Here is a 142391-nt window from a genome sequence, read left to right as displayed (position 1 = left end):
CTGCAGCGGGAGACTTTTGGAGGAATCATAACACCGAGGAGGCACGGTTTAGCATTTCTTTCTATCACTGCGATTAGATTTGCAATTTCTCCTATTTCACAGTCAGGATTTGGTTCACGCTGCACTTTTCAAACACTGTTGGAGCATTAACATCAGAGCAAAGGCTGAAACATGAACTGATAAACTAATAAAAGACCCGTATGCCTTTCAGAACTTGCTAGCAGAGGTCTAAACAACAAGGTAAGCAAATACGGCTGCACGATATATCAGCAAATTATTGTTACTGCAATATTAGGAGACACAGCAACAAAATATTGCCAATTAATTCATGCTCATTTGAGACATGTTTGTGGTTTTGGGCATTTACACAACAATGTGCCTGAGTATCTTGCCGTTTATGTGGAAGAAATCCCTTTTATTAGTTTATCAGTTCATGTTTCAGTCTGTGCTCAGATGTTAATGCTCCAACAGTGTTTGAAAAGTGCAGTGTAGACTTTTCTACACTAATTATCCTTGGGTACATGACAGGCTTTAGTTTACATTAATATAAACAACTCACACGAAGTGACCTGATTATTACAAATATGTGAGATCAGTTGTTTCTTAAAGCAGTACTAAGTAACTCTTGCCCCTAGAGGCCATAAGCGTAACTGCAGGTGTCGTAGCAAGTTGCGATATTATTACTTATTAATTGTCCTGGAGAGTAAATACTACACTGACAGAAAAGGCGAAGGGACAGAGGGATATTGTTCATCCAATTATACAATGGAGATCATTTATTTCACTCAAACTTGGCTGTAAATACTGTTTAAGTGGTGCTGGCCCGCAGTTAGCTTTGCCCGTTAGCCTGATAGCTTCTTCTTTGCGATTCCATTAGTGTGTATTGGTGACTCTGGTCTGGTGGCAGTAAAGTTGCAATTGTGGTTTTCTGGCCAAAGACACCGGGGGAGATGAAAGACCCTCCTATCGTCCCATTAACACTTGTATTACCCCCAGAGGGACTACGGAAAGGATTAATTGAGGTAAACAAGTTACTTAGTTCTGCTTTAAACTAAAATACAAACACTTGGCGTCAGAAGTGGTTGTTTGATTTTATAATTAGGCTTCTTTTGGTATTTCTTTCATAGTTTCTGACCCTGCCTTGATTAGTTTTCGTTAGCATTAGCATGCACCCGCTAGCTTTAGCATCCTACTGCTAGCGCGGCATTTGCAGAGGTTAAAACTAGATTTAGGTGGTAAAAGATGTGTTTTTAAGACGTTGAGAGCCAAAACTGCCAAATGGACCAAAAGTCATGTCCCGATATATTTAGGTTGAATATCGATATGCGATATAAATCCCGATATTTCTTCCACAAAGTGAGAGCTGTGGAATGAAATGCTAAGTCAAAGTCAAAGCCAAATACGAGTATTGAAAACTCACTATAAAATGTAAACAAAAACACTGTGTAACAAAGCTCCGTAAGGTGCACATTTCAATAAAAAAATATCTGAAATAGAAATAGCGATTTAATTTAAGTATCACAGCGCAAATTGTAACTATATCGATATATGCGATATGGTCTAATTCCACATCTCATTCAAAAATATATCGATATATCGACTTAAATATCGATATATTGCCCAGCCCTATAGTAGCCGATATTCGATATTGTATTTTTTCCAGTGTCGGCTCCGATATCCGATACCAGTGTCGGATCGGTGCCATCGGACCATTGCATAAATTGCAAATCTAATCGCAGTGATAGAAAGTTTCTTGAAAAAAGCGTCAAAATAGCAACAAAACATGACGAAAAAGCCAAAAAGGAAAAGAAAAGTGAGTAGTTTTTTTACTTTTACTTGAGTATTTATTTGGGTCACTACTTTTTACTTGTACTTGTAACAAATTACTTACATTTTTCCTTCCAATTGAAGAAAAAGTCATGTTTCCCAAGCATCTCTGAGTATTAGTGAGTAAGACGAAGAATAAATGAAGTATTTTGGACTAAAGCGTAAATGTATTAGCACTGCCAATAATAGAGAGCACAGAGTTTGAGCACCTCTGACCTGAAGGGAAAACATTAATAACCGCTGCTGTGATTCACCGCTTCGAGAGTCTGCGGACATTTATTATTCCAGATTGAAAATGGACCTGAATTATTCATCATTCAAAATAAGCTCCAGGGCGAACTCCGCAGAAATAATTACCAAACAAACAGCTAATTGCATTTTAATGAGGCTCACAGCCAGAGGCACTTTATTAATTGTAAAGTAATTTCTTTGCTGTGGATCGTGATATACGTCTTTAAATATTTTATATAAAACATTCAAAGTTTGCAGAGCTTGAGATTTGATTTTTAGTAATCATGGAATGGAGATTTTTAAAGATTTCCCAAAAGAAATGTTTGTGCGAGAGGAGCAAACAAAAATCAGAGCTAAGAAAACATCAGAGTGGAAATGTGATGCATAATCGTCGCTCATAAACAAACTCTTGGGGATCGAGAGAGAGAGACGAGACATTCGGTTCACGAGAAAAATACAAGACAACATTTCTGGTTAACTAATAAGGCAAAACAATAAAAAAAATACCGTATTGCGATATTAGGTGATGATCCGTATCACAAGAAGCAACAATACATCACAAAGTCTTCCATGTAACTGAGATCGACACGTTTTATTCAAATTCAGCTGAGAAAAAAAAAGCATGGAATTTATAAAATGTGTCAAAGCTCAGTTTTGCTTCTAATTTTTCCTGATTTTGTTCCATTTCAACCTCGATGGTGCTGATTCAGTGTTAGTTGAAGTCTTGTCTTGACACAGTTTGGCTGAAAAGGTTGAGAAAATTATTGTCATAATATGGCACACCCGATGTCGCATATCACAAGTTTTCTTCAGTATCGTGCAGTCCTAGTTATTTTACTAAATATTCATAGGGAAAGGGACTATACAGAGTTTATGTGTAGAATTAGCTCAGACCTGTTCACCACAACTGCCTCTAAAATCCTGCACTGTCACTGTCATGCACGAGCTTAATATAGAAGCTGCAGTTCCGCTTAAGACCTGAGGTGGCAGTAGTGAGTATAAAATGGCGAACTTGCATTTAGTCCCTTTAAAGGAATAGGCCACCGTTTTTACATACTAAAATATGTTCTTACCTCACTTTAGTCGAGTTAATATATCCCCGTCTGGTCTTTGTCCGTGCGCTCTGTCACGCAAACGGAGCACATACGCAGCCTCTCCCACATGTCACATAGCTCCAAAAAAGCTCACGATAGAAGCTACCAAGCTCTTCCACGTGTTCCCTATTTAAATAAAGTTACGTGAAGTGTTTTCATGCGAAGTATATTTACACAGAAATGTAACATGTCGATTTTATAAGCAAATAAAAAGGGGTACTATATTGTGAGGCGTAATGATACGAGGAGTAAAACGTCCGCGCAGTAACTCCTAAAGGTTATTGACGGAAGTGAGCGGGGGAAGTCTTTAGGAGTTACTACGCGGACGCTGTGCTCCTCGTATCATTACGCCTCACAATATAGTCCCCCTTTTTATTTGCTTATAAAATCGACATGCTACATTTCTGTGTAAATATACTTCGCATGAAAACACTTCATGTAACTTTATTTAAATAGGGAACACGTGGAAGAGCTTGGTAGCTTCTATCGTGAGCTTTTTTGGAGCTATGTGACATGTGGGAGAGGCTGCGTATGTGCTCCGTTTGCCTGACAGAGCGCACGGACAAAGACCAGACGGGGATATATTAACACGTCTAAAGTGAGGTAAGAACATATCTTAGTATGTAAAAACGGTGGCCTATTCCTTTAAAGCAGGGGTGCCCAAACCTTTGGTCTCCGAGGCCCAAAATGAAAATGTGCCTGTGGGTCGCGGGCCAAACACGGCAATGTCAAGAGTGAAACACATATAACTGCAAATAACTTTATTTTACTTTTTGGTATACATTTGCATTTGATTCTATCTATGCAAATATCATGCTACATTAAAACAAATGTTTACTATGGCAAAAGCCTAGTTTTAGTAGAACAAAATCAACTATTGTAGCAATATAGTGCAAAATGTAAACAACACCACCTGTATCTGCAGCACCTACAGTGACTCTACCTCATTCATTTAACTCAAAGAAAAGGCCACATTAGATCATATTGAAAGTGTCAGTTCAGCATAAAGTCAATTTTTAACATGTACCTTTGTTGATGTCAAAAACCTTTGCAATAAAAGTTGGAAAACTGTGAAAGTTGATGCTACAACGCTCTGTAATTGATAAATACCAAGACACCACAACAGTGTTTCCTTAACTTTGCGAAAGGAGTGAAACAGCGCCCCCAATTTGACGCTGGTGGCCAAAAAGTGAACTGCATCCATATTTACCATTGAGAATGAATGGAAGAGAGTTATATTAACCACACACAGCGCAAAAGTAGGTCACTCTCACCCCTGCTTTAAAGCCTCTTAACATAGGGGCGACAGTGGCGCAGAGAGTAGAGCGGGTCGTCTTGTGATCAGAGGATCGACGGTTTTAATCCTGCAGGTGCACACTGTCGTTGTGCCCTTGGGCAAGACACTTCACCCTCCTTACCTCCAGTGTCTGTGTACATTGGTGTATGAATGAGAGAGTGAATGGATGACTGGTTCCTTGATGTAAAGTGCTTTGAGTGACTAAAGCGCTAAATATGACAATTTACCATTTACTAGGGATCCACTGATCCTGGTATCGGATGATGGACACACGATACTGGAAAAAATACAGTATCGGGTATCGGGTACAAATCTCCGACACTGAACCAATACTAGTTTTGGCTCTCAACGCTTTAAAGGAACAGGCCACTGTTTTTCCATACTGAGATATGTTCTTGCCTGAGCTTAGACGAGTTGATGTGTACCTGTCGCGTGCGCTCAGTCACAGGCGAGAGGCCAGTGTATAGGAATACACTGGGAGACTGGGTTAGAAACTATGATAGAAATATCTAAAGTGGCCTAATAAAATAAAATCTGCAACTGTTGGAGCGGCCAAATGTTGTATTTTAGTTTATGAAATAACTGATTAAGATATTTGTAATTTGTAATGATCAGATCACTTTAGTTGTTTATATTAATATAAAGCAGCCTGTCCCAAGGATAGTGTAGAAAATACAGTATACCTTATTAAATGTTTTCCATTAGCTTACCAATAAATAGAACTGATAATTGATCTGTAACATCATGACAAGACTTAATTGATCTCACAATGGAGATAAAAGGACCATTCATTTTTTCAATCACAGCAGCCACTTTTAAGAAAGTCTCTTGCTATCGGTTAATATCGGATATCGGCGGTTAATATCGGTGTCGGAAGCACAAAAGCTGGATCGGTGCATCTCTAATTATTACTCGACTTCTCTATGATGATAATTTTGTTCTTGTGGCACGAAGGCCTGTCACGATAACAGAATTTGATGTTCGATGTATTGAGCCATTAAAATATCGCAATAAACGATATTACTGAAGACCTTTTAATGCCATAGTAACTCGAAAGCTTAGAAATGAACGGAAGAGTCACAGGAGTAAGGATTCAAAGAAAATGCATAGAGCAGTTCCTCCTTCTGTTCATAACGCAATAAAATGGAAGTCTTTGGAAGTCTTTATCAGCGCACTTCCTGCTTTCCAAAGGAGAGACCGCCTCAGTAGACAAGATTACTCCAGCTTTATTGGCGAGGGAAACACTTGGTCAAACGCTTCAGAAAAGTTCATTCTGCACGACAAGCCCCCTGCTTTCACACCCGACCTGCACGTCTTGAACGCTCTCCTTCCTCGTGTCTTGTTGCGTGAGTCAGGGGTGAAGTGTGTGCCCTCTGAAGCGAACAGGAAGAGCAGCTGATGAGCCAAACGTGAGTCACCGTGAGACAATATGCGCCGGGACGAGGCGGTTTAGAACAGAGGAGGGACCACTGTACACGGGTTTCCCCCCATAGACCGTAAGAACAGACTCCACTGCACAAACTCACTGCAGCTGCTCAACGGTTTCCTTTCTGTAGACACTATAGTAGTCTGCAGCAGGAGAGGCAGTGTAGGAGAAGCTGACGGGGGCAGGAGGGGGGTCCAAGCAAACTTAAAAACCCACATTTGCATTAAAGGGATATTTCAGGATTTTTCACATAGGGCCTCATTTCCAAGTTATCCAGAGTGTTGTTCATTTCTGCAGATTTATTTTCTATTTTTATTCATGTAGTCCTTATATTTGAAGAGTTTAGTGGTGCTAGGCTAGTGCTAGGCTAGTGCTAGGCTAGTGCTAGGCTAGTGCTAGGCTAGTGCTAGGCTAGTGCATGTCTATGGTAACTAGTAGCCTGCATTAAAAACCTCTTCAAAATGGGTCAGACTGTTTTTAATGCAGGCTACTAGTTACCATAGACATGCACTAGCCTAGCACTAGCCTAGCACTAGCCTAGCACTAGCCTAGCACTAGCCTAGCACAAGCCTAGCACCGCTAAACTCTTCAAATATAAGGATTGCATGGATTAAAATATATATATCTCCAGAAATCAACAACACTCTGAGGCCCTATGTCAAAAATCCTGAAATATCCCTTTATTGTTTCACCAAGAGCTTGTCTTGATGATGGGAGAGTGTGACCACCGCGCAAACCCTTCTCCAGCACATCCCAAAGATTCTCAATGGGGTTCAGATCTCGAATCTGTGGCGGCCGATCCCTCTCACGCTCCCTGGTCCACTCTTTCACAACATGAGCCCCAAGAATCCTGGCACTGTCATCTTAGAATACATTGCATCACCTAATATCGTGATACAGAGTTTTTTTTTGCGATATACTGTGCAGCCCTAAAGCTCATACTGTTGCTGAACCTATACCTGACCAACTGCATCAGCCTGTTACATCCAGGTGGACATTTTTCTTTTGGCCAGCCTCTGTATGATAGATTTGACAAGGTACAACATATGAATTATCTGTATTGCAAGAAGCCACAACACATCACAGAATCCCTACACTTCATCTGACAGAAAGTACTTCAGTCTTACTACCACTCTCCTGGCATTATTGTACTGCGTATCCAGGTTGTCTAGTTTGCTATTGCCATGGGAACCTCTAGCGATTATCAATAACATAATCTGGAGACGACTGGCTCTGAGCAGATTTTTGACACCGCGCCTTCTGCCAAATCTCGAGGACGCACAGAGATCCCTGCTGCTGCCGCTAAAAACCAACCCTCAATCCTTTCTCCATCTGCAGGCAACAAAATGTGCTCTGAACACGGAGGAGACCGCTCTGCCTCCCACTACTACAGCTACTGCTACCTACTGCGCCCAAGTTACATAAAGCTGGTAACACGGAGCTGCACTGATCAGGACACAAATTCTGAGTAACTCGTTTTTTAGCAAATTGTGGCAAAACAAGACTTCAAAAACACGACATCAGCATCACAACATGACTAAATTATATGTGTCGATCTCAGATAAAGACTTTAGGGATGTTACGGATAAGGCATCACCTAATAGATCTATACATTGTGCAGCCCTAATTGATTTGTCTCTCAATAAAGTAAAGTCTTCAATAAACTACAGAAGTGCAGAAAAAAAACAGTAGGAGGTCCCTTTCCTCAAGTATTTCTTTATTTTACGTAAGCAGTTTTTGTTACTTTTTTGTTGGTTTCCTGACATTGGAGATATAGTTAGCTTATCTTCCAAAAGCCAATTTCGATATTATGTTGGGGTTGGAGATCCCAAACCAAACCACCAACTCAGGATCTCCGACTGTAAATTCTAAATATTTATAATCAATTCAGGCACACGACATTTAAAACAGAACTAAGTAACTCACGTGTGTCAAGGCCCGTGGGCCACAGCGGCTCGCGAGATGATTTAAAGGGATATTTCAGGATTTCTGACATAGGGCCTCATTTCCTAGTTATCCAGAGTGTTGCTGATTTCTGGAGATATTTTTTGGAATATAACTGACCTGCATCACATGAATGATCGCATTTTGAGGGACTATTTTCTTACAACCACGAAGCTGATGCTGCTCAAATATAAGGTCTTTTAAATGCAAAATGGTTAAAATTATTCTATGGACACAGACATTTATATGGTTAGTCTGGCGTTAAAAGTGATTTGCCTCAGGTGCTCTGTGGAGCGGGTCAGACTGTTTTTAATGCAGGCTAGCTGATACCATAGAAATGCGCTAGTCTTGCATTAGCCTAGCGCCACGAAACTCTTCAAACATAAGAACTGCTTGAATTACAAAAAAAATATCTCCAGAAATCAGCAACACTCTGGATAACTAGGAAATGAGGCCCTATGTCAAAAATCCTGAAATGTCCCTTTAATGTGGCCCTTTCAAGAGCATGAATTCCCGAGTGTGTCAAAAAAAGTAAGTCTCTTGTCCATTCCTGTGCGGAGTTATGGATTTTTTACAAAATAACCAGTTTGCTCACTCCAGCCACTAGGGGGCTGTGTAGATTTAAAAAAAGAAAGAATTCCACATGTGTCCAGCAGAGGACGCTGACATAACATGAGATCAGGATATAAACAGCGTATTATAGCCATGTGGTAAATGGTCAGTCTGCCTCAGGGCGGCTGTGGCTACAATAGTAGTAGTAGTAGTAGTAGTGAATGAATGACTTTATGTAGCACTTTGAGAAACATGTGACACAGGCCGATAAAGCACAATAAGTGTAAATTGTTATATATTATATACATTATATAATATATGGGGCCCGCGACCCGCCGTGGGGGCTGAATTTCGTCCCTCGACACCCCTGAAGTAACTCATGCCCCTAGAGGCCATAAGCACCACTGCAGGTGTTTTTTTACTCATTAATTGTCTGTGATGGTTAATACTACGCTGACAGAAAAGACAAAGGGACAGAGGGATATTGTCGACAACTTAACACAACAGACTTGGCTGTAAATACTGTTTAAGTGGCGCTAGCCCACAGTTAGCTTTGCCCGTTAGCCTGTTAGCTTCTTCTTCGTGATTCTATAAGTGTGTATTGCGCCACCGACCCAGAGGCAGGGAAACTGCAAGTGTGGTTTTCTGGCCAGAGACACCAGGGGAGATGAAAAAAAACCCAATCCCATTAACACTTGTATTACCCCCCAGAGGGACAACGGAAAGGATTTATCAAGGTAAACAAGTTACTTAGTACTGCTTTAAAATCAAGTTTATTAATGTTTGCTTCCTTAGTATGTTTTTACTTTTGCCTTGTGAGTCGCTGAACCAATTTAAGTGAGTCACGAGCATTTCCAAGAAAAGATTCTCAAAATGTAGATCCTGAAAACATGAAAGAACACGACCGGAGTCTGTTAAAGTGAGTTGTTTTGATCATATTTTCTGCTTTAAAGGCTCATCTGTAGTCATGCAATAATGATTTGTGGGGAAAACACTGTATTTTTCCTCGTACAAAACAAATCACATTTTTTATTTAGGTCATCGCTTTCCAATGCGATAGTGGGTTTCGAAGCCAAAGCAGTTGGGATACTAAGGCTGTGCAATTAATCGAAATTCGATTACGATTTCAATTACAACAGTAAACGATTACAAAATTAGCAAAATCGCAAAAAATCTATTCCAATTTTTTTTTTTCTATTTTTTTTTTTTTTTCCAATTTTTTTCAATTCTTATTTTTTGCAAAGCTGACTTGCGTTATTTCAGGTCGCTGGGATTATTTTCCCTTCGCTTTTCCCGTGCCGTGACTCATGCTTTTGTCTGACATAAAAACAAACAGCGCTGTGTGATGATGTCATCAGGCCGCGCTGCTCAGTTTGCTTGCGCAGGTGTGAGGGCTGGCCAGCAGGGGGCAGGTGTGAAGCAGAGACATCTCTTTAATCAAGGCGTACTTGAAATCATTTGTACTTTTATGACTGTCCAGAAAACATAAAATATCATCATAGTGTTTTGATTAATAAATAAATAAAATAAAGATAGACTTTTTTTTGAAAGGCAACAAATAATCGTTTGAATAATCGTGATTTCAATTATGACAAAAATAATCGTGATTATTATTTTTTCAATAATCGAGCAGCCCTATGGGATACATGCCCACCTCTATAAACTGCAATTTATTTTTGTTAAGCTTAAAGCAGAGAAGGTGAAAGAGGCCGAGTCTGGCTTTAAATGAGCGGCTGGATTGTGCATTACAAATATATTTATGCACATGTGCTTGCATTGCATATATCTCTCACTACGCAACCATTAAAGAATTGCTGGTCTCACTGGAAAGCACGATCCCAGAGCAGGTGCCGGTCGCTCTCCCGATGACCCAGTCCCAGTTACGAACATGAAAAGGGACAGAAGCAGCACATAGAACAGCAAAAGGTTCCATTGGACAAGTGCTGACCAAGTAAACCCTACAAGAGCTGCACTAAACAAGGTCTAAACCAGGACAAAAAGTACCTCAGATAAACCCTGATGCCTGTAATCTTCTACACATTACATTTCTCAAACTCAAGGAAGTCCTTCAAACACAGGCTCCTCTTCTCACCTGCTCCAAACAAATCCCTGGCAGAATGAAGAGGGAAAATCTGCAATTCCCTCACGATTCGTCATGCACTTCCCAGCTGATTGTTGAATGAATGACTGAATCAGTGCCTGAAGCCTCGCACCATGACCTGGCATCGGCAAAGGGGGAACTTCTGATACCGTAATGTAAAGAGGACTGACTGACAATTGTCACCCTCTGCCTGCAGAACTCTGGAGCGGGGCTTAAAATAGACGGCTGCAGCTGTTCAGATCCTGCACTGGCCGAAAGGAGAAAGCTCAGCGGGGAAGGAGTGGATGAATCTGACGGAATCACTTTAGGAGACAAGGAAGCGGCAAAAGTTTAGAAAGGTGGGATTGAATGGACCATGATGGAGGATGGGATGGTTTTAGGACTTGTACAGACGCAGGAAAGTGAATATTTAGGTGGAAAGATGCCGAGGCTAGAGCTGCAAGTAGAAAAATGAAGAGATTTATAGATGTAGTGAAAGAAGGACATGAAGTTTAGTTGGCATGAGAGGAGAGGGAAGCAGAGGAAGCTTCATTGACTTCAAACTTTCTTCATGCTTTTAGTCAAAGTAAAACCAGACTAAAACTAAATGAAAAGTTCTGCTGACTAAAACTGAGACTAAAATGTCCAGATGTTTTCAACTGACTTATAAAAACGAATTGAAACTGAAAGGAAGAGTCTAAGAACATGAGAATTTGAGTGACACAGTTTGAAAGATCATATCATTAAATCCACTGCCAAAGGAACAGGTTTGAATTAAGGCCGCATGACTAACCTTCATCGAATCGAAATTAAGGTTTTAGCTCCTGCGATGACCTTTATCGTTTTCTTTTCCTGCCTTGCACCCCCCGCCGGTGGAGTGATGGACATGTTCTCCACTCAGAATTATCGAGCCTCGCCGCCTTTGGACACTGTCAATTAAAAGTGTCTGCAGGAGATGTTTGTCTGTGCTGCAGTTGCTGAAAACAAACCCCACGTGGATCTTGCAGAAAGTGCAAACTATTCTCAGGCTACGAAGAAACAATGAGTGTTTCGTGAGCAGCTGGAGTCATCATCACTGCCAGATTAAATGGTAAAAATGGTAAATGGACTCAACTTATATAGCGCTTTTCTATCTTTATCAGGCCCAAATCGCTTTACAGTAAGGAACAAGGCACCCATTCACTCACTCACTCATTCATACACCAGGGTACACAGACACTAGAGGCAAGGAGGGTGATTATGTGTTATATAGACTTTGAAAAAACTGTTGCACTGTATAATTCTGCACTTTATAACAGTATAAATGTATTTCCTAAACAGGTGCATGCACATAGCTGTGTGTGTATGTGCCTGGGTATGGAAAACCTTATTCTCTTGTTACGCAGCTGTTGACGGTGAATGCGCCTTGTTATGATTAGTCTGACGTTACTCAGTCAAACTGTTGTTAAGATGATTCCTTCCTATGGGGAATGTAAGAGTACATGCATTCCAGTCATGTAATCTTATTTTCCTCTGATGTAAATGCCTTAGGAATAGATCTTGTTTTTTGTGTGCAAACTTCTTCTCGTGGATACAGTCCTCAGGTCTTACAGTGAAATGTAAATGTTTATTATGTTGAATGTAGGGTAGGCGCTCATAAGCTTCTTGCTTCAGCTTACTCCTTTGTTTGTATGTTGAAATTAGGAAAATGTAAACTAAACTTGCCAATATTGCACTTTGTAACTTGCACTGTATTTGTATATTGCGCTTGTAGTTGTAAATTACCTTTTATTATGTAATTTAAAATTTGTTATGTAATTTAAATTATGGAAATTAGCATAGTGCTAAACCTGGTGCAGCCATCTGTTTAATGTACCTGCACACTGTCCTTTCAATAAACTAAACTAAACTAAATGTGTTTGTGGAGCAGGTTGAGGTGGTCAAAAAAGCCACAGCATTGCATTAAACTGTGTCTAAATTTAAAGGAACAGGCCACTGTTTTTCCATACTGCGATATGTTCTTACCTGAGCTTAGACGAGTTGATGCGTACCTGTCTGGTCTTTGTGCGTGCGCTCAGTCACGCAAAACGACCAAAGATGTTGTTAGCATTTGGCCTCTCCCAGTGTATTCCTATGACTCCAAACGGGGGTGAAGTTAGAAGCGACCAAGCTCTTCCATTCCACAAGACCAGACAGGTACGGATCAACTCGTCTAAGCTCAGGCAAGAACATATCTCAGTATGGAAAAACAGTGGCCTGTTCCTTTAACATCTTTACAGAAGGTTTTTAATGTAACTATGAGGTGGATTTTCATAAAACAAGCAGCTCGTGATTCAGAGAATGCTTTTATGTAGCAGAACAGGGAGAAAGAGTGTGAGAGCACCACATTTATTAGAGAATGATTAATACTAAGGGTGTTTTTCCTGACAAATCTTAAAGCCTTTATGCCTCTTGCAGGTTTGTATCTTGTTGCTGCATGAAGCTGTAATATAACTGAGCACCGTTACGTTTAACAGCAGTTTTAGGAGTTTATATGCAGCTCAGTGCTCAAGTGCATGAAAAATAAAACATAAGCTATACATAAAATATTAAAATCGTGCAGCCCTAGCTTTAATACAACAATATAAATGTAGAGTTGACCAAACGAATATGAGATTTGGTCGACTAAATGTACTCGAATGGAGCAGAAGATGTAGATGAGAGGATAACGCACTGTTGGCAGCCTCTTCGGAAAAGGTCACTCTCTCTTGTTCTGAGCTTGTAATTATGCGGCCGTTTAGCTTCAAGGCGCAATTAGGACACAATAGCTCCACACAGCATCAGGCTAAATAAACAAATCATTAAGTGCTATAGGTGCCTTTAGCTATGGAACGCTAAACTGGCGAGGAAGCCGCTATCGCCGCCGCAAACACAGAAAAGGACTCTCTCTGGGTTGCTGAATTATTTAGGCGATATGATGTCCTCTGCAGAGCGCTATATCTCCCTGCATTCTGACGGTAATGCGTATAAAAGCTGTTGTATCCGTTTAACAGTTCATATTTCGGTCTTCTCTCAAATGCTAATGCCCCTGGCTGTGATTAAATGTGCAGCTGTCGACCTAATCTTTTCTAGCAATGGAGTGAGATTTGTTTTGTCGCTTTCTGCTTAGTTTCCAAAGTGACGTTGCACCTTCGTGGTTTGGCTGGAACACAGGTTTGTTTCGGTGCCTCGACCTTAAAAACCACAGAACGACACGGGTTTATGAGCGGTGTAGATGAAGTGTGACAGCTCCTTCCCTAAACAAGAGGATTGCATGTGAGCCAACTTCCTGATAGCACGTCGAGGAAATATGTTCAAGCTACAAAATGTGCCAATACGGCCGGTATCACTGGATCAACACCAGATTACCTAGTATAGATTTAGTATGAATTATTGTCATTACTTGGCTTACAGAGCTGCAACTGACTATTAACTGACTATTAATTGGGATTAATTGACCACATGAAGTTAAAGTGAGGATGTGTGATGGACTAAACTTAAAGTGAATGTTTGTAGGAGGCTCTTAGTGCGACTTCTGCTTTGTGATTGGATGAGACACACTCACTTAAAGGGATATTTCAGGATTTTTGAAATTTGTTGCTGATTTCTGGAGATATTTTTGTTGTAATTCACGCAGTTCTTATGTTTGAAGAGTTACGTGGCGCTAGGCTAATGCAAGGCTAGCGCATTTCTATGGTATCAGCTAGCCTGCATTAAAAACAGTCTGACCCGCTCCACAGAGCACCTGAGGCAAATCACTTATAACACCAGACTAACCATATAAATGTCTGTGTCCATAGAATAATTTTAACCATTTTGCATTTAAAATAACTTATATTTGAGCAGCATCAGCTTCGTGGTTGTATAAGCTACGCAGCGGCGGAGTGATCTGCTAGAAAATAGTCCCTCAAAATGCGATCATTCATGTGATGCAAGGTCAGTTATATTCCAAAAATTACTCTATGGACACAGACATTTATATGGTTAGTCTGGCGTTATAAGTGATTTGCCTCAGGTGCTCTGTGGAGCGGGTCTGACTGTTTTTAATGCAGGCTAGCTGATACCATAGACATGCACTAGCCTTGCACTAGCCTAGCGCCACAAAACTCTTCAAATATAAGAAACTGCATGAATTACAAAAAAAATCTCTCCAGAAATCAGCAACACTCTGGATAACTAGGAAATGAGGCCCTATGTCAAAAATCCTGAAATATCCCTTTAAAGAGACTAGATGCAAGTTGGTCATTTTATACTCACTACTGCCACCTCAGGTCTTACGCGTAACTGCTGTCTCTATATTAAGCTCGTGCATGACGGCACTTCGGTCCCGAATTAACACCTTTCTGAGTGACAGTGCAGGATTTTAGAGACAGTTGTGGTGAACAGGTCTGAGCTCATTCTACACATTAGGACATGGCTGGAACATTTAGTGTTAGTTTTAACATTTTTAAACTCCGTATAGTCCCGTTTCATTCAATAATCGATTATATGTAGTTGCTGTAGTTGTTTCAGCCCTTTACGCCCAATAAAGTCATCATTTAGTAAAACTTGTGTCAATTTCAGACAATTTCTAGACCTTGTTTAGCCTCTTAACCCTGACCTGAACAAGCACATTTTCTCCAGCTTGGCTTTACCCAAATCTAAAAGCTTCTGGAAAAAAGTGTAGCGACTAAAATGAGACGAAAAGGCACAAAAAACGCAACAAAAGAGTAACAGAAAACGCAAAATTAAAAAAAGCAATAAAAAAATAAAAACAGTGAAGACAACGCGGCAACAATGCGAGGAAAAAAGACCCTTCTAGATCAGTTTCATAGGTCTTAGCTTTCAAATGAGGTGTTGATTGATTTATTGATTTATCGGTTTATTTGGTGAGGACAGTGCATGTTAATTGTCCCCCATGCGCACTCTTCACCCTGGCCTATTGTACATGTTTTTAGTGGTAGGGGAAACCGGATTACCCGGAGGAAACCTACACTGGGAGAACATGCAAACTCCACACAGAAAGGCCCCGTCCAGGTGGGAATCGAACCCGGGACCTTCTAGCTGTGAATGCATTGTTTAGCTTCAACATAAGCAACCAGACAAGTCGCCCAAAACAACACTCAAAAAGCTTATTCTGCAAAATAAATCAAAGTAGCCTGGGTTAGATACTGTAAATAAATGTTGCTGGAGACTTTTTAATAATACCTCTTAGATGATCAGATTTTCATCCTACTGTGATTTTATTTTCTTGTTTATTACTTGTAACACTGATAATCCTTGTGTAAGTTTACTAGTATATGACATCCATTAGCTGCATGAATCTCTTAAAGGAACAGGCCACAGTTCTTACATACTGAGATATGTTCTTACCTGAGCTTAGACCAAAGATGTTGTTAGCATTTGGCCTCTCCCAGTGTATTCCTATGGCTCCAAACGGGGGTGAAGTTAGAAGCTTCCACGCTCTTCCACGGGCACAAAGACCAGACAGGTACGGATCAACTCGTCTAAGCTCAGGTAAGAACATATCATAGTATGGAAGAACTGTGGGCTGTTCCTTTAAGACAGGGGTAGGCAACGTGATTTTGAGAAACATTATATCACAAATCAGAGAGCACCTTTAGCATTATTAGAGATAAATGGGAGTAAAAAAAGGTAGGAATACTGTCAATACACCCAATGAGGTCATATATTATGCACAACACTGGCATTTGAAAGACGTGCACTGGAAAAAGAATCATCATTTTATCTTGGATTAGTTCAAACCGACTCAATTCAACATAGAAGAACTTTGATTCAAGCAATTTTAAGACATTTATCTCATTTAAGATGGTCATTTTTATCAGCGTTGTGTTTACTTTGGGATAACAATCAGCGGCTTTGGCCCTCGGTCTGTTTCCAATAAATAAAATCTGCGCCAAGTAAACTTGCCGACCCCTGCTTTAAAATTTCAAACCTTTTTCTTTGACATTTTTTTCCTGACAGCATTAGTCTGTTTGAAAATCCAAATTGAGTACAACCTTCTACACGTCCAGGGAGAGCATTGCGAAACAGTTTGCAGATGTCTAGTACTTAATAATAGCGCCTGTCACAATAGCAAAACCTAAAGTTCGACATACTGAGACAGGAAATATTGAATAAACTTTAGCTTAAAATGCTCTCTTCAAAAAGTATCCCACAATAAACATGACACACAATGAGACACAACTGTGAAAAATAAAGTATAACACTAGAATGAGACCCTGTACGTTGCTCTCTGCAAAGGACATCGCACTGTGCACAAAATGCAACCATAGAAACCGTGCTATTACACAAGTACTACAATGACAACTGGTCCGACATCCTCCAGCACGAGTTTGCAAAGGCTTCTCTCTTGGTTAGAAAATGCTAAGTGCCAATTAGAGCCTCTTGTGGCACAAAACGACCGTGACCCTCCGGCTTTATCCGCGCGCATTGCCCCCTTATCAAACATCCAAAGCGCCGTCCCTCATTGGCTGCAGCCTGGGTGAGCCCGTCGTGTTGCTATTGCACATGCCTTTCTTTGCAGCCATGTTGTCAAGCGCTGCACGTAAACACGGGGCTTGTTGTTAGTTGCAGGAAAGCTTCAGCAAACGCGTAAGGCGGATAGAAAGAGAGGGGAGGGGAGGGAGAGGGAGGCCACGCTGTTGCTGTGGATCGTGCAACCTTTTCGGACCTAAAATACGCAAAGTACGCGTTCAATTGGCTTAAGAATAACATGACAAGCGCAGTTAGCCGCCCTAATCCGAGCGCTGCAGCTTGTTAATTCACTTCACCCCGAGTGGCACGGAGCTAAAATAACAACAGTGCAACGCGAGGCGAGGGAGGAAGCAAAAAAAAAAAAACATGTCCGAGTTGATAGATGCTCGGTTAGTTGGACCCCTCCTCCCCTTCTCTTCTTCCACCACGAGAAAACACGAGTAAACCCTTCGTTGCATGAAAGAACTGCACAATAATTGAACAAAAGGTGTTGCTTTATGATCCTATAGAAGCTGCCCCGTTGCCCCAACTTGCCCACGGTGCGTCACATGCGCCGCCGCTGCTGGAGGAGGAGGAGGACGTAAACAAAACTTTGCCTGCAGCGTTTCGCAAACCCTCCACACACACAAAAAAAAGTGCACAGTATTACACTTTGTCCCCTCCTTCCTCGTACTCACCCCTGGAAGTTGTCGGGGAGAAGTGGCGATCATCGGGGGGGTGGAAGCGAGCGCGTCCCGGAGCGGCGTGCGTATCTCCCGACAACAAGGCGATGGTGATGGTGACTGCACGCATATCCGAGGTTGAGTCATGCTACGCCGCTGACCTCACACACTCTCTCTCTCTCTCTCTCTCTCTCTCTCTGCTTCTTCTGCTGCCACTTTCCTTCCAAGTCAAGTCAAATGCGAAGCAAATCCCCCGTAGATAAACAAACGACTTCCCGGTTCCGAGCGCGTCGCCGATGCGCAAAGACGCAAAAGGACGCAGAGCCAAACCCCCCGCGTCCAGGCGTAGTGTTGCGCCGCTGTTGCGCGATACGGCTGCACAAGCTCAAAGGTGCCAATGCGGCCTTTTTTCTCGCTGCTGTAGTGAACTGAACGCTTGTCTTGTGATCGTCGTGCGCCCCCCCTCCCCTCCCCTCCTCCCGTACATACACACAGACCGACATCCATTCGCAGAGACCGGGCAGGGCGCCGTAGCCACGCCCGCTTCCATGTCCAAACAAGGGCTTTCCTCCCCGCGACGTCAGGGCCCAGGAGCGGTAAGTTACGAGGCAAGATCCCGGTCAGTCCATGCGGGAAATTCCGACGCGAACACCGAGCGAGGCGGCGAGGGCTCGGGAGGGCTCGGGAGACAGGGAGGGCTGGAGGGAAAGTGATTTGAACGCGTTGTAATCAAACTTTAAAGGATGCTTTTACTCACAGTGCAGCCTAGTAGTAATAGCGACGTCATTACTGTGCAGCAGACAGATTGTTCTCACCCTTTTCACACCCATAATACAATATTTGATGTTCCAAACAACCCCCAGGCCCAGATCAAGGTCGAATTAGGAACAAAATATAGGCATAAAAGGGAACAATAGACCAAACGCATGAACTGTGTCTAAACCAAACTTACTTTGCGTAACTGAAGCATAACTTAAATAATGGTTTTATTTCGCGTTTTTCGGGACACTGACTGAAATGTTTGACCTTGCATTGTTCATTCCCTCCACACGTGGGATAGGCAGCTGTGTGAGTGTGAGGAGTTTGCATGTTCTCCCAGTGTCTGTAAAGACTGGCGCAACATCTGGTGATTTTATGACGATACCACAGATTTTTCTGGTATCGGTGAGTAGATAAACCCAAATCTATCCGCTACCAAATTGCGTGTTTTTTTGGGGGGCTCTGCAGACAATAAAACCCCTAATAGTCATATTTGTGTTATCTTCTTTTTGCATCATGTAGATCAAGCTGCATAAGTCACAGTGCAGAGACTTTGTTTAACCTCTTAACTCCCACCTGAACCGAGCACATTTTCTCCAGTTTGGCTTTACCCCAGTACAAAAGCTTCTGGAAAAAAGATGTGAAAATAGTGACAGAACTGAGACGAAAAATTTATGAAAAAGTGGCAAAAATGTGATAACAATTGGACAAAAAAAAAGACAAAAATGTAACAAAAAATGACAAAAATTTGATAAAAAATTGGCGAAAAAATGAAAAAAATGTGACACAAAAATTACAAAAATGTGATAAACATTTGACAAAAAAATTGACAAAAAATAACAAAAAAGACAAAAATGTAAAATTGACAAAAAATTGACTTAAAAATGACAAAAATGTGACAAAAAAATGACTAAAATGTGACAAAAAAACGGCAAAAATGGGATCAATATTGGACAAAAAAGACCAAAATGTGACACAAAAATTACAAAAATGTGATAAAAAATGTGATAAAAAATTACAAAAAAATTACCAAAAAATTACAAAAAAATTACAAAAAAATTACAAAAAAATTGACAAAAATGTGATAAAAAATTGACAAAAAATGACCAAAAAAATGACGAAAAAGTTACAAAAATGAGTTGAATACCCAACAAAAAAATGATGGGAAAAAAATCTGATGACGTGAGGAAAAAGATCCTCTCGGTTCAGGCGGGAGTTAAGAGGTTAATGCATAGTGAGCCATTTGCTAAAGGTTTTGGCATATTTTTACAGCCTTCTTTATTGTTTTGTATCTGCGACTACGCTGAACCCAGGTATCAGTATCGGGACAGATTGGAAAACCTAGTCCCCGGGTGCCATGTGGCTGCCAACTACTTATGTGGCCCCAGTAGCATTAAAGGATGGGTCAAATGCAGACACGTTTTCCTCCGAGGATCAATAAACAGACCTTAGACTGACAGAACTGACACAAATCTGCACCATCGGCCCCTCCCACCACGAGGCCAGTCACAATAACAACATTTATGCAGTGATCTCAGCAAAGTTAAATACAAACAGCACAATCTGCGCTTAAACATTAAATAAGGACGGAAGGGAAGAGCTCTGGAGACAATTCAGTAAATATTTCAAGCTGGGAATCAAACCCACAACACTGAGGATGGAGCAATATTCTGCATATGTGCAGCAGCTCTAACCCCTGGACTCTCGGCTGCACACTATGCTTTCACTTTAGACAAATTTGGGATTTATTTCATGCATAACTTTTGTGATCTTCATTTTCTTTATTCATTTTAAGGTTTTTAGTCTTTGAGGCATCTTTAGCCTGTTTGTTTTAGTTTCCTGGTTAGTTTATGCCCCTCCTGGAACCGCCTCCTTAACCTGGTGGAGGGGTTTGAGCATCGAATGATCCTAAGAGCGAGGTGGTCGGGGGCTTCGGGTCTCCCAGGGCAAACAGGTCCTATAGGTGACGGGTCAGACAGAGAGCGGGTCCGAAGCCCCTTATGAGAGACCACCAGGCCCGGTTTGAACCATGAGGCCGTCCTTCTGTGGACCCACCACCTGCAGGAGGAGCCATAGGGGCTGGTGCAGACAAGTGGAAGAAGATGGATGGATGGTTAGTTTATAAACAAGTGTGAAAGACCGGAAAGAAATCAGGTTACATCTTCATCAGATTATGCTGTTAACATGTCTCTTCAATATTCTGAGAACTCCAGAAATCAGATTAGGATCAGATGTTCGGTCTCCGTGTAAACATAGCCACTGTTACGTCAAAGCTAAAAGTTCGGCCACACAATATATTACACAGTCAGTATTCAAGATCTAACACCAAACACCCAGGTCTACGTGCGAACAGAACCACATTCACACATCTGCACAGAGAAGTGGCAGCTTTTGCAGAAGTTTTTGTTTTTTTTTCATTCGGTGCATGAATGAGCGGCTGACTAATCATGACTCAGCAGCCCATTATCTCCCGCTCCGGACTGAAAAGGGTCATCTATTGGACAATGGACATGGAGGGGAGATGCAGCAGGACAATGACGATGAGACTGCGCCTGAGCCTGAGCCGAGGAGTCAATGAGTTTGTGTCCAACTACAAATCACCAAAGCAGCCTTTGAAACGTGGAGGAAGAGCTCTGGAATGAGACTGAACAAAGGGAAACTTCTGGAAACTAAAAGGAGGAGGGTGAATAAAAAGGCAATCATGCAAAAATAGGAAGTTCATATATTGGAAGTTTTTGATCACATGTCATTATCCATCCAGAAAGCCGACTACTACTTAACACGACTCCAGCACATCTATTTAAAAACAGAAACTATTCACAAGTGCATGTCTAGTCTATAATCTTGCATCAAGGCTCTAAAGGTCAAACAACATGTTATAGAGACCGATAATTTAACACACGATAAGTTAGTGATTCCGCCACAGCCGCAAACGTTGGGCCTGTGAACGCAGCTCGGCTTCGGTTTTATAAATAGGCCGCAGTTCAGTGAGTCAGGCCTGATAATGTTGCACAAGCTCAATATGAAGGAATCTGACATGACCCAGCAAGTGTCCCGCTGCCTGCAGTAACACTCTACCTCTGTGTGTCTTTGCTTATTATTCTTTAATAATGAAGAAACTTAAAACAATCATCTAAGACGGGTAGGAAGGTTCATGCAAGAAGCTGCAGGTCAAATTTCTGCCGTTTTACTTTGCATTTTTGGACTGCATTTTGCCATTTATGATCAACCAGTACACCAAAAACCTCAAGAAGCAGATCGAGAATGAGTGTGATTCCTGGATCTGGTGGGGTTTGGCAGAACATGCAAACTGCTGGCTGAGTGTCTGGCAAGGACTCTCGTCTGGATTCGCTTCCCAAGAAAGGTGGGGCCCTTCTGTGTGGAGCCAAACATGTGCAGCAGGCGAATCTTCCAGCTTATGTCCTCCCTTAGGAAGACCAGACGGCTTTTAAAGATATTTCACTACTGTGGGTTGTAGTGTTGAGCAGGTCAAGTATTGCGAGTTCTTGTTCTTGTTCACCCGCGACCTAACAGCAAGAAGGTCCCGGGTTCAACTCCCACCAGGACGGGGCCTTTCTGTGTGGATGCATGTTCTCCCCGTGTCTGCTTAGGTTTCCCCCTGTTACCCCTGACATTAAAACATGTGCAATAGGCCAGGATGAGTGAAGTGAGTGCGTGAATGAACGCTGGTGGTCAGAACTGTCAGTCTAACCCCCCCCAGGGGAAACCCCAGGGGTCGGGGAAACCCCAGGAGTAGACCCACCTACCCCAGAGGTAGAGCTCAACACCACTGAGTATGGAGTGAATGAAAAATTGTCCCATGTAAAGCGCTTTGTGACCATGTCCTTTCCTTCACTGCTGACTGTGAACGCAGTCTTTATGCTAAAAGTCATTTAAATAGGAGGATTTAGTATTGAAATAAATGTTTTCCGATACTATATGTGCATCACTGCAAAACCACACTGTGATGTAAAACTATATATGGTCCCATAGGGTGGGATAATATATCGAAATATTGTTTTGCAATATAATGCAGTACTATATGCTGCAAAGTATCGATACTTTATCAAAATAATCCTCTGTTTATGTGCTGCTATGTGTTTGGAGGCATTTTTATTCTTGCATTTCTATTCTTTCTATTCTCCTTTATTTTTTACGAACAGTTCCAGCACTTTGTTACATTTTATTATGATGATGCACTTTTTAATCTTAAATGGCATTAGGTTTATGAACTTTGGACACATGACTGTTTTCTATTTATATCTTTAAAGCAGAACTAAGTAACTCATGCACCTAGAGGCCATAAGCGCCACTGCAGGTGTCGTAGCATGTTTTTTTTTACTCATTAATTGTCTGTGAGTGTAAATACTACGCTGACAGAATCCAATTACACAATGGAGATAATATTTTCACTGAAACTTGGCTGTAAATACTGTTAAAATGACGCTAGCCCACAGCTAGCTTTGCCCGTTAGCCTGTTAGCTTCTTCTTCATGATTCCCTAAGTGTGTATTGGGGCCTCCGGGTTGGGGCAGGGAAAGTTGCACTTGTGGTTTTCTGACCAGAGACACCAGGGGGAGACGAAAGACCCTCCAATCATCCCATTAACACTTGTATTACCCCCACAGGGACTACGGAAAGGATTTATAAAGGTAAACAAGTTACTTAGCACTGCTTTAAGATACACACATTACCTACTGTATGTTAATTAATTACTGTATTACTGTGCATCGTTCCAGCCCCTGCACATAATTGGTCAAATATATTATCTGTCTCTCCATTGCGCTCGCTTACATGACAAATAAACTCTGATATAATAAACTGTGGTTTGTTTTACTCGGGGAAAGTCCTCCACAAAAACAGCTGAAATATATAGTCAACAAAAGTGACTCATGGTTCACTCAGCGTCGGGCACCGGCTGCTCACTACAGAACAGGTTTCAAGTTTGTTTTCCGCCTAAACTAAAGTGCACAGGGATTTACTGCTACATGTTCTGCTTTTGGAGGCGTCTATCACAGCTACTATGTGCCTTAGGCCAGTGTTTCCCAACCAGGGGTACGGGGACACTTTGCAGGGGTACATGGAATTACCTCAGATTTAAATAACTGAGTAGAACATTACTTTCTTTTTCATTAGAAGTATTGTGGCTATACTTTGAACATACCACTCTACTATAGCCATGGAATAATCAGTTGTTCCTCAAGTTAGGGGGTACTTGAAGTGTTCATTAATGCCTCATGTGGGACAAAAAAGGTTAGGAAACACTGCCTTAGGCTATATCCACATGAAGATAAAACGCTTATATTTTCAGAAACTTTCTTTGTAAGCACGAAGCCGGCTCAGTAAATGTCGATTGAGGTCTGTGAAAACGGTGCAATTCATCCTCCAGGCCTGTGTGAGGCGCTGTGACGCTAACACAGAGAATAGAACAAGATGCAGAGGGCGCATGCAGTAAGCTTTGTGGAACGTAAACTTTGAAAATGAAACTGATTCAAGGATTTAGGATCTACAGAAGAGACGAGGAGGAGAGTTTATTCTTCAGACGTAACGGGACTAAAGCGGAAAAACCTGTCAGTGACTTTTACTGTCTTTTACTGGCTGACAGTGGAGCAAAGAGGAGCGGAGTCAAACCCTCATAGATCCATGAGGAAAACTCATTATAAGGTCAGTAGATTATGGATCACAGACTCTGGAGCTGTGATGTCATCGTTTTAGTAAAAGCTGCGGAGACGTCACGTAAACGGCGTTTTGAGATCTTTCCTCTGGGACCTAGTTTGGGAAATGTTCGTTTACAGGCGCCCAAAACACCAGCTCGTATGGACGATACACTGGACTGATTAAATATCTTATATCTTTGCGTTTGATCCTCAGCTTGACTTCGTATGGATATACTGACACGGCCTTAGACGGGACAGTGGTTATTAGTGACTAGGGCGTCGCAAATTAAACACAACTGAATCGAAAAGGAAAATGTTCATAGCAACTTCAGCAAATACCAAAATACGCAATTCTTCATCATCACAGTCTTGCATTACTGTCATCAAAATATAACATCACACAAACTCCTTTCACTCCCGAGGATCAAACGTTTAAGCGGCTGAATCTAATGCTAGTGTTATTTTCACACGTTTAATCCCAGTGTGAAATACATTAAGTGCACTGTCCGAACAGCATGTCCCAGCACAAACTCAACAACAAAGTCAAATAAGGCCACAAAATACAAGAGCTGCTTCGCACAAGCCAAGGCCACGACCCCGGGACTGTTTGTACCATAAAGATATTCATTATACTTGTTAATGCTTTGTACCCACAACCACAGTAAACAGTTTTAACTTGTCTGCAAGCATTTCCATTCAAGAGAAGATTGTAATATGAGCCTCTTAAACCAAAACAAGCATCACATGTTTTTCTGAACATGTTCGTAGAGGTCAAATACAATGATTTATAATGTCCTAATACTATATTTTAATGCCACAAACGCAGAAAAAAAATCAAGATTTGCAAATATTTCATCAAACAGAGGAAAAAACAGGCAACAAAATGTGGTCAATTTCAGCCAAAACTGCAACTGAATATGTTGTAGACCCTAATTATGGTATTTTTGATGATTAAATACAGTAAAAATGTTGAGCAATGTCATCATTTTACAAGAAATGTACAATTAACGCGAGTTTCAATCCGTTTATTGACATTTAGGCCTTGATTTTTAATGCTTTTTTAACCTCTCAATCTCCATCTGACAAAAAACAAAAAGCTTCTTGGAAAAAATGGTTAAAATAGCGACAACAAGGATGAAAACGTGGCAAAAAACGTGCCGGAAAAGAAAGAAAATAAGACAAAAAAGTGTTGGAAAAAAAGCGACGAAAGAGCAACAAAAAAGCCACAAAAACACGTTAAAAATGCAACAAAAAAGTGACAAAAATGTGCCAGAAAAACAACAAAAATACGACAAAAAAGTTACAAAAGAATGACAAGCTTTCTATGAAAATGAAAAATAAAAAAATAAATAAAAAAAAGGCACAAAATGTGACAAAAACACTGTGATGTCGTGAGAATAACGTTATCACTTTTGCCGGTCTTAGCTTTCAAATGAGGCGCTACACTGTTGCTCTCCAGTCGAGAAGCTTTTAGATTTGGGTAAAGCCGAACTGGAGACAATGTGCTCTGTCAAGGCGGGGGTTAAGAGGTTAATGACCCGCAGAAATCCTGCACAGGGTTGGGAAGTTTAACACAAAGAAAGATCCTAACACATGGACATTATAACAGCATAAACACTGAGAGGCAAACTGGGAAGTGCAGACACATTTTTTTGCCAAGATTATGACAATAATATATGAAAAAGGACATAAACTGATACTTACAGCATATCATATATATATAATATCATCTTCTATCCCATTCAAACCTCACAAACACTAAAGTATCCTCCAAAACAACACTCATAACAACATGCTATTTATCCAGTGTCTCTTTCTGTGCATGATATCCTTTTTCTCCTGCACATTTATTATCAAATTTAAATAAAATGTAATTTAATTGTACATTTTTTGACACTACTTACTCGTGTGCTGCTTGTTAATGTAGTAGGCTGAGTGGAAACAGCCGAGGACGTGCCCAAAACATTACGTACCAACTGTTTTATGACACATGCTTATGATCTGGACAGATAAGGAAGCTGTAACAGACTAAATGCAGCGTGAAGAACGGCTAAAAGAGAACTGGACATGCGCCAGAAACACGCACAAGTTCAGCGTTATAATAGTTTTTTGTTGGGACATGTTTGCAAAAAAAAAAAAAAAGTCTGCAAAGCCACGATCAAATTATGTGGAATCTAACTTTACATCACAGTAACGACAGGTTTTGATTATTATTAGGAAGTCATGCATGTAAAAGCTGTTAGTAAAACACTAGTTAGCAAAGTTGGCGACATCTTCGTGCTAACTTTTTCAGAGTGGAAAGTTATCAATGGATTATTAACGGTGTCATAAAAAAGGAGTCACCCGACAGATCGCGTTGGCATGCTTAAAATAACGACATCTGCTGTACTTACATGTGCTAGTGTCGCGCCGAAGCAGAAAATCTCGCCTTTGTTCGGTGTTTTTGCAGCTTTGACTGTAAAGGCATCTCGGCTTGTCACTCTTCCTTTCCCGGGTTCACGTCTGCTTCGAGCTCAGCTGCTGCGAATGCAACTGATCCGTGAAATCATTAAATTAATTATTAATATTTTTTTTTAGTTTTACTTTATTAGAGTGTGTTTATTTATATCAACATGCAGTCATAAAGTTAATAAATAACGTTTATTTTTTTTATATTTAAAAAAATGTTTCTAGCCTTTGGCGAAGGACGTCAACGGTTTGGACAAAGAGTCGTAGCGTAACAAGATAGTAATGTTCCACTTACGCAAAACAGTCAAACTAAAAATAGACTAAATTAAAGTTTATTTCCTCCTTTCTGAAATATTATTATAATCGACGTTGTACTTTTATATGATGCTTTTGTGACATTTATTGTTTTTGTTGTCGATTAACTTTCAACATATTGAATTCGCGAATGCGGAAGTTCATTGGCTGCACGTCGGACTTTTTGCTAGCACGCAGAGACGACATTTGTCAGAATATAGACCTTTTTTGCATAGTTTTCCGAGTTGCTATCAAAGCTAAAACGCGTATGCAGTTTGCTTTATTTGCCATTTCGCTTATTTTCCTTTTTCCATCGCGACGCATAAACTACATTGCTCAACGATGAATGTGCAGAGGGTCGTCCTCGCTTCTCGGCCTGGTAGGAAGCATGTGATTGTTGCAGGAATTTGTACACACTGACCTAGTTTTTTTTGTTCGTGTAACTTTGCTGCGCCCTTGTGGCTAAAACGTGTCACTTTCTTTTAAAATATTAACTGCGATTGTTTTTGTTGTTCTTTCTGACAAGGTAAAAATGGGGCGCCAGTTCCAGAAAATTTCCGCCTGGAGGAGACGACTTTATCAACTGAGTTAAAGGAGGGAGAAGTTCTTGTGAAGACCCTGTATCTGTCTGTGGACCCATACATGGTACTAATGATTATGTAAATACAAGTCACACATAATGGAAAAAAAAGCAGAAATATAATCTTTCTCCCTCAGAGGTGCCGCATGAACGACGACACTGGGGCTGATTACCTGCGCCCCTGGCCTCTCTCCGAGCCTGTGGACGGAGGAGGAGTGGGGCTGGTTCAGTCCAGTCTCTGCGGCTCTTTTTCTGAAGGAGACGTTGTCACCTCTTTCAACTGGCCCTGGCAGACGCAGGCTGTTCTGCAGGCAGCAGTTCTGCAGAAGGTGGGACAAGCAAAACAATATACAATTATACAATTACTAGACTAGATTTGTTTAGCATTTAGAGTCAGCGCTCGTCCTAAGCAGGAGCTTGAACAGAGGGAATAATTAACTGCTTAACTATTACAAGAGTCACATTTCAGAATAGTAGGTCTAATACGTGGATAAAGTAGACCACCAAAGAAGCAATCTATTACGACTGGCTCTTAGTCTTAACAAAGGAGGGAGACGGAGGCCACGTAAAAGTGCACAAAGAAATATTTATTTACAAAAAGAACGTAAACTAATAGACTAACTAACTAGACTAGGCTAACAAGGTGGCACACGCCCATGGGAGTGAGGGGGAGGAGGCCAGCTAGCCTTTTATGGGCGCTGCGGTGGAGACGATAGGCCGCCGCATGGACCTAAGGGGCGAAGGAGAGCAGGAGGAGGAGAGCAGGAGGAGGAGAGGAGGAGGAGGAGAGGAGGAGGAAGAGAGCAGGAGGAGGAGAGGAGGAGGAGGAGAGGAGGAGAGGAGAGCAGGAGGAGGAGGAGAGTTTGCCCCATGATTTGTAAAAATGGGGCAAACATTGGGCAAGAAATTGAAAAAAAGAAAAAAAATGGGGAAAACAAATCATTTTAAATATAGTTGTTAATTTTCTGTGCGTTGCAGTTGGACCCTAAGCTCGTGGACGGTCACCTCTCGTACTTCCTGGGCGCCGTGGGGATGCCCGGCCTCACGGCGCTGTTCGGCGTCAGGGAGAAAGGTCACGTGACCAAAGGGCACACCATGGTGGTCAGTGGAGCGGCCGGCGCCTGCGGGTCTATAGCGGGACAGGTAAACACGGAGGGGTTTCTGTGTCTCTGTGAAAGCGCTGGTTGAACACGCCCCCCCCCCCCTCCTCGGCAGGTCGGCCGGCTGGACGGATGCTCCACCGTGGTCGGGATCTGTGGCTCTGGGGAAAAGTGCAGAGCTTTAGTGGAAGACCTGGGATTCTCCGCCGCTGTGGACTATCGGCAGGACGACGTCGCTGCTCGACTCAAACGGTGCTGCCCCGAAGGAGTGGACGTTTACTTTGACAACGTGGGGGGAGACATCAGCGACACCGTCATATCCCAGGTGCAGTTATTCTCACCGTCGGGTCAGAAAAGCCTGCTCTGCTTTCAGCGCTTTTTGTTGCATTTTCATCCCCCAAAAGTGTCAAAAAAGTGAAAAAAAAACAATCATATTCATAATCTCTACCACTGCAAGAACTAGCCAGAGATATGAGTGTCATTTAAATGAAGGTTAAAGGGGCTAGATTGGCCATTTTATACTCACCACTGCCACCTCAGGTCATGCGTGTAACTGCACCTTCTATATGTAAGGGATATTTCAGGATTTTTGACATAGGGCCTCATTTCCTAGTTATCCAGAGTGTTGCTGATTTTTGGGGATTTTTTTTTTTTTGTAGTTCAGAGCTTCGTGGCGCTAGGCTAGTGCAAGGCTAGTGCGTGTCTATGGTATCAGCTAGCCTGCATTAAAAAACAGTCTGACCCGCTCCACAGAGCACCTGAGGGAAATCACTTATAACACCAGACTAACCATATAAACGTCTGTGTCGATAGCATAATTTTAACCAATTTGCAAAAAAAATATCTCCAGAAATCAGCAACACTCTGGATAACTAGGAAATGAGGTCCTATGTCAAAAATCCTGAAATATCCCTTTAAGGAGGGGCCCCACCTTGTGGCCGCACCCCCTCACTTTTTTTTTAGAGGAGTTTAGTTTTCCTCTCTGATTGTTATGGCCATTTTGAGTTATGTTTGTTTCTTTTGTTAGAGGGCACAAGCACAGAAACATACTGTTAGGAAAATGTCTCAGGAATGGTTTAAACAGTCCCATAAAACGGAGAAACTTGATATTGCTTTCTGGCAAGAGACACATCTGTCCCACACGGAACATGAAAAACTCCAAAAGATGGGTTTTCGTAATACCTTTTTTCTGAACACACATCAGGACAGTGTCTCAGTCAATGTGGCGTCTTAACCCTCGCCTGAACCGAGCATTTTCTCCAGTTTGGCTTTAAACACATCTAAAAGTGTCTTGAACAAAGCGTCAAAATAGCAGCAAAAAAGAGGATGAAAAACACAACAAAATAGTGACAAAAGCACAATAAACAAGCGACAAAAACACGATTAGAAAGAGATGAAAGGAAAAAAAATGATCCACAAAAAAAGTGACGGAAAAGCAACACAAACATAATTAAAAAGCGGCAAAAACACGGCTAGAAAGAGACGAAAAGAGACGAAAAGGTGGAACAAGAAGTCACGATAAGCGGCATAAAAGCTGAGACCTCAATGCGCTTTGAGAAACTTGGTAACACAGGCTTGTAAAGCGCAACAAAACAAGCCAAACGATCTCCTAAACCTTTTACGCATTAATCCTGTAACTCTCTTTGCTCCTTTTTGCATTTGCAGATGAACAAAAACGGCCACGTGATCCTGTGCGGTCAGATCTCCCAGTACAACAAGGACGTGCCGTATCCTCCGCCGCTCAGTGAAGAGACTCACCGGCGTCTGGTCTCCAACAGCATCACGAGGGAGCGCTTCATGGTGCTCGACTACATGGACAAAGCCCACGCGGGAATGTTCCAGCTCAGCCAGTTGGTCCGGTCTGGACAGGTCAAGGTGAGAGAGAGAGTAAAGCGTGTTTCTGTCGCTCTGACTCTGGAACTGATGCTTTGTCGCGCAGGTTTTGGAGACGGTGGAGAATGGGATCGAGAACATGGGCGGTAAGTCTTTTTTATACATTTTAGACTTTGACATTTTGAGATAATTTCAGAGGAAAGAGGAGAAAAGAGGAGGACAGAGGAGGAAAGAGGAGGAGAGAGGAGGAAAGAGGAGGAGAGAAGAGGAAAGAGGAGGAGAGAAGAGGAAAGAGGAGGAGAGAGGAGGAGAGGAGGAAAGAGGAGGAGAGAGGAGGAAAGAGGAGGAGGAGGAGAGAGGAGGAAAGAGGAGGAGGAGGAGAGAGGAGGAAAGTGGGGGAGAGAGGAGGAAAGAGGAGGAGAGAGGAGGAAAGAGGAGGAGAGAAGAGGAAAGAGGAGGAGAGGAGGAAAGAGGAGGAGAGAGGAGGAAAGAGGAGGAGGAGGAGAGAGGAGGAAAGAGGAGGAGGAGGAGAGGAGAGAGGAGGTAAGAGGAGGAAAGAGGAGGAGAGAAGAGGAAAGAGGAGAGAGGAGGTAAGAGGAGGAGGAGGAGGAGAGAGGAGGAAAGTGGGGGAGAGAGGAGGAAAGAGGAGGGGAGAAGAGGAGAGAAGAGGAAAGAGGAGAGAGGAGGTAAGAGGAGGAAAGAGGAGGAGAGAAGAGGAAAGAGGAGAGAGGAGGTAAGAGGAGGAGGAGGAGGAGAGAGGAGGAAAGTGGGGGAGAGAGGAGGAAAGAGGAGGAGAGAGGAGGAAAGAGGAGGAGAGAGGAGGAGAGAAGAGGAAAGAGGAGGAGAGAAGAGGAAAGAGGAGAGAGGAGGAGAGAGGAGGAAAGAGGAGAGAGGAGGAGAGAGGAGGAAAGAGGAGGAAAGAGGAGAGAGGAGGCAAGAGGAGGAAAGAGGAGAGAGGAGGAGAGAGGAGGAAAGAGGAGGAAAGAGGAAAGAGGAGGAGAGAAGAGGAAAGAGGAGAGAGGAGGAGAGAGGAGGAAAGAGGAGAGAGGAGGAGAGAGGAGGAAAGAGGAGGAGAGAAGAGGAGAGAAGAGGAAAGAGGAGGAGAGAAGAGGAGAGAGGAGGAAAGAGGAGGAGAGAAGAGGAGAGAGGAGGAAAGAGGAGAAAAGAGGAGGAGAGAGGAGGAAAGAGGAGGAGAGAGGAGGAGAGAAGAGGAAAGAGGAGGAGAGAAGAGGAAAGAGGAGAGAAGAGGAAAGAGGAGAGAGGAGGAAAGAGGAGAGAGGAGGAGAGAGGAGGAAAGAGGAGGAGAGAAGAGGAGAGAGGAGGAGAGAAGAGGAGAGAGGAGGAAAGAGGAGGAGAGAAGAGGAGAGAGGAGGAAAGAGGAGGAGAGAAGAGGAGAGAGGAGGAAAGAGGAGGAGAGAAGAGGAGAGAGGAGGAGAGAAGAGGAAAGAGGAGGAGAGAAGAGGAGAGAGGAGGAGAGAAGAGGAAAGAGGAGGAGAGAAGAGGAGAGAGGAGGAAAGAGGAGGAGAGAAGAGGAGAGAGGAGGAGAGAAGAGGAAAGAGGAGGAGAGAAGAGGAGAGAGGAGGAAAGAGGAGGAGAGAAGAGGAGAGAGGAGGAAAGAGGAGGAGAGAAGAGGAGAGAGGAGGAAAGAGGAGGAAAGAGGAGGAGAGAAGAGGAGAAAGGGGGAAAGAGGAGGAGAGAGGAGGAAAGAGGAGGAGGAAAGAGGAGGAGAGGAGGAGAGAGGAGGAGAGAAGAGGAAAGGAGGAGAGAAGAGGAGAGAGGAGGAGAGAAGAGGAGAGAGGAGGAGAGAGGAGGAAAGAGGAGGAAAGAGGAGGGGACACTAAAGTTCCAGAGCGTCTCTTTAACCTCGCTTCTTTTGTCGTTGCAGTTGCGTTTTGCTCCATGATGAAAGGAGGAAACATCGGCAAACAGATCGTTAAGATTTCAGACTGAAGACGAGAAGTTTAAATCCAGACTCCACGCGCCTCTGTCCTTTTAATTAATCACTTAATTAATTGAGATTGAAATGTACTTTGAGCGGAAGGGGCAGAAATGAAAGGACAAAACGAGAAAGCAAAGAAAAAACAAGGAAACAAGTGCAGAAAGAAGCAAGAAAAGGAAGCATTTTGAAAAAGAAGAACACTTAAGATTACAGCACGTTCTGTGTGTAGGTTCATAAGAAAGTAATTATATTGAAGTACAGGTATAAGTTTACTCCCCCTGGTGGATTTTATTGGCCATTTCTCAAAGAATATGAATGAAAACACTAAACTTTTCTTTCACTCATGGTCACTGATGTTGTGAAGCCATTTAATGTGGGGGGAAAAATAACAAAATAAAATACCAAAATGACCCTGCTGAATCAGTTTTGTTGGTCTTAGCTTTCAAATGAGGCGTTACACTGGTCGACAGGCTGTGAACCCTCCAGTCGAGAAGCTTTTAGCTGAACTGGACATAATGTGCTCGGTTAAAGTGGGATTTAAGAGGTAAATGTGATGTAAATGTGTTAATTCTGACATGCTAATCGTGTAATTGTAATATGAAATTTATGGGACAATAAAGTAACAAAAGATTAAAATAAATACATATTAGGCAGGAAAGTTATTTTAATTTTTAAGTTAATGACAGGAAGTGACATGATTAAAGGTAACGTTCCAGCAGTTTGACTCATTTCCCATTGACTTAACCCCTTAACTCCCACCTGAACCGAGCACATTTTCTCCAGTTTGGCTTTACCCCAATCCAAAAGCTTCTGGAAAAAAGCTGTGAAAATAGCAACAAATCTGAGGCGAAAACAATGACGGAAATGTGACAAAAAAGTGAGAAAAATTTATGAAAAAATGGCAAAAATATCACAAAAAATTGACAAAAAAATGACAAAAATGTGATAAAAATGACAAAGATTCGATTAAAAATTGATGAAAAAATGACAGAAATGTGACAAAAAATAACAAAAATGTGATAAAAATTTGACAATAAAATAAAAATAAAAAATGACAAAAATTGGACAAAAATTTGATTTAAAAAATATGACCAAAAAATGACAAAAAAGTTGCAAAAATGTGATAAAATTTGAAAAAAAATGACAAAAATGTGACAAAAAATTTGACAAAAAATTGACAAAAAAATGGACAAAAAAACGACAAAAATGTGATAAAAATAACAAAAATATGATAAAAAAAATTACAAAAAAATTACAAAAATGTTAAGAAAATGTGACAAAAAAAGACAAAAATTTGATTAAAAAAAATAGATAAGATAAGATGACACTTTATTGATCTCACAGATGGAGAAATTGCATTCGATGAGAGAGCATCCGGCAGCAGCACCCATTCAGTGCGCACCACTCTTGATGAAAAAATGACAGAAATGTGAAGAAAAAAAATGACAAAAATGTGCTAAAAAAATAGACGAAAAAATGACAGAAATGTGACAAAAATTTACGAAAAAATGACAAAAAAGTTACAAAAATGAGTTGAATACCCAACAAAAAAATGATGGGAAAAAAATCTGATTTCGTGAGGACAAAGATCCTCTCGGTTCAGGCGGGAGTTAAGAGGTTAACACGGTTGGCATGGCAACAGTTTAGAATTGTTTGCCTTCCACGATGTCACTTCCTGTCTGTGTCCAATCAGGAAGTGAAACTACCAACATCACAAGAAATGTCCAAACTGTAGAAAGCTGAGTACAATCTTTAGCAAAATCTAAAATATAATTGTGTCTGAAGTGTCACATGTACTTTAAAGTTCTGGTGGAGAATTAGAAGTGTTCTTTGCTTCTCCCCTGTCGGCTGCTTTGAACATGACCATATATGGGTAAAGAACTCTATAATGATATGCGGAATGTTTGAAAAGGTGATGTAAGCGTGTGGTTCTCTGAGGGTTAGTCACTTCATATCAGAGCTCAGTGCAGGACAGGCGTCTAACACACATTTCTCTGTAACGGTTTCGTAGTTACAAAATAAACGATGGAGATGATGAAGCTGCAGGCTCACGGAGAGATCACCGTCACCTCGGAAGGTCTCCTCCAAATCGTGAGGACTCACTTTGAGCGGATAAGCCCTGCTGAATGGGTAATGCTCGGAAATGGGACTTGCAGCTTTGAGACGACAGATATTCTTCTCTCAATGTTCGTCCAGCTGATTCAGACCTTGTCAGCAAACGTTTTGAGACTGGTCATACCCAGAGACGAAGTGAGAGTGAGGTGTCTGGATGAGGAGCAGGCAAACCGGGCGTTTCAAACCATCAGCGCCGTTTTACAACAGTCAATCGGTTCAATATTTGGCCAGGCTCTGAACGTCCCCCTCACTCGAGCTGTGGATCTGAGCAACGAGTCTCAAGAGCTCACCGTCCTGATCGAGAACGAGGTCTCTCAGAACGTCAACACCGTCCTCTCCACGGGGTCACAGGACTCGCTGGAGGCGGAGTTAAGCGTCGCTTCCAAAATGCCGAGCGTGCGCACGAGCCAGAACATGTTAGATCGCGCCAAAACATGTCTGAGAATGTGCCTGAACGCGATGACGTGTTCCTGTGCGAGACCAGAGCGCGCCAGGTCAGCGGGATCAGTGGACGAGCGGAAAAAAGGTCCCTGCTATCCCTGTTTCCACCTTTTTGCAAGGAAGAACTTCAAAAAAATGCAGGAAAGTATCGACAGTCAAATAATGATGGAAGTTTCATCTGCCAGTCCGCCGTCAGCGTCAGGATCTCCCCCTGACGGAGCGGCGAGCCCAGTGGCATCTCCGCTCAGAACGCCAGAGAAAGACTTTGACGAAATCCAGCAAGATGTGGCCGACATTTTCCGACAGATGAATATGGGGCCGTGTTCTGGGTCACGCGCCGGTCAGCAAAGGGTCAATGAATACCTCCAAAGCAAAGATATGAGAAGGCTTCTGGACAAGCTGGTCAATATGATGTTCTGCCACTTTCATGTGTTTGACCTCCACAGAAAGCAGGCCGCTCTCACGGGACGAGCTGGCTCACAACCTGCCCTTCTGTTCGACATGGGACAAACGACGGGAACACATTTCCCAGTCTTGAGCACTTTTGTGCAATTTCAAGTGGCACAATTCATCAAGAAACTCTGCGCCTTCACGCAGCAGGACTCGTTGGATTATCTGAACAACGTGGACCTGTATGAAATCTGCATGGAGCAGCGTTCCTTCAACAGCCAACGGTACGACATATTCGAGCGAAGTATGACCCATCCCAAAGCATGTGTGCCCTCGAATGTCTCAGCAGATGTACCAGCCATCGTCCTGCGTACTCCACTCGAGGAGGAAACAGAGTCATCTCCACAAACAGTCCCTCCTCAAACTCGCCCAGAGTCAGCAGCACCGACTGAAGGTCAGCTCATGACTCAAACTGTCGTCATGGAGCTGACGCGAAAAATCTACAAGAATGTTCCTCTGCGCGAGAGAGAAGAGGAGAGTTATCGCACCTTCGCAGATCGCCTGACTCAAAAAGCCCAGATAGTGATTGACCTGCAGGACTGGCAGTGCAGAAAACTCCAGAAGAACTTGAACAACGTGGTCAAAGATGTGATGCGGTCTCTCAACAAGGAATACGGCAAATCCAAGGGAGTCTGTGAAGCCTTGCTCATGGACACGGAGGTATTTGAGGCCACAGTCGTGTGGTATCTTTACACTCACATTGACCTGGAGCTAAACAAGAAGCCGTCACTGTGGTCCCGTGTGTGTAACTCCATCAGCAGGTCTTTCTGCTGCTGCTGAACCCAAAAGCCTCCCCCCTTTTAACTCTCTCTTCTCCTAAAGGAAGAGGAGTGAGTCCCCCTCCCCCCTCTTAACCCCAAACTTTAACTCTCTCTTCTCCTTAACCAAGAAAAGCGAGTCTCCCCCCCCTCCCCCTTTTAACCCCCCCTTTTAACTCTCTCTTCTCCTAAAGGAAGAGGAGTGAGTCTCCCCCCTCCCACTCCCAACCTTTTAACTCTCTCTCTCTCTCTCTCCCCTTAACCCCAAACTTTAACTCTCTCTTCTCCTTAACGAAGAAAAGCGAGTCTCTCTCTCTCTCTGTCTCTCTCTCTGTCTCTCTCTCTGTCTCTCTCTCTGTCTCTCTCTCTGTCTCTCTCTCTCCCCTTAATTCCAGAGAGAGAGAGACTCGCTTTTCTTTCCCTCCCTTCTCTCCCCCTCTCCTAAACAAAGATGGGTGAGTCTCACTCTCTCTCTCTCTCTCTCTCTCTCTGTGTCTCTGTCTGTCTGTCTCTCTCTCTCCCCCTTAACCCCAAACTTTAACTCTCTCTTCTCCTTAATGAAGAAAAGCGAGTCTCTCTCTCTCTTTCCCTCCTTTCTCTCCCCCTCTCCTAAACAAAGATGGGTGAGTCTCGCTCTCTCTCTCCCCCTTAACCCCAAAGTTTAACTCTCTCTTCTCCTAAAGGAAGAAAAGCGAGTCTCTCTCTCGTTCCCTCCCTCTTCTCTCCCCTCCTTTCATAATTTCTGTATTTTAATCCCACTCACCCGGACCCCCCCAGCCCCGGGTCAGTCTGCCTGTCCGTCCATGGGAGTGGATCTCTTCTTCAGCCCTGGTTCTCCCCGAGGTTTCTCTTTTCTCCCACTGGGTAGTTTTGGAGTTTTTCCTCGCCGTGAAGAAAGGTCTAAGGACAGGAGACGCCCGGGACGACTCTTCACCCCAACAACAACAACACGTCTGCTTCATGTGGACACGTTTGCTCTCAGTCACATCCCAATACAGGAGGAACTCGGAACATTTCAATATCCTTCAAAAGTTCATTTATTTCTGTTTTATTCAACTTCACATGTGAAACTAATATATGATATAGACTCTTTACATGCAAAGCCTTTGTTATAATACTGATGATTATGGCTTACAGGAAATATTCAACATATTTTAGTTTTCTGAGATTTTCTCCAGTTTGGCTTTACCCCAGTCCAAAAGCTTCTGGAAAAAAGCTGTGAAAATAGCAACAAAACTGAGACGAAAACAATGATGGAAATGTGACAAAAAAGTGAGAAAACGTTGACAAAAAAGTGAGGAAAAATTTATGAAAAAGTGGCAAAAATGTGACCAAAAAAATGACAAAAATGCGACAAAAAAAATGATAAAAAATAACAAAAATATGACAAAAATTTGATATAAAAAAAATGACGAAAAAATGTGACAAAATGTGACAAAAATGTGATTAAAAATGGACGGAAAAAAGGACAAAAATGTGATAAACATTTGACAAAAAAATTACAAAAAATTGACAAAAAAGTAAAAAAAAAAAAAGAAAAAGAAAATTGACAAAAAATTACTAAAAATTGACAAAAATGTTGAAAAAAATTACAATAAAATGACAAAAAAAATTACAAAAATGAGTTGAATACCCAACAAAAAAATGATGGAGAAAAAAAAATCTGATGACGTGAGGAAAAAGATCCTCTGGGTTCAGGCGGGAGTTAAGAGGTTAATTTGGGTTTTTCCAAGCTGAGCCATAATCATCAAAATGGAAACAAATAAAGGCTATACATTATGTCACTTTGCATCTAATGAGTCTATATCATACATTAGTTTCACATGTTCAGTTGAATTACAGAAATAAATGAACGATATTGTAGTTTTCCGAGTTTCTCCTGTATGTGTGAATGTTGCGTTTGGTGTTGATGAAAACACCGGATTGTCGCCTCCATTGTCCCACACTTGCTCTCAGTCATCCTGGTTTATTGCAGATGTTTTTGTTGTTTGTTTTGTCATTTTTTTGTCATTTAAAAAATAAAAATATTTTGACATATTTTTATTGTGTTTTTGTCATTTTTTTTGTCATATTTGTTGCATTTTGTCTGTTGAGCTATTGTCACTTTTTGCTGTTTTTTGTTGCATTTTTGTCCCTTTTTTGTCATTTAAAAAATAAAAAATATTCTATCATATTTTTATTGTGTTTTTGTCATTTTTGTGATTTTTTTTTGTTGCTTTTTTGTTACGTTCTTGTGAATGAATGAATCACAGCTGGGCTATATTTCAAAACTGGGTTATAGATACAGACAGCATCTCTGGGTCGAGTTTAAATCTCGAAATTACGAGTTTAAATCTCGAAATTTCGACTTCCTGTTGGGCTTTTATTTTTTAACATGGCGGAAACGGGCTTCCATAGGAGTGGGCCCCAAAGCAAGATGATGATAGGAGGGGTTGCCGATGTTCATCATTGTCCTCTGGGATGGATACATAATAATGGTTTCATATCAGAAGTGCAAATTAAGTCGAAAGGTCAAAGACAGAAAAACCTGCAGGATTGGCTCATGTCCATTGAAATGAATGGGATTTTGCCCCTGGCCACAAGGGGGTGGTATTACAGCAATGTCAGCAGGAGTCGTAGGGTCGTGAGATCGAATCAGATGATGGACTATGATGGTGCGGTCTTTTGACTTTACATCCACTGGTAAACAAAAGCAGAAATACTACGATACCTCAGTGTGTGTATCATCTACCCATCACTAGTTCACATGTGAAAGAAATACCTTGCACTTAGTTATCCAACCGCAATACAATTTGGTTTTCTTTCAGTTTGGCTATAGTACATTTTTACACCACTAGATGGAGCCAATACACATACCAACAACACCCTCAACATAACAGTTTCAGACCCACATCACCACTCACTCATAAAAAACATTAGATTCAAGTTGTTGTTTTTTTGAAGATTAAAAGTACCGGAAATAATTTTAATGAACTGTTTCAGTGTGAGACTTCTATATGAAAACAGGAATAATAAATAGAGGGTTATGAATGCTTCCTAAAGCCACTGTGTTGTTGTGCATTGTACCAATACAAACATCTTCAAAACGACTATTTACAACATAAAAAAACACATTTTCAACACACAATGATAGAAAAGAGGATCAGTGTCAAATGCAAGTTCATGGCTCAGAGTAATACTGATCACGGCGCCCCCTTCAGGACGGGTTCAGATCAGCTGGTCGGCTCCTCCTCTTCAGGGTTCTCCAGCTGATGGATCTTTATCAGGCTGGACCGAGGCAAGAAGCTGGAATCGAGAAGTTTGAGCAGCTTATTAACACTTTCACTCCAACATTTACGAACCAAAGTGTAACGAGTAGAGGTTTTGGAATCTGCTCATTTTTGTCTTTTAAATGAGCTCCTTCTGAAGGATCTACTCAGGGTTTACGGGCGGCATTAAAAATCATTAAGTCAATACATGATTTGTGCCTTACACGTCATTAAAAAGCATTAAAAGGGACTAGAGGCAAGTATTTTTTTTATACTCACTACTGCCACCTTAGGCCTTACACGTAACTGCAGCTTCTATATTAAAGGAATATTTCAGGATTTTTGACATAGGGCCTCATTTCCTAGTTATCCAGAGTGTTGCTGGTACCTGGAGATATTTTTTTTTGTAATTCATGCAGTTCTTATGTTTGAAGAGTTTCGTGGCGCTAGGCTAATGCAAGGCTAGTGCATTTCTATGGTATCAGCTAGCCTGCATTAAAAACAGTATGGCCCGCTCCACAGAGCACCTGAGGCAAATCACTTATAACACCAGAACCATATAAATGTCTGTGTCCATAGAATCATTTTTGGAATAAAACTGACCTTACATCACATGAATGATCGCATTTTGAGGGACTATTTTCTAGCAGATCACTCCGCCGCTGCGTAGCTTATACAACCACGAAGCTGATGCTGCTCAAATATAAATTATTTTAAATGCAAAATGGGTAAAATTTGTTAAAACTCTATCGACACAGACATTTATATGGTTAGTCTGGTGTTATAAGTGATTTGCCTCAGGTGCTCTGTGGGTCAGACTGTTTTTAATGCAGGCTAGCTGACACCAGGGGCGGACTGGCCATATGTCCATTCTGGAAGAGCACAGAAGGGCCACTGGCTCTAGGGCCACCGGTCCCGCCTTAACCGAGCTTTACCCAAATCTAAAAGCAAAAAAGAAAAGCATCAAAATAGCGAGAAAAAGAGGATGAAAACAAAGCAAAAATGTGCCGGAAAAGCAACAAAAAAGTGACAAAACATATAATGAAAAGGCAACAAAAACATGAGAAAAACACGGACAAAAAAAAAAAACCTGATACAGAAAATAATGAAAAAAACAAACAAATCAAAAATATGACAAAAATGTGGCGACGTGACAAAAAGTTACCATCACTTTTGTAGGTCTTAGCTTTCAAATGAGGTGTTGCATTGTTGCTCTCCAGTTGAGAAGCTTTTAGATTTGGGTAAAGCCCGGTATAAAAAAATATGAATCTTAAACGGAATGTATGGTGTACCACAAGGTTCAATTTTGGGACCATTATTATTTATTATTTATATTAATGACCACCTTTCCAGTTCTTTTTGCTGATGATACCAATAAAAAAATAAAAAAAGCCGAACTGGGGACAATAAGGCTAAGGCGGGTGGTAAGAGGTTGAAATATGGATAAGATAAGATAAGATAAGATAAGATAAGATGATACTTTATTGATCTCACAGATGGAGAAATTGCATTCGATGAGAGAGCATCCGGCAGCAGCACCCATTCAGTGCGCACCACTCTTTTTCCACTCTTTTTTTGTCTTTGGTGAAAGATCGTTGTGTCGCGGCCGCCATCTTCACTGTTTTGGTCACAGGAGGAGCACTGGTTGATGGGAAATCCGTAGACGATGACCGCGGCGGTGGAGCTCTTGCACTTGGCCACGATGTTCTTGGCCACACAGGTGTAGTTGGCCGTGTCGGACAGACGCGCCTGCTTGATGATCAGGTTGTGTCCACGGTGATGTAGAAGTTCCTGTCCTCGGCCGGGTCGATGATCTCGTTGTCCTTCAGCCACTCCACCCGCATGACCTTAGAGGGCAGCTAGTTTCTCCATCCTCCGTCTCCTCTGATCATCTGAAACGGTGCACCGCCTCCTGGGCTTGTCCCCGTCTCAGAGCGTGGTGTCCTGCACTGGTCAGCTCCACCTCGTCCTTCCTCTTCCTCCTGCACAGCTTTGTGGATTCCACAGGATTTGTGGAAGTGCACAATTACGCTAATTTGGGCCAGGCTGGTCAGAGTCCAGGGCTGTTTTTCAGTCCCAGTCCGCCCCTGGCTGACACCATAGAAATGTGCTAGCCTTGCATTAGCCTAGCGCCACGGTACTCTTCAAGAACTCCATGAATTACAAAAAAAAATATCTCCAGAAATCAGCAACACTCTGGATAACTAGGAAATGAGGCCCTATGTCTTTCAAATGCAGTGGAGTAAAAGTAATACGTTGTAATAAAAAAAGTCTACTTAGGTGCAGTACTTTAGTGAATCCCCTTCAATATTGATGACCTCCTTGTGTGAGCGACTGACCTGGTGCCCAGTGGAGTGATGAAGACGAACTGCCTCAGATTCTGCCGCTCCGTCAGCTCCATCAGTAAATCCAGAGAGATCCTGCGGTTGTGCATGTCCTGAGCAGAAGTGGGAAAGCGTTTAGGAAAGCTGTGAACCGGTGGCAGTGCGGCTTCGGCGGCCTCACCATGTAAACGTCGAACTCGTCCAGACACCGGAAGGGGGACTCGGTGATCTCCCACAGAGAGAGCATGAAGCAGACGGTGGAGAAGGAGCGCTCGCCCCCCGACAGCGAGCGCATGTCACGGACCTCGTCGTCCTCCTGGCCCGGAGGAGACACCTGCGCCGGGGAAGACAAAATAAATATAAATACTGAAGAAAATGCATCTTTAGAGAGTTTTGATGCTGTTAGTCCAGGGGCAGCATTAACCCTTTAATAGTTTGCTCAACCGTTAGGGACAGCACACTTTAATGAATCATGTGTTGTTTCTAATTCTTATCTCTACCATTCTCTACCAAGTGTGTAATACTCAAAATATCAAGTTTAGATCAGGGTTGGATTGGTGTGGACTGGTTTTATGCTGGTTTGGACTGGTTTAGATCAAGGTTAGACTGGTTTAGATCAAGTTTAGACTGGTTCAGATCAAGTTTAGACTGGTTCAGATCAAGTTTAGACTGGTTTAGATCAAGTTTGGACTCTTTTAGATCAAGTTTAGACTGGTTTAGATCAAGGTTAGACTGGTTCAGATCAAGTTTAGACTGGTTCAGATCAAGGTTAGACTGGTTTAGATCAAGGTTAGACTGGTTTAGACCAAGTTTAGACTGGTTCAGATCAAGGTTGGATTGGTTTAGATCAAGGTTGGACTGGTTTAGATCAAGTTTAGACTGGTTTAGATCAAGTTTAGACTGGTTTAGATCAAGGTTAGACTGGTTTAGATCAAGTTTAGACTGGTTCAGATCAAGTTTAGACTGGTTTAGATCAAGTTTGGACTCTTTTAGATCAAGTTTAGACTGGTTTAAATCAAGTTTGGACTGGTTTTATGCTGGTCTGGACTGGTTTAGAGCCATTTTGGACTGGTTTAGATCAAGTTTAGACTGGTTTAGATCAAGTTTGGACTCTTTTAGATCAAGTTTAGACTGGTTTAGATCACGGTTAGAGTAATTTAGATCATGTTTAGACTGGTTTAGATCATGGTTGGAGTGCTTTAGATCATGTTTAGACTGGTTTAGATCAAGGTTAGACTAGTTTAGATCAAGTTTAGACTGGTTTAGATCAAGGTTGGACTGGTTTAGATCAAGGTTGGACTGGTTTAGATCAAGGTTAGACTGGTTTAGATCAAGGTTGGACTGGTTTAGAACAAGTTTAGACTGGTTTAGATCAAGTTTAGACTGATTTAGATCATGTTTAGACTGGTTTAGATCAAGTTTAGACTGGTTTAGATCAAGGTTAGACTGGTTTAGATCAAGTTTAGACTGGTTTAGAACAAGTTTAGACTGGTTTAGATCAAGGTTAGATTGGTTTAGATCATGTTTAGACTGGTTTAGATCAAGTTTGGACTGGTTTTATGCTGGTCTGGACTGGTTTAGAGCCATTTTGGACTGGTTTAGATCAAGTTTAGACTGGTCTAGATCAAGTTTAGATCAAGTTTAGACTGGTTTAGCTCAAGGTTGGACCGGCTTGTCTCCTTTTTTCTGGCTCTGGGGGTAACATTAAAGGGTTAAAGGAAGTGACTTGGTTGTTTCATCTCAAATAAATGACACAAATTTAAAATAAATGATGCCATTAGAATTTGTCCATTTGAATCCGATTTAATGTTTTTTATTGACTTTAAGGCCTTAATTTTAGCACAAACCCTGGTAATCACACAAAACTGGACACAAACCTAATTGCATTGACGGTAACATGCTTTTACCTTTACCCCTCACCCAGCAGAGCTGTAGTCGAGTTTCAAGTCCAGGTCCAAGCCTTTAATTTGCAAATCCAAGTCTGAGTTTTGAAAGTGCAAGTCCAAGTCCAGGTCTTTCAAATAAAATCCCAGTTCAAGTCCAAGTCGATTCGCTATCACCTAAAACCCAGAACAAGTCCAGCCCTTAAAAAGCACGTTTACTAAAAAGTATATTCATAAATCAGTCAAGCCCTCAGTTTTTATCGTTCGAATCCTTAAAAAAATTGGCATTTTCTCCGTCTTTATCCCTAATTATTGTGCTATTTCTATCCTATAATCCCAAATCTGCGGTTCAAAGTAAGTGTAAGAGCAGGACATTTCTAAGAGAGCAGAAACACAGACGTACAGAGATGGAGAGCGTCTCGTTGTTGTGGTCGAACATCATGAATCCGTTACAGTTGAGTTTAACCAGGAAGTTGTTGAAGTAAAGTTTACACCGAACCGACAGCGACCTGCAGCAAGACACAGGGAAGTGAGTCATTACCATTTCCATTTCCTTTTTAATCAGAAAAGTCTTACATGGTTTAAACAGGTAGCACAAAGTCAAATTCAATGCTTTTTTTCAATATTAGCAACTTCCCGATATTGGCTAATAAAAAGGCTGATATCTCCAGAACTGAAACTGAGAGGAACTTTTTTTGCACCGGAAAGAACTCAGAGCTTTATGAGTCTCCCCCAAACTGGGCTCAGGGCAGCTGAGAAACATCGCTGTGAATATCAGTCACAAGTTTGTGTTCCTGTTTTATGTATTTAATGTTGTTGACTTTTGCTTATACATTCAAAACAACAAGAGATAAAGACAAGGCTCATTCATACTTCACAAGATGCAAGAACTTTGTTCTTATACTGAGAGCTGCAACAAAACAGTATTTACTTCCAAGTAACTGATGCCATTTCCATGATTACAAGGCAAAAAATAATTTTGTTTTTGCAGCTCTCGGTGTAAGAACAAAGTTCTTGCGTCTTATGAAGCATGAATGAGCCTTTACCCTTCTATGTTTTAGAATCTACTGATTTTTGTCTTTTAAACAGGCTCCCTCTGAAGCACCTAACATGAATGTCCTGAATAAATCAGCCCTATGGCCCTCATACAGCGAGGACGGGTCAGGTCCAGTCGACTGAAGAACAGTTTCAAACACAAGGCCATAGGGACGCTGAACTCCCTTCATTCATGATCTAAAACTGCAGTGTTGATTTAATAATGCCTGTCGGTGCAGCTCTCACCTCCGGAGGGTCTTGTATCTGTTCTGCCGGTCCGACATGATGTTGTCCAAACAGTCGATGAAGCGTTTCAAATCCCGCACTTGGCTGGTTTTGAGCCGGTAAAGCGATAAAGCCTCTGCGTACTCTCTGCTCAGGAAACACAGGAACATCATGAACTCATTACACTTATTTGCACTGCTGACATTGACATTGTGCCCCCTACAGGCTGCAATTAAAAATACAGTTTGATAATGTCGACCATGAATACCTCACGACGGTCTCCTGGTCTCCGTGGCTGCTCTCGTAAACCAATAACCTCTTTTTGAGTCGACCTATTTCTAATTCGATGGTTCTCGTGCTGCTCTTCACCTGCGGCTGCTCCGGACAGATCTCCATCGCTTTAGCCATGTAATCCTGTCCAAAAAAAAACTGCCTTTATTAATCAGTTCACCGACACTTGAAGGCCACACGTCGCTCTCCGTTCACCTGCAGCTCCTCTTCCCTTTGGGTGAGCTCGCTCTTCATTTCTTGAACATTTTCTTCCTGGTTTTTGGATTTGTTTTCGATGAATTTCATGTTGCGCTCGTATCTCGCACACTCCGTCTCCACCTTCTGCTGCACCTCCTGCAATAACAATCGACTTTTAGAAGCTTTTCACAATGAGGTTCTATTTTGTTTCAGCATATTTAGAACAATATTGCATTTTCTAACCAACAAAGTGTAAGATAGCGATAAAGACTCTTACTTTAGTAAAAAAGATTAGTTACTTATTTCAGGATTTTTGACATTTCCTTGTTATCCAGAGTGTTGCTGATTTCTGGAAATATTTTTTTTTGTAATTCATGCAGTTCTTATGTTTGAAGAGTTCTGTGGCGCTAGGCTAATGCAAGGCTAGCGCATTTCTATGGTATCAGCTAGCCTGCATTAAAAACAGTCTGACCCGCTCCACAGAGCACCTGAGGCAAATCACTTATAACACCAGACTAATGATATAAATGTCTGTGTTGATAGAATAATTTTAACCATTTTGCATTTAAAATAACTTATATTTGAGCGTTGTGTCATAATGTTAAACTCTAACAGTGTTAGCCGCTTAGTGTCAAACATACATGATCTCTGAACATGTTTGTGTTTACATGGTGCGGGAGCAGGTAGGGGTGAGGCGAGTGTTGTGGTGAGGTCGCTGTTTGCCACGGTGGCTCATCTAGCGATGCAGCTTTAAATGTATGCAGTTTGTGTTTTAAGTGCAGAAATATGCATTTGATACATTTTTATGGTATTTTCTTTGGAAATATTACGATCTTCACATCATTACAAGCTTTGTTTCACATTATTTATGTCACAAATGGTACAAAAATCAGACTTTTACACTCAAACAGGATTACTACTTTGTTTTTTTCTTTCAGTCTTTCTTTCTACTGGTCTATGTGCATGAAGCGCTTCCCTCTAACACCATAGTAACACTGGGGACTTTAGTTTTGTTCAGACCCGTGTGAAGTCGTGAACTGTCTCACCTTCAGCGATTCCATCTCCTCCGTCAGCAGCTCGCGCCGATCTTTCGCCGCGGAAAACTTGGTCTCAATTTCGTCGTTCTTCATCTTCTGTTTGTCCAACTCCTTCTTGGCTTCAGCCGCAGCCTGTCTCTCCTCTTCTGCCCTCTGCTGGACTTCAGCGCACACCTCCTTCTGCAGAGTCAGAAGCACAGGGGGGAGATCTTTGACATCGATCAGATTTACGGTGTGATTTACAGCTTCAGCTTAGCTCAGAACCGACATAATGTTGGATTATGGGCTTTAATAATGTTGAGGGCAGTTTTGAGTTTGAACAATCAGGTACAAGGAAACAACGATACAACTTGGTTTAAAGGGGCTGGATGCAAGTTTGCTATTTTATACTCACTACTGCCACCTCAGGTCATTCGTGTAACTGCACCTTCTATATCAAGCTTGTGCATGACGGCACTTCGGACCCGAATTAACATCTTTTTGAGTGACATTTTAGAGGCAGTTGTCTGGGCTCATTCTACACATTAGGACATGGCTGGAACATGTAGGGGGAGGGAAATACAGAATTTTACATGCGTCTCCAATGACATCACACATAGTTCCGGCGGCCATTTTGAATACCGAGCAATATCTCTACTCAGGATGAAAATGAAAGACTACTGACTGACAGTGGCATTTTTATGTACTCGTAATCATTGCTCAATAAGTAAACAGTTAAAACACGGCCTCAGAGACACACGTTTATCTGATATAAACAGCAAATGTGGCACAGACGTAGCAGCGCTGTATGTCGAGCTACAGCAGGATTTGCTAAACATCTGTTTCACTAAATTAACACATAAAAAAGGAAACAAAAATCCTTTCTCTGTAATTTTTACAGTTTGTCATGTCAACAGAGTCTCAGTCTGAGTCAGTGTTTAAGCTGCTCAAGACGTTAGCATGCTACCGGTTAGCAACTGTCAACCATTGACAGCTGGTCTCAACACGATAAACACATGTGTGGCTCACATCTATGAGCACTGAGGAAACACTGACCTCTGTCACATGTTGTATCCAAGGCTAGATGTTTGGAGTGTGGTTCAAGGTTTTCTCATGGAGAGGTCAGAGGTGAGCTGTTGAACCTAAATGCTAACCGGTAGCATGCTAACATCTTAAGCAGCTTAAATACTGGTTTCTTCACATAAATGTGCATCTCTGGGGCCGTTGTAATTACTGTTATCTTCTTGAGCAATGATTACGAGTACATAAAAATGCCACTGTCAATCAGTTGTCTTTCTTTTTCATCCTGAGTAGAGATATTGTTACATGTTGTAGTGCATAATTCTACTTAGGTATACAAAATGGCCGCCATAACAACAAAGATCACATGACTGAAAAGCATGTATAGTCCCTTTAAAGTTCAAACTGTAGATTTTACAGGATATGTCCACTTTAAAGTAACACTGCAGTCAAGTCCCATTGTCTTGTCTTTACCAGTGAGAGCAGGTCATTGCTCTTCTCCTCCTCCACACTCTCCAGCTCAGCGATGGAGGCTTTGGTTTGGTTCATGGAGATCTGGGAAAAGGCACAAAGGGTCAGAGTGTAAAAGTGTCCGTCTGTGAGCGCGTGTTTATGTCGTGATCGCAGTCGGACCTGGCTCTTCTTGAGGGCGGCGATGGACTGGTTGAGTTGGCGCTCCATGCTGCGGATGTCCTCCGTCACCGAGGTCACCTGCGACTGGAACCTGTTCAGCTGCGCCTGGTGGTTCTCCAGCTCAGACTCCAACAAGCTGAAGGAATAAGAAAACTAAATGGCACTCCTCGTACTGTGAAGTAAAGTTTTATGTTAGTCTACATATGAAAATGTATTCTATTGTAAAGTCCCTGACCTGATCTCGGTCTGGATGTCTCCTCCCAGGTACTTGGCCATGCTGAAGTCCGAGGTGTAGTACCGGTTTGGATAGACCTGGTCTCCCTCCACGGTGAAGGCCTCTTTGCAGTTCTGAGGAGGTCGGCCGCGCTGCATCACCTGACGAGCCTTACTCTTCTCCTGCAACAATAACAAACCAAAAGAAGTCAGACAATAAACCACAACAAGATCAACTCAAGAGACTAACCAAACTCTATATGCAAAATCACATGTTCATTATCTCAGTGTTACATCGTTTCAAATCAATAATGGACTCACTTTAATGATGAGCACAGACTCGATGCCCCTCATGTCGATCAGGCAGTTGATGATGACTGGACTCGTGGCAGAAATCATGTCCAACACTGAGGGAAACTCCGGATGCTTCGCCTTTCTACAGAAACAAAGGTTTTAAGCTGCAGAAAAATAGGGAAAAATGTTCAATTCAGTCTGCCTGGTCTGACTGGCTTCCTCCCCTGCCGGTCACCAACTCTCCACCAACTCCACCCCTCAGATGACACAACTACAGAGTCGATCATCGAGGGGCCCTGGTGCCACGTGCACGTATGGACAGACACCTTTCTGCTCAAATATGGACACTGTAGCTAGCACAGAAGTCCAATAACAAAGGTTATTGGACTTCCAAGTGCAGTAGCAGTCGTAGTAGCATTAGTAGTGGCAGTATTAGTAGCAGTATTAGTAGTAGCAGTCGTAGCAGTAGCAGTCGTAATTGTAGCAATAGCAGTAGCAGTCGTAGTAGTCGTAGCATTAGTAGCATTCGTAGCAGTAGAAGTGGTAGCAGTCGTAGCAGTAGTAGTAGCAGTCAAAGTCGTAGTAGAAATAGTAGCAGTATCAGTAGTAGCAGTCGCAGTCGCAGTAGCAGTCGTAGCAGGAGTAGCAGTCGTAGCAGCAGTAGCAGTAGCAGTCGTAGTAGTCGTAGCAGTAGTAGTGGTAGCAGTCGTAGCAGTAGAAGTGGTAGCAGTCGTAGCAGCAGTAGCAGTCGTAGTAGTATTAGTAGTCGCAGTCGTAGTAGCAGTCGTAGCAGTGGTAGTGGTAGCAGTCGTAGTAGAAATTGTAGCAGTATCAGTAGTAGCAGTTGCAGGAGCAGTCGTAGCAGCAGTAGCAGTAGCAGTCGTAGTAGTCGTAGTAGTCGTAGCAGTAGAAGTGGTAGCAGTCGTTGCAGTAGAAGTGGTAGCAGTCGTAGCAGTAGTAGTGGTAGCAGTAGTAGTAGCAGTCGTAGCAGCAGTAGCAGTCGTAGTAGTATTAGTAGTCGCAGTCGTAGTCGTAGTAGCAGTCGTAGCAGTGGTAGTGGTAGCAGTCGTAGTAGAAATTGTAGCAGTATCAGCAGTAGCAGTCGCAGTAGCAGTCGTAGCAGCAGTAGCAGTCGTAGTCGTCGTTGCAGTGGTAGTGATAGCAGTCGCAGTAGTCGTAGCAGTAGAAGTGGTAGCAGTCGTAGCAGTAGAAGTGGTAGCAGTCGTAGCAGTAGTAGTGGTAGCAGTAGTAGTAGCAGTCGTGGCAGCAGTAGCAGTCGTAGTAGTATTAGTAGTCGCAGTCGTAGTAGCAGTCATAGCAGTCGCAGTAGCAGTCGTAGCAGTCGTAGCAGTCGTAGCAGTCGTAGTAGCAGTAGTAGCAGTCGTAGCAGTAGTAGCAGTCGTAGTAGCAGTAGTAGCAGTCGTAGCAGTAGTAGCAGTAGTAGCAGTAGCAGTCGTAGTAGTAGCAGTAGTAGCAGTAGCAGTCGTAGTAGTATTAGTAGTATTAGTAGTAGCAGTAGTAGCAGTAGCAGTCGCAGTTGCAGTCGTAGCAGTGGTAGTGGTAGCAGTTGTAGTAGAAATTGTAGCAGTATCAGTAGTAGCAGTCGTAGCAGTATCAGTAGTAGCAGTCGCAGTAGCAGTCATAGCAATCCTAGCAGTAGCAGTCATAGCAGTCGCAGTAGCAGTCGTAGCAGTCGTAGTAGCAGTAGTAGCAGTCGTAGCAGTAGTAGCAGTAGCAGCAGTAGCAGCAGTAGTAACAGTTGCAGTCACAGCAGTAGTAGTAGCAGTATCAGTAGTAACAGTATCAGTCATAGCAGTAGTAGTAGCAGTAAAACGCACCGTCCCTGCAGGTTGTACAGGGCGTCGCTGAACGGGCTGACGATGATCTGGGGCCGGCGGTCTTTAGCGTAGTGCTGACTCATCAGCTCCTGCAGAACATCCTCGTCTTTGTAGTTGTCGCAACAGAAGGTTTTCATGAAGCTCCTGAGACACGACTCGACAGCGACGCACAGAGACGGGTCCTTCACTGACAGGCACGCTCCTACCACGGGTTCAGACACAATTAATAAAAAGAAACACTTCATATTCAACAAGGCCAATGGAATAGAAACGGCCATCTTTGTTTCTCGGTGTGTCCCAGGTTTCTCCTCTCACCGATGGGTCCGAGGGGTTTCCGGCTGAAGCGCCCAGCCTTGTGAGCCTTTTCGATGGAGCTCAGCAGCTCCGGCACCGAGTCTCCAAAACGCCGCAACTTGTTGGAGCAACTGGAGAGCAGATGGTTCTTCTTCTTCAGCTTAGACTCAATCAACACCTGGATGTTCTTCTGCTCCACCCTGAAACACAACACCAAGAGTTTTGTTTTTGAGTCACGTGCAGATGTTTTGCTGCATCCAGTCCTTATAGTATTTGAAGAGTTTATTGGTGCTAGGCTAGTGCTAGGCTAGTGCTAGGCTAGCACATGTCTATGGTAACTAGTAGCCTGCCTTAAAAACCTCTTCAAAATCATGGGCTCATCCTCCAAACCATATCTGCCATAACTGATTTGTAGAAATCTCCTTGTGAATTCCACGCGTAGTATTGCTGGCCGCAGGTAAACAAACTATTGTAGATCCGGTGACCGAGCAGATCACTCCGCCACTGCGTAGCTTACAACCAGGAAGCTGATGCTGCTCAAATATAAGTTCTTTTAAATGCAAAATGGTTATATTCCAAAAGTTATTCAGTCAACACAGACATCTACATGAGTAGTTTGGTGTTATAAGTGATTTGCCTCAGGTGCACTGTGCTTGGGTCAGACTGTTTTTAATGCAGGCTTCTAGTTACCATAGACATACACTAGCCTAGCACTCATGGCCGGATTTATGCAGGGGCTAACAGGGGCTAAGCCCAGGGGCCCAGCAGGCTGAAGGGCCCCTGGGCATAAGGAAAAAAGGACAGAGTTCCCTCTCTCTTTGCAGACTCCCTCACATGTAAGGCTTAATCAGATGACTTTGTACCCAAGACGTACCCAAGACTAAACCAGGAATAAACCAGGACTAAACAAGGTCTGAGCCATTTTCCTTGAGTTGACAAAAATATGCACCTATTGGTCTGTTAAAATGCATGAGAATGCACCAAATTGCACCATTAAAATAAAGAAATATTCGTGGGAGGACCCCCCCACAAATTTGCCTTTTAAAAAAAATGTTTTTTTTAAACTAGTACCATGTTTAAGAAGTTACCTCTGCATGTTCTCATTGTAGAGAGAGAGAGAAATCTGACAGACATGCATCATATGGGGGACCCTGAAAAAACTTTAGCCCCGGGTAGGGTTGGGCCGATGGACGATATCATCGTCCATCGCCGATGGATGAGCAACATCACGATGGAGAGCCACCATCGTGATGCCACACCCCCTCCCGTCAAAAACACGCACTGATCTTCTGTGGGCCTTGTAAACCTACAAACTGTGCAGGGATTGCACTGTAAATTAAATCACGGATGTTACTAATATGCACGCTAGTGTCAGTAGCCTGCCAGAAGCCACGATGTGTTGGCCGTAATTATTAACGCGTAATTACTGACGCGCGGAGCTCTCTCTCTCTCTCTACAGCTCAGAGTTTAACAGCGCGTGGTTTTGCTTTGCTTTGCTGCGTATTGAAACTTAAACCGTTTTAAAATGAGATGGCTCTCACATCGGAGCTAGATAAACGCGCGGATTATTCTCACGAAGGACCGAGAGAGGAAAGAGAGAGGAGAGAAAGAGGCGGTGCAGGAATTACGAGCACACGGACCGGGCGGCGCGTGGAGCGGCTTCAAAAATGTAAGCTACGACGCAAACTTCTAAATATTGTCCCGTTCACCCACTGTTTCTTAAACATTACGTTAAAACTGAGCAAATGCAAATAATAAGCTCCGATTTACATTTGTATTAGTGTGATAAGAGCGTTGGTATTGAGGAGTTCACGCTCTGAATAAGTCGTTCTCCTCTCAGACTTTACGCACGAGTTTTAACACATTTCTTTTGCAAAAGTTGTGTTCCGTGACTCTGTTCAAATCATGTTTAGTTTAGATCCATTTATCCTGCAATCTCACATTTTCCTAACATACATAGTAATATGCAGCATATATATAGGCTATGTAAATGTCTTTAAAATAATGCTTATAGTGAAAAATGGACGATATCATCGTCCATCACGATGGTTCACTGTAAACATCGTCAACGGCCAATTAAGGGAACATCGCCCAAACCTGGCCCCGGGGCCAATTTTACTTAAATCCAGCCCTGCTAGCACCAGCCTAGCACCACTAAACTCTTCAACTATAAGAACTGCATGAATTAAAAATATATATATATCTCAACAACACTCTGGATAACTAGGAAATGAGGCCCTATGTAAAAAATCCTGAAATATCCCTTTAACCTAAAGTATTAACTGCCATTTTAGGGTTAGGATTAGATTTAGAGTCATCTTCTCCAATGCATATCCAAATCTCAAAGCTTTGGAGAGCTTACAGCCTATATGCCAGTGTGATACCTCATTTGAAAGCCCTTCTAGTCTCTCAAAAAATATGTGTAAGATGTGAGTGAAACATTTCCCTAACCCTAACTGTATTCTGTAATGTGCGGTTCTGTTTGTCTGACTGTACCTGATTTTGTCCCTCTCCTCGCGGCCCTTGAGCACGGCCTGGTGCTTCTGCTTCACCTCCTGGTTCAGATCGGAGCAGGTCTTGTTCAGACTCTGCAGCGTCTCCCTCAGCGTGGACAGTCGGCGCTGGTCTCCACGGCTGCGAGGCGTCACGCTGGGAACAGCAGGTTTACGGAGTAGTTAAAGTAGTAAAACTATATTAAAAGTAGTTCATGAGACTATCCATAACTAACATCTCCAGATATTATCAATGATGATTTTTTTTGTTTTCATCTTCGTTTTCATCACTATTTTGATGCTTTTTTTCTTTTAAGCTTTTCGATTTGGGTGATGCCAAACTGGAGAACATGTGCTCGGTTCAGGTGGGGGTAAAGAGGCTTCAAAGATAAACATTTTTTACCTGGTTTTGGCCTTGTTGATTTTCTCCTCCAGCAAATTCTGCTCCTTCTCCGTCTGCTTCACTTTGTTCAGAGCACGGAGATAAACCAGCTGCGCAAAAAACATCGGTCATGTCCAAAGTTTGAGAAAGTCTAAAAGTATCTCGTTTTTACCTCGTTCTCCTTGTGCGTTTTGCCCACCGCCTTCACCTCCTCCGCCAGAGCCTTGTTCTCCTTCGCCGCCGCCTCCTGCTCCTCCTTCAGCTGCTCCAGTTTACTCCGGACGCTCTGGATCCTCTTCTCCACCTGCGTCACTTTGGTCTGAGAGGGAACAGGGATGGATGTCGGTTCGAGCTGCTGCCGGGGGCGACTCAGGCGTTTGACTCACCTGCCACTGTTGGAGGTTCTCCCTGAGCTTGAAGTTGTTCTCCTCTCGCTCGATCTCCTCCTTCAGCTGGTTCACAGAGTGCTCCTTCTCTCTCACCAAAGACCAGGCCATCGACTTCTTCAGGTTCTCCAGTTTGTCCCGGAGCTCGCTGAAGGAGGAGAGCTGCTCGTATCGCTCCTTCTTCCGGAGATAATCCTGTTTTAGATCCTTCAAACCCTGACACAGAAACAGCAAGTTGTATTTTTTACCAATCAGGCAACATTACAAACACTGCCATGAAATGTATTCCATCCATCCATCCATCCATCCATCCATCCATCCATCCATCCATCCATTTTCTTCTGCTTTATCCGGGGCCGGGTCGCGGGGGCAGCAGTCTCAGCAGAGACGCCCAGACTTCCTGATCCACACACACCTCCTCCAGCTGTTCTGGGGGGACCCTGAGGCGACACCAGGCCAGCTCGGAGACATAGTCCCTCCAGCGTGTCCTGGGTCTGGGCATCCTTCCAACAGGACATGCCTGAAACTCTTCCCGAGGGAGGCGACCAGGAGGCAACTCCGAGCTCCTCCCGGGTGACTGAGCTCCAGGGAAACTCATTTCAGCCGCTTGTATCCTAGATCTCATCCTTTCGGTCATTACCCAAATCTCATGACCATAGGTGAGGGTGGGAACGTGGATCGATCTTCCACAAGGCCTTGTCCCACTAGGACAATGATTACTTGTAATCATTACTTTAATTAATTACTGTATCACAATACTCATCGGACTGGCCCGTGAGTATCATGATTCTTATGTCTCATGACAAAAGTGTTTTGTTCCCTAATATTGAGCTTCTGTTCAGGATGTGCCCGTCTAAAGCCCATAGTTGCTTGGTCAGGTGTGTATAGCAGGAGAATAAACAGTAAGTACCTCCTCCTGCCGCTCCACCTGCTGCCGCGTGATGGTCTTGGTCTGTTTGATGTACATATAATCTCTCTTCATCTGGTCCAGCAGCGTCGCCTTCATGAAAAACTGCAGAAAACATCGAATTTAGAGCAAAAATAATCACGACGTCGTTCAAAGCACTGTAAACCAAAGGCACCTTGTATTTGTCTGTTTCATTTTTGGTGTGGAGGAACTGTTTGCTCATTTCTTGGTTCAGGATCGAGACGGGGTTGTCGAGCTGCAACAAAGTGAAAATCTTTTTATGAGACACATTAAAGCGGCCACATCGTGAACAACCTGCCTTTACACTTTAAATAACTCCCTTGTGTGGAGTCTATTACCCAGAGCTGTGCGAGTTTGCATTTGAAATTTAGGTTGAAGCGCCATTCGGAGGCAGCAAGAGGAGTTAGACACGCTAAAAACAATATACGAGCCTCCATTTTCACTGCATGCCAACGAAAAAACGATGATGAATAAACGATGATGAATGCAGTTTGAGAGCAAAACTGCTTAGAATGGGATTGGTGATGATATGATACCGTATGTTGTCTCTTTTAAGCCCCATTCAGACCAATGCAATAATCTACTGTCGGGAGCGGCTGAGCAGTTTTTCTCGGATGGTGAGACCTGTGTTTGGTGAGAAAACACCATTGTCAGTCTTTGTCTCTGTCTTTGTCTTTGTCAGTTTCTCTCTGAATTGAATTAAAATAATGTGTATAAAAAGTGTCGTTCAGGAGAAAGTCCACAGAAAGAACACAGGCCGCAGCAGCTGTGACTTCATGTTTTGAGCAGAATTCCCACTTAAGCAGCGATAAAAAGAGAGAAAGGACATTATTCCCTCCTGAGCTGCAGGAACAGACCAGATCCACATCAGGCACCGTTTTCTCTCAGATAAAGTTTTCTAAACTCCCTGAGCTGTTCGACAAAGTGAAAGCTCCACACGTGAGAGCGCTCACTCTGTCACGAAACATTTACCAAAGCTGTTCCAAAAATGGCTAATGCAGAGTGAGCGCTCACTTTATCCACAAACAATCTTTGATCCCAAATGGCTCCGGTGCAGCTGGAGTTTAGAAACAACAGTAACTTCAGGCTCTGCGGGGCTAAAGGTAAAGCTAAAGCAGATGTGTTTCTTGGTTTCTTTCATGGTGGTCGCTGCTTTTCTCTTTGTCTAAGAGTCTACTTTCTTATTCAGTCCTGGTTTAGTCCTGGGTTAGTCCTGGCTCAGACCGCGGCTCTGTCATCTGTAATGGTTAATGGTCTCAACTTATATAGCGCTTTTCCACCTACATTAGGCACTCAAAACACTTAACAGCAGGGATCCACTCACCCATTCACACTCTCATTCACACACCAATGTACGCAGACACTGGGGGCAATGTGGGTGAAGTGTCTTGCCCAAGGACGCAACGACAGTGTGCACTTTCAGGAGGTGGGATTCGAACCCCCGACCTTCCGATCATGAGACGACCCGCTCTACCATCTGCGACAGTGGCGACCCCGATAATGACTAAAGCACTTTAGAAAACATCTGCATTTGTGCTGAAGCTGCTCATGAGTTCAGGCTTTTTTAGACTCACTGTGGATCATTTATTGACGTTTGGAGAGAAAAAGTACAGAAAATTAGCACCGAAATCAAAAACTTTTTCTATACTGCCCCCTACCGGAGCTTTCGGTCAGTACCATTTAACGATACCCAGCCCTACTGATAAATCAACAAACTTCTTTGTGACAGAAACATAAATAAAAAGGTGATGGGAGATGTTAAAGTATGAAATTAAATCGCGGTCATACTGGGTCATGCTGTACAGTCGGACTATCTCTGTCATAGCCTTGAATGTGGAGCTCAGCCACTGAATGATTGCTTGCATATCAGTATGACGCTCGACAGGGTGTTTATCCCTCTTCTGTGGAAGCATAGACAGACTTGAATGATAAGACTAGCGCAATGTACAGAGTTCATGCCCCCGGGTCCCGCACCGATGGCAAATAAACTTCTTCTGCAAAAGACATCCAGATTCCTGCCCATTTTTCCATCTACCCTTTCCGGACACCATTGTTGTTTGTCTCACAGCTAGCGACGTGCTATATAAACATTTCACAAAGAGCTACGCCATGACTTCATTCACACAGGCACTGGTCTGGGTCGCTCCAGTGCAAATGTTGCTCTTGGCAGGTGAGCCGAGGGCGGACGAGAGGAAACCCGAGCAGATCGATGTCACCCTGGCCCCACAAACACCAACAGAGCTCTTTGTGGGGCCAGTCATTCGGCATTTCACCCTCCAAAAGCCCATAGTAGCCACAATCCAGAGGCTAATAAACATGCATGATGAATTGTAGATAACTGTTTTTTGTTTAGATGATTTGCAGCTGAAATACCTGGATGTTGAAATGGTCCAACATGGCGATCAGCTCCTCCTTCTTGTTTGTGACGAGCTGCCCTGCAACACAAAGACTTTATTATTAGTTCTAATCATTACTATTTACGTCCTTGCACTAAACTAAACTCCTCTGACTGAACCGGTTTGTTTGAACTTAATGGAAGCACAAAACAAACATCACACACACTGATCTATTTTGATCTTCTGAACGCAGCGTCCCTCGGAAATGGGTCACAAATGTGTTGCTTGTAAAATTGAAATGACGAGGTATAGCTTAAAAAAAAATGGGTGTAATAATACTCTCTGTTTGTGATGCCTCTTTTCTGCTGCCTGGAAAGACTGTTACTGTTTTGTGCCTAGACAATGATTAACTCTTGATGTCCCGTGTTTGCACAGTGGGTATTTGTTTAGGGGATCTGCACTTTCACAACACACCGTGATCTAATGCTCCAACGAGATATAGTTGTTTGGAAAATGACGATGATGAGAAAGCGTTGGTTGATTCTGGTTGGTTGATAAAAAAAAAAAAACATTAACCTCTTAACCACTGAAACAGAGCACATTTTCTCCAGTTTGGCTTCACCCAAATTTAAAAGCTGATCAAAATAGCGATGAAAATGAGAATAACAAGGCAATGAAAAAAGTTAAGTTAAAGGGATATTTCAGGATTTTTGACATAGGGCCTAATTTCCTAGTTATCCAGACTGTTGCTGATTTCTGGAGATATTTTTTTTCATAATTCATGCAGTTCTTATATTTGAAGAGTTTCGTGGCGCTAGGCTAGTGCAAGGCTAGCGCATTTCTATGGTATCAGCTAGCCTGCGTTAAAAACAGTCTGACCCGCTCCACAGAGCACCTGAAGCAAATCACTTATAACACCAGACTAACCATATAAATGTCTGTGTCCATAGAATCATGTTTGGAATATAACTGACCCTGTATCACATGAATGATCGCATTTTGAGGGACTATTTTCTAGCAGATCACTCCGCCGCTGCGTAGCTTATACAACCACGAAGCTGATGCTGCTCAAATATAAGGTCTTTTAAATGCAAAATGGTTAAAATGACATTTATATGGTTAGTCTGGTGTTATAAGTGATTTGCTTCAGGTGCTCTGTGGAGCGGGTCAGACTGTTTTTAATGCAGGCTAGCTGATACCATAGAAATGCACTAGCCTTGCATTAGCCTAGCGCCACAAAACTCTTCAAATATAAGAACTGCATGAATTATGAAAAAAAAAATATCTCCAGAAATCAGCAACACTCTGGATGCTAGGAAATGAGGCCCTATGTCAAAAATCTTGAAATATCCCTTTAAGCCTAAAAAAGCTACCAAAAAAATGCGAGAAAAATAGCTTTCAAATGCGGCATTTTAGCTTTTAGATTTGGGTAAAGATTAACTGGAGAAAAAGCCCTGAGTCTGGTAAAGAGGTTAAAAACATTGTTAAGTCAAGATTGTAAAGTTTGAAGTCGATTTGATTTAAAAATCGAGTTTTTTAGATTTTTCTTTTTTACTCTGCTCAGAGGAAGACGGTCCTGCTGAACAAATGTGCCAAGAGGAGCAGCCCACCTATGGATTTTTGTTGTTTTATTAGCCCAATCTAAATACAGTATAAATAATTTGGATGTTTAAAGGGGCTAGATGCAAGTTGATCATTTAAATGCTCACTACTGCCACCTCAGGTCTTACATGTAACTGCAGCTTCTATATTAAGCTCGTGCATGACGGCACTTCAGACCCGAAGTAACAACTTTTTGAGCGACAGTGCAGGATTTTAGAGGAAGTTGTGGTGAACAGGTCTAGGGTCACATGGCTGGAACATGTAGGGGGAGGAAAATACTTTTTTTAAACTCCGTATAGTCCCTTTAAGACTAAGACTCTTAACTCCCACCTGAACATTTTCTCCAGTTTGGCTTTACCCAAATCTAAAAGCTTCTTAAAGATAAGCGCCAAAATAGAGATGAGAACGAGATGTAAACAAGGATGAAAAAGAAACAAAAAAGTTACAAAAACGCCATTAAACACTTACAAGAAAGCTGAAAAAATGGTCTAAAAAGCAGAAAAAAATGGTGAAAAAGCAACTAAAACCCAACAAAAAAGCTGAAAAATGTGAAATAAATACAGCAAAAAAAGTGACACCGTGATAACGACGCAGTCTAGCTTACAAATAAGGCATAGAGGCCTAATAGACTGTGAACTCTCCAGTATAGAAGTTTTCAGATTTGGGGAAAGCTGAACATGGAGAAAATGTGCTCGGGTAAGGCGGGAGTTAAGAGGTTAAGGGATAAAACTCAACATTGACCACTGTGTAAAAAATTGATCCTTTCACCTGCCGTGTATCACCTCGAGTTTACAAATTATGTATAAAAGGTACAAACATAGTCTTCTTTCAGAGGTTAAAGGGACTAGACGGAATGTTAAAATGTTAATATTATGTATTTTCCTCCCCTCTACTTACTTCAGCAATGTCCTAATGTGTAGAATGAGCCCAGACCTGTTCACCACAACTGCCTCTAAAGTCCTGCACTGTCACTTAGCATAGAGACTGCAGTTGAAACAAAAAGCAGGTGATTTCTCTGTCTGTTTACCGAGCGACTTTCACCTGTTTTGTTCTTGAGGCGGTACGTCCTGGACCCGTCGCCTGCGATCTTATGCTCCACCGTGATGCTGTCGCCGTAAACCTCCCCTTTAAAACTGTCCGGGCCCCTGTTCCGCAGCTTCAGGACGATATCTGCCGTGCTGAGGAGAGAAGAGACAAGAGGGACAACGACCATTAGCGCTTAAAACAGGAGACTGGAACTCCTCAGGGCTGTGTACTTTCCCCCTGGCTCTTCTCCCTGTACACAAACTGCTGCACCTCCAGTCACCAGTCCGTTCTTCAGAAGGCCCAGCAGAGGATGTTCTGAGGAAACTTAAGCTGCCGACCAAGATCCTGGTGCAGTTCTACACGGCCATCATCGAGTCCATCCTCACCTCCTCCATCACCGTGTGGTTCCCCGGTGCTACAGACCGGGACAAGCATCGACTGCAGCGAATTGTTCTGCTGCTGAGAAGGTAACTGGCTGTGAGCTCCCATCTCTCCAGGACCCGGAGGCGTGTGGGTTGGATCACAGCTGACTCTTCTCACCCTGGACACAGACTATTCACCCTCTCCCCTCAGGCAGGAGGCTACGGTCCATACAGACTCATACCTCCCGTCACATGAACAGTTTTGTTGTCTTTATCATAGTTTAAATTTAATCTTGTAGTCAGTCCGTCCATCCATCCATCCATCCATCAGCAGCAGTCTCAGCAGAGATGCCCAGACTTCCCGATCCTCGCACACCTCCTCCAGCTGTTCTGGGGGGACCCTGAGCATAGACTGTATATAAATGGACAGCTTCTGTTCACTCCTCCCCGTTTACCATAATGACCACGCTTGTGGGGGAAATCATGGCGGATTTACAGACTCCTCCTCCCCAGCTCTGATGAAGCATGTTCCTAAAAAGGGCATAAGGGCGGGATCTTCACCGTAGACTCGGACCTTGCGTGACGTGTAGCTCGCGCTGCTCCAATGCTAACAGTCCGACCCTCATTAAGTACGAGATTTCAAAAATTCTTCTTACCAGCCTGGTTTCTTTAATTGTGACTAACCCAGCGTTATCACAGGAGGAATATCTAGCCTAGTTGAAACTTGTTTTTAACGTGTCTAAAGTCCAATGCTTTTCAATGGGAGACTAGCGGCGATATGGAGGCACTACAGCAATGGCGGCCTCTAATGTCGTGGAAAGCAGAGCAGCCAGCGGCCATTGACCCCGAGGCGACACCAGGCCAGCTCAGAGACATAGTCCCACCAGCGTGTCCTGGGCTTTCCATGAGGCCTCCTCCCAATAGGACATGCCTGGAACACGTCCCGCGGGAGGCGACCAGGAGGTATCCGGAACAGATGCCAGAGCCACCTCAGCTGCTCCTTCCTCCCGGGTAACTGAGCTCCTCACCCGATCTCAAAGGGTGCGCCCAGCCACCCTGCGAAGGAAACTCATTTCGGCCACTTGTATCCCCAATCTTGTAGTCTTATAGTTTTTATAGTTTATTTTTTATCTAAGTTTTGTGTTATATGTTCTATGTTTCATGTTGCACGACAGTTGTTGATACCTGTTCACCAGTAATAAAAACAATTGTGATTCAGATTCAGAAGGACTTGCTGTGTGTACCTTGTTATTTTGGTGTCCATGTTTATAAAAGTCCTTTATCAACATAACAATACAAGATCTTGGTGACAAATGAACATGACATTTACTGAAACAAAGCCAAAGCGAATGTTTGCTGTAGTTCAACAAAACATTCGAGCGTGTTCAATTCAAAGCAACCTCTGAGTCTGTACCTCTCTCCGTGTTTGATGAAATCCTTGAGTGAGAGTGCTCTGTTTGTGACTGTGGCTTTTCCACCGAGTCCCACGATCAGAGCCGTCAAAATGGCGCTCTTCCCACCTGAGAGGGTCGAGACAAAACATAACAACAGGAAAATAAATCTTACACATCTTATTCATTCAGACTGTGTGTCTTACTGCCGTTGTTGCCGACGATGAAGTTGACGTTGGGTCCGAAGTGGAACGGTCCGAGGAGGTGATGGCACATGAAGTTCCTCAGAGTGATGCTCTCGATGATGCCGATGTCGCCCTGAGGGAAACAATAGATGAAGAACAACGGAAACTAATGCGATAATTCATCATTCAGGTCTAAACTACAGGGTTTACACAGAACAACATCACATGGAAGGATTTGGTTTTCTGCGGAGGATGTTTAGTTGCTAAATATTAGAGGTTGACCGATAAATCGGGCCGATATTTCAGGATTTTACAATATTGGTTATCGGCCGATCTAGTGCCGATAAAAGCCGATGTCTCCGGGACCGAAAGTGGTAGAGACATCCCATGCATTGGAAAGTCGGGGCTTTAAAATGAGTCTTGGAATGGTAAATGGTCTCAACTTATATAGCGCTTTTCCACCTACATCAGGCACTCAAAGCGCTTTACAGCAAGGATCCACTCACCCATTCATACTCTCATTCACACACCAATGTACGCAGACACTGGGGGCAATGTGGGTGAAGTGTCTTGCCCAAGGACACAATGACAGTGTGCACTTTCAGGAGGTGGGATTCGAACCCCCGACCTTCCGATCATGAGACGACCCGCTCTACCATCTGCGCCACTTTATTGAATCATGTGTTGGCATGAAAGGTCTCTCGTATTCGGAGACCTTTCATGCCTTTTCATTCATCAAGTCCTGTCTCAGGTCTCAGGTCCGGTCTCAGGTCCGGACCTGAGACCTGAGACCGGTCTCAGTCCTGTCTCAGGTCCCGTCTCAGGTCCCGTCTCAGGTCCCGTCTCAGGTCCTGTCTCAGGTCCTGTCTCAGGTCCTGTCTCAGGTCCTGTCTCAGGTCCTGTCTCAGGTCCTGTCTCAGGTCCTGTCTCAGGTCCTGTCTCAGGTCCTGTCTCAGGTCCTGTCTCAGTCCTGTCTCAGTCCTGTCTCAGTCCTGTCTCAGTCCTGTCTTAGTCCTGTCTTAGTCCTGTCTTAGTCCTGTCTTAGTCCTGTCTTAGTCCTGTCTTAGTCCTGTCTTAGTCCTGTCTTAGTCCTAACCTGGCTAACGCCATGCTGCTGTGTGTGCTCGAATCATTTGGAACTGGGGAACATGGACGAAATTTGCGCATGGATTTGGGAACCAATCAAAGAACGAGGAGGGACGGCAAGATGATGACGCGCTATTCGATATACGGAAGCTTTTAGTTTATTCACGGATTTAAAAAAAGCCCCGGCTGGTCCACTCACTGTGGCGGTGCGTCCGTCGCCTGACGAGCTCCGCCCCCTCAGGGGCGTGGCCTCTGCCTCAGTTTGCGGCTCCAAACTCAAACTCTTGTGCCTTTTGGCCACAGTCACCTCCACAGCGGGTTTCCTCTGACGTTTACTCATCCTGAAACCGGACTCTGAAAGAAAAAACAGCCACAGGAAGCAGACGCAACCACAGCGTTATCTCAGCTCACATGGAGAGGCTGCAGAAGTGCCAGCTACAGGTTACACACAGTACAGAATATTACATCAGAAAAGGGTAAACTTCAGTTAAAATTGAAGCTTTGTGCAGAAGCTCAGGCAGGTTTTGGCCATATCACCCTGCCCTTGTCCCACCCCTTACTAGAAAGAATGTAGGATTACAAAAGTTGTCCATCTTCAATGAAGGTTCTTGAGTCATCCTCTGTACTCTGTAGTTGAAGTGTAGAACGTTTCATCCAAAAGGCCTGGTCATCAAACTAAAGTGTCAGCTCAGTCCGCAGACCAGACATAGACCACAGGGAGGAGTTTCTCTTGGCTCAGTCCCTCCCTCTATTAATGGCTGCTCTCGAAGTTGTCTTATGTTTCACAGGACGATATGATCCTCACGCTCTTCGGGTCTGGGCCGTGAAATCACTCACTTTGTAATAGTAGTTTATATATATTTTAGAACAGTGATATTTTCCCTTGTGCTAAATGGTTGGTCGCGTCTTATAACCAGGTTCAGCGTTAGTCATTTGTTGCTACGGCAGAAAAGTCACATTCCTCCATTGAACATTTGCATGCAGCAGCCAGATGATTCACACTTTGCATAATAGAAAGGGGGGTGGATTATCCAGACAGGAGGTAAGTCTCATATGTAAAGCACTGATGCTGTTGTAGGCTTGTTTTAAAAGTGAAAGGATCCATTACTAGAGCTGCAAACACAATGGATTACATCATCGGCCAGTTTGAAAGTTTGTGCAGCCGACTTTGAATTACAATGTGTGCAAATGTCTCGGTAAAGATGGGATTTATGGTTCTTAAAGGGACTATACGGAGTTTTAAAAGGTCGAAATTATGTATTTTCCTCCCCCTACATGTTCCAACAATGTCCTTTAATATAGAAGGTGCAGTTACACGTATGACCTGAGGCGGCAGTAGTGAATATAAAATGGCGAACTTGCATCCAGCCCCTTTAAAGGAATAGGTCACCGTTTTTACATACTGAGATATGTTCTTACCTTAGCTTTGACGAGTTCTTTAGGACCTGTCTGATCTTCCCCCGTGCCTTCAGTCACGTAAACACAGCGCAGACGGCGTTAGCATTTAGCCTCTCCCTCTCTCCTCTATAGCTCCAAAACTGGTCAAGATAGAAGCTACCAAGCTCTTCCACGTTTTCCCTATTTAAATATGGTTACGTGAAGTGTTACACTACAAAGTATAATTACACAAAATTAAACAATGTGGATTTTCTAAGCGGATAAAAGGGGGAACTATATTGTAAGGCGTAATAATACCAGGAGTAGTTTGGCATCCGCACAGTAAAGTGAAGATTACTGCACAGTAAAGTGAATATTACTGCGCGGATTTCGAACTACTCCTGGTATTATTACGCCTTACAATATAGTCCCCCCTTTTATCCGCTTAGAAAATCCACATTGTTTAATTTTGTGTAATTATACTTTGTAGTGGAATCCATCCATCCATTTTCTTCCGCTTTATCCGGGGCCTGGTCGCGGGGGCAGCAGTCTCAGCAGAGATGCCCAAACTTCCCGATCCACACACACCTCCCGCAAGACATAGTCCCACCACTAGGACATGCCAGGAACACCTCCCGCGGGAGGTAGTGTAGTGTAACACTTCACGTAACCATATTTAAATAGGGAAAATGTGGAAGAGCTTGGTAGCTTCTATCTTGACCTGTTTTGGAGCTATAGAGGAGAGAGGGAGAGGCTAAATGCTAACGCCGTCTGCGCTGTGTTTACGTGACTGAAGGCACGGGTGAAGACCAGACAGGTCCTAAAGAACTCGTCAAAGCTAAGGTAAGAACATATCTCAGTATGTAAAAACGATGGCCTATTCCTTTAAGCTCTAAACCTCGACCTGAACCAAGCACATTTTCTCCAGTTTGGCTTTACCCGAATTTCAAAGCTTCACATACAAAAAAAGAATCAAAAGAGCGACAAAAAAATGTGCCGGAAAAGCAACACAAAAAGAGACATAAACGCAAAAAAAGCAACAAAAGAGCGACAAAGAGAGTGCCGGAAAAGTAACAATAATGCAGCAAAAACGCAAGACAAAAAGCAGTGGAAAAAAAGAGATGAAAAAGAAACAAAAAAGTGACACAAAAATGTGATGAAAAAGCAAAAAAAAAAACAAATCAGACTAGACTAAACTAAAAAGTGACAAAAACATGACAAAACAGCAACAAAAAAATGACACAAAAGCATGATGAAAGCGCCATAAAAAGTGACAAAAGAGCGTCAAAAAATGTGCCGGAATAGCAACAAAAATTGACAAAAAGCGCAACAAAATGCAACGAGAGAGCGACAAAAGAGCGTCAAAGAAAGGGCTGGAAAAGTAACAAAAAAGTGACAAAAACATGACAAAAAAGCAATGAAAAAAAAAGAGGAAAAAGAAACAAAAAAGCCACAAAGAGTGACACAAAAATGTGGCGAAAACTTTTACAAAAATAAGACAAAAACACAACTAAAAGAGACAAAAACATGACAAAAAAGAAACAAAAAAGTGACACAAAAGCATGATGAAAACGCCACAGAAAGTGACAAAAGTCCGTCAAAAAAGCGACAAAGAGCAACAGAAGAAAGTGCTGGAAAAGTAACAAAAAAGTGGTGAAAACATGACAAAAAAGCAATGAAACAAATAGATGAAAAGGTAACAAAAAAAGCCACAAAAAGTGACACAAAAATGTGATGAAAAAGCCAAAAAAAGTGACCAAAAAATGACCAAAAGAGTGACACAAAGGCATGATGATAGCGCAACAAAAAGCGCCAAAAGAGACAAGAGAGCGACAAAAATGCAAGAAAAAAGTCACAAAAACGTGGCGAAAACATGACAAAAAAGCGAGGAAAAAAAGAGATGAAAAATAAACAAAAAAAGCCACAAAAACTGACAAAAAACTGACAAAAAGCGCAACAAGAGAGCGTCAAAGAAAGTGCTGGATAAGCAAAAAAACGTGGCAGAAGCGTGACAATAAAACTATGAAAAAGAAACAAAAACAAAGCCATAAAAACGTGCCGAAAAAGAAAAAAAATGACAAAAACATTTTAAAAATGTGACAAAAAAGCTGCGATCACTTTTATAGGTCTTAGCTTTCAAATGAGGCATCACACTGTTGCTCCCCAGTCGAGAAGCTTTTAGATTTGGGTAAAGCCGAAGTGGAGAAAATGCGCTCGGTTCAGGCGGGGGGTCAGAGGTTAAACGGGAGCAGAATCATTTACATTTTAACGACAACAGACAGAAAAGTCATATCGTCCGAGACCTAAATGTTGAGAATCACATCTTTAAACTCACAGAGGGACTCATTCTGGCTCATGAAAAGCCTGTGTGTAAACAAAGAGGCCACAGCTGCTTTTCCTAATCCTCTGTTGTGCATGTGCAGAGCCTCTCAAAAGTATTCATATGAACTTGAACTTTTGTACATTTTGTCATGTTTACAGCCCTAAACATAAAGATTTTATTTTGATTTTTTTACTGAACATTCACACACAAGTTACAGACAACTGTGAAGTGAAAGCAAAATGATACATGATTCTGTTATTTTTAAAAAAATAGAAAACCGAAAAGTGGAGCGTCATTTTAGCCCATTCCTCTTTACAAAACAACTCAAGCTCTGTCACATCAGAAGGAGAGCGTTTGTGAACAGCAGTTTTCAGATCTTTCCACAGATTTTCAATAGGATTTTGGTCAGGACTTTGACTGGGCCATTCTAACACATTAATATGTTTTTATTTAACCATTCCATTGTAGATTTATCTTTGTGTTTAGGGTCATTGTCCTGCTGGAAGGTGAATCTCCGCCCCAGCCTCAGTTCTCTTTCTGAAAAGCAGCCCCACAGCATGATGCTCCCCCCCGTATATTTGACACTGGGGACGGTGCACTCAGGACGATGAGCAGTGTTAGGTTTGCTCCATACATAACGTTTTGCATTTGGGACAAATGCAAAACGTTTTTCTCATCTGACCAAAGCTCCTTCTTCCACATGGAGCTGTGTCCTCCATATGACTTCTAGCAAACTTCAAACAGGATTTCTTATGGCCTCCTTTCAATAATGGCTTTCTTCTTCCACTCGTTCATGAAGGCCAGATTTGTGTAGATACGACTTATAGTTGTCCCATGTACAGATTCCCCCAGCTCAGCGGCAGGACTTCACAGCTCCTCCAGAGTTATCTTGGGGCACTTGGTTGCATTTCTTACCAGTGCTCTCCTTGTTCAGTTTGTTAGTTTACGTGAACGGCCATGTGTTGGTAAGTTGGCAGTGGTGCTTTACTCTTACCATTTCTGAATGATGGATCGAACAGTTGCTCCGTGAGATGTTTAAATCTTGGGAAATCTTTGTATAACTTAAGGCTGCTTTAAACTTCTCCACAGCTTTATCCCTGACCTCTCTGGTGCTCCTTGGCCTTCATGATGTTGTTTAGTGACCAATACACTCCGACCACAGCTCTGAGGCCCTCACAGAACAGCTTTAATTATACTGAGAGTAGATTACACACAGGTGGCCTCTATTTAACCGTTAGGGTGAGGTGTGAACATTCTGGAGTCATTAGAAATGTTTTAAAGGCAATTTAATGCACTCAGAAAATGCTGTATTAATACTTATGCACTTTTCACTTTTCTATTTTTAGAAAAATAACAGAATCATGTATCATTTTGCTTTCACTTCACAGTTGTCTGTTACTTGTGTGTAAACTTTCAGTAAAAAAATCAAAATAAAAGCTTTATGTTTAGGGTTGTAAACATGACAAAATGTGCAAAAGTTCAAGGTGTATGAAAACTTTCGAGAGGCTCTGTACACATCTGTCCTCGTCTTGCCTGCGGTCTTGCCTGAGGGTAAATCTGTGTAAAGGTGGAGAAAATACACGATCCTGCTTCACGTAAAGTGCTTTGAGCGACATCTCTAACATTAATGACAAGAAGGAAGTTTTCCTTCGTGCAAGAGTTCCTTTTCAGGCCACAGACACACGGTGAACATTTAAGAGGAACTAAGCAAAAACGAAAAAGTCACATGGTGGAGAAACAAGCTCACAGTATTTAGTTACAAGGACTTGGTATAATCTTAGTCTAGGTTTTTGAGTTTGAGTCCAGCTTTAGTCCAAGTTCTATTGGGCTATAATGGACATGGTTTAGTCCAGGCAGGGGTTTAATGTAGATGTTTCTTAACCCCCGCCTGAACCGAGCACGTTTTCTCCAGTTTGGCTTTACCCAAATGTGAAAGTGTCAAAATAGCAACAAAAATGAGGATGAAAACGAGGATGAAAAGTGACAAAAAAGTGGTATAAAAATGACAAAAAATGACAAAAAATGACAAAAAAATGACAAAAATGTGACATAAAAATTACATAAAAGTGACAAAAAATGACAAAAATGTGACATAAAAGTGACAAAAAAAATGACAAAAATGTGACATAAAAATTACATAAAAATGACAAAAAAAATGACAAAAATGTGACATAAAAATTACATAAAAATGACCAAAAAATGACAAAAATGTGACATAAAAATTACATAAAAATGACAAAAAAGTTGCATAAAAAATGACAAAAAAGTGACAAAAATGTGACATAAAAATGACCAAAAATGACAAAAAAGTAGCATAAAAAATGACAAAAAGTGGCATAAAAATGACATAAAGATAACAAATAATGACTAAAAGTGATATTAAAAAAAAATGACAAAAAGGTGACAAAAAAGTGACAGAAAAATGACAGAAAACGACATAAAAATAACAAATAATGACAAAAACTGATATTAAAAAAATGACAAAAAAGTGAAACAAAAGTGATATAAAATGACAAAAAAACATGGTGAAAAACCAAAATAAAATAAAATACAAAGATATCACAAAAAAAGAAAAAAATGTGACCAAAAAGTGACAGAAAAGTGAAAAAAAAGAGGCATTAGGAAGCTTAGATAGTAGTGAAAAAATAGAGGTTTTATTAATTAGAAATAAATACAAGCAGTTTAATCATTGCATTTTTCTAAACAACTGCCATGTCAGATGTTATAACACAAAACACAGCATGAAACTTATGAACAAGTCTCATAAAACGTTATATAAATGCACGCACAATGTTACTAAATTGACAAAAACGCCTAATTTGGCCTGTTCAAGTCCAGAGGTAAAGTTTATTTCCAATCACTGACCTTTATAGTTGCATTGTGCCTGTGCAAGTGTAGTTCTGGAGGAGAAGAAGCACGTTTACCTGAAAACCAGCCAGACCTCATTTCTATTTAGCAAATCATCAAACAAAAACTACAGAAAGCGTGGATTTCTTACCACAGTTGCGATCGCCGTCCTTTTCTCGTCATTTCGGGAGGGTCTGACAGTTCGCAGACTCTTTATATTTTTAGCTTTCGATACTTCCTGTTCGTGTTGTTCGCGTCGCTGAGAAAGTAGGCGTCTCCAAATCAAAACGCGTAACGGAGTGCGTAAAACCAGATTGGCCAGCTCCGGCGCGGTCGTTCGCGCACAGGAAGAGGCTTGTTTATGAGCCTCTAGCGCCTTTGTGAGTTTGCTCCGCGATAAACACTTTGAGAATATCGAGAGAACGACGCATTTTCGCGAAAAGAAGCGCCTTTTTTTGGATGCACGAGGCTGTGTCGACGTCCAGGCGAGCGGAGGAAGAGGAGATCTGACGTGCGCAGCGTCTGTGCAGCAGGTGAGGAGCGCGGAGCTTAGCATGGGAGCTTTTTCATCTGTGTGAACTTTGATTGCAATGTGCTAAAAGTGGAGTTTATGGCAGCTGCTGGGTGGTTAGTCGACTTGTTTGCGTCGAAATCAACTTTATAGTGTCAACTGTTGCATTAGTTTTAGACCTGGGCGAGTTGCAGCATAACATTTCTAACTCTCTCTTAATCAAAAAAGTTTAAATTTAGGCCGACAGTCTCTGAAGCTGCGGGTAAATACACATTATAAACTTTCACTCAATTTAATAAATCTTGGCATATGTTAACAAGGTCACACAATTGGATTGGTGCCATAATTTCAGTGTTATCTCTGCACGTGCTCAACAACTATATCAATAGTAGAACACTGCAGATCCACGTTGGTCTTATTCGTTAACATATTTTATGTTTTATATTGTTTGGGAATCACGGTGGATCTGCCTCGGCTCCGGGTCTGCAGTTTTCCCCCTACTCATAAAAGCTTGTGAAAGAAGTTGTTTGTAATTGTAATGCACAATGCGGCCACTAGATGGTGCCAAAGGGTCACACATGGTGAACTTGTTTTTATTTTATTTTTTATTTTTTATTGAACAGTATATTAAATGTATATATTTCTAAGATATTAAAGCAGTACTAAGTAACTCTTCCCCCTAGAGGCCATAAGCGCAACTGCAGGTGTCGCAGCAAGTTACGATTTTTTAACTTCTTGGAGAGTAAATACTACACTGACAGGAAAGGCGAAGGGACAGAGGGATATTGTACATCCAATTACACAATGGAAATATTTTTTTTCACTCAAACTTGGCTGTAAATACTGTTTAAAGTGACGCTAGCCCGCAGTTAGCTTTGCCCGTTAGCCTGCTAGCTTCTTCTTCATGATTCTATTAGTGTGTATTGGTGGCTCCGGTTCAGTGGCAGTCAAGTTGCAAACATGGTTTTCTGGCCAGAGACACCAGGGGGAGATGAAAGACCCTCCAATCATCCCTTAAACACTTGTATTACCCCCACAGGGACTAGGAAAGGATTTATTAAGGTAAACACGTTACTTAGTACTGCTTTAACGTTGCAAACACTTAGGCTAGGGGTGAAAAAAAATAAAAAATAATGATAATTAATAAAGGAGTAACAACAAAAAAAGACATCAGGAGTCTTAATAGCTTTGGGGTTTAAAGAGGAGCGTATTGATTCTTTTTATATTGCATCATTTCGAGCAAGTAGAGTATAAAAAGGGCATTTTACCGAAAAATTTACATTTATGAATATGAAATTCGACTTTGACAGATTACAAAAATAATCTGATGGGCCTGTTCCCATCTTAAAGGAACAGGCCACCGTTTTTCCACACTGAGATATGTTCTTACCTGAGCTTAGACGAGTTGATGTGCACCTGTCTGGTCTTTGTGCCCGTGGAAGAGCTTGGTCGCTTCCAACTTCACCCCCGTTTGGAGCTTTAGGAATACGTAAGGAGAGGCCAAATGCTAACAACATCTTTGGTTGTTTTGCGTGAATGAGGGCTCACACAAAGACCAGACAGGTACACATCAACTCGTCTAAACTCAAGTAAGAGCATATCTTAGTGTGGAAAAACGGTGGCCTGTGCCTTTAACACGGTCACGTTCCGTTGTTGTTAGTTCGAGTGTGGCAGATAGGAACGGTTATTTGTACAGACTCCCAGACTGAAGCAACACTGACAGTTGTGAACATGAGCTTTTACTAAATGTCTCAACTTGTTGCAGAATTCACAATGACGGCACGTGTTTTCTCAGCCCATCCTGGGTTAAATTTTATTGTTAATAGAAATGACAAAATGACTAATAATGTTGTAATAAAAAATATGTTTTGATTTGGAAAACACTATTGAGGAAGTCTTTTTCAATAAATGAAAAGTAATGAGCCTGACGGGACTGTAGCCAATGTGTTGTTTGTATCCTGATCTCTCATTATGTCAGGGCCCTCTGCTGGACACGTGTGGAATTCTTTCCTTTTATGTTTGTTTAAGCTGCCCCCTAGTGGCTGTAGTGAGCATTCTGGTAATCTGGCGGCACGGTAGCACAGCGGTTAGTGCTTGTGCTTCACAGCTAGAAGGTCCGGGTTCGATTCCCACCAAGGACGGGGCCTTTCTGTGTGGAGTTTGCATGTTCTCCCCGTGTCTGCGTAGGTTTCCTCCGGGTACTCCGGTTTCCCCTACCACTAAAAACATGTACAATAGGCCAGGATGTATGAGAGTGTGTTTGAGAGTGCGCATGGGGGACGACGGATGAAAATTAGCCTAAGGCTACAATCCGGTGTGGCTTGTTCATTAACTTGCACTGTCCCTACCAAATAAACCATAAATGAATAAAAAAAAAAAATATCTTTTTAAAAATCATAACTAGCAAAGGAATGGGCTAGAGACTTCTTGTAGCTGTCGCAGAAGAAATGTATTTATTTTTTGTTTATATTGTAATTTAAGTTGTCCACAAATAGTTCTGTCATACCTGTGCTGCGTTAGTGACCCCTTGTGGTTGATGAGGGAAAAAGCAGAGCGCAAAGTCACGTGTTTAATTGGATAGAGCAGATGGCTTCCGGTGACCGCAGAACACGGACACAAAAAGTTGCTAAGGAAAAGCACGGATATTGGAAACAAAAAAGGGACTGAAAATGGACTTTAACCACTCCTAAATGTTAGTGCAGAAGGCGCACACGGTATGTATTTGTATTGTTATGTATGTGGATGTTTTATTTTACTTTTAAGTTGAGTTTTATTGACAAACATATTGTTTTTGCTCATAGTTTTTCACGGGGGTTGGTCGAAGGTCCAGCAAAAAGAAAAAGGCTGTGACAAAATAAATAACGACAAAAACATCAGTTGGAGCGTGGCTTTATCTGTACGAACAAGTAACTTTGGGAGCAGTTATACTTCTTTTTTGTTTGTTTTTGATGTACTCAGGAATTTATGCCCTACAAGTCGTGGGCCCCATCTGGCCCGCGGGCCTTCATTTGCCCAGGTCTGTTCTAAACGGATCTTTTTTCTCATGTTGTTGCTGTCACTTTAAAAAAAAAAAAAATTATCATCACTTATATCTGTCACTTGTATCTCTTTTGTCTTACATCTCTTTTGTTGCTTTTTTTTTTACTTTACTTTTTCATCAATCCAATCCAATCCACTTTATTTGTATAGCACATTTAACCAACAAAATGTTTCCAAAGTGCTGCACATGAGATCCTAAAAACAGATACAATACTTATTAGCTCTACCACAAAATAAATAAATAAAAATAATAATAATAATTTAAAAACAAATAAACAAATTAACTAAAACCTGCATAAAACAATAAATAGTTCGTAAGTGACATTAATAACAATAAATTAGATAAAACAATAAAATAATTAAAAACATTGAATAAAAAAATAAAATCAACAAGATAAAATAAATAAAAGACACGGGGACCACACAACTCACGCGGTGTTAAAAGCCTGAGAATAAAAATGGGTCTTAAGACGAGATTTAAAACACTCCACTGTGGGGGCCGTTCGAACGTGGAGGGGCAGAGCATTCCACAGCTTTGGGCTGACAACGGAGAACGCTCTGTCCCCTCTGGTTTTCCGCTTTGTTTTAGGAACCACAAGCTGTAGCTGGGCCTCAGACCTCAGAGCGCGCACCGGAGTATAGATTCGGATGAGGTCTACAATATACTGAGGGGCCAGTCCATTCAAAGCTTTAAAAACAAACAACAACATTTTAAAATCAATTCTAAAACGTACAGGTAGCCAGTGCAAAGAAGCTAAAATAGGGGTGATGTGCTCGCGTTTTCTGGCTCCTGTTAAAAGTCGTGCTGCTGAGTTCTGGACTAGCTGCAATCGGGAAAGTTCACAGTTATGTCTGTTGCTGTTTTGACGTTTTTTTTTTCCCAAGAGGCTTTTAGATTTAATAAATCTCCAAACTGGACAAAATGTGTCCAGTTTAGATGGGGATTTAACCTGGCTAACACCATGCTGCTGTGTGCGCTCGAATTATTTCGAACTGCACAACAGCCTGGGGACCATGGCCGAAATCTCCGGTGGATTTGGGAACCAATCACAGAGCGAGGAGGGACGGCAAGACGATGACGCGCTATTCGATATATGGAAGCTTGTAGATTATTTACGGATAATAAAAAAAAAGTTTATTTACGGATCCAACGTGACAGCAGCAGACACGATGGTATTTTTTGATCAAGCTTTAGACCTTGTTCTAAATAATTTAGCTCAAAAGTTTACAGCGGGTACGTCATACGTCATCTCATACGATGATACGATTGGCCATGGCTACGTGCAGACGCATGAGACTTTTTTTTTTTTTTTCGTATCGCCCAATAAACGAGTATGGACGATCGTAAACCACACCTCTCCTACGAGAAAATGCATTGGTGGTCCCCAGACTAAATATCACTTGTGATTTTAGTCTGGTGTTAGCCAGGCTAATGGGGATTAAGAGCTTAAATAATTTCACATCCTTATACATCATATTTTTTATAACACTACATTTCAATTGTTTACTGCGTATTTTATGTATTTTTTTTACTAAGGAGTGAAAGAAAATGTTCCAAATAGATTTTTTACTTATGTTTTTTTATTGAATAATTCATATTTACTACTAAAAAGATCCATATTTTTTGCTGCTTTTAACGACTTCATTTTGTGTATGTTTCTAGGTCACTACATCCTGTCTCCAAAATGTGCTCCGTTCCCGGCGTCCCGACTCCCGGCTCCGAAGTCTCCGTCATCGTCACGAGAGTCAATGTGAACCGGAGCTGTGGCCTCGTGGAGCTGTGGGTCAGCATGAGCAACGACATCCAACACGTCTACGCTCAGATGCAGGAGGAGATCCAGCTTCCCAAGAGGAGCTTCTGCGGACCCGAGGGGAAACCCGGAGACCTCTGCCTGGTCAACGTGGACGAAAAATGGCACCGAGCTCGAATCGTTTCCGTGCATGGAGAAAAGTACGAGGTGTTTCTGATCGACCGGGCGCAGCCTCACGGCGTGACCGGCGAAGCGTTGGCGTGGGGGAAAGACGAGTGCTTCATCCTCCCGCCTGAAATCGAGTCCTGCGTGCTGGCCAACGTGCTCTCTGTTGAAAACGACTGGCCCGAGCGAGTGGCCAACTTCCTCAGATCTTTGCCGGGGAAAGAGTTCGAGGGACTGGTCCAGCACGCGCTCATGCCCGATCGGACCATTCTGCTGGATGTCCCGACCATTTCGAAGCACTTGTGTAAAGAAGGGGTGGCGAAAAAGATCCCAGGAAGCGAATTTAAAAATCTGGTGTTAAAATGCCTGAATTTGCCTGAGGAAGATGAACCCATGAGAACAAGCAACCAACCAGAACATGGCGACCACTATTTATACCCTGAGCTCTTGGCCAATACATTCGAGTCAATTACAGTGACGGAAGTGACTGATCAAGGAAAAATATTCTGCGAACTTGTCATCTTTTCCAATGCGATCAAGATCCTAACCGAGAAAATGAATGAAGCTGGGAAAGATAAGTCTGGCATTGATGATTTGCCTCCTCAAAGTATCGGAACGCCATGTGCTGCTAAGGGCGTTGACGGAAAATGGCGGCGTGCTGTTTTAAAGCAACAAATCGCTTCGAACGATGCAGCAGTTGCCGTCTTTTTCGTAGACGAAGGGAAACATGAACTCGTCCAAGCCGCAAATGTGAAACACTTGGAGCGCAGGTTTTTGCAGATGCCTGTCGTCACGTATCGGTGTTGTTTGGACGGAGTAAGGAGAGAGAAGGAATGGACTAAGGATGAAATCGACCACTTGAAATCGCTAACAATGAACCAAAACGTTGTAGCCCGATTCGAACGTCATGTTCTGCCAGAAGATATCTACTCGGTCAGTCTCTACACAACCAATGCGACTTGTATAAACAATTTCTTTATGGAGAAGGATGTAGAAATGAGTGAAGATGCAAAGCAGATGTTCGCACACAAGCTGATTCTAAACGGTGCTACTCATGAAGCGTCTGGTCCGAGCATCTTCCACCAAAACGTAGAGCATCCGTTTACTCCAAACTATGGCTCACACTTGAGTTCATTGGAGATGCCGCTTTGCGATTCGCTAACCGTCGGAGCTAGCGTTGGCGTGAAAATCTCATCAATTGACAGTCCTAGCAAATTCTGGTGTCAGACTTCTCAATGTGACACAAAGCTGGAAGTTCTCATGAAAGATTTGCAAGCTCACTACGCGTCTGTCCACCCAAAACCGCTGGTGGAGTCAATTTGCGTGGCAAGAAATCCCGACAATAACATGTGGTACAGGGCGAAGGTCATTGCGAACCAAGAATCTCCGGATGTTGAAGTGAGATTCATAGATTACGGTCAAACTAAAAAGGTCCCTTTGCGAGAATTGCGTCCGATTGACCCAGCTTTCCTACGTTTAGATGCGCAAGCTTTCCAATGCTCCTTGTTCAACCTCCCTGCCACGGACGTCAACTACACGAGCAAAGAGTTTCACAAGTTCGTGGATTCATGTACGGCTCAAAATGCCGGGCTAAAATGTGTCATAAAGTCGGTCGAGTCTGACGAAGAAGGCCTGCTTCTCAACGTGGTCGATCTGCAAACGCAATCGGAAAGCGCGTCTCAAGTTCTCGCTGAAAAAGTGGCCACTAGACCTAAAACTTACAAGCGGTCAAGTCACAATATTGTGGTGGATTCGAGGGAGAAGATTAGCATAAGCCATACAAAGACAGTGCACAAGTTCTACGGCCAACTTGAGACAAATCTGCCTTTGTTCCAGCGAGTGCAGAGCGATATCGAAAAACTAGTCACCGATTCTGTGCCGTCTGACTGCCCGATTGCGAAAGGCATGTGCATTGCGAGATACAGCGATTCGAACTGGCACAGAGGGCAAGTGTTGGAGATATCACCAGATTTGAAAGTGCATTTTGTTGACATTGGCAAAACACTTGCATTAAATAAATCCGATATCCGACCATTTCCTTGTGAAGCAAACGCAGTAAGAGCCATCCCAATTCTGGCCGTTCGAATGGGGTTGTTCAACATCCCAGAAGAGGTCCCGCAAGAAGTAAATGAATGGTTTGCGGAGAACGTGGTTGGACATACTTTCACAATGCATGTGATGGAAAAAAGACAAAACGGAAGGCTCATGGTTGAACTATATGATGGTTCCAAGAGTCTAAACGCACAAGTAAGAGAGAAGCTTGTTAATATTGGAGTGGAGAACGGGCAACGTTGCAACGGGAAAACAACTCTAGTGTCAAATATGGAAGTTGATATTTGCCAGTCAGAAGTGGCTCAACAAAATGGCTCTCAAAAGTTGGCAACAAGTGGAGGAAATGATGTGGAGGACTGGATATTGGTTGATATTCAGCCACAATATGCAACTGTGGAAAAGGAATCTCAAGAAAAGATCACTGAAACGAACACTGAGCAAACGAATGCTATGGAAGTCGACGCTAGAAAGAAGACCTTGCCAACAAATCCAATTCTAACAACCCCTAAACAAGTTAAAATGTACAAAAAGCCAATTGTATCTTTCAACAAGACCCAGGAGTTGAATTTGACCTCCGTTACATCTCCCGAATACTTCTGGTGCCAATGCAGTAACACGGACGATCTGGATAAAGTAACTGTACTCGCTCAAATTGAGGGCCAAGTTAAGCAAGCCCCTTTTTTCTCTACACGACTAATTTCTGGTGACCCATGCTTGGCGTTGGACGAGAGCGACAACCAGTGGTATCGCGCTCAAGTGATCCAGTTAAATTATAAAACATTTACAGTAGTGTTTATCGACTACGGCAACGAAGAGATTGTTGATTTTAAAGACGTGCGCCCGCTGTCTGACACTTTGCTCGAGTTCGCGCCCCAAGCTTTCCTTTGCACTTTGGACGACATTGACTGTACAAAATACAGATCTACGTTTTTTGATAAATTCTACAACGCTGTGGCGGACAGACCGGTCAAGGTGAAAGTGCTAAGGATGGAGCAAAACTCTGAAGTTCGATTGCCGCAATACACTGTTCAGATTGACGATGTTGCGTTGCATAAACTCTTGACAAAATATAAAATATCGAGCGGTGGGGACGCGTTGAACGAGAGCTTGAATAAAGAAATAAAACCTGTCTGGTTCAGTAATCCGGATGCTCTAGTAAACCAGACGGTGAAGGTGTTCGCTTCTTCAATATCTAGTCCCGGGTACTTTTGGTGTCAGTATAACAACGACCCAGAGTTGGATCGAATCACCAACCTTGCCCAAAAATCCGGTTGGGCCGAAGATCCCCTATTTCCAGAGACTCTTGCACCCGGAAGTCCTTGCTTGGCTTTGTATTCCGCTGACAATGAGTGGTGCAGAGCCCAAGTTATAAGCCGCAAAAAGGACAAGTTTAACGTAGTTTTCGTCGACTACGGAAATGAGGACGATGTACGGATTTTCAACGTGAGACCGATCCCACCGAGTTTGAAGGAAATACAACCTCAAGCGTTTTTATGCTACTTGGAGAACTTCGAGGAGGACGCAGAGAAGTGGACCGACAGACTTTGCGATGCCTTCTTCGATCTGTTGTTGGACAAAATCATCACACTTAAAATATTGGCCGTGGAGCATAATGAGGAGGTCAAAGTCCCGCAGTACACTGTGCAATTTGATTTTGACGTGATGGACTTCTGCAGGCGATATAATCCGCCAAAATGGTCACATTTACCACAAACTAATACCCAGATTACACCTGCTCAAGTTCCTGAAGTGAATGAAAAGAGTACACCTGCTCAAGTTCCTGAAGTGAATGCAAAGAGTACACCTGCTCAAGTTAATGAAGTGAATGAAAAGAGTACACCTGCTCAAGTTTCTGAAGTGAATGCAAAGAGTACACCTGCTCAAGTTCCTGAAGTGAATGCAAAGACACACATGTACAACAAGCCTGAACTGCCCATGAATAAAACGGTGATGGCATACGCTTCGTCCATTTCGGGGCCGGACTACTTTTGGTGCCAGTATCGCGACACAGCCAAGTTGGACAAAATCACCAAACGGGCTCAAAACGAAGGCCAACTCCCATACTGTCGGAATTTCTCCGACGCTCTCGTTCCCGGTAGCCCCTGTCTGGCACTTTTCAGCGACGACAAAGTGTGGTATCGAGCTCAGGTGATAAGCAAAACCCCAGACAAGTTTTCAGTCTTGTTCATCGACTACGGAAACGAAGCGGACATAAAAGTCACAAAAGTTCGACCGTTGTCTATAAAGTTGCAACAAGCTGTGCCCCAAGGATTCCTGTGTTTCCTGGATGGGTTCGATCTCACTAAGGGTGCGTGGGATGATGAGGTTTACGACATTTTCTACAGTCTCTTGGAAGACAACGACCTAAAAGTGACCCCGACTTCTGTTGTGGAAAATCAAGAGCACAAGCTGCCTCAGTTTGTTGTGCAAATTGACTGCGGGGATACGGCAGTCAACGAAGCAATGCAAAAGTACTGGATGCCTTTTGACAATATCGAGGACCTTTCAAGCACCCTAGCTCAGAACATGAATCTATCCAAACAAAAGGCCTTCAAAACGCCAAACGTGTCGCTAAACGGAACAGAAGAAGTCTACGCTACCTGTATCGTCGATCCGAGTTACTTTTGGTGTCAGTTCGCCAACTCCGACGAGCTCGACAAAATTGAAAAGTTTGCTCAAAGCGCCGGGAGATTCCAACCGCGCCCCGAGACTTTAGAGAAAGGAGATTTATGCCTTGCCCTGTTCTCAGAGGACAATATGTGGTACAGGGCGCTGGTCAGTAAGAAAACCGCCGAAACGCTGACTGTGGTTTTCATCGACTATGGAAACGAAACGGAAGTGGCCATAAAGGATACAAGATTCCTTCCACAAAATCTACTTGAAAAGCTTCCTCAAGGGTTTCTGTGCAAGTTGCATGGGTTCGACCAGTCCAAAGGCACGTGGGAGGACAAGGGATGCGACGATTACTTCGAGTTGCTGGTGGATAAAGTTCTGAAAGTGAAAATCATCGCCGTGGAGGATCACCCGGTGTTGGCCTTGCCGCAGTATTCGGTGCAAATCGAGTGCGAAGGAGTTGATGTGAATAAGCTGATGGAAAAGTACTGGAGAGAAGCTGCTGACCAAGAGATGGAGAGTAACGGATCAGGTAATGCATTTTATTATTTAGTAGAGTTGATTAGATTAGTGAAAAAATGTAAAGAAAGGTGTTCTAAAAGAGAGTACTTGAATTATAGACGAAGTCCGAGGCACACTGACTGAAAGCTTAAAGAGACTTGATACAAGTTGGCCATTTTATGCTCACTACTGCCACCTCAGGTCATACGTGTGATTGCACCGTCTATATTAAAGGGATATTTCAGGATTTTTGACATAGGGCCTCATTTCCTAGTTATCCAGGGTGTTGCTGATTTCTAGAGATATTTTTTTTTGTAGTTCATGCAGTTCTTATATTTGAAGAGTTACGTGGTGCTAGGCTAGCCTGCATTGCGGGACAAGAACAGACTGAACAAGCTGGTCAGGAGGGCCAGCTCCGTCCTGGGCTGCCCCCTGGACTCTGTGGAGGAGGTGAGGGACAGGAGGGTGTTAGCCAAGCTCACCTCCATCATGGACAACACCTCCCACCCACTGCACGGGACTGTAGAAGAGCTGTGCAGCTTTCTCAGTGGCAGACTGAGACACCCTCAGTGCAGGACGGAGCGCTACCGCAAAGCCTTCATCCCCACTGCTGTCAGACTCTACAATAAGACTGTGAAGTAACGCCGACTGTAACAAGTGAATTTCTCCTTTGTGAGATTAATAAAGGTTTATCTTATCTTATCTTATCTTATCTTAAAAACAGTCTGACCCGCTCCACAGAGCACCTGAGGCAAATCCCTTATAACACCAGACTAACCATATAAATGTCTGTGTCGATAGAATCATTTTTGGAATATAACTGACCTTGCATCACATGAATGATCGCATTTTGAGGGACTATTTTCTAGCGGATCACTCCGCCGCTGCGTAGCTTATACAACCACGAAGCTGATGCTGCTCAAATATAAGTTATTTTAAATGCAAAATGGTTAAAATTATTCTATTGACACAGCCATTTATATGGTTAGTCTGGTGTTATAAGTGATTTGCCTCAGGTGCTCTGTGGAGCAGGTCAGACTGTTTTTAATGCAGGCTAGCTGATACCATAGAAATGCGCTAGCCCTGCATTAGCCTAGCACCACAAAAAACTCTACAAATATAAAAACTGCTTGAATTACAAAAAAAATATCTCCAGAGTAGTTTAAAATGTTCAGCCATGGGATAGTTTTTGAGTTCCCAGAATCTGTCCTTTAGGCGCCTTTTAGTTCTTCCGATCTAAAAGCTTCCACAAGAGCAGTCAACGCGGTATACGACATGCGTTGAATTGCAGTTTGCAAAATGATGACATGAATGGGTCTTTTAGTGCAGGAGCTCGACGGACAGCGAACAAAGGGGGCTCAGGGAAAACGGCAGTCAGAGCAGGGTCACTCCTGAGGACGTCCCAATTGTTTTTGATGATACATTTTTATTTTTGAGGCTGCTCTATTTCATGGGGCAAAAGATTCTGTTGTTCACCTTAGTTCTCGCTGAAGGGGAAGTGTCTGCGGTCGCATCATTGCCCTCCTCTGCCTCTAAAGCCCTTTATATCTGAACCACTGGCCTAGGCTATTTTTTGTGACAGTCTATCAGGTCCTAACATTTCCTCCTCACTGAAACAGAGAAAGAGATGAAGAGGCTCAAGCAAAGCAAGTTGGTCTTCAGGGTCATGGGGAAAAGAGCAGCAGATGCCCCGCCTCAGGTTGACGGCAAAAAAGCGAGAGTGAATCATGAAGAAGACAGGGAGAGAGAAAGTGCAGGTAGTGTCCATGGCAGTGGCTCAGTAAAGTTTCTTTCAAAGTTTGCTTTGTTCTTTGTGCGTGACTGAGGGCACGCACAAAGACCAGACAGGAACGCATCAACTCGTCTAAGCTCAGGCAAGAACGGATCTCAGTATGGAAAATCGGTGGCCTGTTCCTTTTTAAAGATAATAGTTTTAAAAATAATACAAAAATTGACATTTTCATTTCATATTTTTGTATTTATCTAGGACACAAACTGGATTTTTAATAGTCTATCACTGAGATGAGCAAGCGTTTTAAAAAGTGGAAAACCTGCTTGAATTCACTGTAATAATGGATGACATTGATATTTTATTATGTGATATTCGTCGCGTCATTGTTGGGGGCACACGACTCGTCACCCAAAGCTTCAGGGGGAACACGGCTCCAAAAAGTTTGGGAACCACTGGCCTAGGCTATTATCAGGTCGTAACATTTCCTCCTCACTGAAACAGAGAAAGAGATGAAGAGGCTCAAGCAAAGCAAGTTGGTCTTCAGGGTCACGGGGAAAAGAGCAGCAGATGCCCCGCCTCAGGTTGACGGCAAAAAAGCGAGAGTGAATCATGAAGAAGACAGGGAGAGAGAAAGTGCAGGTAGTGTCCATGGCAGTGGCTCAGTAAAGTGTCTTTCAAAGTTTGCTTTGTTCTGGCTTTGACAAACCTGGGTTTGGAACATACTCAACGTCTAGTCGTTAGTAGTCCTGGTTTTGTCCTAGTTTCATTCAGTCCGGTCTTGTGTATATAGTCCTGGTTTAGTCCAAGTCTCACTCAGTCCAGGTCTAGACAAGAATTTTGTCATTTGTTTTGAAATAACAGTTTTAAATAAAGCTTTATATTAAAGATGAAGTGTATATTTTTATCTGAGAGTGAGTTAGCGTGAGAGGTGAGGGTTGATGAAGCTGTTAGACAGTAAAGGATGAGATGAAAGTGTGTTTGATAACTTAAAATACGTGAAATTAAATAATTCCTGGGCGAGGACTCCCAGACTACGGCCCTGGTTGTTGATTTGATTTGCTTTGATTTTACAGGAAGCTGCCAGGACCTTTGAAGAGAGACGGTTACAAAAGATCCAAGTCCAACAATTTCAAGGTAAGTCTTTAGCCTTTTACATTTTTTTCATTTGCTATTGTAATAACTGAATGTATTAATCTCAGCACATTTGAAAGACATTTGCACTTTTGTTATAATACTATATTCGCCTTATAGTCAGGGACCCAAACTCTCAAAACTGGGTTGAACCTGACATGGTCTGATATATGTTTTATTTGTGTTTTTTCTGTTAACTTTGACCCTAAGGACCAATAATCGGAGGGTCTGCTCTGCTGGAAATATCGCGAAAAAAAATGGTGGCCATTTTAGTGTATGCACCCTGCATTTTTATCAGAAAAATGTGAAAAACGACTTTTTTCCCTCAAATCCTCAGTGGGTTGAGTAGGCTGTCAATAAATGCATTCCAGATACACAGAACACATGTGCTGAGAACATCCACTGAAAAAATCGCTCTTAAAACACATTTCTACACATTTTTGCATCAATTTAATGAAGAAGAAGAAGAGGAAGAAGAGGAAGAAGAGGAAGAAGAACGTTTTCTCACTTTTTTCCCACAATATTTTTATCTTTACTTTATCAACTATTCCACCCAGTTATGGCATCAGTCAATATGCCATTATTTTAAACAGACTGTAGACACATTCCACAGAAAAAATGATCAAAATCCGACCAAAATCATTGGATCTGTGATGATTTAAAGACCAATAAGTGATCAACAGACTCAGAACCTCAGAACTGTCAAAAGTCACTTTTGACACTGGTCCATATTTTGATTTAGGCCATTTTCAGCCCATTAGATAATGATTTACACCAATGTATTTGGTATCATTGGAAAGAAGACATTGTCATGTGTCATTTGAGGCCAAAGGTACTACCCTGTAACAATTACCGTGGTAACCAACAGGATTTTGATCATTTTTTCTGTGGAATGTGTCTACAGTTGATGCAAAAATGTGTAGAAATGTGTTTTAAGAGCGATTTTTTCAGTGGATGTTCTCAGCACATGTGTTCTGTGTATCTGGAATGCATTTATTGACAGCCTACTCAACCCACTGAGGATTTGAGGGAAAAAAGTCATTTTTCACATTTTTCTGATAAAAATGCAGGGTGCATACACTAAAATGGCCACAATTTTTTCTCTCGATATTTCCAGCAGAGCAGACCCTCCGATTATTGGTCCTTAGGGTCAAAGTTAACAGAAAAAACACAAATAAAACATATAGCAGACCATGTCAGGTTCAACCCAATTTAAAGAGCTTTTGAGAGTTTGGGTCCCTGACTATTAGCAACAAGTCTGATTGTAAAAGTACTATAGTTAGTATTTGTAGTTGTAGCCTTGGTAGCAGTAGACTTGTAGGCAAATTTAGTCCTGTAGAAGCAAATAGGCCAGAAGTCCGAAAAGGTCATAGGTGAAATGGTAAGTTTGTTGGTGTATTTATCTAATTTCCAGACCAGTATGACTTCGACAGGTTTCCACGGGGCCTTAAGTCATTAAATTGTCAAAATCAAGGCCTTAAACTTAATTAAAAAGCAGTCAATTAGATTCAATCTTTCATTAAATTTCAATATCTTGAAAAATTATGACCTTGCTCAACAATTTCTACTGTATAAGTTCACCAGAAATACCAAAATTATGTTGTTGTTTTTTGCTCATATGCTTCACTACTGTACACATTGTTTTCCTGTTCAATCTTTCAGGTCTGCAGACTGAAGAATGACCACATGGAGGAGACCAGAAGCAAACACTTTATTTTGTTTTCTATATTTTACTACTGACACGAACAAGGAAATTCTAAAGAACTTTTCAATTTATATAAAGTTAAAACTCCCTCTATAGACTGTAAATGCTGCTAATGAAGTGTTAGAGGGTAGGAGCTGCTGTAATGTTTTTTGTTGTTGTGCTCATTAAAGTATTGTTCACTTTCCACACATTATTTTAAAGATTAAATATATGTTCTGCTAATACATATTAAGCTCTTAACTCCCGCCTGAACTGAGAGGATCTTTGTCCTCACGTCATCAGATTTTTTTTCCATAATTTTTTTGTTGAGTATTTATTCAACTCATTTTTGTAATTTTTTTGTCAAATTTTTATCACATTTTTGTAATTTTTTTGTCACATTTTTGTCATTTTTTTCGTCAATTTTTTTGTCAATTTCTTGTGACATTTTTGTGACATTTTTACCACTTTTTCATACATTTTTTTCGTCACTTTTTTGTCAATGTTTTCTCACTTTTGAGTCACATTTCCATCATTGTTTTTGTCTCAGTTTTGTTGCTATTTTCACAGCTTTTTTCCAGAAGCTTTTGGACTGGGGTCAAGCCAAACTGGAGAAAATGTGCTCGGTTCACGTGGGAGTTAAGGGGTTAACCGTGTTGTGATATATGAATAAACAAACCTATCTTTACAATTGTGTTACAAAGTCCAATCCATGTGCTGAAAGAATATACCTGTACGTGCATAATAATGTCATATTTTGTAGATTTGTCTGGTACAGTGCTGTCTTAAATAGTTTAAAGTCCCAATTTGCACCTTAAAGGAACAGGCCAGCGTTTTTTCATACTGAGATCTGTTCATACCTGAGCTTAGACGAGTTGATCCGTACCTGTCTGGTCTTTGTGCCAGTGGAAGAGCTTGATCGCTTCTAACTTCACCCCCGTTTGGAGCTATAGGAGTATACTGGGAGAGGGAAATGCTAACAACATCATTGGTCGTTTTGCATAACTGAGGGCACGCACAAAGACCAGACAGGTACACATCAACTCATCTAAGCTCAGGTAAGAACATATCTCAGTATGGAAAAACGCTGGCCTGTTCCTTTAATGATTCTTGTTTCAGTCGAAGTTGGAGTCGAGTTTTTTAGACTTTCAGCCCTGGTTCACATTCACAGTAAACCTACTTATTAACAAAGGTGGGTGGAGTAGCAAAAACATTGAAGTAAAAAAGTTAAAAATATATGAAAGTGAGTAGCTTCTTCTAGCAGTAATCCAACAAAAATAAAACATTGCGGAAAATTCACATATTTAAAAGTAACTCAACATAAATAAGGGAAACAATTACTTGAGCTTCACAGTGGGAAGAGTATTGGCTATCCTTACATTTAGCATATATATATATCAGGAGTAGGCAAGTTTGCTCAGTCGGGGGCCAATTTTTGTGCATAATACAGTATATGACCTCATTTGGTGTTCTATAATTGACAGTATTTTTCATATTTTTCCAGCACTTAACCCCTTTAGCGAACACATTTTCTCCAGTTCGATCTTTCCCAAAACTTAAAAGCTTCTTGGAAAAAAATGAATCAAAAGATCGACAAAAACTAGCGACAAACGCAACAAAAAAGTGAACACGACGCAGCGGCAACCTGAGGAAAAATCGTAGATCAGTTTTGACGGTCTTAGCTTTCAAATGAAGCGTTACTCCTATAGGCTGTGAGCTCCAGTTGAGAGGCTTTTTAGATCTGGGTAAAGGAAAACTGGAGAAAATGTGCTCGGTTAAGGCAGGGGTTAAGAGGTTAAACTCTACAACGGTAAAAGTACCTCTGATTTGTATGAAGTTATTTCTCAAAATCATCTTGAGGGCCAAAGGTTCCATGCTGGAGGGCCGGATTTGGCCCCCGGGCCTGACGTTGCCTACCCCTGATATATATAGTACCACTAACATTACAATATTAGGAGATAAAAGTTTTTTTTGCAAATACAGCACAAAACAAAAATGCTTAGTAACTTTAAAATGGGTGGAAGTTCAGCTTTAGTGATGTTTTTTTCTAATTTATCTGTATTTTAGGCTTGTTTTGTTCCTACTTTTTGATATTTTAACCTCTTAACCCCCACCTGAACCAAGCACATTTCGACTATAACCAAATCTAAAAGCTTCATTAGAAAAGCGGCAAAAAGTGATAAAAAGTGACAAAAAAGTGATTAAAAAAATCAACAAAATTGTGACAAAACGTGATTAAAAAACTGACAAAAAAATCAACAAAAATGTGAAAAATTGTGATTTTAAAAAGTGACAAAAAAAGTTATAAAAAAAATCAACAAAATTGAGACAAAAAAGTGATTAAAAAATGACAAAAAGTGATTTAAAAAAGTGACAAAGTGAGGAAAAGTGATAAAAAATCTCATGAAAAATGCAACAATAAAGCTATGAAACAAAATGTCAAAAATGCGAATAAAAAGATCCTTCTAGATGAGTTTTGCAGGTCTTAGCTTTCAAATGAGCTGTTGCTCTGGCCTATAGGCTGTAACCTTTTGGATTTGGGTAAAGCTGAACTGGATAAAATGCACTTGGTTAAAGGGTTAAGTTAAGTTATACTGCATTAATCTCTGTAGAGAAATTAGTTCTCTGCATTTCACCCATCCTCAGTAACGCATGGGGCGACCTGTAGGAGCAGTGAGCTGCCAGCATGGGCCGGCACTCGGGGACCCATCTCCATGATGTGGAGCCAGGCTGGTGGTCAGAAACACCTGGCAGGAGGATAAACCTATTGCACATGTTTTTTATAACCTACCATTAACCTATGCAGACACAGGGAGAACATGCAAACTCCACACAGAAAGGCCCCGTCCAGGTGAGAATCGAACCCGGGCCTGTCGACCTGTAAGGCACAAGCACTAACCACTGCGCCACCGTGCCTAAGGCCACAATTTGATGAAAATCCCCACATTTCACCAATAAAATGCAATAGATCGTGAAATGATCAACTATCTCCACATAATGATGTCACGAGGAGCTGCTTCTGAGTTTTCCACGTCTATATTATCACAACAGTAGGAAAGATTCACACCACGTTTGCTGTTCGGATCCTCAGCATTGCCCTCGTGAACGCAGTACCCCTCAGTGCCAGCAGGTGGCGCTCTCCCCCTCTCCTCCGTGTGTTTGGCCGCTGCCTGGAGACGCACGGCCGGGCCGCAGCCTCGCCATGTCCGAGCTGCACCAGGCGGCGGCCGCGGGGGACTTCGACACCGTGGAGGAAATCCTGCTGCACAACCGGTGCGACCCGAACCAGAGGGACATCGACTGGAGCCACAAGACCCCGCTGCACTGGGCCGCGGCCGGAGGTGCGTGAGGCTCCGGCCCGGGGCGGGGGAGAGGGGGAGAGGGGGAGAGGGGGACAGGTCCCGGGGAGCGCGCGCTGTCGACACCGCGTCACCTCAGCGGGACCAAGTTTCCATTTTGTCATCATAGTATTGTTGAAGCTAAAATATTTATATAATTGGGACACGTGATCTAACTAGTGTATGCTTGATGATAATAATATATAAATTTAAATTGTATTGGTTTTAACCTCTTAACTCCCACCTGAACGGATCCCATTTTCTCCAGTTTGGCTTTACCCGAATCAAAGAGGTTCTTGGGAAAAAAGCACCAAAAATGTTACAAAAGCTCAACCAAAGAGTGACAAAAATTCAACAAAAAAAAATTACAAAAATTTGACAAAAATGTGACAAAAACGCAACAAAAATTTGGCAAAAATTCAACAAAAAAATTACAAAAATTCAACAAAAATGTGACAAAAATTCAACAAAAAATTACATAAATTCAACAAAAATGTGACAAAAATGTGACAAAAATTCAACAAAAAAATTACAAAAATTAAACAAAAATTCAGCAACAAAAATACAAAAATTCAGCAAAAATGTGACAAAAATTCAACCAAAAAAATTACAAAAACGCAACAAAAATTTGACAAAAACGCAACAAAAATGTGGCAAAAATTCAACAAAAAAATTACAAAAATTCAACAAAAATGTGACAAAAATTCAACAAAAAAATTACAAAAATTCAACAAAAATGTGACAAAAACTCAACAAAAAAATTACAAAAACGCAACAAAAATGTGACAAAAACTCAACAAAAATTCAACAAAGATGTGACAAAAATTCAACAAAAAGTGACAAAAAATCAACAAAAACGTGACAAAAATTGGAAAAAAAGAAAGAAAAACATCCAAAAGGTGACACAACACTGCAACAACGCGAGGAAAGAGGTCAGTTTTGTGGGTCTTAGCTTTCAAATGAGGTGCTACACAGCCAAAAGAGGACAGAATGCATTTGGTTTAGGGGGGTTGTTGTATTTCACTCACACAGATCTTACACACAGTTTTAGAAATTAGAAGGTCTTGGCTTTCAAATTAGGTATCACATTGGCATAATAGGCTGAATAGGCTGTCAGGTAACAGGTTAACCCTCCATAGAATAATGTTTGGAATATAACTGACCTCGCATCACACGAATGATCGCATTTTGAGGGACTATTTTCCAGCAGATCACTCCGCCGCCGCGTAGCTTATACAACCACGAAGCTGATGCTGCTCAAATATAAGGTATTTTAAATGCAAAATGGTTAAAATTACTCTATCGTCACAGACATTTATATGGTTAGTCTGGTGTTAAAAGTGATTTGCCTCAGGTGCTCTGTGGAGCGGGACTGTTTTTAATGCAGGCTAGCTGATTCCATAGACATGCACTAGCCTTGCATTAGCCTAGCACCACGAAACACTTCAAACTGCATGAATTACAAACAAAATATCTCCAGGTACAAGCAACACTCTGAATAACTAAGGCCCTATGTCAAAAATCTTTAATGTTCCTTTAATGTTCGGTGCAGCTGTGAGGAAACTTCTGTTGTGATATTGGGCTATACAAAACCATTAAACTTAAACTTAAAAAAGGTTACACACTGTGCCTTTAAAAGAACAAAATCAGATTTAATTCTGTTCTTTTTCATGTACCAACACGTTTTTTTGTTTTTTTCAATATAATTACTCACAGTGGGAAGAGAAATGAAATATTTTACGCAAGGACATGCCATTACTACAAACACATGTAAAAAGAAATAACCTGTGTACAAAGTAAACATTCTAAAGTACATGTTTTGTCCAGGCCACGCGGAGTCTGTGCAGCTGCTCTTGGCTCACGGGGCTCGGCCTTGCCTTCAGACGGAGCTGGGCTGGACGGCGGCTCATTTCGCTGCAGAGTCGGGTCGTCTGGGCGTCCTGCGGCTGCTGCACGTCCACCACGCCCCCCTGGACCGGCCGGACCGCTGCGGGGACACGCCCGCCCGCGTCGCACAGATCTACGGCCATACGGAGTGCGCGCTCTTCCTCAAAAAGTACGTGGGTCGCAGAGAAGTCGGGATGTGGTAGAATAAGCTTCTCCGTCAAGTTTAAAATGCACTTTGGCTGGATTGTTTTTCTCTTGTCCTCTTGGATTTATAGTTTATATTTTTACTTTTTAAAGACCCTATACCTATTTTTTTTGTCTGAAAACAGTAAACAAATTAATACGAGCATGTTTATAAGCATGTTTTACACCTTTCAGGGAGCAGAAAGGAGCTTACTCCCCCCAGGGTTCAGTAATTGGCCCTAAACCTTTTATATTATTTATTAATGATATATTTGAGGCTTCCAAGGACATTAATTTTTTGTTGTTTGCTGATGACACAACTGTGTTCAAATCTGGAACAGATTTAAATGAATTAATGGCCAATATTGAAAGACATGGTTTGATTATAATAAATTGTTCTTAAACTGGGATAAGACAAATTATATGGAGTTTGGAAATAAGAAAAATGCATGTACAAAACTACTTATTGAGGATGTAGATATTGAATGTGTCTCCGAAATCACATTTTTGGGGGTTATCCTAGACAGCAAACTTAGCTGGAAGCCTCATATTGACCACGTCAAAGGTAAAGTTAGTAAAAATATTGGTGTCCTATATAAGGTTAAACACACACTGGATGAGGCTTCATTACAGCTTCTACATCCAGCCTTAATTGTTCCTTATATAACATACTGTATTGAAGTGTGGGGAAATGCATGCACCAGTTATACAGAAAGGCTGTTCTTACTCCAGAAGAAAGCTATAAGTATTGTGACTCTCAAAGGTCCACGAGATCACACAAATAAATTGTTTATAAAATTGCAGACCTCGAAATTTAATGAATTGGTCAAATTTAAAATCCTTCAAATTATGTGGAGAGTGAAAAATAAGCTGGTGCCAATACATATCCAAAACAAATTTATGTTAATCACAGATAGTAACAACAGAAGAAAGGGACATTTCTGGGTACCGTATTCACACACTTCACAAAAACAAAAGGGGTTTCTTGTAAAAGGGATCAGTTTATGGAACTCTTTGGACATTGTTCAAAAATCATATAACACAATCACTCAATTCAATAAAATGTATAAAAAAAATGTCCTGGGAAAATACGAAGGCAACGAAACATACCAACCAATGTTTGACAAATGTGAAACAGTCATTGATTTAGATGTAAAGTATTATTGTACCTTGATATAGGCTAAAACAAATCAAAAACGGGTGAGCCATCTGTTCAGAGCCAGCTCAGATTTTGAAAAAAAAAAAAAAAGGGGCATGAAATTTATAAGACAATGCCTTCCTCATGCTCCTATTCAGCATTGAATACTATTGCTGTTGCTGTTGTTATTATTGTGTCTGTAATAACGCACTGGCTGAATAAAAAAATTTGAGTGAGTTGAGAGTTACTGTCATAATAATGTTCCCTATCGCCAAAAGTACTTCATAACGTATAAGGCTTTTTCACAAATGTCCCGTGTTGCAGGGCGGAGCTGGAGTGCCAGGCCTACCGTAAAATGGCGGCTCAGAAAGGCCTCACTCTGGACGACGTCGACGAGGAGTGGACGGAGGACGGCAAAGAAAACCAAGACAACGTTAACAACATTTAAACTTTATTAATTTCAAGTCAAAGCTCTTATATGTAATGTAGTTTTGCCTTAAAGAACCATCGGCCCCATTCACAAGCGCATTAAACGTTTATTGTGCTTTAAACTTTATTGAATGGTTACAGGCAGAACAGAGCAATGTGTGTGACTGAAACTAAACAACACAACTGGTGATTAATGATTTCATTTTAAGCACATATGACAGACCGTTTCACTATAACACACAGTAGTTGTAAGATTTAGCCTAAGCTTCACCTATTTATTTATTTCACAGTTCTATCCTTGAAATGTACAACTCTCCCTTTTTCCCAGAACATAAAAAACAACAACTTTAAGTCATAAAATCGTCACTTAACGCATTGACTGCCAATGGCGTCTATAGATGTCAATTTGTTTTTTTCAATGGGAACAGCTGCAGCAAAGCCTTGAGCATGTCTGGTGTTAAAATCTTAGTTGTGGTGCCTAATGCTGCCACCTCGTGACTCAATAAAAGAACTACAAGTTATTATATTGAGTCACTAGGTGGCAGAATTGCTCTTTCGTTTTCTCAGCTTTTTGGTTAGAAACCAGCATTTTGGGGGATTTCACCTATTTTCTATGGACGATTACTAAAGAATGGAAAGAGATACAAACAAACCTTTTTTTTAGATGAAAGAAGAGAGTCTAATCTTTCTGTTGGTGGGTTTCGTGTTGACATGGACCTAGACCTACATTTTCTGTGGGTCTTGAAAAACAGTCAAAATCCTGAAAAACCTCTGGCAGTGGGGAGCTCTCTGATTTGAAAATGTCTGGCAGTCAATGAGTTAATGAATGTAAAACCAGGACTAACATGTAACCACACACTTTATCCCATCAAACTAACGAGCTAATATTTAGAAAACCATAAACCGTTTTACTATAACACACAATAGTTGTAGGATTTAGCCTAAGCTTCACCTATTTATTTATTTCACAGTTCGATCCTTGAAATGCACAACTCTCCCTCCTTCCCAGAACATTAAAAAACAACTTTAAGTCATAAAAACACCACTTCATTAAAGTAAAACCAGGACTAATATGTAACCACACACTTTATCCCATCAAACTAACGAGCTAATAATTAGAAAAGCTTAAAAACTAAACTCACTGTGAATGTAAATACAGTCCCGATCAAAAGTTTAAGACTAGTTGAAAAATGGCATAAATTCATATTTTGCAAGTTTGGATCTGAACAAGGAAACAAGTAAAAGTTCAATATGCAACAAGAAGAAATTTGATTAAAGGGGCTATATGGAGTTTAAATGCAAAAATGTGGCCACTGGACGATCCTTGGCCCAAATGACGGCCGTTATAAATGACAGATTTGGCCTTTTAAAGGAACAGGCCACCGTTTTTACATACGAGTTCATTTGACTGCCACCGGACCGGAGACCCCAATACACACTTATAGAATCACGAAGAAGAAGCTAACAGGCTAACGGGCAAAGCTAACTGTGGAATAGCGCCACTTAAACAGTATTTACAGCCAAGTTTGAGTGAAAAACATTATTTCCATTGTATAATTGGATGTGCAAAATCCCTCTCTCCGTTCGCCTTTTCTGTCAGCGTAGTATTTACTCTCCAAGACAATTAATAAGTTAAAAAATCGTAACTTGCTACAACACCTGCAGTTGTGCTTACGGCCTCTAGGGGCAAGAGTTACTTAGTACTGATTTAAAGGCATGTGGTCCTAAACTTTGGATCAGCTGCAAAAACAGCCTATTTCAGTTTATATGTTGTTTTCTCTCACTCTCATTTCTTTTTCTTGCATATTGAAGTTCTACTTGGAACTTGGATCCAACCAGGGACTGTACAAATATACATTCAATATCTCAACCTTCTGAAACATTAAAAAATCCATGATGTTTGTTGTCGGTCACTTCTTCATCTTGTCGTCGTCTTTACACGATTGGTCCACGCTGCTGACGCTGGAGGACATGGCCGAGACGCCCTGAGATGAGGTCGAGGTGACATTATACACAAAGATATTCACAAAGCATTGACTCATTTCACATTTCAAACAAAACCAAAGTGTTCTTACCGACAGTTTCTTCCTGAAATATCTCTGCAGCCCCTCACGCACCTGTCGGGTTTGAAATCTGATTCAGAATTTGACTAACGAAGACCTAGCCTAATTTCATCCATGGAGACGAGTTGAAAACATCCCTTTCCCAGAAAAGTTACAAAGGCCATGGACTAGACTAGAAGCCACAATTATTTGCAATAATATAAAACTGAAATGCCTTTAAAACGGTTCCTTTTCTTATCTAAACATTGTGCACTAAAACTACAAGAAGGTACAAGAAGGAAGAGTTGGGTGAAGCGCTTACCATTCTGTCGCCCACACATGTTGTGAGGAAAATGTACAGACCCTGCAAAACACAAAAGCAAGTTTACCAAATGTATTAATCTTTCTGTTTACTGTTTGGGATTGTGTCGTGTAGGATTCTTGGCACATTCCATAATAATAAATCAAAGGTTTTGGAAGCATCCAGCCTGAAAATCTAAAGGAAATGACAGTATTTTTTAATCATGTTTAGAATACTTCAACAATGTATTATCTGTGTGAAATAAATATTCTCAAAGTCATCTTGAGGTCCCCTGATTTATATTATAACTTTCCATCTTGAACTGTAAAATTGAAAAGTGAACCCTCTGTTGCATGTTTTCTCGTATTCGTTAATTATCAAATAAACAAAGAGTGCGATTTAAGTTCCAGTCATAATTACCATGACTAAAACCAATATTTAGCCCAATTTTCTTTATATCATCGGGTGATAAACTTTTCAGACCAAGTACCATGTGAAAAAGTAGCTGCTCCTCCAAGGATCTCCAATGACTTACATTGGAGCTAATTCTATTCCACATGAAACCATAAAACATGCAGGTTCTAACAGATCCCAGACGGCTTTTGTGAGAACAGCTACAGTAGCTACTAATGCTGCGTTTCAGGCATTTGGTCAAAAAATCCCAGTTTCCAGTTGCAGCATACGTTTTAAGTGGTGACGTCACAGCTCTACTTTCGGGTTCACATAGACCGGCAGATGTGCGAGAAACTACAAAAAAAACTCTTCAATACCACAATCAATATTTCTGAAACTCAACAGAGAGTTACTGAACATACTTATTTATCAGGCCCATTAGCCAAAAATGCTGAACCTACTGCTGTAAAAGTAATATTTACCAAAATCGGTACATCCGGTTTAGTGGAGAAAAATGCTAACGGCGCAGCAGCTATGCTAACCCCGGAAGTAGCGACTTTAGTAAATATGACTTTTTTAACAGTAGGTGCAGCATTTCCGGCTAATGAGTCAGAGAAATAAGTAGGTTCAGTCACTCTCCTTTGAGTTTCAGAAATATTGATTGTGGTTCTTAAGAGTTTTTTCTTGCATATTTGCCGGTCTACGGCAAGTGTGACGTCACACTTGAAAAAAATATATATTAGCATCGTGCTAACGCTAGCTAGCGCTTGCTATGACTGCCGTTTTTTCACTTCTACAGAATAATCTGCTGTGAGAAAATATCCATATGGGCCCGATTTACACTTGACTTTATATTTTCCCCCTCGGCGAGGCCACGCCCCCTTCTATGACGAGATGCCGTTTGTATCTATATGCTTGTGTGACATCACGACTTCCGCTTCTGTGTCCTGGCAGACCGGCAAATATGCGAGAAAAAAACATAAAAAACTCTTAAAAACAATAATTCTGAAACTCAACAGAGAGTTACTGAACCTACTTATTTCTCAGACTCATTAGCCAAAAATGTCGCACCTACTGCTAAAAAAGTAATATTTACTAAAGTCGCTACTTCCGGGGTTAGCGTAGCTGCTGCGCCGTTAGCATTTATCTCCGCCTACCCGGATGTACCGATTTTGGTAAATATTACTTTTTTTACGCATAGTCCTATAGAGTTTGGGAATGTGATGTCATATCGCTAAGCATTATGGGATTAGCAGCAATTGTAAACTAATGGAGATTTTAAAAGTTAAAATACTGGAGTTATTGTTCACATTAAAAGACTTGGACAACACAGTGAGTTAGATGTATTTACCAGCAGTAACTCAGCAGCTAACGTAGCTGTTCCACGGCTATTTTTTCCACTTTTTCCACTGTTTTTAGCTAATGTTAGTCAATGGAAAGGTATGCTAACAGCTGCAAAGATGGCGGATCTCCATGGTAACTCTATTGTCAACATTACCGGTTGAAAACCCTTGAGTCATTGCGTACCTGAAAGGCGTTCATGATGGTGAAGATGTAGTTGACCGCGTAGGCTACGGTCCCGTTGCTCAGGTCGATGAGAATCACCAAGAACCCGAACCCCCAGGTCAGCCCGAAAACCGGAGTCAGGAGAATCACGGAGCGGATCACCGTTTTGGCCGAGTTCTTCTCCTTAATCGTCACCCTTTGCGCCGCTTTTATGGGCTGCAGGAGCCTCATGATCACCAGACACATGAAGAAAACATTCACAAAGACGATGATCCCGACCGGGATGATGAACGTGAAAATGGAACCCTTCAAAGTCCCGTTGTAGACGAGCCAGCGCGTTTCCTTGGAGTAGTACCGCCCTTCTTCACCGTTGTTCGCGAGGAACGTGATCACGACTATCAGCAAAGGACAGACATACCCCACGACTACGGAGAACCGCAAGTAGGCCGTTTTGCCGACTCCGTGGAGGGACAAGTAGACGGTTTTGTGGAGGAGAATGCTGCTGAGGCAAAGCATCCAGAAGAACATGGCGAGAAAGCAGAAATGTTCCAACACGACAAAGGTCTTGCACCAAACCTCGGAAAGTTCGCCGGACAGAGACGACGCGAGGAAGCAAACGTCCCCGATGAGGAGGCAAACCGAGATGTTCACGTGGGCGCAGTGGCGTAAATGCAGCGTGTCCGTCTTCACCACGTCCCTCCAAAGGATCAGCTCAACAGCCAGGCAAACGATAAGGGACACGATCGACACCGACAGTCCGATGTAGGTGACTTCATCCAGGTAGGGCACTTCTAACGGGGCTTTAGCCATGAGGATCGCAAACGCCGAAAGATGATCGCACTCGCAAACTCCCTTATCCGCAGAGTCGGCCCACCTGCAACCCTCTTCGGACCACTCGTGTTTGTCTTTGCTCCAAAACACGCATTTAATTTTAGTATTGCGAGGTCTTGGGCGCTCAAGGTTGAAATCAATACGGATTTTGACACGATCTGCTTTGTTTCGTGAAAGCCGGGTGGTGGAGATGACAATGCTATTGGGGCTATATTTACTATTATTATTCGGTAAGTAACGATCAAGGTGTTGGAAGCCTGTGGTCTTGATAGACACCGCACCCGGACTGGTCAGCGTCACGTTGTTGTTGAAGACTCTATTGCGACAAGGCGCTGTTTGGTTCTGGTTGCAGCTGACCACCTCTAAATTTGGGTTTTTTGTCTGCCTTTTGATGTCTACTTTATTAATCATCTCCTCCACAGATGACAAGTAGTTCTCCGCTAAATGTTTACTGCTGTTCTGTTCGTCTGCCCTTGTCCAAGAACTCTCGAGGCTGAGATCCATCAAGTTACTGGATGAAAGTAAGAAATCCTGCAAAATAAAATATGTAAGTGTATGAAATACCAATGGTTTCAATAAGTCAAGATTAAAGGGATATTTCAGGATTTTTGACATAGGGCCTCATTTCCTAGTTATCCAGAGTGTTGCTGATTTCTGGAGATATTTTTTTTTTGTAATTCATGCAGTTCTTATATTTGAAGAGTTTCGTGGCGCTAGGCTAATCCAAGGCTAGCACATTTCTATGGCATCAGCTAGCCTGCATTGAAAACAGTCTGACCCGCTCCACAGAGCACCTGAGGCAAATCACTTATAACACCAGACTAACCATATAAATGTCTGTGTCCATAGAGTCATTTTTGAAATATAACTGACCTTGCATCACATGAACGATCGCATTTTGAGGGACTATTTTCTAGCAGATCACTCCGCCGCTGCGTAGCTTATACAACCACGAAGCTGATGCTGCTCAAATAAAAAATGGTCAAATTTGTTCTATCGACACAGACAAAACAAATCATAGATTGTGTTTTTCTACTATTGACTAAAAAGACAAAAACCTGAAATACATTCTCTTGACAAAAACTTTTGCTTTTTTGCAACTGAAATGAACACTGGTTGCCAAAAACAAGTAGATTTTGTTCTTAAAAAGTGAAATTTAAGTGAATTAACAAGTCACACAAGCCAGCACCACCTTTAATTTCTTTTTTTTTATCCCAAGAGCTGTGGTGCATTATGGGTGATTTTGGCAGGAGCAAGGCAGTGAAGGCTACACTGATGTATCCTTGCTAAGCAAAGGGAGGACACAGGACTCCAGACGACTTGAACATTAGGTGTGTTTAAGATGAAGTGCGCCTCGCCTCGATTCCAGACGAGACCAGGCGGTGGCGTCCGAGGGCGGAGAAAGGCGCCTCTAATCAAGGCAGACACATCTCAGCCCCGAGAACAGAGAGGAGCCTCAGATCACGCAGCATCTCGCGTTTGATAGAAAGGGTTTGTGAATAAAACTATTTTTAAAGTTTGTGAACGCATTTCTGCTTCTCCCACTCACCAGACTGATGCCCCATCACTGGAGCAAAAATAACAGACTCTCCTCTTACAGTTTAGGATTAGAATAATACACTTATGCTTATTTAAATGTAGGCTATATGTTGAACACACTGGCACTTTCTGTCAAATATGAAGCATGTGAAGCACTTCTGCAGATCAAAGTAGATCTCTGTGATGAGAAAAGATGAGGCCTTGGTCTCACGAGAATACGGGCACCGTCGCACAGGTACGCCACCTGTGCGACGGTGCGAGGCGGGGCCATCTTGGACACGAATCTGACCGGCATGCACCGTTCGCCTGCAGCCGCCTGCAGCGCCTCACTCATCTTAAACACACCTAATGGAACAGCACTTGGGCAGCGAGTGATGATGTAGATGCCTGACCACACCCACTTTTGAGCAAGGCAAGGCACCTAGGCTTTGGGAAACTGCCAATGAGGGCCTTTCCGAAACCGCTCCCTCGTTCCTCACCCTACCCCCTAACACGCCCGCAGAGAGGAGTCCTGTCAGAAACGGACCCCTCAGTGAGGGGAGGTGGGTGAAAAGCTCCTTCTCGGCGAGTCTGCATCGATGCAGGCTCAACAGGTGTGTGTTACACCGGAGAGCATTCATTACAACTATCCAACTCACATTGACGGTGGTTTCGTCGTATGAAGTGATCTCCGGTTTGGTCTTCATGGTTTTGATGACGTTCACAGAGGTCTCCAGGTTGGCCGGGCTGTTGATCGTTTTAGTGTTGTTGGTCACAGACTGAAATTCAGTGAACACACGGCGAGCGTTTTTTACCACTGTTCCCTGTCCAATATCGCAGATCTGTGGAGGCAGCAGTACTTCAGTAAATGTTTAGTGAACATGAGCACTCTGTACCCCCAAGGTACAGAGCGTATTGGGGGAAATTGTTACTGTACAATATATGTGGCATTTTGGCCCACAACCCAAAACGAGTTTGACAGCCCTGGTTTACAAAGTTCTGCTTTTGAAGAGATACAAAGGCAGGCCGGGCTGACCAGGCGAGGGAAACGTAAGGAGCAGCAAACAGTGGTTAAATCAGCTCTGACAGAATGAAATAAAACATTGTGGATTGAGCAGAGCCGCAGGTGACTGAGTCGGCCCCGCCCACTCTTGATTTATTAGAAACATGGAGAAAAAAAAAATCATAGGCCGATAAATCAAGACCTATGATGGTTTTGATCATTCAAACATCAATTTCAGCCTGCAAACAATAAAACCGCCACATGCTCTTTTGAAACTGCTCTTCCACATGCTTGTGTTGGTGCTTCAGCCGTGTTTATGAGAAGTCGTAATAATAAAGTTTGTCCACAAGCGGTCAGTGTTCAAACAGAATGAAGCAGCTCAGACTTGGAACCGTATGATACTTTTTTTTCCCAGGAAAGCAGGTTCCGTTTATGGCTTTGGTGAGGCCTTTCTGTGTGGTGTTTGCATATTCTCTATGTTTCTAATGTCCTCTAGGGCCATAAACCATCTGTCCACAATGAAGTGATCTCTAAATTGGCTCATTATCCATCCACACAAACCGCTCAACATCACGAGCAAAATGGAGGAGAAACATTCCGATTTGAGTGTAGTTTTGCTGTATAAAATGTGATGTGACTTGTTCTCACCACTGCCTTGGACAGAACAGTATCCAGTTTGAGGTTCACACAGAAGGACGTCTCAATGCCCCAGGTCCCGTCCACATTGCAGGGTCTTTCTCTGGTTCCCACTGTGTCACGGCATTTCATCACTGCCGTCGCTCCCGCTTTGGTGTCCGTCCAGTCGCCCTCGGACGGACAGAACTTGTCGCCCACTACAATAAGACAAAAAAACATAAGATAACATCAGCCGGCGGAGGGGATGCTGGAGAACATGGATTAAGTAGGTGAGACCCTTTGGCCAATCTCAACCCCATCCATGTTTTACAGAGTAAGACAAGACTTCCAGTAGTTTCTTGTTTGCGTAAAATGTATGTTGGTTATCAAGGTTTGACCATATATTTAACCTCTTAACTCCCACCTGAGAAAAGACAAGAACACTACAGAAACACTACCACAATGTGACAAAACAAAGAGAAAGAGTGACCAAAACATGCTGGAAAAGCAACAATAACAACAACAAAGAAACAACTGAGGAGTGATGAAAAAGCAACAAACAAATAGCTTTCAAATGATGTGTTACTGAGAGAATGTGTGAATAAAACAAATACAAGAGAAGTTGCTTTTCAATAATGTATTGATTATATTCAAAGGGTCAAAGGTGTATGAGATATATAATAAAAGGAGGTATAGGTTTATAAATGTACACACATTATTTTGCTATAGGAAGTCCAACCTGGGATTTGGGTAAAACTGAACTGGAGAAAATGCACTTGGCTAAGGCGGGGGTTAAGAGGTTAATATCTCAAAAACAATACAAAGCAACCTAAATTGTTGCTTTGAAAGCTTTGGCAATTGATGTAAGTGATGTAAGTGATGTACGTTTGCAGTGCTGTCATTATGTTTTTACAGAAGAGTCCGAAAGAATTCAATCGAAGGAGATGAGAATCTTCTCATATAAGTGCGCACTTTTATTTCTGCATAATAATTAGGGTAACACATCCGCTCAAAAGCTGCTTTTAGCAGTGCTAGCATAATTGCACAAGGGTTTTCTGATCATCAATTACCCTTTAAAGAGAAGAAGAAGAAGAAGAAGAAGAAGATCTTTATTTATATAGCGCCTTTCACAGACATATAGTCACAAAGCGCTTTACATGAGACAATTGAACATTCACTCCATACATAAAGAGGGGGTATTATGCTTTTTTCAGTCACATAGCACCAGTCTATATCACACTACAATGATGGCGAAACCTTCTGTTGGTCTGTAAATGCAGTAAATTAGAAGAACTGCCTTGTATAAAATTGCTCTCTCAAAATGGCTGTAGTGAATATCTTGAAATAGGCCTCTGTCTCTTTAAGAACCTCTGACTCTTTCCGACACGCCCCCTCCACACGCTGTCTGTGGCATCAGTGGGGAGGGGGTTCTGCTGAGGAGCAGTGGTTGGTTACTCGGCTGGTGACCAAAGCTCGGAGGCGTCTCCAGGAGGTGGGGGCGTTCCTAGGAGGACTCAGGCAAAGCCATCAGAGTTTTCACAGATTACTCAAAAATATGTGAATGTGCCAAGGCAACACTTCAGGCATGTTTTTAATGAGGGAATGACATAATAACATGATGTAAAGCTTGAAAAAGTCGATTTTGCATAATACCCCCCTTTAAAGGAGGCCACCGTTTTTACATACTGAGATATGTTCTTACCTGAGCTTTGACGAGTTCTTTAGGACTTTGGCATCCGCACAGTAAACTGAAGATATTACTGCATGAATTTCGAACTACTCCTGGTATTATTACGCCTTACAATGTAGTTCCCCGTTTTATCCGCTTGGAAAATCCACATTGTTGAATTGTGTGTAATTATACTTTGTAGTGGAACACTTCATGTAACCATATTTAAATAGGGAAAATGTGGAAGAGCTTGGTAGCTTCTATCTTGACCTGTTTTGGAGCTATAGAGGAGAGAGGGAGAGGCTAAATGCTAACGCCGTCTGCGCTGTGTTTACGTGACTGAAGGCACGGGTGAAGATCAGACAGGTCCTAAAGAACTCGTCAAAGCTAAGGTAAGAACATATCTCAGTATGTAAAAACGGTGGCCTGTTCCTTTAACACGATTAGCTAACACGATGTACCATTAGGACACTGGAGCGAGGCGCCTCTGCACTCCTTTGTAGGTTAAAAATCACCCGTTTCCAGCTAGAATAGGCATTCACAACATCATCCTCATTAAACAAACTCTGTGCTTTTCTTTCAAAAATAAGGACATTTTACTGAATGGGATTGGTATCGGCCAGCAGATCGGAACATCCCGAATAAGAACTGTACAATTTCACACTGCAAGACTTCATTTGGTCAGTGCCTCTTTGTGTAAAGGTAACGTGCAACGTTTTAAACTCACAACCCACTGAACCTTTAATCACATCTGAATTTAAGTTTTGGGTTAAGTCTTGACTGAAAAGAAAACAGAAGAAGTTTCTATGTAGGTTTTTAGAAAGAACAGTATAGAATAAAATAAAATGACTATTTAAAGGTTATGTTACTCTTAATGCTGATAGATGTGCATATTTGACCTTGTAGTGACCCAGGATGTGCTGTATGAGTCCTCATGGCACGTATACTTTCCATCCCAATGGCCATAAGACGCTCCAGGATCAATTGTTTTGTAGGTTTTCTGGTGTGAGGCTCCATTAGCAGCGAAAACCTTCCAAACAATTGATCCTGGAGCGTCATAGAGATCATTGTGATCACTACAAGGTCAAATACGCACAAATATCAACTTTATTTTCCCATAAAGAGTTACATAATGCACCTTTTAATGAGCAAAAATCTGAGATGAACAGTCAATCAGCACCGGCCTAAACCACCAAGCACACAGTTAAATCTAACAAAGGAAAAAGTATATTGCTCAAGGTCTCAACAACCGTTGAGTGTTCTGTACCTTTGATCAGGATGATCTTCACATCTTTTGTTGCCGTCTGGTTACACCTGTTAGTTAGTTTACAGGTGACTGTGGGATTATCCGACGTGCAGGACACAAAGGTCTGAGCACTGAACACTGTCATCGCGAGAGTGTCTGGAAGAAGCATTTAAATATTTGTTAAAAGTTACAAATGCTCAAAGGTGAATGCGTTTATCGAAAGTAACAACTAACTACTATCAACATGGCAGATTCAGCCGTAATACAGATGATTCAGATCTTCTGCCTGGTGCGAGGACAGCACTGCTCCAAACGCGACATTGGACACGCGTCATCTTGCATGACGTGGGCAGACGAGAGGACGTCACTTACTAACATGACTGAAGCAGCACTGAGCTGCTCTTCTATCGCAGCCTCACATTCTTTTCCTCGTTTACATCGTGCTGCCTCGTGTTCAGAGACACTGCAGGGCCCCACAGCTAGTTTACAAAACAAGTCCACTGAAAAATCACAGATTTTGAAAGGACATGTACATTTATTTGCTAAAATGTGCCTCTTAGAATCAGTATTAAGCTATTGTAGATGATTTTCATGTAATTTTAGCTGTAAAATAATAACTAGATCTTTCGAATAGAGTAAATTATTATTATTGGGGGGCCCTGGGAGTTTTTTGGAACAATAAGGGGGCTGCGATGTCCCAGACTTTGGGAATGGCTGCTTTAGAGCTTTATTCTTTACCGTGAGACTTAGCTGTGATTGACTAAAACAAAAGTCTCACTAAAAGTCCGTCTATTTCATGAACTTATTCCAGTTTACAGAAAAAGGACAGTGCGTACGGGTCAAAGAATGCTAACGTTAAAGCTTCCAGGAAAAATGTGTCTGAAGAACAAGACTAAAAAAGACACTGGATGTTGAGGTACTCACCGTTGGGTTTTCTCTTAATGATTTTTGCGGGGATGTTCTGTTTGCTCCACTCAACTTCGTACGTCTCGTACGTTTTCTCCACTTCGCAGTTGACAATGACAGAGGGCAGGTCTGAGGTTTTTTTGCAGCGAGGAAAACCAGGGCTCGTGCTGACCTTGATTTTAGCCTCGGCACAGATGTCCAAGTCGGCGGAGGCCTTGTGGTTGATTATCACATGTCCCTGGTCCTGTTTATAACTACAAGTGTATGTGCCTGAAAAAGTGGAAAAGTATCACATTGAGGCTCTTATTTGTGATAATATAGCATTATTGGTAACGGTAAAGCAGTTTTGAAAGTCTTGGAGTAGTTACAGTAGGTGTGACGACCCTGCCTAACTTACTTTTCCGTTGGATTAATTACATGAAAACTGTTTTTAAACTGGTGAGGGACTTGTAACTGGGCATGTGCTGTGCCCCTTAAAGAGCAACTAAAGGCCAAACCAACCTTTTTCTGCTGATAAACTGCGTATCTAATGACTTGAGAGCAGGGCTGCACTGGCCATCGGGAGATTCGGGAGTTTCCCCGGTGGGCCAACGTACTTTTGGGCCGGTTGGGTCAGTCAGACCGAGAAAAGGCCCGTTTTACCTTACACCGGCCCACAATTAGCGGGAAAAGCCATCAGGACATCTATCATTGCATAGATGTAATTACACAACTCCTCCAATAGAGGGATGTGATGCGTTTTATTTGCTTCTGGTGGCGCTTTCTTGAGTCATGGTTCACAGATAATCTAATGAGCAATGGGCCTCTCGGACATGACACTCATGCCCCTAACATTGCAAATATAAGAGGAAATAGTTTATTGTAACTCCCTCTAGGACCCACAGAACCTTAGACCTCTATTTTCTGTACATTTTAGATAAATGTTTGCAAAGAAGTGCATGCTGGGAGTTGTCAGGTGACTCCGTCTTGCCCCTCGTCATCAGTGCAGTTTGGAAATCTTCTAGTTTTCATTGAAAGGATTTACAAAGTTTGGACTTTTTGGGACTTCTATTCTCACTCCACACCTCCATAACTCCGTGGTGAGTTTTACCGTTTCATCTTCATCTACAGTGCGATCATTTGGTTGGTTTTGAGAAGTTTATTTGTGTTGCAGTCGCGAGTGGAACTTCATTAACGGAATGCACATTTTAAGATTGTTAAGTCATTTTACAAAAGTTCCCTCAAGTTATAAATGAAAAGATTAAAGTGTTGAGTGCTATGAGGTGTTACTTTTGTGTTACTATTTTGTGACTATTGTCCTCGATTCGTAGCTTATACTGTTTTAGTTCAAGCCAAGGGCTAATTGTCTTCCTCGACTATTGCATTGAATATGACTTTTTGTTTTTTAGAGGGCCGGTCTTGATCCAAAAGTCCTGGGCCGTTTTTTTCTGCCAGTCCAGCCCTGCTTTAGAGTATTATCCAACCCCCTACATTGTTCTAACCCGAACCTTAATCCCTAACCCTAAAACATTTGTAAAAATACAATATTATATGTAAAAGGCAATATACCAGATTATTTATTTTCTAATAGTCGAACAGTTTTTGATTGTAAACTCTGTGGGAAAAACACTGTCCATCTAATTATACAGCATTTTTATCCATCTCATGAACTGTCAGGCGAGTTTTCTTGCATTTCTGTGACAAAGACCCTGAAAAATGACCCTGCAAATTGTGAAAAGTGTCGATAAACTTGACCCTAATGTGAAGAATCGGGATATGACGAAAATGTAAAGTAAATAAGAAAAAATAATAATAATTTAGTGGCTTCCTCTTTCATTGTCAAGAAAATCATGTATTGGGCCAACTGAAAATGCTGTATTTGGAGTGTCATCCCTGCTTTTTGTCTCCTTTTAGTCTCCATACAGTAAAAAACATTCTTAACGACTCTTCTCGTCCGTCACATCACCTGTTTCAGCTACTGAAAGCTAGTCTAAGACATTCCTCTGACTAATTCAATATAATGTATATATTATTATTTTGTATGTTTAGGGCTATCTTTATTTTACTTATTAATCAAAGAACTATGCTGCATATTTTTCTGAACAGTCATAAAAGTACAAATGATTTCAAGTCTGCCTTCAGAGGAGAGGTCTCTGTTTCACACCTGCCCCCTGCTGGCCAGCCCTCACACCTGCACAAGCAAACTGAGCCGTGCAGCCTGATGACATCATCACACATCGCTGTTTGTTTTTATGTCATAATTAAAAAAAAATCTGATTATACTATTTTTCGAATCGTTTAGCGTAATAATCTAAATTGTAAATGAATTTCTATTACTTGCACAGCCCTACAGCAGCATACACAGTTTACACAAGTATTCCTTAGTGACCGTTGTTTACACTTACAATAAATTAAACTAAACTAAACAATCCGCATTTGCAGGGGGCGTGGCTTGTGGAATAATTTAGTTGGATATCAAAAATGAGGCTGATGCCAGTGTAAAACTATTAACTTCCTTGTTTATAACATATGCCACGATGATTGGCTAAAAGCTTGTCAATATTGCCAATGGAAAAGGAAATAGGAAAGAATAGAAAAGGTGTGGACTCTGGCTCTGACTGTGTGAGTTACCTCTCCAGAGCAGTGAGATATCCTTCAGATGGAGGATGCTGGACGCCAGTGTTGGGGTGATGGTGGACTGGGTGCCATTGTAGATGTCCACGATTTCATTCCAGTAATTCTTCAGTTCCCACTGTGGGCTGATCACCGTCTCTGTTTTCAAGCTGCAGCTCAGGGTCTCAGAGCCTTTGCTGTAAGGCAGTGGACCCTGAGGCACCTCCAATTGAACCACACCTGCAAAACAAACGGATGGGTTTAATTCAAAGTAGAGTGGTGCAGTTCTATTTGTTATTTGTACAAGTTGGCCATTTTATGTTCACTACTGCCACCTCAGGTCATGCGTGTAACTGCAGCTTTTGACATAGGGCCTCATTTCCTAGTTATCCAGAGTGTCGCTTATTTCTGGAGATGTTTTGTTTGTAATTCATGCAGTTCTTATATTTGAAGAGTTTTGTGGCGCTAGGCTAGTGCAAGGCTAGTGCATTTCTATGGTATCAGCTAGCCTGCATTAAAAACAGTCTGACCCGCTCCACAGTGCACCTGAGGCAAATCACTTATAACACCAGACTAACCATATAAATGTCTGTATCGATAGAGTAACTTTAACCATTTTGCATTTAAAAGAACTTATATTTGAGCAGCATCAGCTTCCTGGTTGTATAAGCTACGCAGCAGCGGAGTGATCTGCTAGAAAATAGTCCCTCAAAATGCGATCATTCATGTGATGCAGGTCAGTTATATTCCAAAAAATATTCTATGGACACAGACGTTTATATGGTTAGTCTGGTGTTATAAGTGATTTGACTCAGGTGCACTGTGGAGCGGGTCAGACTGTTTTTAATGCAGGCTAGCTGATACCATAGAATCAATCAATCAATCAATCAAAGTTTATTTGTATAGCACCTTACAACAACACAAGGAAGACCAAAGTGCTTCACGGAAAGATAAAACAATATTAAAAATTCAGTCAATCAAATAAGTGCGATCTAAGTCTTAAAAGCTAGTTTGTCCCGGGACCTGGGCACGCCCAGAACCATTTGATCGGCAGACCGGAGACTCTGCTGGGGCGATGTACGGTCACCAACTCAGTTAGATATAACAGAGCGAGACCATGAAGGGCTTTAAAAACAAACATTAAAATTTTGAAATCAATCTGAAAACGGATCGGGAGCCAGTGTAGGGAGGAGAGGACGGGAGTGATGTGGCTGTTTCTGGATGAACCGGTGAGAAGACGGGCTAGCCTAGCACTAGCCTGGGCCATCCCATAAGCAGTGGCTTATGGGAGTGTTTTTGAACCTTTTTTGAGCCAAGGCACATTTTTTTCATTGAAAAATTCACGAGGCACACCACCAACAGAAAGTGTAAAAAAAATCTAACTCTGTAGCCTGTATTCAGTCAATCTCATCAAAGTGTCTTGAATAGGATTCCCGTATAGCCTTGCGAGCCACAATGCCACTGTCACAGCCTCCTGCCGCATCCATGCATCACTCATTCTCTTGTCTCAAAGAAATTAGCTGCCTGATATAGAGTATTACATGGTTACTCTGCCGATCACTAGACAGCACAGACACTCGAAAATGGTACATTATTTGGGGATAATAATGAATTTGTTTTCAAAAAATCTACTTGGTTAAAATTGGATGACTTCCCAAGGCACACCAGACAATATCTCATGGCACACTCGTGTGCCACGGCACAGTGTTTGAAAACCACTGGCTTATGGGAAGGCACATCGCTCCTAATCACCGGTTAGTTAGCACCAGAGGTCCCTATGCTAAAGTGGCTATGATAGTTGGCACTGAGGCTCCTTTTCCTAACTCCTTTCTAACTGACAGACCAATTCGAAAGTATCTTGTCATGGCGGACACTGACGCACATCCGGTTTGGCGCTAGACCTCTTACCAATCTGCTCGTTTTGGAAGGGGCCATAGAGATTTGACATGCTTTAAAGGAACAGGCCACCGTTTTTCCATGCTGAGATATGTTCTTACCTGAGTTTAGATGAGTTGATGTGTACCTGTCTGGTCTTTGTGCGTGCCATCAGTCGCAAAACGACCACAGATGTTGTTAGCATTTGGCCTCTCCTAGTGTATTCCAATAGCTCCAAACACGGTGAAGTTAGAAGCGACCACGGGCACGCACACAGACCAGACAGGTACACATCAACTCGTCTAAACTCGGGTAAGAACATATCTCAGTATGGAAAAACGTTGGTTTATTCCTTTAAAGCATGTCAAATCTCTATGACTAGGAGCTCGAGCCGCAGCTCACCTCGTGTTTCCAGGTTGAGAGAAGCGTTCAGTTTAACAGTCAGATCCCTGGACGTCTGCTCCAATTCTGTCAGCGCCACGTCAGAAACCACAATCACAGCAAAGTCCACAATCACGCTCCCCGTTCTGAAAAAATAAATCGATCATAAATAATTTAAAAAAATATAGTATATTATTATCATGCATTTTAAACTGTTGCGTAAACATTAAAGTACTTCACTTGTATTTGGTGATTTTCAGACTGTGAAATCCAAAGAGCTGACTGTAAAAGCTTTTCATCTAGAAAACAAACATGGTTATTGGCCGTGGATCGTCACAGCAACTACATTATTAAGAACTTATTACAAGCTAGACAGGTTTGAGTAACCCATCTCAAGAGCACATTCTTCAAACTATTCAAGATATGAAAAAAGTACATTGGTTTAATTTTTTTGATGTTTCTTGTGTTTCTTTCTTTGTTAAAGGGATATTTCAGAATTTTTGACATAGGGCCTCATTTCCTTGTTGTCCAGAGTGTTAGTGATATTTTTTTTGTAATTCAAGCAGTTCTTATATTTGTAGAGTTTAATGGCGCTAGGCTAGTGCAAGGCTAGCGCATTTCTATGGTATCAGCTAGCCTGCATTAAAAACAGTTTGACCCGCTCCACAGAGCACCTGAGGCAAATCACATATAACACCAGACTAACCATATAAATGTCTGTGTCGATAGAGTCATTTTAACCATTTTGAATTTAAAATACCTTATATTCGAGCAGCATCAGCTTCTAGAAAATAGTTCCTCAAAATGCGATCATTCATGTGATGCAAGGTCAGTCGATACAGACATTTATATGGTTAGTCTGGTGTTATAAGTGATTTGCCTCAGGTGCTCTGTGGAGCGGGTCAGACTGTTTTTAATGCAGGCTAGCGGATACCATAGAAATGCACTAGCCTTGCAATAGCCTAGCGCCACGAAACTCTTCAAATAGAAGAACTGCATGAATTACAAAAAAATATCTCCAGGTACCAGCAACACTCTGGATAACTAGGAAATGAGGCCCTATGTCAAAAATCCTGAAATATCCCTTTAAGTTGCAGCCAGTTGGAGTGTAAGGTTTGTCTCTTTACTTGATAATGTGACCGTATTTCGGTATTTGAAATAACTCCGTGAGGCTGGATTGTTGTACCGTAGTTGTGAGGTTCTTGTTGCACTTTTTGAAGTCGTCCGTTTCGGTATCATCCAGACAGCCATGGAAAGCCTCGGACGTCAGGGCTAAAGAACCAGTGAGGGTGACTGTCAGAAAACAAAGTGAAAGATATAGTTTTATTATTTAATTCTACTTTAATTCTTACTACAGTATTATAATATGAGGTAAAGCAATCTTCCTCTGCAATTTACTTTTCCTGTCTCTGCCCAGGGTCAAGGGTCAGATACGAGTGTGTTAATGAGCGTCTGAAATATCCAAAGTTTTCACCAGAGCCATAGCGCTATATAAATAAAACTGATTGATGGATGAGTTGATTAATAGTGTAGCGACAAAATATTGTATCGCAATACTTTTTGCTGCAACACCAAGTATCAATACTTTAAGAAGTATCGCAATAGATACAGACGGCATCTCTGGAATCGCCCATATATGGTCATGTTTAAAAATAGTTAAGGGGAAAACAATTTGGGGAAAATTCTAAACTTTCTCTAATTATTCAAAAACGACTTTAACAAATGCTGAATTATGAATATAGTTTTCTACTAAACAAAGATACAAAGACATGGAGAGGAGCAAAGTGTTTCAACAGCCCATAGATACATAAATAACGGAGAATGCTAACAGGAAGCTTCATGTTAGCATCGTGCTAATGCTAACAGCTAGCTAGCCCTAGCTACAATTGCCGTTTTTTCATTTCTACTGAAAAATCTGCTGTGAGAAAATATCCATATGGGCCCGATTTAGACTTGACTTTATTTGTATGGGATAAATAAGTTTATATTTTCCCCCTCGCCGAGGCCACGCCCCCTTCTATGACGAGATGCTGTAATATAGTGTGTGCTGTTGCATACATGAGTTGTTTTAATACAGTTTTATATTGTTTTGTACCAGTGGTCTCGGACATGCAGGTGAACTTGGTGCTTTCGCAGGTTCCATTTCCACAGCATTTTTTCTCAGAACAGGCGGCTTTGCTCCACTCGAAACCCTCCCCACAGAAACAGTTCTTCTTTTCCGGGTCACACTCTGAAAAAACAAAAACAATTCTATTTATATGGCAGAGTCTTTATAAATCAAATGCAGCAAGTACAAAATCACATTTGGAATTAAAAGGAAAGGGTAAAAAAAATATGATAAAAACACACGGGACTAAACAGGAAAGCCCTTTATCTCCACTTGTGTTTTCTAGATGCTGCCAGTGGAAAGCAACAGGGATGAAAATATTTTTTATTTGTCAAGTCTTGGACCAAGAATATGTTAAAATTCAATAAAAATAGTCTTGATTAAAAAAAGTCTTGGACCTAGAGAGGAAGGTGTACTAGTGATGGGATTTACGGCTCCTTTCTGGGAGCCAAGTCTTTGTAGTGTGTTGTGAGCCGTCCTTTTAGAGGTAAATGCTAACAGGCCTCTTGATTTATATTATCCAAAATTACAATGGGGCTGATTTTTACGTGCGTGTGAATAAAATAATGTAAAATAACAAAATCCTAAAATCCTTCAGGTGCATAAAGCTGATTGTTGTGCTCGTTCAGGGGATTTCTTGAACAAGCAAACCTGCTCACAACTGACATCTACTTTTAAAAAATTTTTTTTATCACTAATATCTTCCCTATTTCCTCCCATTTGCTCAGACATTTATCCCCCTTTTTTTTTTTTTTACATAATATTTCTTAATTTCTCCCCATTTTTCACACGTTTCTTGACATTAACTTTGCAGATGTTCCACGCAAGTATTTTCGACTAAAGTATCGTTCCGGTATCGGACAGCTCACCTGTGGTCTTCTCCAGGTTGTGGAGGACGTAGTTGTTGAAGGTGTAGCTTTTGTTGAGCAGCTCGTCGGAGACAATGGGGATCACGCTCTCATCCACAACCAGTTTGAGAAAGTACACCTGATGGGAGTTGTCTGTGTTTGACAAAAATGATTACGTTTCTTCCTCCAGATCTGATCTTATCAATAAGTAACTATTGTTTTATAAACCAAAATGATGGACTCATGAACTTAATCCTATCCATTCATGTACAAAGTGAGAGCAAAATATAATTTCTCTTACCTGCATCAGAAACCTATGAACAAAGAAAACGGTTTTAGATCAAAAATGTAACTAAAGTGTGGTATGACTTATTTATTTGACATTTTGTTTAACCTCTGACCTCCCGCCTTGAACTGAGCGCATTTTCTCCAGTTTGGCTTTACCCAAATATAAAAACTTCAAGCCTTTAGGCCAGAGTAATGCCTCATTTGAAAGATAAGACTGACAAAACTGAGTGTTTAGTTTATTTGTTTATTTGAGCAGTTAACAGCAAGGGCTTATAAGGGCCCACCCCCGAAATCCATACAAAAAAATTAAACAAAGGAACATAGTCCAAGAGGAAAAAACAACAAGGAAACAACAGCAAATAAATAGATTATAGGCCTACATACTCGCAGTATCGGATCATGGTAGAAAAGACCATATACAGATAGCATTTACATGACTGAAACACATGTACTGTATACATTCTCCACAAAGGAGTAACACTGAATACAAAACAATGCTACCTAAGGCGCTGTATCAGCATGCACGAACCCTGCAGCGTGCACACATACACACAACATGCATGTTTTTAGGTTCAAGCAGTAAGCAACTCTTGCCCCTAGAGGCCATAAGCGCAACTGCAGGTGTTGTTGCAATTTTTCAACGTATTAATTGTCCGTGAGAGTAAATACTACGCTGACAGAAAAGACAAAGGAGAGAGGGATATTGTGCATCCAGTTACACAATGGAAATACATTTTTTCACTCAAACTTGGCTGTAAATACTGTTTATGTGGCGCTAGCCTGTAGTTAGCTTTGCCCTTTAGTGACAATATTTTTCCCAGGATAGTTGGTAGATCAACCAGTCACAAATCATGAGAGTGAAACGTCATACATATATCAATCAGTCAGTTTCAAGTTTAAAGGAATAGGCCACCGTTTTTACATACTGAGATATGTTCTTACCTCACTTTAGCCGAGTTAATATATCCCCGTCTGGTCTTTGTCCGTGCGCTCTGCCAGGCCAACGGAGCACATACGCAGCCTCTCCCACATGTCACATAGCTCCAAAAAAGCTCACGATAGAAGCTACCAAGCTCTTCCACGTGTTCCCTATTTAAATAAAGTTACGTGAAGTGTTTTCATGCGAAGTATATTTACACAGAAATGTAGCATGTCGATTTTATAAGCAGATAAAAAGGGGGACTATATTGTGAGGCGTAATGATACGAGGAGCAAAACGTCCGCGCAGTAACTCCTAAAGACTTCCCCCGCTCACTTCCGTCAATAACCTTTAGGAGTTACTGCGCGGACGTTTTACTCCTCGTATCATTACGCCTCACAATATAGTCCCCCTTTTTATCTGCTTATAAAATCGACATGCTACATTTCTGTGTAAATATACTTCGCATGAAAACACTTCACGTAACTTTATTTAAATAGGGAACACGTGGAAGAGCTTGGTAGCTTCTATCGTGAGCTTTTTTGGAGCTATATGACATGTGGGAGAGGCTGCGTATGTGCTCCGTTTGCGTGACAGAGCGCGCGGACAAAGACCAGACGGGGATATATTAACTCGGCTAAAGTGAGGTAAGAGCATATCTCAGTATGTAAAAACGGTGGCCTATTCCTTTAATGGTTTTGTATAGCCCAATATCACAACAGAAGTCGCCTCACAGGGCTGCACCAAACATCAAGGCAACAAAACAGAGCAATAAATATGACAATTAAAAGTTCAGGTGAATCCAGGCAAATACAATGTCCAATAGGATACCGACGAGCGGCGTGGGCGTCCCCTGTCCTTAGACTCTCCAGCACGGAAGGAAAAACTCAAAAACCCGGCAGGAGAAAAAGAAACCTTGGGGACAACAATCAGCTTAACCCTGACCCTGCCCTAGCCACAAACCTTAAAGGGACTATATGGAGTTTAAAGCTCTGAATAAAGCAGACATAATATTATCGGATTCAAAACATCATCTGTTTAGAGAGTTTGAGCTGCTACCCTCAGGTTGAAGGTACAGGACTAAAAACAGGACCAGGCAGTCATTTGTGCCACAAGCTATTTTACAACTAAACAAACTAAACAAACCAACAATACGAAGCAGCAAGTGATTTTTTTTATTTATTATTCTGCACAGCTGGTCTGTCAGAGAAGGTTTTTAAGGAATGTAGATAACGATTTTAACATAATTTAAACTGAGGTTGACGGGCCGTGGTTTGTTTTTTGTATGTTGTAAATGTTTGGATCCGTCTGCTGTGATCACTGTTGTATTTGTGTATTTCCACTCACTGCAAATGAATTTCCCCACGGGGACAATAAATTTACTACTAAAAATGTTAAAATTCTGCATATTTTCTCCCCCTACATGTTCCAGCCATGTCCTAATGTGTAGAATGAGCTCAGACCTGTTCACCACAACTGCCTCTAAAATCCTGCACTGTCACTCAAAAAGGTGTTAATTCGGTCCGAAGTGCCGTCATGCACCAGCTTAATATAGAAGCTGCAGTTACACATAAGACCTGAGGTGGCAGTAGTGAGCATTAAATGGCCAACATGCATTAAGCTCCTTTAAGGATAGTGGACTGGTGCCTAATCTTAATATGTCTCTGACTGGATGAGGAATATCCACCGTTTACCAACTATCATAGGAAAAATATTTCCTTAGCTTGTTAGCTTCCTCTTTATGATTCTATTAATGTGTATTGGTGACTCCGGTCCGGTGGCAGTCAAGTTGTAATTGTGGTTTTCTGGCCAGAGACACCAGGGGGAGATGAAAGACCCCCCAATCCTCCCATTAAAACTTGTGTTACCCCCAGAGGGACTATGGAAAGGGATTTATCAAGGTAAACAAGTTACTTAGTACTGCTTTAACCGTATCCTATTGTAGTTACTTTATCAAATATACAATTATACAATTAGCAGCATCGAGTTTAGATTTGCAGCAATAGCAAAAGAGAGCCTTACACTTCAAAGCGGATATTTTAACACAGACCGCACTGACAAACTATTATTTGAAAGATTCACATGATTGATTACCATAATTACAACTACAACAGCTATCTCGTTTTATATATTTGACTTTATCATGAGTTTTTTGTTGCGCTATCACCACATTTTTGTCACATTTTTGTCGTGTTTTTGTCTCTCTTGTTGCTTCTTTTGTTGCCTTTTCATTACTTTTATTCATTACATTGTTTTTAAGCTTTATTCTATAAGCTTTTAGATTTTGGGTAAAGCCAAACAAGAGGAAAAAAATGTGCTCGGTTCAACTGGGGGGTTAAGGGGTTAAAATACTGACCCCACACAAGCAAAATCCCAGGACGCAGAGGAGATAGAGTTTCAACATCCTGCTAAAAAACAACAATGGACAATAAACAATAACATTCTTCAGGCAGATGCAAAAACTATAATGAAAAGATAGATTCAGTATCCACAAAGTCACCAAAGTCAGAGTTTTGTCGTACATCAGGTATTAAATATAAAGCAAAATTGTTATAAAATCTACTGCACCTGCTTTGGTTTTCCTTCACTGCGACGTCACTGGAGCCCAAACCGTCTTGTGCTCCACATGAGTCCAGCCACAAAATCCACAAACCAAATGAATAATCGTGACCTGGTACAGACGAGGCAATGCTATTAGAAATGCAAAACACCCATACATTCAACGGGAAATGATTTGACTGTCAAAATATCCCCGAGAGAGGCAGCATTTGGGAAGGTCAAGACCTGAATAAACAATGCGCCCAGTGATAGGTGTGTTATAAAAGGATACAAGCGAAAAAGGGAAGAAATGAACATGAACAAAATGGAAAATATCATTGTATTGTATCTAAGGCAAAAATATGTAAAGAAAATATAATAATGTATAGCTACAGATGGCTTCTCTGGAATCACCCATATATGGTCATGTTTGAAAACAGTTAAGAAAATCGAAACTTTCTCTAATTATTCAAAAACTACTTTAACAAATGCTCAGTTATGAACATGGTTTTCAACTACATAGACACAAAGGCATGGGGAGGAGCAAAGTGGTTCAACAGCCCATAAATCATAAATAAAGGTGAATGCTAACATGATGCTACATGTTAGCATCGAGCTAATGCTAATGCTAGCTAGCGCCAGCTCCGACTGCCGTTTTTTTTCGCTTCTACTGAACAATCTGCTGTGAATACGGACCCGAATTAGACTTGCCTTTATTTGTATGTAATAAATATATTTATATTTCGCCAGAAAATTGCTAAAAAGTGTGAAAAAGTGTGTTTCCCAGAAGATTCTATAGAGTTCGGGAATGTGACGTCATATCGCTAAGCATTATGGGATTAGCAGCAATTATAAACTAATAGAGATTTTAGAAGTTAAAATACTGGAGTTATTGTTCACATTAAAACACTTGGACACCACAGTGAGTTAGATGTATTTACCAGCAGTAACTCAGCAGCTAACGGAGCTGTTCCATGGCTATTTTCTCCACTTTATAAACTGTTTTTAGCTAATGTTAGTCAATGGAAATGTATGCTAACAGCTACAAAGATGGCCGATCTCCATGGTAACTGTAGACTTTCCCGAACTCTATTTCCCCCTCGGCGAGGCCACGCCCCTTTTATGCAGCAGAACCTCTAAGGAGGCTGTGGATTAGTCTCGTAAAGATAAAAAAAATGGAAAAAAAATAAAAAACATAATACATGAAATGAAGTAGCTTTGATTGGTTTATTATTGAAAAAAACAACAACACATTGTTAAAAATCAGGCACTTTTTTCTTCTTTTTTACAGCACAAGGACATGGTAAACAGGTAAAGGGAATACGGAGTTTAAAAATGTCAAAATTACAGGTCTGAGCTCATTCTACACATTAGGACATTGCTGGGGAGGAAAATACGTAATTTTAACATTTTCAAACTCCTTGTAGTCCCTTTAAAAGCGTGTGAAACTAATGTGTGACATGTCAAGCCTTGATTTGTTATCATTTTGATGATTATGGCTCACAGTCCATTTTCGAAACACCTAATTTTCTGAGATTTTTAGTTTGGGGTTTTTACAAGCTGAGCCATAATAATCAAAATTATAACATATCTCATATCTCACTTTGCATGTAGTGAGTCTCTGTCATATATTAGTTTCACAGTGGAAGCTGCATAAGAGAAATCAAGCACTTTTTAACGATATTCTAATTCTCCGAGTTTCACCTGTATTTAGAATCCTCAACCTGTGAGACGCTTCTGTGACGTCTCTGCAATGTCTCCCAGACCTATCGGAGACCAAGGAGATCTCAAAGAGACTCTTGGAGTTCTCCTTGGTCTCCCATGTCTTGGAAACATTGCAGGGACGTCACAGAAACGTCTCACAGGTTGAGGACAACAAATGCCACAACAACTGCTTGAGACCACGGAGACTTCTCGTAGACCTCTTGTAGACTATGCGGAGATTATGTTAATTTCCACCAAGACTACCTGGAGACTCGCCTCATTGCCTGGGGACGTCTCGGAGACATCTCCAACTCAAGTCAGCTAGTCTCCAGACAGGTGAGATAGGCCCCTGTATGTGCACAATGAATCCAATAGACCGGGGGGAGGCAAGTTTGCGTCGTGGAGGGACAATTTTCATCATTGCCAAAACACCCAAGGGCCGAACCTCAACATTATACTAATATATTAAGTAAAGAACTATTTTCTGCAAATGCCAATGTTTTACATCAGTGGCTCCCAAGTGTCAGGGCTTTGGGTCCCACCATTACCCTCGGATGACGAGCCGAGGACCCAAATAAAACTGCAATTTCTCATATATCGTATAAAATATTGTATTTTCTATGCAAGCTTTTGTGGAGCAAGCAGCAGATTTATGAGCAAAAACACCCAATAACATTCATTTTAACAGACACAGTGAGTGTTTCCATGCAGTTTCAGATGGAAAATATTGAATTAAAGTTCCCTATAGACTCACAACCCTCTGAAAATGGTTTCAAGACCCACTTTAGGGTCCCGACCCACCAGCAGTGAATCACTATTTAACATTATATGACCAAGAGGGACTTTCTGACAGGACATTTTTTTAATACTGACACATTTTAGAATACTTTAACAGGTATGTGATCTTTTATTTGCATATTAATATTTCTCAAAATCATCTTGGGGGCCAGAGGTTCTGTGCTGATGTTGCCTACCCCTGCAATAGACCCTTTAATTGTTTGTAAAGATTCCGGGCTTGGAGGCAGGAAGTTAGATTCCTATCTATTTCCATTGGAGCCGTTGTCTTGGTAACGATAAACAAATGTTTATCTGTTTATCAAATAAACCTTATTTTATCATCTCAAATGTCATTCCTCTTGGTCTTGCACCTTCAGCCACAACAGGACCACATTATTTAATTATTTAGTTGTAGTTTTACACTTATAATCACTAGTTTTAGTTTAATCTTATTTCTCTTGATCACTTCCTGCCTCCAGATGATGTCACTGATGATGTCAGCAGTTAAAGGGTCTATAAAGGAGACGTTGCGGAGACGCTGCTGCAACGTCTCCTCAGCTCTCCTCTGATGAGAGAGGACCTTTAGTGTCCATTAAATAAAGATTAAAGTGTATCATTGGAGTTTTTAAGTGCTTCTTATTTCATTAGCTGCTTAACGAGAGACTAGACACAGCAGGTAAAAAAGATTAAAAATACATTCAGAGAAACTTGGTACAGATTTTAACGTAAACATAAGAAAAAATGTGTAAACACGACCAAAAGGAACTACATTTTTATAACGGATGGACACTATACTATTGTTAATTCTTAAACTGAAGTAATTTATACTAAAATAATCTGTTTAAATGAAAACCATTTGCCTTGTTTTTGGGGGGTTAAAAGTTAAATCCAGCGAGGAATTAGATAAATGATAAATAAATTCTTACAATCATCATTATGTTTGTGCCTGGAAAATATGATGATTAAATGAAACTAATAAATCCGCTTATACTTTGTTTCCAGTGAAATGCAAAGAGAGTTTTGCCTGCCCTCATGCTGCTCATTTCCGTGTTTGTTCTTCGGAAATAAAACATGTAAATTCAGTATCTCTGGCATCTGTAAACAAATCGTGTTTATAAAGATGCTCCATCAAGCCGCTCTTTGTACCGGCTTCATAAATGGTGAATGACTAATGAGTCCAAAAGGGGAACTGTATCATTCTTTTCCTCCAATAATTTGAGGCACACGTGTCACTGTCTACAGTACATCTACTGCAATCAGCGTAGTACTGTACTTTTTATGCAGTACTGAGTGAGGGTTTCCAGGGGGCATAGAAGTCATTAAATGTTTATGGTTTATTAAAAGGAGCCCCATTAGTGCAGACGAACTGTTGCTATTCTTCCTCGGGATTAACTCCTTAACTCCCACCTGAACCGAGCACATTTTCTCCAGTTTCACTTTACCCCAATCCAAAAGCTTCTGGAAAAAAGGTGTGACAAAAGCGACAGAACTGAGACAAAATCAATGATGAAGATGTGAAAAAAAAGTGAGAAAACTTTGACAAAAAATGTGACGAAAAATGACAAAATGTGACAAAAAAAGACAAAAACGGACAAAAAAAAGACAAAAAATACAAAAAAAACGGCAAAAAAATGACATAAAAAATACAAAAATTGACAAAAAATGACAAAAAAAAGACAAAAATGTGACCAAAAAAAATGACATAAATAAGACAAAAAATGACAAAAATGGACAAAAAAAGACAAAAAATGACAAAGAAATGACAAAAATTTACAAAAAAAATGACAAAAAATTACCAAAATGGACAAAAAATGACTAAAAAATGACAAAAAAATGACAAAAAATGACCAAAAAAGACAAAAAATGACATAAAAATGACAAAAGAAGGACAAAAAAATTGACAAAAAATGACAAAAAAAAAAGACAAAAAATGACTAAAAATGACAAAAATGAGTTGAATACCCCCCCCCAAAAAAAAAGATGGAAAAAACTGATGACGTGAGGAAAAAGATCCATTTAGATGAGTTTTGAGTTTCAAATGAGGCGTTACACTGGCCTACAGGATTTGGGTAAAGCTGAACTGGAGAAAATGCTCTCGGTTCAGGCGGGAGTTAAGAGGTTAAAAAGACTTTTGTCCAATTCTATTTCCTCTGTTTGATTAAATGTTTTTTTTCTGCATTTGTGGCATTAAAATATACTAAAAAGCATTACATTTGACTTGACTTGAATTACTCGACCCTCCACACATTTGTCACATTTGTCAAAGCAGCTGCTCCACAGCTTGAGAAACCTTAGTTAAAACAATATACAGTCAATGCGGTACATTCAGTGATGGTCAGAACAGCCTTATGCTTTATCAGGGCTCGGTACCATTAAACGATACCAGTCTGGTATAGAAAAAAGTTTAGATTCTACCCGTATGGAAAAAATGTAAGAATCGAAAACAGGAAAAGGAAAAAAATAATTTATATATATATAAAAAATCCCCTGTTGGTTCAGGGAGAGCGTTAAAGTAAGCAAGTGCTTTATTTGTCGTTGTACAAGAGTAAAACTAAATTGTGTTCAGGTGTTGGTGTGGGCCGACCTGACCGGCATGTTTTTGGAGGTTGGGGAACCAGAGTGTTGATTTCACTTTCCTCTGATCCTCTAAAACGGTGCAGCGCCTCCTGGGTTTGTCCCCGTTTCAGAGCATGGTTTCCTGCACTGGTCAGCTCCACCTCCTCCTTCCTCTTCCTCTGTATATATAAATAATTTTTTGGTAACACTTTAGATTAAAGTCTGCAAATTCCATGTGTAGCTACAGGGAACAAGAAAGTAACAACACATTAAAGGAACAGGCCACAGTTTTTACATTCTGAGATTATGTTCTTACCTGAGCTTAGACGAGTTGATGCGTATCTGTCTGGTCTTTGTGCGTGTGCTCAGTCACTCATTAGCATTTAGCCTCTCCTAGCAAAGGTATAGCTCCAAATTGGGGTGAAGATAGAAGCTACCAAGCTGTCCACGTTTGTCCTATTTAAATACAGTTACGTGAAACGTTACACGATCCAAGTCTAAACAAAATTAAACATGTGGATTTTCTAAGCCGATAAAAAGGGGCAGTATATTGGGAGGCGTAATAACACACTTCGAAGTCCGCGCAGTAATATCATCAAAGGACTTCTAAGGTGTTACTACACCTTATTTTGTGTAACTATACTTGGATCGTGTAATTAATATGCTACGACATTTGCGTGACTGAGGGCACGCACAAAGACCAGACAGTTACGCATCAACTCGTCTAACCTCAGGAAAGAACATATTTCAGTGTGTAAAAACAGTGGCCTGTTCCTTTAAAGGAAAACTTACCCTCAAATCAACCTTTTTTGCTGATAAACTGTATAAATGAGTGTCCAATAGTGTCAACAAATCCTGGTCACAATGTTTGCAATTTAGTGCAAATAAGTAAATAGATCAACTTTCTGCCTAAAAACGTCAGTGTGGCGCCTCTACAGGTGAAATGTCTGTACTGCATTGAATGTGGTGCCACTATAGCCTGATAAACCACACCCACCTCTTTCTGTGTGAAAGAAGGTGGGTCTGGCCACACAAAAACAAACAAGTGATTGGCGGCTAAGGCCAAACCAATCACGACCGTCACAGAGAAATGACATGGTTAAGTCACTCGCTGCACCACTGTGTTGTTAGTTCAATTAACATTAACCAAAACTAATCATGGATGGATTTTGCCTCGCGTTCTCCCCGTGAGTTTATATTCAGTTCATATTTTTTGAATTGGACTACGGCTGTCGTCACGTCCGCTAATTGTTAATTGCTAATTGGTTTATATCACTGACAATCTGTGCGCGTTAGACCCGCCCGTTCAAACTGTTCCAATTGCTCCGTGACCAGACTAATTCCCTGCGTGGAATGGACAGGGAAGAGTATGGCAGAGCCAGGCAAGTGCCTCCACTCCCGGTCATGTGTCGGGGTCCAACATAAAAAATCCCATCTATTATTAGCATTGACTTTTCGGAGGTGTAAAATCTGATGTCAGTGTGGAAAATCTGATGTCACTTGCCCTGCAGCACAAACACTCCAATGAACCGGGGAGGGAGAGGGCTGTTTACCTGTCAGGTGACTCAGGCCTGTCAATCACAGACCCATAACCCCCCCTCCCTCCTTAGTCCTCCAGGAAGTGGTGGGGGGGGGTAAGGTTTAATAAAGGTGTATAGCCCGCGCTCACGTGTACATTAGGTTTGGTGTATTTGCGCGTTAGTTATGTGGTCATTTTCCCCAATAGGTGGCGTTCACGATTTAGAATGTGATGATGTCATAATGTCAGATGGAGGGCAGGGCCAATACAACTCTATGGGAGAAACGCAGTTTTTGGAAGAAATCTCCAAAACGAAAAATGACAAATGTTTTTCCTCTTCAGTATTTGATCGTGATCGGATTCACAAACCTGTGATATTATTTTTATGTCTGAAAGTCCTTTCTATTGGACAACATCATGGTCATGTTTTCGCATATTGTCACCAGTTTTTGACATTTTTCAGAGATAATAATTGGACATTAGTTCATATGTGCCGACAGAGGAGACGATGAACTTTGTGACAGTTTTTGTTTCATGTGGATTCCTCCAGTAATGACTGAGATATGAGCCAAAAAACAAAGACATAAAAATATGCATTTTGTCAGTTACCACTATAGTTACCGTCAGTTGACCTCCACCTCAGTGTTAAACTATAGGCTCTTTAGAATGTTGTGATGTCACGTGAACGCTACCTATTCATAAAACTATATGATTTTCTCCCTATTTTTCAATTTTTTTTACACATATTCTTTGCAATTTATCTCCCAGCTTATTTTTGCCATAAATTCTCCCAAATTACACCCCATTTTTCACATATTTCTTGTACATTTGCAGATCTTCCACACATTATTGTTCTGTTTTCTGGTTCTAGACGACAAATATTTTAGTATCAGTATCGAAAAAAGTATTGTTAAAGTACTGGTATTGAAAAAAAACGTACCCAACCCTATTTATCAGTCTTGTTTATAATCCATTCCTGTTATTCAGTTGAAATGTTCATGTAGTGTTTTGTTCTTGCATGTAGCTTTGAAACAGTCATTTTCTTTAAACAAAATGTATAAAAAGATGCTCTACTTTATGCTCATTTATCAAAAAATAAATTACAAACAGTAACATTTTCTCCACAAACTCAGTCCATTTGATCGTCTTCATCAAACGCTGGTCTCGTGCTCCGTGTGGTTGGCCGGAGTTTCGGGCAGAAAGCTCCTGCTCTCCTCCTCCTCTTCTGAAGATGGGACGTCCTGCTGCGAGGGGTGCAGGCCGTTACTTTCCTTCTTCTGGAAAAAGAAAGATTTTGGGTTAGTTGCACTTAAAGGGGCTAGATGCAAGTTAGCCATTTTATACTCACTACTGCCACCTCAGGTCATACGTGTAACTGCACCTTCTATATTAAGCTCGTGCATGACGGCACTTCAGACCCGAATTAACACCTTTTTGAGTGACAGTGCAGGATTTTAGAGGCAGTTGTCGTGAACAGGGCTCATGTGTAGAAGAAGCATAATCCCCCTTCCTTAAAGGGACTATACGGAGTTTAAAAATGTTAAAATTAAGTATTTTCCTCTTCCTACATGTTCCAACAATGTCCAGACCTGGGCTCTAAGGTGATAAGGGAGATGCCTCAGGTGCACTGTGGAGCGGGTCAGACTGTTTTTAATGCAGGCTAGCTGATACCATAGAAATGCGCTAGCCTAGCACTAGCCCCACGAAACTCTTCAAATATAAGAACTGCATGAATTACAAAAAAAAAAAAAAATCTCCAGAAATCAACAACACTCTGGAAAACTAGGAAATGAGGCCCTATGTCAAAAATCCTGAAATATCCCTTTAATATAGAACCTGCAGTTACGCGGAAGACCTGAGGTGGCAGTAGTGAGTATAAAATGACCAACTTGCATCTAGTCCCTTTACAGGCAATGCTACCAAATATTAGTTAAATGTGTGTAAACTTTCGGTTTTGTGAAAAGTAATAAAAAAAATGTGCAGAAAATTCTCTCTCTCATTTTCTGGCATTTGACAAATAGAAATATTTTTTAAAATTCAAATTGACCTAAAAGAAATAAAAATTATTGTGGTTTCATGTCTAACAGTGCAGAAAAAAATGTAAATGTGTGTTATGAAGTGTATGTAAACATATGGTTCTCACTGTAAACAATGTCACGTCTATTCTTCTTAATGCACACTCACCGTGGGAGCCAGCGGCGTCGCACAGCAGAGCTTCTGTTTGACGTGTTCAGGAAGAAAAAACAGCAGTTTCCCCAAAAGAGGAAACACAGTCCCTGGAGCCACGTCCCCTTCCCTCATCGGCCCTGAACACAGCCACACATTCGTTTGCAAAGTCAGAGACCAAAGGCTGTTGATTTGTACGTTTTGTAAATGCACCTGTGATGAGGCTGACGGTGAGTCCGATGACGACGACACAGAAACAGGTGAAGCCGCCGTACCACATGTAGGACAGAGAGTAGAATCTCTGCAGTCCAGACGGTCTGACAGCCCAGAGTGGAAGAGAAGAAAGACATTACGCAAAATCTATTACACGCTCAGGCAGTAACAGTGTCTGGCAAACGTGCAGGAACAACAAGGCAACATCTATAAAACATTCAACAAATCCGAGTCAATCACTTTTTACATCTTTAAACCATGTTCTAAATCTTCCTTGAGTTGTATGTTCCTGAAAGGGGCTCGATGCAAGTTAGCCATTTTGCACTCACTACTGCCACCTCAGGGCTCATGCGTAACTGCAGCTTTTATATTAAGCTCGTGCATGACGGCACTTCTGACCCGAAGTAACAACTTTCTGAGCGACAGTGCAGGATTTTAGAGGCAGTTGTGGTGAACAGGTCTGAGCTCATTCTACACATTAGGACATGGCTGGAACATGTAGGGGGAGGAAATTACTTTTAGTTTACTTTTAGTTTTAACATTTTTATGTTTCATGTATAGTCCCTTTAACACTTGATTCATCATGACCATCTCATTAGTGACTAATGCTCAATAACTACTTAACAATGAATAAGTTAAGTACATGAAGAAGAAGAACTATTCATTACGAGAGAGACAATAACTGTAGTAGTTAATAAGTTATTAAGTGTTAGTCACACTTAAAGGGACTATACAGAGTTTAAAAGGTGTTTTCCTCCCCCTACATGTTCCAGCCATGTCCTAATGTGTAGAATGTCCCATGTCCCTGCAATTAATCGAAATTCAATTACAATTTCGATTATTACACTAAACGATTACAAACTTAGCATGATCGAAAAAAATAAAATAAATAAAAAATAAAAAAATATATATATATATATATATTTTTTTTGTAAGTAACTTTTTTTTTTTTTGCAAAGTAGACTCATTATTTTTATTATTTCATGGCGCTGGGATTATTTTCTCTTTGGATTTCACGTCCCATGGCTCATGCTTTTGCTTGACATAAAAACAAACAGCGCTGTGTGATGACATCATCAGGCCGCGCTGCTCAGTTTACTTGCGCAGGTGTGAGGGCTGGCCAGCAGGGGGCAGGTGTGAAACAGAGACCTCTCCTTAATCAAGGCAAACTTGAAACGAACTTGAAATCATTTGTACTTTTATGACTGTTCAGGAAACAGAAAATATTCAGCATAGTTTTTTTTTTTAAATGAATAAATATATAAATAAAATAAAGACTTTTTTTAAAGGCAACAAATATTTCAATAATTGAGCAGCCCAAGTGACTGCAGTTACGTGTAAGACCTGAGGTGGCAGTACTGAGCATAAAATGACCAACTTGCACCTACTCTCTTTAAAGGAACAGGCCACCCTTTATAAATACTGAGATATGTTCTTACCTGAGCTTAGAGTTGATGTGTCGTTGTCTGGTCTTTACTATATTGCAAGGCGTAGTAATATTACTACGCCTTGCAATATAGTTCCCTTTTCATCCGCTTAGAAAATAGACATGTTTAATTTTGCGTGACTATACTTGGCTCATGTAACCATATTTAAAAAGGGAAAGCGTGGAAGAGCTTGGTCGCTTCTATCTCGTCTAAGCTCAGGTAAGTACATATCTCAGTATTTAAAAATAGTGGCCTATTAAGTGTTAATCGTAGTTATTATGAAGTGGGACAAAGTGGTGTATTGAACTTCAGATTATGTTATCGTGACAAGCCTACATCCAAATCAGTATAAATATTTGCTTTGCGGCTTCAAAAAACATGCAAATCGCGCCTGAAGTCATCGCCTGTGCAGCAACGTGACCGGGAAAAACCCTCTATTGGGGGAAAGTTCTGCTCAAACCTTGTAAATTTATGCAACAATTTCCACAAATGCAACAGAACTTATATAAATATAATTTTCTTCCTTCTTGTGCTTTCATAAGACCTTCATATATGGGACACAGCACACATTCTGTCTTTGGATCCTTTATACAAATGTAGGTTAGAAAGTATTATATTGATCTTTAAAAAGTAGTGGAGCAAAAGTAAAAGTTCTCTTGTGAGTAATGCAGCAACATATTTAAAAAGTCAACTCTATTTTCCGAACACACATGACTTAAAATGATAAAAATGCAGGTTTAGTCCACAGTGAAATGATTTTGGACTCCCGGTACCTCAAAGCCACAGTGGTGACCTCGGAGATGGTGGCGTTTGTGAAGCTCAGCCCGGATCGACAGTCTGAGACCAGAGTCCTGGGTCCTGAAGTCTTGGTCACGATGCTCCCGATCCCCACCCAGAACGAGAGAGCGAGGCCTCCTGCCAAACCGGCCAGAGCTCCCTGAGAGACAAACCAGGCACAAGAGCAAATAGGTGTGTTTAAGACGAAGTGCGAGAAAGAGTTTGTGAATAAAACTATTTTCTCTTTAGTCGTGTGATTGTGTCGCTTTTTTTCATTGCGCTATTGTTGCTTTTCCGACATATTTTTGTTGCTCTTTTGCCACTTTTTTCGCCTTCAGAAAATGTGCTTGGTTCACGTGGGGGTTAAGAGGTTAAAGAGACTAGATGCAAGTTGGTCATTTTATACTCACTACCGCCACCCCAGGTCATACGTGTAACTGCACTTTGGACCCAAATGAAATACTTTTTGAGTGACGGTGCAGGATTTTAGAGGCAGTTGTGGTGAACAGGTCTGAGCTCATTCTACACATAGTATAGTTCTACGTATAGTCCCTTTAACATTTGAAAGCTAAGACCTACAAAACTGATGCAAATGGCTCTTTTTCCTTGCGTTACTGCGGTGTTGTCACTTCTTTTGACGCTCTTTTTCATCACATTTTTTCCATTGCCTTTTTTTGGGTCACTTTTTCTTTCTCTCTTGTGGCTTTTCTGTTGCATTTTCATCACATTTTTTTTTGCGTTTTCATGCTCACTTTCTTGTCAATTTGTCACTATTTTGATGAAGTTTATTTTGAAAGTTTTTGGATTTGAGTCATGCCAAACTGGAGAAAATGTGCTCAGTTAAGGTGGGTGTTAAGAGGTTAAACAGACTTTTTATGCCACAGACAAGTGTCTACACTGCCTAAATGAAATATTAAAGGGACTATCAGACCTGTTGACCACAACTGCCTCTAAAATCCTGCATTGCCACTCAAAAAGGGGTCTCTTCGGGTCCAAATTGCGGTCATGCACAAGCTTAAAGAGGGGGTATTATGCTTTTTTCAATCACATAGCACCAGTCTATATCACACTACAATGATGACGAAACCTTCTGTTGGTCTGTAAATGCAGTAAATTAGAATAACTGCCTTGAATAAAATTGCTCTTTCAAAATGGCTGTAGTGAATGTCTTGAAATAGGCCTCTGCCTCTTTAAGAACCTCTGACCCTTTCCGACACGCCCCCTCCACACGCTGTCTGTGGCATCAGTGGGGAGGGGGTTCTGCTGAGGAGCAGTGGTTGGTTACTCGGCTGGTGACGAAAGCTGGGAGGCGTCTCCAGGAGGTGGGGTCTCAGGCAAACCTATCCCTAAAATGGCCGCCATCAGAGTCTTTACAGATTACTCAAAAATACGTGAATGTGCCAAGGCAACACTTCAGGCATGTTTTTAATGAGGGAATGACATAAGAACATGATGTAAAGCTTGAAAAAGTCAATTTTGCATAATACCCCCACTTTAATATAGAAGCTGCAGTTACACATATGGCCTGAGGTGGCAGTAGTGAGTATAAAATGGCCCTCTTGCATCCAGCCCCTTTAAATCCATGTCTTTCTTTGAGATTTTATAACGTGTATAATCTATTAACCCTGTAGTTCACGCCTCTACACACATGTTCGTCTGGTATTAGCACTTACAATGGAGTTGGCCCAGGGAAAGAACATGCCCAAACAAAACAGGCCAAGGACGGGACCCCCGACCATCCCGAAGATCTTCAGAGCCACCTGCAGGCAAACAATAATACAGGATTAAAACGAGACCAGAGACGAGTGTTTGTGGTTGTTATACTTCAAATAAAAGCGGTTTACCGGAAGCACCGAGTCTCCCATGAGGTGAGTGACGTAAGCCATGGCCAGACACAGCAGCCCGTAGAAAGCAGCTAAAAGATCAACATTAAGGATAAGAAACAATCATTTATTAAGGGCAGTTTTTTGTGTCTTTAAGTCCAGTTTTTTGCACAAATGACTGACCCAGAGCTTTGGACAGCAGCGTGGCTCGTCTCTCGCTCATCGAGGGAAACTGAGGTTTGATCAGGTCTTCCATCGTTACAGTGGCCAACGAGTTAAAGGCAGAGGAGATGGTGCTGCAGAAAGAAATAGAGCAGGTTACCAAGACAAACTCTCGGAATTCGCCACTGTCTGCCCAGAAAAAGATAAACGCTGCCATCAAATAAAGTCACACTCTTTTTCTTTTGGCCTTGGCAGTGTAGGATTGAGTTCAGTAGCAGCACGATTTTGAGAAAAAAAACTTATTGCGATTATTCTGACTGCACTAAGCTGCAAATATACAGGTGCATCATATAATAATAATATAATGGAAAAAGTGCATTTACTCCTGATATGTAGCCTTTATTTGTTATCATTTGATTATTATGGCCCAGCTTGAAAAAAACCCAAATTGAAGAATGGACTGTACTTATAATAAAGGCTTTTTATCCAATATTAGTTTCAATGAATAACAGAATATAACAGAAGTAAATGCACTTTTTCATGATATTCTAATTATATAGCGAGCACCTGTACTATAAACTGCTGTTACACATCATGTTACTCATTTATTTTACTTAAAAGGGACTATACGGAGTTTAAAAATGCTAAAATTATGTATTTTCCTCCCCCTACATGTTCCAGCAATGTCCTTATGGTGCAGAATGATCCCAGACCTGTTCACCACAAGGGTTCGGGTCTGAAGTGCCGTCATGCACGAGCTTAATATAGAAGGTGCAGTTACAAGTATGACCTGAGGTGGCAGTAGTGAGTATAAAATGGCCAACTTGCACCTAGCCCCTTCAAAGTGGACATTTCCTGCATAAGGATCTTAAAAATAGACTGAAAAACCTCATTTTGGGAGCCTCAACTTGGATATTTTGCATTTTATCATTTGAAAACATGTCTCTGAAAAAGGTTGATTGTGCAGCCCGAGTTCAAAGTGCTGATACATTGTAATACAGATGACATTAGTAAATACTTAGAATGTAATACCTCAAAGCAGCACTGAACAGACAGGCCACAAAGAGGCCGGGGAGCCCAGGCAGCCCCTGCAGCATGTCCATCACGAAATAAATCACCATCTGAGAGAAACAAAACACAAAGACTTAAGCCAACTCTTCATCAGTTCTTGGGTGGTTATTCTTTCTTATTCAGGAGGTTTTACGACCCCAGAGGGAGCCATGGATATGAAGTTTTCTGCAGAGGACAGTCCTGGTTTAGTCCTTTTCTCTAGCCTAGCTTAGCTCTAGTTTATTCTGTTTTTTCAGGGCGGTCTTGTATATTGAAATGACTGACCGTATCTGCTTTATTTGAGACCAGTTTGTCTGAATGATCCTCTCCACAGTATCGTGCGAACATGATCAGCCCCATCACGCAGCTCAGAGCCAGCGCCAACTGCAGCGACGGGAACACCATGTAACACGACCTGGAACCACATCAAACAGGAAAAAAATTACATAGTAAGTTTAAATTAAACAAAGAAACTTGTGACATTCTGTGGATCAGTATGTCTGTTTTCAAATGCCCTCTTTTAACTCTTTGTTCCTTTAATATTGGGAGACTGTTTCATTCTAGTTTTCATTTGATCTTTACTATTTGAGTGTGTTTTCTGATGTTTGTAGCACTTTAGTTTCTTTGTTTTTGTTTATTGGCTCTCACCTGACCGCCTCCCTCTCGGTGCGGGAGCTCAGGTACCTCTGCACCTGGGACTGGTTCACTCCGTACAGCGCCCACATCAGGAAGACGCCCCCTAGTGCCAGAGTCCAGAAGGTGTGCCGCTCCGTCGGGTCCGGATTTAGACTGGACAAGAACAGCAATGCATCGGTTTTATATAGCGCTTTTCTGGACACTCAAAGACATCGTGTAATCAAATGCTGTCTACGTTTTATCAATCAGTTGTTGCTGGTGTTCATTTTCAAGCTGCCATCTGCTGGGGCAATAACACATGTGTCAAAAACCATAGCAGGCTGGACAAGCTGGTTAAGAGGGCAGGGTCAGAGGTGGGGGGTTCACTGGACTCTGTTGAGGCAGTGGTTGAGAGGTGCATGGGGAGAAAGTTCCAGGCCATCCTGAGTAACACCAGGCACTCTCTGCATCCATCCATCCATCCATCCATCCATCCATCCATCCATCCATCCATCCATCCATCCATCCATCCATCCATCCATCCATCCATCCATCCATCCATCCATCCATCTATCTATCTATCCATCTATCTATCCATCTATCCATCTATCCATCTATCTATCTACTCACTCGAGGCCAGAGATGCGTCCGCCTTCCCAGACCTTCCTCCAGACTTCAGACGGGCCTCCGGTTTGATAAACGCCCACCGCGATCACCGCCACCTGCCCCGAGAACATCACCAGAGTCTGGAACACGTCCGTCCAGATGACTGCCTTAAGGCCGCCCTAAACATCACAGGAATGAGAGATTTTACAGATCGCCTCTGCTCCGTCTGGCCTGTTCCTCTCATAGAAAAGTCTTACCAGTGTAGTGTATAAAGTGCAGACTAATCCCGTGACCAGAACCGTCCCCCATAGTTTAAACCCAGTGACTGTGAACAGAAAAGAAGCATTTCATCGCTATACTTTTGAATTTAAAGCAATAACATGAACTTTGTCTTTAATCTTACCGGCATTAAGTGCAAGAGCAGGAGTATAAATACAGAGCCCCATGTAGACAACCTGTTACACACGAAGACAGAAAACATGTCAGATAAATAGGCTTCACCCTTTATTGAAATAACAAATCAAAGGCACATTCTGGAACAAACCCTCACTGACCGTTTGAAAGATGAAGGTGAGGGTCCCGCAGATTCTGACAGTTTTACTGAAGCGAAGCTCAAGATACTGTAAACAACACAGACTGCAGGTTTTAGGTTCATTTTAGTGAAGGTTAGTTACATAATGCCACACTACGGGGTCGGGATAATGACGTTGTTTTTTTTAAAAGTAATTTTCCGCAAAGTGAGAGCTGTGAAAATAAATGCTAAGCCAAACTCAAAGCCAAATACGAGTAGATTTATTGAAAACTCACTATAACATGTAAACATAAACACTGTATAACCAAAAAAAAAATCTTCGATAAAAATAGCCTAGAAAATAAGTATTACAGCGCAAATTTGAACTATATTGATACATGCGATATGGTCTCATTCCATATGTTATTTAAAAATATATCGTTATATTATTATTATTTATGGATATATTGTCCGGCCCTAGTCCAAACTCATTCCTAAGAAATTTCTATTGAATGTTTTTATCTGATGTAATGTTATTCAATTATGCGGAAAGCCATATCTTTGCACAATTCATTTACTTTTGGTTAAAGCAGCACTAAGTAACTTGTTTACCTTAATAAATCCTTTCCGTAGTCCCTTTGTGGGTAATTAATTCAAGTGTTTATGGAATGATTGGAGGGTCTTTCATCTGCCCCTGGTGTCTCTGGCCAGAAAACCACAATTGAAACTTTGCTGCCACCGGGTCAGAGCCACCAATACACACTAACGGAATCACGAAGAAGAAGCTAACAGGCTAACGGGCAAAGCTAACTGCGGGCTAGAGCCACTTAAACAGTATTTACAGCCAAGTTTGAGGGAAAAATGATCTCCATCTGACAGAAGGACTCGAGCACCGTCTCTTATCTGAAATACCTGATAGGCACTCGACAGCTTTAGCCTGTACAGCACAGGAATGAAAACATGCGCCGGAACGAGGAGTCCCAGGATGTAGGAGCACCCGATGAACCAGTACTGCGTCCCGTGGGTGTAGACCTCAGCCGGGACGCCGATGATGGCCACGGCGGACTGGAATGACGCCATGAGAGACAGGGAGACGGGAAGGCACCCCATGCTCCTGTCCGCCAGCAGAAACTCCTGCGTGGTCCTCTGCCGGCCCCCGGACAGGGCGTGGTACAGCCCTATGGCCAGGGAGGCGCCCAGGAGCACGGCGAAGATGGCGTAGTCCGCGACCGTGAAGGACAGTTTGTGGTGGGACGGGTCCATTGTGTGGAGGAGGGGGTGGAGGGAGCCAGAGTCTGTGCTCCACCAGCGGGACGGTAAAGGGAATAAAGTTTAGACTGGCCCTGGTCCATCAGTCGCAGTGAAGCAGCCTTGAAGAGAGACGGAAAGTGTGTCAAAGTTACACAGGCAGAATGTTATGTCTAGATCAATATTTTGGCTACGTGAATTAATAAAAGCTGTTAAACCCGCACTCATCACACTGCTTACGATTCAAATTCTTGTAATAACTAAGCAATCCCACTTTGATTTCAGCTGAACCCTGAGCACAGAGAACTGGAGCTGGTTTTGGCTCAGATTTCCTGTTTCTTTATGTTCCACTAAAAGACAAACAGCACCAACCGCTGTGTGTAAAAGTCAACAGAAACTGACCTCTGCAGCGCAGCAGTCGGCCTTGAGAAAGTGCAGTTAAAACTAAAACATCTCTCATTTATTCATTAAATTATTCATTTCATTCATTATTCATACAATAATTCAGCTTGAATGGTTGTATAAATGGCATCTAAGAAACTTACCTTTATAATTAGACTGCCACGGACTGTTATCATCTTCTAAATGTATTTTATATATAAAAAAAAATGTTTTCATTTCACTGTGAGGCACTTAGTTCCAACGACTGCCATTGCAAATGTGCAATTTGGAGTTAAAGTTGGCTTGGCTTCTGTATTACAGGATCAAACAGTAAATATAATTGTCTGATAAGAAGTGTTGGGCAAGATACTTAACAAATGTAATACATTATTTATGACTGATAACAGCCTCAACACTGAAATATGTTTGTATTGCATATTACTGTTTCAAAAATGTAGCTGAGTTACACTACTTTGAGTTACTTTCGGCAAAGTATAAAATGAATATAGTAATAAAGCCACCGAGCAAAATTGCAGTAAAATATTTCCTTTTTCTGTGCTATCCCCATTCTCTGGTGTTTTGTTCTGCAAGCATCTGCTGATCTTATACACCAGTGTCCAACTTGACTTGGTACTGCACGTTATTAGGGGGGAGTTTGGCGTTTTTTAATTTGTACATTTAAATGCACTTGTAACTCGGGTTACTTAAATTGTAATGACTAATATGTTCCTGTACTTTGTGTAAGTAATACGTTATATTCCTTAGTTAAAGAAAAAAGTAATTTATTTTTGCAAGTCGTTACTTTTGTAATAGATTACTCCCAACACTGCAGATAAGCCTATACAATTTTCTGTAATGCTTGTTAGACATTAAGATAAATACAGAAATACATCATCATATTTACACAAAACAAAATCAGTAGTTAATATGTTATTAGCCCATTCATACATAATAGTTTCAGTAGTATTAAGCGATAAAATACGAAATAATTTGGTAGTGAATCCTGTCACTGGGTAGAATCATAGGGGAGACAATCAAAATTGCGCATTTAATAACTGATTTATAAAAAGTTACAATATAGTGGAGGAAGCTACTTGTCTGAATATTGTCAAAAATAAATGTACGCAATCAAAAAAAAAAAAATCTTCTTTTGTAGTAAACCCGCGGCACTGTGTCACAAATGTAGGTGAATGTGTCACACTCACCTTCCCACGCTGCGCTCCTCTGTCGCCATAGTTTTCTCAACTTCCGACGCCAAAATCCACAACTTGCGCGCGTGCAGCTATTGTGAAAACTTGAAACACATTGTTTTAATTCACAGCCGGCGTTTCCATGTCGTTTCTGCCGCTGCTTTTCCGCTGACTCGCATTAATCTCCCGTCCATGTGATCGTCCCTAATGTTTTGAAGTTTCTTCCGGGATGTGGTGTTTGTACGTGATGACGTTTTGGGTAAGACGTAGGAACATCCGACTCGTGAGCTCGCGAGCCGCCAAAATCAAAAACTTTACAACAATTACCGAAAAATATACGGATTTTCCAAGTGTCTTGTTTTATTGAACTCAAGATAAACTTTGCGGAACATGGAGGGAGCGTCATCGAAAGGTAAAAAAGAGTTGTTTTGTGAGTTAATGTGACTAAAAGCCCGACTCCGTGGAAGAAGTTTGTTTGCTAACAGTGGCTAACATCATCATACGTAGCATCATAACAAACACAACCATATACCCAGGGATTCTGCAGGACATTATAAGTCTATGAATAAATTGTGACAAAATTAAGGCATTAAACGTCATGAAAAAGTAAGAAAACTAAAGATAAAAGAGTTAAACTGGCATTAAATCAATTCTTTGGAGGAAAATAATGGCATTGCTCTACTATAACCAGTGTTGGAAGGAATATAACATAATACTTACACAAAATACTGTAGTATATTTGTCATTAAAATTCAAGTAACTCAAGTTACAAGTGCATTTAAAGGGTTTGTATTTGTGCGTGAACGAAAAAATACCAAACCCCTCCAAATAAAATGCAGCAACAAATCTAGTTGAATACTGATGTATATAGGGCTGTCACAATAATTACTTTATCAACTTATCGTTCAATACATAACAGATAACCAATACATTTTTGGGCTTGATATTTATCGTCTATACATTTATTAGCTTTTTCCCCTATTTTTTTCTTGTGAAACTTTGATTTCTAACAAGCAAATTAAGCTACATGATATTCCATGTTTATAGAGTTCGGGAATGTCAACAGTTACCATGGAGATCAGCCATCTTTGCAGCTGTTAGCATACATTTCCATAGACTAACATTAGCTAAAAACAGTATAAAAAATGGAGAAAAAAAACCAGTGGAACGACTCCGTTAGCTGCTGAGATACTGCTGGTAAATACATGTAATTCACTGTGGTCTCCAAGTGTTTTAATGTGAACAATATCTCCAGTATTTTAACTTTTAAAATCTCCATTAGTTTACAATGGCTGCTAATCCCATAATGCTTAGCGATATGACGTCACATTCCCGAGCTCTATTGCAGTTTGTGTGGTATTTCAGGATATGCTGATGCGCTTTTAGAACAAAGGTTTATTTTTTTTATGCCTGAGAGTTGACAGTTGACAGTATCCAGTATCGTTGGAGTCAATAATATGGTTTATCACAATACTTTCCTGCCTCAATATATCAAACTTCAAAATGGTTATCGTGACAGGCCTAGGTGTATATACTATCAACCATGTCACCGTCATCAAAACAAAACTCGAGAGAATGGGGAAAGCAAAGGCAAAGGAAATCCCTGACAGCACTTTTACTCAGTGTCATTATTACTATATTCAGTTCATAATTAGGCAAAAGTAACTCAGAAGTAACTCAAAGTAGTGTAACTCAGCTACATTTTTGAAACAGTAATGTTATACAAACACATGAAATTTTTAACACTGTAACTGCTAATATAGAATATATTACAATTTATAACTTGACAACACTGACTATAACATTAGCATAAGTTTGTTGAAAATCCAAAAGTTACACATTACACATTCTTCTGTTTGACTGAATGTTTGCAAATCTTGAGAAATAAAATATGCACAGATTTTTTTTGCGATTGTGGCATTAAAATATAGTATTAGGGCATTAAAACTGGCATTGACCTCTTGACCCCCGCCTTAACCGGGTGTATTTTCTCCAGCTCTACCCAAATCTTAAAGCTTCTGGATCGGAGCTTGCAGCTTATAGGCCCGAGTAACGCCTCATTTAAAGCTAAGACCTACAAAACTGATCTTTTTCCTTGCGTTGTTGTAGTCAGTTATTTCACTTTATTTTTCATCTCATTTTTGCCACTATTTTGTTGAGTTTTTCTGTTCACTTTTGATACTTTATTGTTGCGTTTTCATCCTAGTTTTTGTCGTTATTTTGAAGAAAGAGGTTTGTTAAGAGGTTTGACTTAGAAACCCTATATTTATAGCCTGACATAAACTTGTCGTGTAAAGGAGGATAATCTTTCTTGTGTCTGATTATAGGGGTTTTGAACCATTTGACGTTTCTGGAGGCGCAAGCGAGAAGCCGTAAGACTGAAGCGAAGCAGCAGCCGAGTGGAGCGTCGCAGCTGAAGGAGAGAGTGGAGGAGCTGAAGAAGCAGAGAGACCGACTGAAAGCGGAGATAGAAGTGCATCAGGTAACCAAGGAAGGACCTCAAAGGGATATTTCAGGATTTTTGGCATAGGGCCTTATTTCCTAGTTATCCAGAGTGTTGTTGATTTCTGGAGATGTTTTTTTTATGTAATTCATGCAGTTCTTATATTTGAAGAGTTTCGTGGTGCTAGGCTAGTGCAAGGCTAGCGCATTCCTATGTTATCAGCTAGCCTGCATTAAAAACAGTCTGACCCGCTCCACAGAGCACCTGAGGCAAATCACTTATAACACCAGACTAACTATATAAATGTCTGTGTCCATAGAATAATGTTTGGAATATAACTGACCTGCATCACATGAATGATCGCATTTTGAGGGACTATTTTCTAGCAGATCACTCCGCCGCTGCGTAGCTTATACAACCACGAAGCTGATGCTGCTCAAATATAAGGTATATATATATATATATATATATAAGTTTAAAGTAATAGTCTGTAAGTTTAAATGTTTTACAAATGTAATAGATTGTGTATAATTGACCGTCTGGGTTCGAAATTTGACTTAACGTAAGTAATATTAAATTAACAAATTATATTTTTTTGCTGATCCCGGGATGCCACTTTGACCAATGAGACGAGCTTTTCCTGAAAATTCTGTTCCTACTCTCCTCATTTTGCAAACGAAGAGTGGCTTTCTGGTCCAAGAGGGGAGGAATTTAATTGTTTACTTTCCAATCTCTCCTAACTTTGCAAACTTACAGACTATCACTTTAAATGCAAAATGGTTCAAATTATTATATCGACACAGACATTTATATGGTTAGGCTGGTGTTATAAGCCTCAGGTGCACTGTGGAGCGGGTCAGACTGTTTTTAATGCAGGCTAGCTGATACCATAGACATGCGCTAGCCTTGCACTAGCCTAGCGCCACGAAACTCTTCAAACATAAGAACTGCATGAATTCCAAAAAAAAGATCTCCAGAAATCAGCAACACTCTGGATAACTAGGAATAATCCTCATTCAACTAGGGCATTTTTTGCTGTTGCTCATCGTTAAACTGCACAAATCTTTTCACAATCAGAGTCTCCAGAAGCTGCGGGCGTCTCTGGACAAGAACGAAGACGCTGATGTGAGCGAAGACTCTGAAAAGTCAAAGCTTCTGAGGCTGATGGCGAAGCAAACCCAGCTCAAAGACGTGCTGCTGGCTCACCACCTCCTCGGTAATGATGAGCCTCACTCCTCTTCTTCTAATCTCCAAATATGCTTTAATTTGCTCCTTCTCCCTTCATTTTTAGGAGGTTACGATGTCGTCAAGACCAACGAAGACAAGTCTCTGTGTTTCTCGCTGCCCACTGCGTATCAAGGCACGATGCTGGACACGTACCACGTTGAGATCGACGTGAAGCGGACGGTGCGGATCTCCCGACACAGCGTCCCGCCGTTTATCGACGTGGAGAGACTGGCCAAGGAGACGAACATGCAGGAAAACATCAGGGGCTTTTTGGACGCTCTCAGCCTCCATCTCAACGCGTTCTCCGCGCGGAAGCAGCAGCTGAAGCTCGTGAAGGTGCCGCTTTCGGATTATCGTTGAGATGCTCTGTGGTTCTTGTCATAGTTTATCACCTCTTTTAGCAGCAGCTCATGAGAATACAAGACTAGAGCCGGGTACTGTAAATGAAACCAGTCTGGTATTAAATCAAAAGGGTACAACTGGTATCGAAGCAGGTACAGAAAAAAATGCTTTTGTTCATCAAAATTTAAAAGAAAAAAATGTGAAAGACAAGTTGAAAAAAGAAGATTGAAAGAAAGGAAAAAAATGGGAAAAACATGGGGAAAGATTTGGGTACATTTGGGGAAGAAAAAAAAAATGGGGGGGAAAGACATATTGGGGAAAACGTGAACAAATTTATTAAAACTGGTGGGAAAATAAGTGTTTTTCTGCCCTTTTGTAGTTAAAGGAAGTTTCATAGTTGTTTCACCTCAAACAAATTATACAAATGTAAAATAAATTACATAGAAGGTAAATTAGTAACTTAACATCATCAGTTTTATAACCATAAAGCAGATTAATGTTAATGTACTAATTTCCCTTTGAGTAAATTACTCAAATTTACTCAAATGAGTAAGTCTTTGTTTCCTAGAGTGCGAGAAAAATGGATTTGGAGAAAACAGATTTTGAAGTTATAAAAACCTATGAAGGAAATCCGATTCCATCCATGCATCCATTTTTTTCCGCTTTATCCGGGGGCCGGGTCTGGATAAAGCGCTGGGGCAGCAGTCTCAGCAGAGATGCACAAACTTCCCGATCCACACACACCTCCTCCAGCTGTTCTGGGGGGACCCCGAGGCGACACCAGGCCAGTTTGGAGACATAGTCCCACCAGCGTGTCCTGGGTCTTCCACGAGGCCTTGTCCCACTAGGACATGCCTGGAACACCTCCCCAGGGAAGCAATCAGGAGGCATCCGGAACAGATGCACTAGCCACCTCAGCTGCTCCTTTTGACGTGAAGGAGCAGCGACTCTGCTCTGAGCTCCTCCCGGGTAACTGAGCTCCTCACCCGATCTCGAAGGGTGCGCCCAGCCACCCTGCGAAGGAAACTCATTTCAGCCGCTTGTATTGGCGATCTCGTCCTTTCGGTCATTACACAAATCTCATGCCCACAGGTGAGTGTGGGAACTTAGATCGATCGGTAAATCAAGAGCTTTGCCCCCGACTCAGCTCCCTCTTCACCACAACAGTCCGACACAGCGATCGCATCACTGCTGACGCCGCACCGATCCGTCTATCGTGAAAAAGCTGATTGTGAATAGAAATAAATTTGTGTTTGTTTAGACCCAGTTCAAGCGTATCAACGTGGCAGCCACAGACAGAAAGATTCATATTTTTGTGTGTGATCGATTCCTTCATGCAGACACACTTCCTGAGTTATATTTCGTCTGTGTTTTCTCCCAGGATCTGCACAAGTCGGTGGAGGTTTTGGAGAGTAACGCCCTGTGCTCTCTGCTGGTTCTGCTGCTCACGACCCCGAAGGAGAGGACGGCCCTGCTCTGTTCACTGGACTATTCTGACCTCACCCGGAGCCTCCCCACACGCGTCAGTGTCAAGGGTGAAGGTGAGGACGACGACGGACACTGAGGTCAAGGTTAAAGGAAACATTAAAGGCCGAGTGAATTTCTTCGTTATGAGATCAATAAAGGTTTATGTTATCTGAGCTTATCTTACCAGCGGCAACTCAAGTCTCCTACTAGTCTCCAGGCCGGTGAGATAGGCCTTTAGTCTCCTCTGGGTCTTGCAGCTAGGTTGAGACTTCTGTCATTTTCTAGACGCTTGAGATTCCTTGTGTTTCTTTTGCAATTATTATGTCTTTTTTATGATAGTTTTTCATTTGAACTAGAGATAATTTCATTGTGCATTCATGTCTTATGTTTTGGACATGGTTTGCTTCGAGTTTCACATAATTTTGTCCAATTTACACCAGTGGTTCTCTTTCCTAGACAACATTTTTTTCAATTCTCATCAACTTAAAGGGACTATACGGAGTTAAAACATGTTAAAATTAAGTATTTTCCTCCCCCTAGATGTTCCAGCCATGTCCTTATGTGTAGAATGAGCCCAGACTTCACCACAACTGCCTCTAAAATCACTCAAAAAGGTGTTATTTCGGGTCCGAAGTGCCGTCATGCACGAGCTTAATATAGACTCTGCAGTTACACATAAGACCTGAGGTGGCAGTAGTGAGTATAAAATGACCAACTTGCATCTAGTCTCTTTAAAGCTGTAAAAACACTTCATACTGGCCGATAAAAAGGCCGATATCTCCAGAACCTTTCAGTTTTTTGCACTGGAAAGAGTTCCTATATTAAATGTAAAGGTAATTTGAGAGATTAAAACAAAACAAAACATCAAGTTAAAGTACTTATAATATTGGCCTATGTATCAGCTATCGGGCAACCCCCTTCATATCGGTCGGGCCCTATTTTATGTGATAAATAACTGTTGTTTGGGTCGCGGCTTGTCCTTGTAAGGTGAGGGTGAGTCACGAAGCCAAACAAGTCCATAACCTAACCTTTGGACTCTTTTTAGTCTTGTTTGAGCTTGTCTGTCTGTGGAAAGTTAAATTCATGGTGTGATACTTGTTGTGAAAACAGTATGAATCACTGACAGAAAACACAATGTTTCCAAAGACTGTTTAATGAGTGAAACTTCCACATCTGAAGAGTCACTTCTTTCTCTCAACCTGGATTTCGAAATCACCAAAACTATTGTCATTGCGTTATTGGACATTAGTCAAAAATCAGTCCATGTCTTCACACTTTTAATGACATTATAACATCTGTATTTCCAGAGACGGACCTGTCGGACTCCCCTCAGTGGCAGAAGAACGTCGCTCTGCTCCAGGAGACGCCGGTCCACGAAGCTTTAACCGCCATGAGGGAAACCAGGCACATCATTTAAAACAATTCATATAACAAAACACTGTACAGATTGAGAAGAACCCTTTTACATGTAGATATACAATCAAACAAAGCGCTGTTCACTGACCGAGGTATGTAAATAATATGCAGAAACACAATACATTCATGCAAGTGCAACAAAGCAACTCGTGGGCATCATTATTAGTCAAATGTAGCTGATTTTTTTCTCCTTAAAGCCACATTGTGTAGCATTTTACTGAATAAACAAAGCACAAAAGATAAGCCCTAGTTTTAAAATGTCTTGTTTGTGAAAAATCCCTTTTGTCACAAGTATTTAGTGGGTCAGTTGCAGCATGTAACCCGGAATGTTCCGCACCCTGGCTTTAATTCCACTGAAATCGAAGGACATTGTTGCTGATAGAGTCGAAAACGTGCTGCGAATGAAATCTGATAATGATGGCCTGGGTAATGTTCAGGTATTGGGGGGGAAAAAAGTTTAGGTACAACGGGTATCCGGAATAAATGAAAGTATCGAAAGCAGATGCCGAAAAGAATATTTCTTTAGATGCTGTTTGTCCAGGGACAGCATTAAAGGAAGTTTCAGCTCAAATAAATGATTCCCCCCCCCCCTAATTTTTGCCCAATTTTTGTTTGTTTGCCTATGTTTCCCAATTAGTATTTTTTTTTCTGCCCAATGTTTGTCCTATTTTTTTTTTTTTTAATTTCTAAAAATAAAATTTCTTCATTTTGCCCAAATTTTGCCCAAATTTTTGACATTTTTTATAGCTAATCTTTTCCCTCTTTCCCCAAAGAACATGTTTATCTACAGCACCTGCAGTAATTTAACCCCATTCATTAACTCAAAGAAAATGCCACATTAGATTATTTTGAAATGTCAGTTCAGCATTAATTCAGTCATTTTTTTTAAAATATACTGTTGTCGATGTCAACAACCTTTGCAATAAAAGTTGGACAACTGTGAAAGTTGATGCTACAACGCTCTGTAATTGATAAATACCAAGACACCACAACAGTGTTTCCTTAGCTTTGCAAAAGGAGTGAAACAGCGCCCCCAATTTGACGCGGGTGGCCAAAAAGTGAACTGCATCCATATTTACCATTGAAGAGAGTTGGTATGAACGGTCACTCTCTGGCGGGCCAAATTTGACCCGCGGGCCCCACTTTGGGCACCCCTGCTCTACATCATTCCAGACTAAAATGCTTTGTCCGTTTTGTCCTCCGTGTCCTTTAAGGCGGCTCCTCTGTCGAATCCGTCCGACTCGTCTCCCTCAGCATCTCCATGAACTCCTCGACCCGCCTCTGCAGCGCCTCCATCTGGGCCCTCCTCATCCTCTCCATCTCCTCCCTCGCCCTCTGCCGCCTCAGGGCCTTCTCCTTCTCCGAAATCGAATCGATCAGCGCTATGTTCTTCATCTGCAGGAGAGAAACGCTGCTTTGGCCGACGCCGCTCCTCTGCCGCACCGGCGCGGAGACGGACCTGCTCCGTTTCTCCTCCGCCTTCGCGTTCCTCCTCGTCCCGTAAGCCGTGCGCACCTCCCTGAAGCTGCTGAACTCGTTTATTTCACTCATCGCCACGTCCACAGTCGCTTTCGGCTCGCAGATTCTCACCGTGCCGATCTTCCTCTCCTCCTTCCTCCAGAAATCCTTCCTCTCCTGCAGCGTCTTGTAGGAAAACTTGAATTGCCGGTCGATGAATTGGAGTTTCTGCGCCCGATCTCGCTCTGCCTTTTGGTTCAGCACTTGCAGCTCCCTCTCCAAAGCGCTCATCGGTCTTCTGTTCTCAATTTCCATTTTAAAACTCACCAAAAATCACCAGCTCCTGCTTCAGCCCTGGTACGTGTTGTTTCGTGTTATGGGAGTAACATAATGAGGCATTGTATTTG

The 142391-nt window shown here is 41.6% G+C and overlaps 10 protein-coding genes across 12 annotated transcripts in view; 5 read left to right on the top strand and 5 right to left on the bottom strand.

Moving 5' to 3' along the window:
• mideasb (mitotic deacetylase associated SANT domain protein b) overlaps positions 1 to 26497 on the bottom strand; it is an 81327-nt gene extending 54830 nt beyond the window's left edge. Inside the window, 1 exon segment of the mRNA XM_079573407.1 lies at positions 26396 to 26497. The gene's annotated coding sequence lies outside the window, so the exon portion shown is untranslated.
• The window catches only part of vps29 (VPS29 retromer complex component), a 230067-nt gene extending 202181 nt beyond the window's left edge, over positions 1 to 27886 (top strand). The window contains exon 6 of the mRNA XM_079573595.1: positions 27875 to 27886. The gene's annotated coding sequence lies outside the window, so the exon portion shown is untranslated. The remainder of the gene's footprint in view (positions 1 to 27874) is intronic.
• On the top strand, positions 26910 to 32390 carry ptgr2 (prostaglandin reductase 2). The gene is made up of 8 exons (XM_079573548.1): positions 26910 to 27123; positions 27271 to 27389; positions 27462 to 27653; positions 28303 to 28467; positions 28540 to 28749; positions 30090 to 30299; positions 30364 to 30403; positions 32143 to 32390. Exons 1-8 carry the CDS (start codon positions 27087 to 27089, stop codon positions 32205 to 32207), a joined length of 1038 nt encoding a protein of 345 aa, XP_079429674.1. The 5' UTR covers positions 26910 to 27086; the 3' UTR covers positions 32208 to 32390.
• Positions 32391 to 39028: 6638 nt separating this feature from the next.
• Positions 39029 to 69472, bottom strand: smc6 (structural maintenance of chromosomes 6). 2 transcript variants are annotated; one of them, XM_079573395.1, is made up of 26 exons: positions 69326 to 69472; positions 62827 to 62981; positions 61563 to 61674; positions 61380 to 61485; positions 59619 to 59755; positions 57013 to 57074; positions 54794 to 54874; positions 54622 to 54723; positions 53712 to 53927; positions 53498 to 53644; positions 53347 to 53435; positions 52948 to 53100; positions 50473 to 50651; positions 50158 to 50359; positions 48347 to 48461; positions 48048 to 48208; positions 47813 to 47948; positions 47654 to 47734; positions 46190 to 46360; positions 45162 to 45299; positions 44944 to 45089; positions 44697 to 44822; positions 43819 to 43924; positions 41714 to 41866; positions 41548 to 41645; positions 39029 to 39245 (listed from the first exon to the last, which is right to left on the bottom strand). In XM_079573395.1, the coding sequence occupies exons 2-26, from the start codon at positions 62965 to 62967 to the stop codon at positions 39173 to 39175; spliced, it is 3231 nt and encodes a 1076-aa protein (XP_079429521.1). In that variant the 5' UTR covers positions 62968 to 62981; positions 69326 to 69472; the 3' UTR covers positions 39029 to 39172. The 2 variants fall into 2 exon arrangements, with proteins under 2 accessions (XP_079429521.1, XP_079429522.1); XM_079573396.1 differs by lacking the exon at positions 69326 to 69472 and adding an exon at positions 69193 to 69230.
• Positions 69473 to 74397: 4925 nt separating this feature from the next.
• tdrd6b (tudor domain containing 6b) lies at positions 74398 to 84600 on the top strand. Its single transcript, XM_079573610.1, has 3 exons — positions 74398 to 79837; positions 82612 to 82672; positions 84332 to 84600. The coding sequence occupies exons 1-2, from the start codon at positions 74410 to 74412 to the stop codon at positions 82629 to 82631; spliced, it is 5448 nt and encodes a 1815-aa protein (XP_079429736.1). The 5' UTR covers positions 74398 to 74409; the 3' UTR covers positions 82632 to 82672; positions 84332 to 84600.
• A 2885-nt stretch (positions 84601 to 87485) lies between these two features.
• On the top strand, positions 87486 to 91363 carry ankrd66 (ankyrin repeat domain 66). Its single transcript, XM_079572972.1, has 3 exons — positions 87486 to 87694; positions 89519 to 89747; positions 91224 to 91363. Exons 1-3 carry the CDS (start codon positions 87556 to 87558, stop codon positions 91345 to 91347), a joined length of 492 nt encoding a protein of 163 aa, XP_079429098.1. The 5' UTR covers positions 87486 to 87555; the 3' UTR covers positions 91348 to 91363.
• Positions 91364 to 93238: 1875 nt separating this feature from the next.
• On the bottom strand, positions 93239 to 102597 carry adgrf3a (adhesion G protein-coupled receptor F3a; the record flags this gene model as incomplete). The annotated part of the gene is made up of 6 exons (XM_079574309.1): positions 93239 to 93313; positions 93693 to 93734; positions 95592 to 96932; positions 98579 to 98698; positions 99571 to 99755; positions 102474 to 102597. The coding sequence occupies 6 exons, from the start codon at positions 102595 to 102597 to the stop codon at positions 93239 to 93241; spliced, it is 1887 nt and encodes a 628-aa protein (XP_079430435.1).
• Positions 102598 to 108189: 5592 nt separating this feature from the next.
• Positions 108190 to 111468, bottom strand: LOC306976391 (adhesion G protein-coupled receptor F5-like; the record flags this gene model as incomplete). The annotated part of the gene is made up of 6 exons (XM_079574308.1): positions 108190 to 108352; positions 108447 to 108505; positions 109393 to 109499; positions 110302 to 110436; positions 111183 to 111300; positions 111463 to 111468. The coding sequence occupies 6 exons, from the start codon at positions 111466 to 111468 to the stop codon at positions 108190 to 108192; spliced, it is 588 nt and encodes a 195-aa protein (XP_079430434.1).
• Positions 111469 to 122378: 10910 nt separating this feature from the next.
• Positions 122379 to 133852, bottom strand: slc5a6b (solute carrier family 5 member 6). Its single transcript, XM_079573483.1, has 16 exons — positions 133647 to 133852; positions 131725 to 132182; positions 130856 to 130921; positions 130705 to 130756; positions 130559 to 130626; positions 130326 to 130480; positions 129729 to 129869; positions 129366 to 129495; positions 129063 to 129151; positions 128052 to 128164; positions 127890 to 127960; positions 127719 to 127805; positions 126042 to 126205; positions 123842 to 123945; positions 123647 to 123768; positions 122379 to 122739 (listed from the first exon to the last, which is right to left on the bottom strand). Exons 2-16 carry the CDS (start codon positions 132073 to 132075, stop codon positions 122614 to 122616), a joined length of 1839 nt encoding a protein of 612 aa, XP_079429609.1. The 5' UTR covers positions 132076 to 132182; positions 133647 to 133852; the 3' UTR covers positions 122379 to 122613.
• A 121-nt stretch (positions 133853 to 133973) lies between these two features.
• On the top strand, positions 133974 to 140800 carry cenpo (centromere protein O). Of its 2 annotated transcripts, none has more exons than XM_079573570.1 (6): positions 133974 to 134043; positions 135959 to 136113; positions 137152 to 137290; positions 137366 to 137637; positions 139025 to 139184; positions 140418 to 140800. In XM_079573570.1, exons 1-6 carry the CDS (start codon positions 134022 to 134024, stop codon positions 140525 to 140527), a joined length of 858 nt encoding a protein of 285 aa, XP_079429696.1. In that variant the 5' UTR covers positions 133974 to 134021; the 3' UTR covers positions 140528 to 140800. The 2 variants fall into 2 exon arrangements, with proteins under 2 accessions (XP_079429696.1, XP_079429695.1); XM_079573569.1 differs by having other exon boundaries at positions 133974 to 134061.
• Positions 140801 to 142391: the final 1591 nt, after the last annotated feature.

This window comes from Gobius niger (genome assembly GCF_951799975.1).
Source record: "Gobius niger genome assembly, chromosome: 16".
Lineage (NCBI taxonomy): Eukaryota > Metazoa > Chordata > Actinopteri > Gobiiformes > Gobiidae > Gobius > Gobius niger.
The sequence above is the reverse complement of the archived record's forward strand: the minus strand, read 5'-3'. Positions and strand labels throughout refer to the sequence as shown.

What these genes read in the sequence shown, in the direction of transcription:
- ptgr2 (XM_079573548.1), top strand. Translation starts at nt 27,087, where the DNA reads ATGAATGTGCAGAGGGTCGTCCTCGCTTCTCGGCCTG. An exon ending in TGTCTGTGGACCCATACATG is followed by an intron (nt 27,390 to 27,461) that starts GTACTAATGATT and finishes TTTCTCCCTCAG; the next exon opens with AGGTGCCGCATGAACGACGA. An exon ending in GCGGGTCTATAGCGGGACAG is followed by an intron (nt 28,468 to 28,539) that starts GTAAACACGGAG and finishes CCTCCTCGGCAG; the next exon opens with GTCGGCCGGCTGGACGGATG.
- smc6 (XM_079573395.1), bottom strand. Translation starts at nt 62,967, where the DNA reads ATGAGTAAACGTCAGAGGAAACCCGCTGTGGAGGTGACTGTGGCCAAA. An exon ending in ATGAAACAGACAAATACAAG is followed by an intron (nt 54,724 to 54,793) that starts GTGCCTTTGGTT and finishes TGTTTTCTGCAG; the next exon opens with TTTTTCATGAAGGCGACGCT. An exon ending in AGGAGATGGAATCGCTGAAG is followed by an intron (nt 45,300 to 46,189) that starts GTGAGACAGTTC and finishes TTGTTATTGCAG; the next exon opens with GAGGTGCAGCAGAAGGTGGA.
- tdrd6b (XM_079573610.1), top strand. Translation starts at nt 74,410, where the DNA reads ATGTGCTCCGTTCCCGGCGTCCCGACTCCCGGCTCCGAAGTCTCCGTC. An exon ending in GATGGAGAGTAACGGATCAG is followed by an intron (nt 79,838 to 82,611) that starts GTAATGCATTTT and finishes TTGATTTTACAG; the next exon opens with GAAGCTGCCAGGACCTTTGA.
- ankrd66 (XM_079572972.1), top strand. Translation starts at nt 87,556, where the DNA reads ATGTCCGAGCTGCACCAGGCGGCGGCCGCGGGGGACTTCGACACCGTG. An exon ending in GCACTGGGCCGCGGCCGGAG is followed by an intron (nt 87,695 to 89,518) that starts GTGCGTGAGGCT and finishes TGTTTTGTCCAG; the next exon opens with GCCACGCGGAGTCTGTGCAG. An exon ending in TGCGCGCTCTTCCTCAAAAA is followed by an intron (nt 89,748 to 91,223) that starts GTACGTGGGTCG and finishes CCCGTGTTGCAG; the next exon opens with GGCGGAGCTGGAGTGCCAGG.
- slc5a6b (XM_079573483.1), bottom strand. Translation starts at nt 132,075, where the DNA reads ATGGACCCGTCCCACCACAAACTGTCCTTCACGGTCGCGGACTACGCC. An exon ending in TCTCAAATAAAGCAGATACG is followed by an intron (nt 129,152 to 129,365) that starts GTCAGTCATTTC and finishes TGTTTCTCTCAG; the next exon opens with ATGGTGATTTATTTCGTGAT. An exon ending in CACCGTCAGCCTCATCACAG is followed by an intron (nt 123,769 to 123,841) that starts GTGCATTTACAA and finishes GGCTGTGTTCAG; the next exon opens with GGCCGATGAGGGAAGGGGAC.
- cenpo (XM_079573569.1), top strand. Translation starts at nt 134,022, where the DNA reads ATGGAGGGAGCGTCATCGAAAGGTAAAAAAGAGTTGTTTT. An exon ending in CGGAGATAGAAGTGCATCAG is followed by an intron (nt 136,114 to 137,151) that starts GTAACCAAGGAA and finishes TTTCACAATCAG; the next exon opens with AGTCTCCAGAAGCTGCGGGC. An exon ending in CGTCAGTGTCAAGGGTGAAG is followed by an intron (nt 139,185 to 140,417) that starts GTGAGGACGACG and finishes CTGTATTTCCAG; the next exon opens with AGACGGACCTGTCGGACTCC.